Here is a 129,369-nt window from a genome sequence, read left to right as displayed (position 1 = left end):
AGTAAACAGTCTGAGAGGCGACTAAATGAGCCTCCTCTGCTCACTTCCTCTTTACGTTGATGAAACAGTAGCGTCTACTTCAAATACAGCCCCCCCTTTCCGGCCAGTGGCTTTTAAAAGCAGAATATTAAATCTTCTTGTGGCATCTGGAGAGTTCTCTCTGCTCTGGGAGATCAGACTGCGAGTCGTTCAGCTGACAGATTTCTCAGGCTTTTGTGATTCCAGTTGAATCAAACTCATTCTGGTTTGAGGAACTCTGAATTGTCCTGCCCTTAAATCACAAGCATCACATGTAGAGGTATTTTAGAAAGATTAATTATTATGAAATACACACACACACACACACACACACACACACACACAGGCTTCCAGGGATGCGTAATGTGCTGGCATCCCGCTGTTCAGAGAGGAGCGAGCGAGGCGGCCGTGGGGCTGATGAGAGCCCGAACACGGAGCGACCGGAGCTCCTCTCAGCAAAGCGCTGACGTTGAGTTACCTGTGATTGATTTACTGACAGAACAGACAGGATAGCAGAACATCAAGGTTTTTCCTTTTATCAGAGCACATCAGCACTACAAAAACACTCGCCTCATATCGAGTTAGTATGTGTGTGTGTGTGTGTGTGCGTGTGTGTTAGTTTACTGTGTGTGAGGCTGAGGAATGTTTATCCGCCCTCTGAAGCGAGGCTTCCTTTTCCTCCCTCATCTCACCGTCTCTTCTCTCTTGTTCTCATCTTGAATATTGTTTGAAAATGCTGCATCACTGCACCTACCCTCCAGTCCTCATCCAATCTGAATTTCAGATTATCTCTTGAGCGTACTTGCCAATTAATTATATTCTGAATGATACTGCAGCAGAACTTATTTATTCTGAGAGGTTTTAATCATACCTTTAGGGAAGATTGTATGAGAGGGATTTTTCTCCTGGGCTGGGTATCATTTGAAATATGCATCTCATTATTTAATCCAGTGTAGCCATTTAGATTTCACTGATTTCTTCTTCTTCTTCTTCTTCTATGTCAAAAATCATTATCGTTTTTTTTTTTTTCTCCTTCCTTTTTTCAGCACAAAAAAATGAGCGGCGCTTGCTGGAGAGAGGTTGTCATGGGGATGACATGCATAGAAAACTGCAGCTGCTCATCCTTTTATCTACCTCTCGTATCATTCGGCAAGGTTTAATAGGCCGTTAGAGGAGCTGTTAAATGATTATAGAGGTCAAATTATATGTAGGTTAAATATGAGGACGCTGCTGGGGAAAGGTTTAATAGGATAGGCATGTGCATCAAATTTATGTTTCAAACAAGAAACAAGCAAATGCAATTCAGAAACGGTGAAGCTGCTCTGTAAATTCAAGTCAGCTGGAACTCCCATCGCCCTGGAAATTTACTGCCTTCAGGATCAGCGTTCATGTGCGGTCACACCTCGGCTTTAAACCCAGTTAGTGAAGTAGAATAGGTTAGGAGGATTGTAGATCTTCTGGGCCCGTGTTTACGGAAGTGGAAGTGTTTTCTTCGTCTTTATCAGGGTGGATCCGCCTGGAGCCGAGCCCTGAGTTTCTGTCACTGACAATCAAGTAATGTCCTTGAGTTTAGGACTGAAAAGGGGCAGAAGCACATAAATTAATAGATTTAAATTTGTGATCTTGCTTCTCCTCTTAACTTTCATGATCATGTTTGTACATATACAGAGCGATGTGATTTAAATTTAAAAAAATAATGTTTCACAGTCCACTTTAAAAGAAAAATACTGCAAAACAATAAAGATTCTCAAGCGATACCTGCCAAAAAAAAAAAAAAAAAAAAAAAAACCCTTTCCCTCAGAGGGATGGAGTGAGCCTGGAAGCTTAATTCATCTCAGATGGCTGCTGCAGGTGTAGCACATTTGGCTCGGCGGCGGTGTGGCTGTTTCTGAGCTGGAAGCTCACCCAACAATGTGTATTTGGAGAAAATGTCCTAGAAAGGGACAGAGCTAATGTGGCGGGCCCGTGCTGCAGGAGATTGTGATGCACGTTGGCGCCTTGCTGCCATCCCGGCTTTGATTAGTCCCCGTTAGAGGAGGCTGCTAATATACAGACGTATTAACTCCAGTCTCAGACTTGAGCCACCAAATTGTATTGACTCCCCAGCTCGCTGCAAAGTGTGTAATCAACAGATAATGGCCAAATGCAGCAACAAAATCGCTTCCATAAACAATTTTCTTAAACCCCTGATGATAATTAGTATGTTTCTTTTGACGCACTACAATGAGGGACTTTGACCAATTTGTTGCAATTACTGTGGACTAATTGATTCTCGGTCAAGTCGACATTGTGCACTGTGCTTTTTTTTTCTCTCTCTCTCGCTACAGCAGATTTGTATTGCTTCCATATGTAACAGTTTCTTCTGAAAATGCATTATTTTGCGGCGCTCAGACAGGTTTCTGCAGCCACATGAGCGCACACACACACAATGATTTATTCATGTTGGCTTGATGTTGCATTCACTACCGCTCGAAATCTTGGGGGGAAAAAAAAAAAAAAACTTTCCGGCTGATGAACTTGGAGCTCTGCGCATTCGACGGTTTAACTTCTAGGGAAAATCATGAATGCGGGCAGTTTTAAGTAGCTTTGTGCTTCCAAAGCGCGAGAGCTGCAGACCGCTGTTAGCAGCCTGCTCGGTCCTTTCACTGCACGAATGTGAGAGAAACTACACACTACAAAAAGGAGAGGAAGCGGCTCATAATCAAAAGGTGACCTCTGTATGAAGCCTTTTAATGTAAAAAAAAAAATAGATTCTGCTCTGTGCAAATCGTCCCCCTTTTATTTTAAAGAAAAGAGTCTGGGTTCATTCCGCGTGGAGCTCGGTGTTGCTCCCGCCCTGCTTTGGGATGTCTTCTGAAGTGATCAATATGAAGTCGGATGGGGTTATCAGGAGCAATATCTTTGGCATAACCAAAGACAATCATTTCAGTGCTGTCTGTTTAGTGTAAAGTTGTGTTGCGTTCAGGCTGTCACGGTCCATCTACACTCTTCACTCCTCTTCAAAGTGTTTTATTTTGTCTTTTCCATCTCTGCCTTTGCAAAGATCTGTGGCGAAACTCCTGTGTTTGCAGCAGCTGTGGAGGGAGCAGGTAGAATGTATCCCATCGCCATTACCTTAAGGGCTGAATTAGATCCGCGCACGTTGGCGTGTGCACTCGCTTGTCGAAGTAGAGAAGAAACACTTTGTGCTGGAGGGGTGGTCGGTGGAGCGGCCCGGGCTGTGGTGACCTCCTGACCTGTGGCTGCACACAGTACCTTACAGACTCGTGACCTATGATTAATGTATAAGAATGACTCTCTTACATGGGACATAACTCTAAAATAAGGCCTATTTTTGTACTATATGAATGGTGCAGTGTAATTTTCTTGTAATTTAAAGATTTTTTTTTTTGCTTCGTTTTTTCCTTTTTATTTAATTGATGTCAATTATAGATTCTACTAAAAATAAAGATCTATGCAAATTTGAAAGTTGTTTTCTTGTCTTTATTTGAATGCAACACACCAAGCCAGTGTTGTACAGGCTGCAGAAAACTTCTGCTTGATTACAAGTGCGAGTGGTGAAGTTACCTTGTTAAGTCGTATTGGTCAAAAAAATGCCTCATGAAGAGGGGAAGAAAACAAACAAACATGAGTTAAACTCATTTCTCTGTTCACAGATGTAACTGCACCGTCGACAAGTCTCGACCAGCAGCTGCTCTTCCACAAAAAAACCCAACTTTGGCCTTTTAACCCACGATTTGTTTTCTTCAGTTTCTCTGCTTTTCTCCTTTATGGATTCACTGAACACCATGATCTGTTTCTGCAGTTTTGTTTCCATCTTCTGCTGCATGTTTTATTTTTCCTACCTAAAACCCTGCTTGTAGCATTTTCTATATGAGAACACTGTTTTTGCCTGGTACTGCAGCAGCATTCCGTTATGCAGTGACCCAGATGGTATGAACCAGTATTTTTTGTCGATATTAAATGAGTCACGTCTGAATATGAGTTGTAGGATCAGCTAAACGATCCAAAAAAAAAGAAAAGTACAACTTATAGTCCAGAAATAATTTCTGAAAAACAAGAACTTATGAGTCACTTGGAAACTTATTTGAGGAGTTATTTTAATTGGCCCTTTTTCAGGATGTGACAGGATGCCCCTGTGTTTCTTTCCCTCATAAACTACTCTTGTCAGTCTGGTTCCCTCCACAAGTTGAGCTGAAGTTGCATTAGTGAGTCACACACATTATTGAACTGTTTGAGTTAATCAGTTATTATTCCCGTCTCATATTTTTACCTCCACAGCCGGAGACAGCAGCTCTGCAGTGTTTTCACCACCAACAATTAAAGGTGCATTAAGGAGTTTTACAACCTTAAAAATACTTATTTTCCACCATAAATATGTTACACATTTTTAATGATGTGTACAATGTGCCCTGACATATTCATTACAAGTACCTCTAACAGCGCTAAATTGTCACTTGAAAGTTGCAGTGCCGGTTCGGCACCACCATTTTTTTGGGGAGAATTTGAAAGGAATGACGTAATGCACGCTCCGGCTGGTTACGTTTCATATTGTCCGCCATTACTCCGGCAGATGCTTAGTGAGCAACAACTGAGCAGGAGCTTCCAGAAAGTAAGAAAAGACTGGCTTCTAGCACTGCCACAGCTCCAGCACAGACTCCACCAGGTAAAAGAAACTTAAATCTTACTTGAGTGCTACTAAAAGAGCAAGGAAGGAGTTCCTCTCTTCCGTACACGCGAGCCACAGGGACGAGTTTTTCACTAAGCTGCATTACGCCCAAGGCCTGCAGGGGGCACTGTTTCGCATAAAACGTGCAAACTCCTCAATGCACCTTTAACAATAGCAATGATTAACAGGAATTTCAGTAGATTTATTGGGGTTTGATTAATAACAGAAATGAGAGCTAATAATAATAATAATAATAATAATAATAATACATTTTATTTATATAGTGCTTTTCAAGACACTCAAAGTCGCTTCACAATACAACAAGATAAATAAAACACAGCAGCATAAACTCAACAGAAGAAAAAAAAAACATCCAACATCAAAAGCAATTCTGAACAGGTGGGTTTTGAGTTCTTTCTTGAAGGTGGGGAGGTCGGAGCAGTCACGGAGAGGTTGGGGCAGTGAGTTCCAGAGGGTGGGGGCGGCGATGGAGAAGGCTCTGTCTCCCCAGGTTTGGAGCCTGGTCCTACACGGCAGGGACCGCAGGTTGGAGTTGGAGGAGCGGAGGGAGCGAGATGGAGTGTGGAGGTGGAGCAGGTCTGTGAGGTATGGAGGGGCCAGATGATGGAGAGCTTTGAAGGTGATCAGGAGGAGTTTGAAGTGGATGCGCTGAGGGACGGGGAGCCAGTGGAGCTTGTAGAGGACAGGGGTGATGTGTTTACGGAAGCGGGTGTGGGTGAGGAGGCGGGCAGCGGAGTTTTGAATGTAGTGTAGTTTATTGAGGGTTTTGGATGGTGTACCGTAAAGAATGCTGTTGCAGTAGTTGATTCTGGAAATGATGAAAGCATGGACTAAAGTTTCAGCAGCAGAGAAGGAGAGTGATGGGCGGAGTCGAGCTACGTTTTTGAGGTGGAAGAATGCAGTCCGGGTTATGTGCTTGATGTGGGGGTCAAATGATAGAGTGGGGTCGAGGAGAACACCGAGGTTGCGGATCAGCAGGGATGGAGTGAGTGTAGAGTTATCAAAATTTAAGGTGAACTGTTGTGCGGATTTGGTGATGTTGTGAGGACCGATGATGATGATGTCTGTTTTGTCACTGTTTAGTTTGAGAAAGTTGTGATTCATCCATGTTTTGATGTCTGTGAGGCACTGGGCGAGGGTGGAGTGGATGTTGGGGTGTATGGATGTGGTGGAGATGTAAAGTTGTATGTCGTCAGCGTAGCAGTGGAAGCAGAGACCGTGACGACGGATGATGTTCCCGAGGGGGAGGATGTAGAGGATGAAGAGGAGAGGACCAAGCACCGAACTCGCTGAGGGCTCGATTCAGGCGGATCCGGCTAGGGCCAAGGGCCATTCCCCGCAACCGCAAACAACTGCAACGCTTCCTGTTCATTACTAATTTTTACAAGCCCTTCATCAGAGGCTACAGTGAGGTGGCACGTCCCCTCACCCAGCTCACATCCACCAAGTCACACTTCACCTGGTCTGAGGAGGCTGGGAGGGCCTTCGCTCATCTCAAGGAGTGCTTCGGTAGTACCTCCATCCTGAGGCCGGTGGACCCAGCCCAGCAGCTCATCGTGGACATGGATGCATCTGACTCTGGGGTCGGTGCCGTCCTCTCGCAAAGATCGTCTAAGGATCCTGTGGAACCAGAGTCACCAGAGGAACCAGAGTTGCCCGTGGACCTGGAACCACCTATTGAAACGGAACCACCAGTGGATCCAGATTCCTCTGAGAAACCACAGTCACCTGTGGAACCACAGTTGCCTGTGAAAACAGAATCATCTGTAGAAACAGAGTTGCCTGAGAAAACAGAGATACTGGCAGAAACAGAGTTTCCAGAGAGCCAAAACCCCCTTCTGGGATTATTTATACTTGTCACCTTGTCATGTGGGTCAGTGGAGGCGCAGGCCAAGGCAATGGTGGATACGGGAGCTGATAAGAACTTCATCTCGGAGAAACTGGCGCAGAGGCTGGGGGTCCTCATTGACATGAGTGCTCCGGCCGGATGTGCAATCGATCCATGCGGAGCCAAACTTCCTTTCCTCCAGTTTTGTACAGTCCCAGTAATACTACTTTCCTCCAGAAACCATATGGAGAAGATAAGTTTCCATATATTATCTCAGTCCATTTATGAGGTGGTCCTTGGATACCCCTGGCTGCAGCTCCACAACCCTCTCATCTCCTGGACCGGGGGAATGGTGGTCTCATGGAGCACACACTGTCGAGCCAATTGTCTCCAGTCCGCGGCCTGTTCTCCATCTCTGCCCATCCTTCAGCCCACCGAGGAGACCTCTGATCTCTCCCTGGTGCCTCCGATGTTCCATGACTTGGCTCCTGTATTCAGCAAATCCAGAGCATTATCATTACCCCCTCACATGCCCTACGACTATTCCATCGAGCTGGTGAAAGGAGCGACCTTGCCATCAGGGAAACTCCACAGTCTCTTGGGACCCGAGAGGGAGGCCATGGAAGTGTACAGCAAGGACGCACTAAAAGCTGGAATCATCCGACCCTCCTCATCTCCTCTTGGGGCAGGCGTCTTCTTTCTTAATAACAAGGATGACTCTCTTCGTAAGTGCATCGATTACAGTCGGTTCCACTACATCACACTCAGGAGCGATTACTCGTCCCTAGGGATGGGTACCTTTCACATCTGAATCGATACGATACCGATACTCGGTACCTGCGAATCGATACCGGTATTTTTTGGTACCTGTTTTCGATACTTTTTTTTTAGGGGGGGGTATGCATTTGGTAATTAAAGTTATTTTGTATATTTAAAAAAAATAGTCAAAACTTCAGAATTTTCAACATTTATGCTTCAATAACATCAACTGAAATAACTCCAACATAGAACTTGAGAAAAATGTGTGTGGGGATAAAGTAAATAAGTTAAATAAATAACAATAATAAATAACATAATAAAAATAGACTCAAAATAAATAGCTGTATGAAATGTTTCACATTTGCACCTGCTGCCCATACAGTAACAAACAACTTTCAAAATAAATAACTGTATAAAATGTTTCACATTAGCAGCACCAGGCACCTCTACAGTAAACAAACACTCAAAGGTATACTGGAGGATCAGAATTGTATGGTTCCAACTCGTGATTGGGCAGTCATAATGCCAATCAAAAGTCACGTGGGACCGCTTTTGCGTGATGACATATCATGTCAAGTCGCCGCCTCTGATGCGCGCTCTTGTTTCGAGCCGCGCATGCGCAGAGCATTGTTTAGGAAGTGACATGCAGCGGGAGCGACTATCGCAGAAGCAGAAGCCGCAGAAGCGGCTTGTTCCTCCCGCGAACAACTCCGAACAGGGGTGGGGTGGCCATCGGGAGGTTTCCCGAACGGCCGGTGTGTTCCAGGCCAGTGTGGTCTATTCCGGCCGGCAGCCACAAGCGCCCCCCCCCCCCCCCCCCCCCCCCCCCCCCCCCACCCCCCCCCCCCCCCCCCCCCCAAACCGCCTGCTCTCACGGCCCGTGTGCGTGTCCGCTCTCCTGGTATATTATATATTTGCTCCCGGTCTGCGAGTCAAACTACTCCGAAGATTTTGAACCCATGTAACCGCGTCACCGTGTCCTCCGCTCTTGCCGATGCATAATGTCAAGGTGCGTTCAGGGTCAAAAAAAAAAAAAAAAAGTGCGTTCAGGTACCGAAATGTGGTACCGACGGATTTCCCGTGAATCGATACTCGGTACTTAAGCGGGAATTCGGTCGGTACCAAAAAATTACCGAAATTCGGTACCCATCCCTACTCGTCCCTTATGGACTGTTTCGAGGTGCTGCAGGGAGCCACCTTCTTAACCAAGCTGGACTTGTGCAATGTATACCACCTGGTTCGCATCCAAGAGGGAGACGAGTGGCTGACAGGATTCAAGACACCGGTGGGGCATTTTCAGTACCTGGTCATGCCCTTCGACCTCACCAATGTCCCGGCAGAGTTCCTACATCTAATTGATGATGTGCTGAGAGACTTCCTTAACACGTTTGTCTTTGTGCTTTCTGATGAAATTCTGGTGTTCTCTAAATCCAAGCAGGAGCATGTCAACCATGTCCGGCAGGTGCTACAGAGGCTCTTGGAGAACCGGTTGTATGTCAAGGCAGAGAAATGCGAATTCTTCTCTGCTTCCACGCCATTCCTGAGGCTTATCACCGTCGAGGGGGGTGCCATCATCTTGAGACCCCAGTCTCTCACAGAGTGGGACTACCTTACAAAGTACTGGCGGCTGAACCCTTGGTTGCCTGAGAAAACAGAGATACCGGTGGAAACAGAGTTTCCCGTGGATCTAGAACTACTCATTGAAATGGAACCGCCAGTGGACCCACACTCCTCTGAGAAGCCACAGTCACCTGTGGAACCACAGTTGCCTTTGAAAACAGAGTCACCTGTAGAAACAGAGTTGACTGAGAAAACAGAGATACTGGTGGAAACAGAGTTGCCCGTGGACCCGGAACTATCCATTGAAATGGAACCGCCAGTGGACCCACACTCCTCTGAGAAGCCACAGTCACCTGTGGAACCACAGTTGCCTTTGAAAACAGAGTCACCTTTAGAAACAGAGTTGACTGAGAAAACAGAGATACTGGTGGAAACAGAGTTTCCTGAGGAGCCAGACTTGCCCATGGACCCGGAACTACCCATTGCAACGGAACCGCCAGTGGACCCAGATTCCTCTGAGAAGTCAGAGTCACCTGTGGCTCAGTCCCAAACAGAGGTTGATTTTGCTGATCCTGCTGAGGCTGTTGGTCACACACAGGAAGAAACAGAACAGGAGAAAGTTTCCAAAGCACGGCTTCGTCTAGTGCTGTCCAAGCTTATGTCACGCATCTTTAAAAAGGCTGATCTGGCCCATATTGAAAATTACAGTCAAAAAACTATTGAGTGGCTGCTGCAGGAAGTTTGGCCTGAAGTCAAGGCTGCACAGAGCTTTGTCACACCTGAAAATGTTAAAAAGATGAACAAGCACATTTTCAAGGCACTCTGCAAAAAGTGGGACTCACGTGACATTGTTATCATTGTGATGACATTGCAAGAAAAAGAAGTCGCTGAATACATCACCTCTTTTGTGATTGCAAGTATCACATCCCCAAAAAAGAGTCCTCATATCTTCAGCAGGATGTTCTCTGCTCTGAGGAAGACCATCTCCCGTTTAAAAGGAAGAAATGTTTGCAGAACCAGGGTAAGAGGTGGCGGCTTTCTGTTCTACTTTGTGTGGTGCTTAGCCCACCTCCAGGCTTCGCTATTGGTACCCTTCTTTGGTGCCAGCCAGACACTGAGGAGATCAAACGAGTTGCCGCGCCAATCATGCTCGCACACTGGCGCACGCCCACGCCCTTCTCCAAGGGGATACAATCTGACAGCTCCGTCAGTACTCTCTTCTTCTTTCTCAGCCTTGAGTTGATCATTGCGAGACAAAGACAAAGAAAAAGACAAAGATGAACAAGCCGGCCCAATCTCTGTCGTCTTCCGGCATCGGGCCATTCACTCGCTGCGGACGCAGCACTCCACTGTTGGAGCGAGACCGGCACGGCGCTACTTCTGAGGTAAGCCTCTACTCGGTGTGCTTCCTGGTCGGCCTGTCTCCTTCTTCCCACTTCATGCTGCACTCGCAGGGCAGGGGCGTGTCGAGCCTAGCGTTAGCCCCCCCACCCCCATGATGGCCGGTCCACCTGAAATGGCCCCTCGCCGCCGTGGGTAGCGGGGCACCCAGGGGACACCCCTGCGGGATGCGACTCGGGACCGCCCTCCTCCAACATGCTCATGATGGAGCGGAGGTGAAATCGATGGTGCACGGACCGTGGTGAGCGGCATCCCTGTAGCCGAACAGCTGGACACTGTTTCCCCAGCGACCAGGGTTACCAGCGGTGTCGGGGCCCCGATGCGACTCCGGACTACGCCCCCTTCACCTGCTTTTGCTGCTGCGAGATGCAGGGGACCGGCCAAACGGCCGGCTTTCCCACTGCCTCCCAACCCGCGCTGCGTGCAGCCTTTTTATTGCGGTCCCCCCGCCTCTTTGTTCCAAGAGGACGGGCGGGCCGGTGCTCCCGGATGTGAACATGGTACAACCACTCACACTTCACTTTCACGCATGCCGCAAGATGTTGGGTCCTCTCTCACCCTAGTTGTCCAGGATGCTGAGGTGCGGTTACGCCCTGCAATTTGCATGTCGCCCTCCTCCCTTCAATGGGATCCTCCACACGCAGCTCACTTGCCCCTCGGGGGCGCTTATTTAGGAAGTATCCTCACTCCTTCGCCGGGACGGGATAAAGGAGCTGAGCATGGAGGAGGCGCACTCAGGCTTCTATTCCCCCTATTTCCTGGTTCCCAAGGAACCGGGAGGAGTGAGACCTACTCTGGACCTACGGGTCCTCAATACTCACGTGACCACCAGGAGGTTCCACATGCTGACAGCCAAACACCTCCTGGAGAGCGTCCGCTCCAGGGATTGGATGACATCAATCAACCTCAGGAATGCCTACTTCCATATCCCCATTCTGATGAAGCACAGGAAGTTCCTCAGGTTCGCCATTGGAGACCAGTGTTGTCAGTACGACCACCTCCCTTTTGGCTACTCCCTCGCTCCACACACCTTCTCAAAATGTGTTGAGGCTGCGCTGAAGCCGCTCTGTCGTTGAGGTTTGAGGATTCTCACCTACATCGACGACTGGTTGGTACTGGCGTCCTTTCGTCAGGATTCCGTGGAACACGTGGCCCAGGTTCTCCGCTACATCAAGTGCCCTGGGTTTGTGGTGAACGAGGACAAGAGTGCGCTCCTTCTGGCCCAGCAGATGATGTATCTGGGCCTGGAACTAGATGCGGATCCTTGACAGCTTGCCTCTCAGGGGAGAGGCGGGGCTTGCTCCTGTCCCTCCTACGGACCCTGGTTGCGTCACCCATGATCCGGGTCCACCAGGCGAGGGCCGTTCTGGGACTGGTTTGATTTTCTCAGTGTCTAGCTGGCGTCAAAGGAGGGTACCAATAGCAAAGCCCGTAGGTGGGCACGCACACACTCGTGGAACTGTAGTTACGTCTAGTAACTATAATTTGCCAGAGATAAATGAAGAGGACAGACAGACTGTCAAGGTTCAGACTCAGAGACTCAGGCATGGACAGAGACACAGCAGAACAGGTGTACTTCAAACAATAATTTTATTTACAGAAAGAACCAGCACAGAAATCAAACTAATCCAGTTACTCCAAAAATTCACAGAGGAGCTTCCTAAGAACAGAAATAGCAATCCAAGCCTAACTGAAGGCTTATGTTTAAGAACATAAACAGGGACTGTGCAGAAACCTAACCAGCCAAAAGCAAACCAGGACTGAAATGAACCAAGGATCTAACCACTGAACCAAAAACCCACCACGACAATCCAACGAGGGACAGAGCTTACTGAGGAGGAAGCATAAAGGTAGTGGGATAGTGGATGCTCAGCCAGTGAAGAGATTGGATGGAAATGCTGATGCAGCAGCCGAGAGAGGTGAGGTCCGAGGGATTTTTCCAGCAGAAGAGGCACAGGGGCATCATCCAGGAGGGGGTGCAGCAGAGTGATTCCTGAAGGTTGCAAAAGGACAAGCTGGTTAGAGCAGAGTGGAGCACAGCACAGCAGAGTGCATCAGAAAGCAGCAGAGCAACACAGGTACTACTGACTGTTGGTAGTATTACGATCCGACGCTGCACTGTGGTCTGAGCCAGCTTAGCCAGGCCCAAGCAGAGCAGCCCCCTTCAGTCTGTTGCCGAGCCTGGGTCGGTGTTCCCTGCAGGCAACCGCATGTTATGACCTGGAGAGTGAAACATATTCTTTAAGGACACAGAACAAAGCAATGAAAAGGGTTCAATTGTTTATTTGGCTTTTTCCATGAGACGGCGTTTTCGGGGTGTAAATTGAAGAAGCTCTGGAAAAAAAATGAACCCTTTTCACCGTGCCCAAAAGGTTACATCAAAAAGAAACAAAGTATCAAAGGAAAGAAGGCCCAGATGCGCCAGCCAAACTTAAAGGGCAACTCCGGTTTTTTAACACCTGGACCTTATTTATAGGTGTGTGCATGCTCATATACTCACTCAGACAAACATCGTGCAGCTCGGAGTCCTTCAGAAGTTATTTAGATCCAACCGATTTAGCGGGGGCCACGGCAAGTGAGCTTCAGCGCGGGACATAATCTCTGCAAAATCGCTCATTTCGGCTATATTTTTTCATCCATCGCCAGTGTTATCATAAAGTCAGCTCGTCTACTGTCTTCAGGTGGGTCGGTTGACAGTTTTTGCTAACTTAGCCACAATTAGCTCGGATGGGAACGTTGCAGAGCTCCTGTCTCCAGCAGAGAGGCACTTTGAGTCAGCCTCGGCTGTCACGGCGCCTGGGTGCCTGATTTCCAGGGGCCGATTGGGTAAACGGCCCAGAGCTGCTCCATGGAGGTGACGGGAGAGCTCCAGCAGCCGCGCCGTGGCCTGCTTCACGCGCCTCCATGGTTATGCGGCGGGTCCCCGTGCACTACGCGGCTGGCTCCGCCCGGGAGGGAGAGCGTGTAACAAGGTGAGAGAGAGCGAGAGAGGGGGAGAGAGAGACAGACCCAGAGCGCCCCCTCCACGCTGCTATTTATAGCGCAGCGGCACAACTCGCTCCAATCAAAACCCCAAAAAAGAAAAACAATTACTTAAAAAAAAGTAGTAAAACACCAGATCCCGAAAAAACAGGGCAAATATTCACAAAATACCCGAATGAAAAAAAACAAGAGAAACTGTACATAAAAAAAAAAACCGATGTGCCCGCAGCACATCACACTGCACATAAACCAAATAACCAACAAAAAGAAAAATCAAATCAGCAAACAACCCAACCAACCAATGCAGCCTAATCTGACACAGCAGGGGCAGAGTAAAGAAAACACAGAAAGGAAGAAAACCAAAAAAAAGGAAGACAGAACAAGGCAACAGAGGCAACTCGGCTGTCCCAACCCCTTAAGCCACCACGCCAACCTGCTCGCTGGGACTTAATAAAGAGCAAAAAACAGAAAATATTAATACACGCCAATGCCAAGCCAGTAGATACACACATTGCTACATACCTGCTCCAACCCAGAGGTGCCAAGGGGATGTTGTAGTTGTAGTTGTAGACCAGCTGGGGGAGATTCTTGGGCCAGGTTCTAGCATTGGGGCCAGTCGAAAGAAAGAGATAAATGAAGAGGACAGACAGACAGATTCTGTGAACCAGCTCAGCATTGCCCGCTTGCTGCAGGAGGCTTCAGACCATGACCCTCGGGGATCATGTGTTCTCCTGGGTTCACTAAGTAGTATATCACCATAGTAAATACATTGAATTATCGTGAATCAAGAAAATATGGAATCAAACCTTTAATGTTTAAAATGGTGATGTGTAGAAAATGCATGTTTTTTCTGTGAAAATAAAAAAAAGTAAAAATAAACTGTAAAGTCTCAAAAGAGTAATTCCTATAAAACTAGACAATTCCCACGGAAATTGTTGCTTTGTGCCTGCAACCTGCTGCCGAGTCTGTGTGTGTGGTCCTGCATACTCCTCCTGTGAGCTGTGAGCTGAGAGCAGCCAGCTGCGCTGCTGTTTCCATGGAAACAAGCTGCAGTCTCCAGCCATGACAATGAATCAGCACTTTTTCATGCAGTGCACATGGTTGAATAAATGGCGTTTCTCGGGGACCGAGACGCAAAATTTAAAAAAAAAATTTTACAGTGTGAGTCACAAGCCTTTCATGGATTTGTCCTGAAACTTTCATGTCTGTAGGATCTTCCATTCAGCCACGGTGATTGTGTGAACATGAGGGAAGTTTTGGATTCAGGCATCTCCAAAATGCATTGGAGCGGATGGGAGAAAATCCTGCACTCTCCTCAAACAAATGCAGCTGGAGAGAGAGCCCTTTGAGATACAGACAAAGTGACTCAATTTTATGTGTCACAAGAAAAATTCCTACGTTTTGAGCTATAATTTGTGAAGATTGAGCCAGAAATGTGGGCGGGGGGACGAGAATAGAATGTATTTTTTGGTTTAAATCCAGAGCCTCCCGCACTCTAAATTCCTTTTCTCCCACTCTAGCTTCTCCAATACACACCCATTATAAACTCCAAAAACAACTGAAATCCTGTCTGTACTTGAAGGCTCACCGTTTAAATTTGGTAAAAGATATTGAATGAGGTTTTCGCGTCTGCGTAGAGGACAAAACTGCCTACGTTTTGGTGCAAAAATGACATCTCTACGTGAAAGTATGGTGAATCCCCTGGTAGTTGTTCGGGGATGAATTTATAGTGATTTTCAGAAAAAGTCTATGGGAAATGAATGGGAAATTTTTTTGGTTTTTTTCAATTTTCTCAGGCATTTTTCACCGGAATGCCGACAAAAGTCATAGCACACGATTTACACACGTTTTGATGTGACTTTTGTGGTGCTCCTCCAAATGGTGCGGGACGAGTTTTCCGGCAAAGTTTTCGTGCCAGAAGAATAATAATTGTTATAATAAAATGCCGACACTAGACGAGGTCCGGCTAGGATAGTAATCTTTGCGCCTTTCCAAAGGCAGGCACAAAGAATAAAAATAAAATAGACACTCAGCTTTAAGGCTCTTTATTTAAAGGTGCATTAAGGAGTTTGTACGTTTTATGCGAAACAGCACCCCCTGCAGGCCTTGGGCGTAATGCAGCTTAGTGAAAAACACGTGCCTGTGGCTCGCGTGCACGCAAGAGAGGAACTCCTTCCTCGCTCTTTTAGTAGCGCTCGAGTAAAATTTAAGTTTCTTTTACCTGGTGGAGTCCGCGCTGGAGTCGTGGCAGTGCAAGAAGCCAGTCTTTTCTTACTTTCTGGAAGATCCTTCTCAGTTGTTGCTCACTAAGCATCTGGCGGAGTAATGGTGGACAAAACGAAACTTAACTCCATCAGGCCAGCCGGAGCATGCATTACGTCATTCCTTTCAAATTCTCCCCTAAAAAAATTCTGGTGCCGGACCGGCACTTCAACTTTCAAGTGACAATTTAGCACTGTTAGCGGTACTTGCAATGCATATGTCAGGGCACATTGTACACATCATTAAAAATGTGTAACATATTTATGGTGGAAAATAAGTATTTTTAAGGATGTGAAACTCCTTAATGCACCTTTAATGCACCTTTAAGTGAACCTAACAAATGAGGTTTAATTTACATGAAATCAAGTTGTAGCTGTACTGGTAAGAAAAAAACAAACCACAAACCACTCTCACACAAGATTGAGCAATGAAGAAAAAGGGTCCTCATTGAACTGTGTTTGCATTTTTCAACTTAGCACTTTTTTAGGTGTTCTTTTTGAAAATAAATAAATGAGGTATTTTCACCTGTGATACAAATTTGGCTTTTAAACTAAAACGATCTGAGATGTTTGAATGGAAAATGCCTCTGAGACTCAAAGTGGAACCAGGTTTGTCTTTGGCCGGCAGAGCGAGGCTGTCAAACATCAGGATCTGAACTTGACTGCTTACATTCATGGATCAGAGGAAGTAAATCCTGCAAACGCTCACTGGATCCCCAGCAGTCGAGGTGAGAAACTGACTGAACATGACTCAAGTACTATTGGAGGTTTAATCCAGGGGAAAGTGCCCTGAGATGGTCAGAAAAATCAGCATGTTTTCAGGAAAAATTTGAGTAAGCAGTTTGGTTTTCTAAGCGTTGGCCTGCCTTGGGGAGCACTGGAGAGCTTGGAGGGGAGGTGCAGCAGCAGCAGGGGGAAAAAATCCTGGCATCAGGAAGATGTCTTTTCTCAGCACGATTTCTTTCCTTTTGAGAAAAAAAATCTGACTTAAAGATTTAAGCAGAAAATAAAAATCTTAACTCTTTCATCAAGTTACATATTTAGAACAGTATTCATAGAGATGAATGGAAATACTGAAAACACACTTTAGTTTAGAGTCCACATCAGACAGTTTTTCAGTTTCAGGCCACGAAACACCTTCACCCAGGCGGTCCATGCAGGCTTGATGAGGCTCCAGTTTAAAAGCACCCCTCAGATTAATATCAATCCAGAGCCTCCTGGTGGATTTCTCTGTTATTTGACTTGGAAAATGAATGGCGGGTTTCCAGACTGCTCCTGTGCTGCCCAACCGAATGAGAGAACACACTGCAGAACTGTGCTGCACACACCTTTCACCTCCATGAACGCTCTTTGCTGAAATGCTACTAGTGAACCAGCTCCAGAACACAGTGGATGCTGGTGGTTTGGCAGGATAATCCAGTATAATCCATTATTTTATGAAATTTTCTTCTTTTTTTTTTTCTGAAGGCCTGGAGACTGCTTTACATTCACCTCAACTTGTGGCTTAACTTGTTTCCTCTTCCACATCTGACCAGGTAAGACCAAGGCCGACATTACAGGAGCTTTATAACAAAGGCTGAGGAGCTCAATAAAGATCTTCAGAATGCGACTTTCTTATTTCAGGTTTTTCACAAATAGACTTGTTGCTGTTTTCCCAGCTATGAAATCTCCCCACACGACTGAGCTGCAATCTGCCATCATCAATCAACATTCAACTCAGCCTGTGACTCCAACTTAGCCGTTCGCAGCTGTCGTCTCTCACTCACTGGCGGGGAAAGAAATAGTTCCCGCATTCCTGTGGGAGCAGGTCCTGCAGAAAAGTGTGATATATGGCAGAATAAGGAGAGGGCGTTTTGTTTTTGGGGAAGAATTCCAGAGGAAAGGCGTCACCGGTCCAGTCCTGATGTCTTATGGGGCCTTTATGCACTTGTTGGTTTTGTCAGTTGATCTTCCCACAGACAGACCAGGCTACCAGGTGTTTAGAAGCTTCAGGGATGATCTTCATTTCTGTATCTGAAGCTTTGACAGAGGGAATTTTCCTCCTTGGTGTTTCCTGCTGCTGATGGCTGAGTCTCCGGGACTCCGTCCTCAGCTTCTGGTCCCAGTGCCAGCAGCAGCAGCCGTTTGCACAAAGTAATGAGCTGACACCGAGGAGATGTTATAGATGGGTTTATTGGCATGAGATAAAATGAGGATGGGCAGGACACTTTTTAACAATATCAACAGAAGAAAAGAAAAAAAACACTCTTAAGAAACAGCTCCTCTAGTCTAAAGCTGTTTGAGTTTTCAGTGCCAGTATCCTTTATTATTATTGTTTTTATTTTATAAAGGATTCTTTTAATGCTACTATTAATTTAGGGGGCTCAGATAATGTGTTTATGCTTAATTTCAATTTCAGTGTTATGTTTATGAGTCCACAGTGACATATTTGCCCATTCTTGGAAAAGTAATTTTCACTGATGATGTTTGAGGGAGAATAATTTAGTCCAAGGATATCAAACATCCCAACAGAGAGTGAAAACTGGCGAGCCGGAGGCTCCATTACAGCCGGACTAGCTATAAAAAATTAGACAGAAAACATTGCCTTTCATCTGTCCGACTTCTGTCCTCTTTATCTGGTTCATATTTGTTCAGGGTCAAAGTGCTGACGGCGGGCGAGAGACGCTCAGACAGTCCATCACAAGACAAGCACAGACCGACACTTATGGGAGATTCACAGTCATCAATCAGATTTAAACTCGCCATTTTGAGTCCTCAGTTCTAGTTTTGAATAGTTTAAAAAACAATCGCAGAAGTTTCAAGCTACAAATGGAAGATTAGGTTTTGGACATGGGAGGCTTCGTGTCGAGCCGCAGCGCAGTGTCATGGCGAGCAGGAGGGTTTCTCTGGGGCTCAGGCTTCCTCAGTGGTTGGAGGTTTGTTGGTCACTGGGTCTTGGAGGTTAGCTTGAGGTTAGCTAGAGATTAGTTAGAGGTTAGCTGGAGGTTAGCTGGAGGTTAGCTGGAGGTTAGTTGGAGGTTAGCTGGAGGTTAGCTGGAAGTTAACTGGAGGTTAATTGGAGGTTAGTTGGAGGTTAGCTGGAGGTTAATTGGAGGTTAGCTGGAGGTTAGCTGGAGGCTAATTGGAGGTTAATTGGAGGTTAGCTGGAGGTTAGCTGGAGGTTAGCTGGAGGTTAATTGGAGGTTAGCTGGAGGTTAATGGGCTATATGCACAGCTCCATTACTTCCTGAAGTTCAGACAGCACCTTTATTTCCTGTCTTTCATGATAGGATGAACTGATTAATCCAGGTGTGTCTGGCCATTTACTGAGGTCAGACACACCTGGATTAATCAGTTGATCCTATCATAAAACACAGGAAATAAAGGTGCTGTCTGAACTTCAGGAAGTAATGGAGCTGTGCATATAGCCCATTGGAGGTTAGCTGGAGGTTAGCTGGAGGTTAGTTGGAGGTTAGCTGGAGGTTAGCTGGAGGTTAGCTGGAGGTTAATTGGAGGTTAGTTGGAGGCTAATTGGAGGTTAATTGGAGGTTAGCTGGAGGTTAGCTGGAGGCTAATTGGAGGTTAATTGGAGGTTAGCTGGAGGTTAGCTGGAGGTTAGCTGGAGGTTAGTTGGAGGTTAGCTGGAGGTTAGCTGGAAGTTAGCTGGAGGTTAATTGGAGGTTAGTTGGAGGTTAGCTGGAGGTTAATTGGAGGTTAGCTGGAGGTTAGCTGGAGGCTAATTGGAGGTTAATTGGAGGTTAGCTGGAGGTTAGCTGGAGGTTAGCTGGAGGTTATTGGAGGTTAGCTGGAGGTTAATGGGCTATATGCACAGCTCCATTACTTCCTGAAGTTCAGACAGCACCTTTATTTCCTGTCTTTCATGATAGGATGAACTGATTAATCCAGGTGTGTCTGGCCATTTACTGAGGTCAGACACACCTGGATTAATCAGTTGATCCTATCATAAAACACAGGAAATAAAGGTGCTGTCTGAACTTCAGGAAGTAATGGAGCTGTGCATATAGCCCATTGGAGGTTAGCTGGAGGTTAGCTGGAGGTTAGTTGGAGGTTAGCTGGAGGTTAGCTGGAGGTTAGCTGGAGGTTAATTGGAGGTTAGTTGGAGGCTAATTGGAGGTTAATTGGAGGTTAGCTGGAGGTTAGCTGGAGGCTAATTGGAGGTTAATTGGAGGTTAGCTGGAGGTTAGCTGGAGGTTAGCTGGAGGTTAATTGGAGGTTAGCTGGAGGTTAGCTGGAGGTTAGCTGGAGGTTAGCTGGAAGTTAATTGGAGGTTACCTGGAGGTTAGTTGGAGCTTAGCTGGAGGTTAGCTGGAGGTTAGCTGGAGGTTAGCTGGAGGTTAGCTGTACGTTAGCTGTAGGTTAGTTGGAGGTTAGCTAGAGGTTAGCTGGAGGTTAGTTGGAGGTTAGTTGGAGGCTAGTTGGAGATTAGCTGGAGGTTAGTTGGAGGCTAGTTGGAGATTAGCTGGAGGTTAGCTGGAGGTTAATTGGAGGTTAGCTGGAGGTTAATTGGAGGTTAGCTGGAGGTTAGTTGGAGGTTAGCTGGAAGTTAGCTGTAGGTTAGCTGGAGGTTAGTTGGAGGTTAGTTGGAGGTCAGTTGGAGGTTAATTGGAGGTTAACTAGAGGTTAGTTGGTTACTGGGTCTGTCTGTGAAGGCCTGCTGACAGGTGTAAAAGCCTTCATAGTATGATGGGTTTGGCTCCTAAGGTGAAGGAAACTGTTTATATGAGACATTGATTAGAGGGAAGTTTTGCTAAACAAAGCAAAGTGTTGAATTTGCACATATTGGAATATTTTGTGGAAAAATGATTAAATAAATGAAGAAACTTGGAACTTGTTCTTTCCTCGACAGAAGCGCTGCGGTTATTTCTTCAGTCTGTGAGCAGTGCTGCATTCATGACTTTCTGTTTGTGTATATTTGCTCCTTCTCTCCAGCGTGTGTATCGAGCGCGTTCGATGATGTATGGTCGGCATAATTACGTCGATGAGTCTACAGCAGGGAGGTTGCCTCCAACGCCAGCCGAGTCGTGAATGAAGGTAATGAAGTGGGACGGGACTCACACTGTGCTGAATAGGAAATATAAAACCTTGTGCTGTTTGCAGCAGAGACCCTCAGCGGCGTCTCAGCCTGCTGTGGTCTCAGAGTGATGAGCCGTCTGCTTAAAAATGTCAACATGTCAGCCGTTGCACAAAGTTTACCGGCACTGGGGCCGAGCATAACAAACCTGCCTGCGTCTCCTTCTCACCTCAGGGTGGGGAAGTTGAGAAACCGCACAGCTGGAGTAACCTGCTCAGCTGTCCGTCTTATAACACCTGACATCAAAGAGGCAATAGTGTATACAAAGCGGTTACAGGCATGTTTAAAGTGCCACTTTAAACTCGTAGTGGCAGAAAGTTTTTAAAGGATGAGCGCTTAAGGAGAGGTCGATCAAACTCCTGTGACGGGTTTATCAGAGTCTGACTCTGTTTCATCACTGGTTGCATTAATTTGGTGCTTTCTGTGTCCCAACAGATGGATTTTTCTTTTCTTCTGCTTTTACTCAGAGATCATCAATACTGTACCAACTTCCCACATCCCTGTCAGCTCAGACTTAAAAGAGTTTTTAATGTGTTTTAAAAAATTGTTTAATTTCAGTTTGACCCTTTGTTGAACCTCACAGTTTCCTGTTTCACAACACCAGGCCCCTTCTGTCTTCTGTGTTTATTGGAAAACAATACTTTTGGCCACAATATTGCAGTGTGATTGCCTCAGGCCTTGAACCTGTTAAAGCCGTCTTCTCCCTCACTTCCAGGTGGTCTTTCTCAGTCTCAGCAGATCCGTGAAGCTCTGTGCTTACAGTGTGGACCCCGGCATCCTGCCAATGAGATTATCGCTACTCTCTAACCTTGTTTGTCGTCCCCGAAGCACAGCGGCCTCCATTGTGCCTCGCTCCCTCTTATCTCTATTTCTGTGTTTTATTCTACCTGTCCTCTGTTTTCACGTCCGCCGTGCGGGACCATCGGTCATCCTGAAACTGCCCTTTCTCCTCCGGCTGCCTCATTCCGCATCTTTTGGGTCTGGTTTTATTATCTATTCTCGGATTTCTATTCTGTTGTTTCTTTCCCCCTCCGGGTGCTCGCTGTCCTTGTGTGGTTCTCCCTTTGTGTTCTTCCTTCGTCCTTTGTACGGTTTGTGTTGTGTAGTGCTTGTGTCCTCCAGGCTGTGTGAATCCGGCCTGCCTGGTGGCGCCAGACCAGACACATCTTCCTCCTCTGGACTCTCCCAGCGGTGTTTCTTTCTAGGTCGTCCTCATTGTGCTTCCACTATGTTGGCTGTAGGCGTGGATGTGATTGGTTGTTTTTCTCTTCCTCCACTCTGTGATGGACTGGTGGTCTGTTCGGGCGTCCCCTGCCGTTACTCACGCTCACCTGTCGTCAGCTGTGTGACGCTGGATTGAAAAACGCAGTACAGAGAACAGATAAAGGAAACCGTCTGAGTCATCCTGAAATATTGACCTTGGAAAACGAATTCCACCAGACCGTCCCCTATTTAATATGATTCTCATGAGAAACTCACAAACTCCTAACTGGAGATTTTCACATGTTTATTCAATGCATTATTGTACTTATCCCTGTGTTACTGATGTGAGTGTTTTGTAGGTCTCTTCTGTTGTTATTGCATTTTTGGTAACACTTTACTTGAAGCACTCGGTATAACTTAGATGAGAGCAATTTACCTTAAGAGGTAAAGTTCTTACTTTTGTTACAGAGAGCACCTTAAGGATGTTGCTTTTTGCTGTGTATCAGGTGAAAAATGTTCATAAATCCACATAAAGACGGGTTTATCCACACTCTTGATCCCTTGAACAATTGAGCAATAATTCAGAGTTTCGGGGAATGTGTCTCTCAAGATGTCCATAAATTGAAAGTAAAATTAAAACGGCACAACCATAACCACAGAGCCATAGACAGGAGGAAGTCCTGACTCACCCTGCACCTCTGTGCGCTTGTTTCTGTGCGTACGGGGAAGTGAAAGCCTTTCACAGCCGCAGAGAGACGCGTCTCTCGGACACTCACATCTGCTTCAGCCGTCCTGGGTGCTTCTAGGACCGACGAGCTGCAGACGGCGTTCCACTGGCCGGAGGAGAGCGGGTCCGTCCAGTGATGGGTTTCGGGGAAGACCTGCGGTGTCCACAGGCACACACGGCAGTCATGCGGCTGCTGGACTCAGAGCTTCACCTGATGGAGGTCATGAGAAAGTGGATGGGACAGCGAGCCAGGAGCGAGCGGGAGTTCTCCGTGCAGCTGCATCAGATGAGCGTGTTGGTGGAGAAGCTGGACCGACCGCAGCCCGGCACGGGACTGGATCACATCAGCCAGCTCAACAAGGTGAGACTCTCATGGGCCCCGCCGGCCCCGTTAACATCAGGACATCAGAGTCTGCTGATTCACTTCATTTGGTTTTAAAAACATGTGGAGCTCAAAGATGTTGGAAAATCCTTTAAGATAAAAAAAAAAAAAATCCTTAAAAAAAAATTATTTCTCAATCAAACTGTATTTATTCAAATTATATCCATTAATTCTCATAAATGCTCACAAAGAATAACAGACTGATTCCTTGATTATTTATAATCCAGTTTTGTGTCCATCACTAGTTGCTTTCGTTCACATGCATTATACAAAAACACACAAATAAAGAAATCTATAGAGTCTGGGTTTTTTTTTTCAAGCAAAATGAAAGAGTAATAAGCAGCTATGAACCTACATACAGGATTTGAGCTCCTTGGAGGAATAAATGACCACTTACACCACAGCTTGACATTAAACACCGAGTTTCTCATTTCACTGCGTCTCAGAGAGTTAAAGTGATTCGAAGGGAAAAACAGCTCAGTGAAATAACTTATTCTTTGTTATGACTGCTTGAGTTGTGTTACTGCCGTCCATTCACCAGTCTCCTGCATCGTAATCTTAATAAAGTGCACAGATGCATGGAGCAGGGCGACATTCACCCCTCTTCTCTGTTGACCCCAATGAAAAACAGCCTCCAGGTTGTTGAACGTTTCTCACTTCTTAAACAAGAATACACATTGTTTTTGTCATGGAGGAGTAAAACCCATCAGGAGCAGATCAAAGTTAAAATGTCTTTTAAAGCAGGACTAGTGTAGAGAAGAAGCTGTGATGCTAAAATGTTGCCAGCTTTCCTCTCCTGCCTCAGGAGTGATGTGTGTGAGAGGAGTTGATTTGCATCCCTGCAACATTAGATGAACACAAACTCACAATGAGCTGATCAACTGACATAACGCCAACTGTGACACTTTGAGGAATAAAATAGCTTCTAGTTCCTTTAATTTGCTGGTTTCTGCAGGGCGGGATCACACTTGTGTGGATGACACTTGACAGGTTGCGCCTGACTGTTTATCTTCATAAATTGGGCCATTTTACAAGATATACTAACAGTAAAATGTGTGGCTGTCCGTCATGCTGCCTGGAGATGAAGCATCAATTCCTCCGGACTCGAAAACAATCATAAAGTGAAATTCATGGGAAACTTTGCAAACTGAACAAAGTGGAAATAGAGGAAGTGAAGATGGTTTGTTAATGAGTGCTTATTTATGAGGGAGACTCTGTGGAAACATGAGAGCTGGTCTGATGACACACATGAATAAATGATTTATTTTTTTATACAGGAGCAAAAATGGAATTTTTTTTTTTTTTTTTTTTTTAACTCGGCTCTGTCCATATCAAAAGAGGCCATTTTGTGGCCCTTGGTCAATTTTCCCTCTGTATAAAACTGTAATTTGTTTTTTCAAAAGATATAATTGGAATTAAAAAAAAAAAGCTGATTGAATTCAGGTCCAAAAGCAGAGGAGGAGTTTCCAACCTTGTGACAGACGTGTGCTTTCTTTGGGATTTCCATGTGTTGATTTTCAGTCCTGTTTCCTTTCACTTGTGCTTTTCCCAGTCGTGGGTGGTGCTGGTCTCACAGACGGAGTCTCTCAGTCAGCTGATGAAGAAGAGCTCTGAGGATCTGCTGGACGGGCCCATCAACAAGCTGACGCTGCTCATCAGGGACAAACAGCAGCTCCGCAAAAACTACTCAGATCAGTGGAGCCTGCTGAGACAGGAACTCAACAAGGTGCGAATCACACATACACACACACACACGCACGCATGCACGCACGCACGCACGCACGCACGCACGCACGCACACAAATGTTGAGTACTTGTGTCTTTGCAGCACAGTGCGTTATATTTCCTCCTCTGAATCAGGAACCTCTACTTCTCTAACTTCACACCTCATTTAAACTTAAACGTGATCGTAACCTCAGTCTAACCTTTAAAAAAACAAATCCTTTCACAAGATAAAGAAGTTCCCATAAAGTAAATTCATGATATGAAATAAATGACCTTCCCACTTTCTTTCACTTTTGCATCAGCGCTTCAGAGGCCCACTGCGTTACATGTTGTATTCATTCATCTATTGAATATTAATATGTACATGGATGAAGGGATGAACGGTGAATTTTATGAGGATCAAGAATAAAATTAACAGGAAAACACAACAGTTCTGTTTATAATGAGGAGTTATAGAGTCTGATTGCCACAGAAACGAAAGCCCTCCTGTGGCTGGTGAGTCCAGATGGGGTAGATACGACTGAGCAGGAAGCTGGTGACTCCTCTGTCCTGAGTCATAGCTGGAAGGTGAACTGGAGGGGGACGAGGAGCCAGATCGTCTCCAGAGAGGTTTCTGCAGGGTCTTCATGATGTGGGGCATCAGCGCCACCGGTCTGTAGTCTTTAGATCCCACAGGGTCCTCAGCACAGGAGCAATGCAGGATGTTTTCCACAGCGGGGGGATGCTGGAGACAAGCTGAAGGATCCACAGAGTTCAGGGAGCAGGTTTTGTGGACCCTGGGGGTCAGTCTGTCAGCAGCCTTTGTGGAGAGGTGTCTCCTCGGCTGTCAGACCCCCCTGCTCTGCGCTGGTCAGAGGAGGGACTGCCTTCAGAATCCAATCTATTAAAAAACAGTTTGAGTTCAGCAGACCTGCACAGATCCATCAGTCTCTTCAGTCTGTGACGGTTCTCCTGCCGCTCCAGAGTCCAGACCTCCCTCACGGCTCTACTGGAGCTCCCCCCCACCTCCCTCCTATATTCCTCCTCAGCCTCTCTGATCTTTACCTCCATCTCTCCTGTATCTCCCCACCTCCTCCTTCCCATCTGCCTTGAAGCCCTCTTTTTTTGTTGACGGTGGCCCTCTTTATGGGGTGTATTCATCATGTTTTGAACACACACACACACAACTTTCCAGGAGACTTACCCTAACCCTGAACCCTAATTTATGAGCGCTTGTGTTTAGTCCCCCAGAGGAGCAGCAGTCAGGTCCCCAGAGGAGGATGGCGCCGGCAGATATCCTCACCACATAAATTATAAAGTGCATACACACATTCAAGCCCACACACTCAAATACTGCTTTTTTTGCAAACTTCTACAAACTGCCTTTGTTGAGTCAGGCCTCTGGCACTGCAGGGTTGTTTTAATGTTGGTTATTGTCCTTGTGGTTAATTCCTTTATCGGACTGTAAGTAGACAAACATAAACATAACAAAAACAAGCCTCACAGCAAAACATGTTTTCAGTCTTTTGTGAAGGTAATCTAACTTTTAATTGGTGCAAAGATTGAGGTTTTCTTGTGGACTTTGAGTATCTTTAAGAAGACAGAGTGCAAAAGTGCTTGTTACCACCCAGCACCACACGGGAGAGAATTCATCAGAACTCGTCACTCTGTTCACTGGAACAGGGCGCTTTCAGAACCTTTCACTGGAAATAATAAAAAAGAAACACTGCATACTGATTGGATAACGTCATATCAGTAGTTTCTTCAGCCACAGAGTCAGTTGGCCAGGATGTCTCTGTGGTCTTTGTATTCCCGCTGAGGTTGGGTGGTTTCACAGGGGGTGACTGGTGGACTGGGTGACCTGCTCTGGGGGTCTGGGGGTCTGGGCGGGCCCCTGGCTGATGGGGCTCTGAGGCTTCTGGTCTGTAGCTTTAGCTGGAGCTTTGGCATGTCAGCGTTGCTGCTTTTGATTTTGTTTGTTGTTGTTTTTCTTCACTGTTATGAACTTTCTCGTTTTCTCTCCACTCCGGTCTGGCAGCTTCGCCAATAAATCAATAATAAATCAATATAAAGCTCACAACAGGAAGAGTACGTCAGACCTTTCCTTTGCGGAGAACAAATCTGTTTTGACACCAAATGTATCACAGTGAAGGCCAGACAGGACAGAAAACAAACAAACAAACAAAAAAATATTTTTTCACTTGTCCCGAGTGTTTTAGCGTTTAAATTGAGAGCTCATGTGTCTCCAGCAGGTACAGAAGCTCGACTGATCATCAAGCAGAGTGTTTATAAACATGGCATGAGCAACGGCTGAGAAAGGAGCTGCAGTTTTATTTCGGTTCGTCATGTTGAGTTGAAGATGAGCGCCACGGTGACAGCAGTATAAAGAAAGCAGTCACATGAAATGAGGCTCAACAGCCTGGAAAGAGTGTGTGCAAATGCATTTTGATGCTATCTCAAACCGGTGGCAGCGCCGCGGTGTTTTTATTACCCAATTACATGAGGCAAGCGATGTGTTCAATTTCAGTGATCCATATTGGTTTGCATTGTAAATATCTGCCAGGCAGTTTGTTAGTTTCTATTTCCTTGTTGTGCAAAACAAGTCCAGACAGCTTTGAATGCTGGGTACGCCGCTGTGTGGTTACGAAATATCTGGGCTTTCTGCGATGACTGAAACAACAACAGCAATGTCAGAGATGCAATCAGTGAATTTTAGAGTCACCTGCAACGCAAGAAAGGTCACATCATTTCCTCAAAGCTCTGTTCTCATCTTACATGTTCCTCTGCAGTGAAACATTAACAGGGTCCTGCTGTCCACTTCCTGTGTGTGCGAGAACACAAACACACACACACACACACACACACACACACACACACACACACACACACACACAGTGCACAAACAAGTCCTCTTTGCACACATCAGTGTGATCTGTGACGGATGCATTTTGTATGTGTGATCTTTAAAAAAGAAAAAAAAATCAGAATGAAGTTCCCAGGTCTGTGTAAAATATGACTCTGAATCGAGAAGTCATGCATTTTCAATTTAGATGATACTTGATTTGCATAATTCATAGTGAAACAGGTTAAATAGTTGGAAGAGATAAATAGATAAACAGACAGACTGATAAAGTAGAATATATCTTTATTTGTTCTCTGGGGTGGAGAACTGTCTTTCGCTCACCAAAACAACACATAGACATCACGTTTTGATGAATAAGAACCATGAACCATCACTTAAAAGTTCAAACTGACTTGAAAAAATATGAGAGTGACCTTACACGAGGCGCCTCACCTTCTACATTGTCCTGTTTCAAAAAACGTTGGATCAATAATTCCTGGGACTTTCCTCCCCTGATACAAACCCTCTGGGCAGAAGAGAGGAGTCCAGGTCCAGAGCAGTGATCCTGAGCTGTTTCTGTGTCGTCTCTGTGGTGAGAAGTTCTTTAGAGGAAGTTGATTTTAATTTCTCTGAAATAACTTGAGAGGTTCCCTAAAGATAATTTCTACTATTGCTTAATCGGTACTTGTTACAGCACTTTGGTGCAGTGGTTAGCACTACCTCACAGTGAGAAAACTCTTGTTCGATTCTGAGCCTGGGCTTCATTGCGTGGATTTTTCTGGCCTTCTCACTGAATCCTTAGTCGTGCATGGTGAGTCAGCTGGTGAGCCAGTTCCAGCAGGCTGTGGGCAAAGGCAGGGTCCAGGCTGGACCGCTCAGCCGTCCCTCACAGAGCAGAGAGACACTCGGAAACTTATCACCACCGTTTAAAAGAAATGTATCTCGTAACTATAACCAACAGTTTCAGTAACTTTCCAGCACTGCTTCTCTATTTATTTTACATCTGATGAGCCAAAAACCTTTGACTCATATTAGATTTCAGAGCGAACTCGAGGCTTGGTTGTGGATTTGTCAGAGAAACACTTTTTTATCCTCTCACAAATGAAACTAATATGAATCGGTGTTTGTCATATCAGCTCTTCTGTCTGCAGCCCACTGTAACACTCATCCATCTGATGTTTCCCCGAAATGTGTAAACCGGCAGGACTGATTAAAAACTCTGCTGCCTCAGTGCTGACTACGACCAAAGAGGGGAGCACATTATGTGTATCTTGATGGCTGGATATTGATTTTTTAAAATGTTTTTAGTTTTCTGTAAAACTCCTAATGGTCGTGTTCAGACATCACTGTCTGACGTGCTGCTGGTCCATGAGCCCAGACAGACCTAATGTTCTCTACCTCCAGACAGTGCAAAGGTTTTAGGTTCAATGATTCATATCTTTATGCTGCAGGAACATTAAAAAAAAAAAGCATTATTATCTGACAACTGCTGAAAATGTTGATATACTTAATTTTACAAGTTAGTTCTGAGGTTTGTTTTCCGTCTTGGCTGCACATTAAATAGAAATACCGTATTGACGACTCCGATTATAACACGACCCCTATTTTTCAAAGATCATTTCGTAAAAAAAATAAAAAAAATTCTGAAGACTATAAGGTCACTCATAAAACAACTTTTTAAAATACAATTATTATAAACTCAAAAACTCACAACTGAGATAACGTTTCACGAGATATAAAATGAAAAAAATATTGAATAAAAAAATATATTCTCTTTCTCAAAATAAACAATAAGCAACAAATAAGAAGCCTCAAGGGGTCAAAACTGCATAAATGATGTAAATAACTTCCCAGTGCCTTTAGCTGAATCACGGCTCTGGTGGCGGACATTCCGTCTTTTCGTCTTTCAGTGACGTATTCACTCACCCTTCTATCAGTCTCTCTGAAGCGTCGCTCTCGGGACCACGGAAAGCTTTTCTCATAGCGTTAGCATCTGTAGGCGTTTTTCTGTGCTCTCCAATAAGAACGAGATGCTCTGCTACACCAGATCTCCTGGCGGCTTGGCAGTTGTTTGATGACTCTGCTGCGTTGATCACCATCAGTTTAAAGTTAGTATCATAACTTCGCCTCTGTTGTTTGCTCGGTTGTCCAGAGTTCGAGCCCCCTTGTTCCAGATGATCCGCCATTTTTCATCAGATCATTTCATCTCATTTCATCACGCCACTCGCTCTCTGGTCAGTGATACTTTGGCTCCATCTAGCGGCGTGGATGCGTATTGACCATCTACCGTAAGTCCGCGATTATAACACGACCCCACTTTTGAGGATACAATTTCTGGAAAAAAAACATTGTCTTATATTCGGGCCAATACGGTACTCAAATACTTAGCAAAGTTTTCGACCGTATGATCGTTTCATAAAAAAATTGTGATTTTATTTAAAGGCAGTAGGCATTTAAACTCATTATACTGGATTAAATATGTTATATGAATATGGAAAAATCTTTTTTATGTTGAATTCAACAAAATCACACAGATTTCACTGTAGAGTCCTTTGAATGGGATGAATTTCTCACCAGATGTCTAAAACATGCAGGTAATCTGTGAGCCAGCATGTTTTACATCTTTCAGTATTACACATGTCAACGCCATAAGACGTGACTGGCTGAACAAACTGGTCCACTGACTAAAAGTAACTGAAAGGCACTCTGACAGATTTAAAGAAGTGTGACTTGTTGTGATTTTCTTTATTTCCTCAAAACTTTTCACAAAGATTGGCACAATCTTTTAATAATTTACTCTGTCAGTGACGTCGCTTTGCAGGATGGAGGAAGCAGAAAGACGTGAGTTACCATATGAAGAGTTGAGCTCCTGTGTTGGCAGTTTCATAAGTTGCGTGTCTTTCCAGGTGAGCCTCACCGAGCTGGAGAGGCTGAAGAGCGGCTACAGGCAGGTGGTGAGAGACGCCGCTCAGGCAAAGAGGAAGTACCAGGAGAGCAGTAAAGGTGGGGGTTCCTGGCAGCTCTTACTTCTCTCAGCTGCAGTTTCACATTCCTGACACAGCCTCCTTTTATTTTCCTTCTCCTTTTGTCTTTGCGTGCAGATAAAGAGCGAGGCAAGGCTAAAGAGCGTTATGTGAAGGCTTCAGTCAAGCTCCACGAGCTCCACAATGAGTACGTCCTGTCTGTGCGGGCAGCTCAGGTCTACCACCAGCAGCACTACAGCCACATCCAGCCCGCCCTGCTGGACGCGCTGCAGAGCCTGCAGCAGGAGATGGTGCTCATATTGTAAGATCGCCGAAAAAAGACATGTTGATTAATCACAGCGCGACGTGAATGTTTACCCATCGTTCTCAAGGCCTCTCACCTCCTCACTGCAGCCATCTTCAGCATGTCACCACACACTCCAACAAACAAACATCCTGACATTTTTTTAATTATCACCAGATCCTTGTGACGGTTTGGGTTTGAGGCTGACCCAACTGAGTTACAGACAGTATTTTAGGATTTCTTTTTCCTCACAGCTTTATGGTAATGCTGCTGAGAGGAGCAGCTGTTTTGACAGCTTTTCCTCATTTGTGCTTAAAAAAAAAAAAACCTCTGAAAGCTGCATAACTTTAAAATATGGCATGCAAATCCGATTGTAGGAGGAAAGAAAGAAACACAAGAATCAAAGCTTTGAAGATGATAATCTGAATTCAAAAGCTGTCTACAGTAAATATTTGACAGTCACCTGTCGGATCTGAAACGTTTGCGACTTTTAGCTTTTGAAAGCAGAACTAGTGACACACATTCCTAAAAGCTTGAAAATGCTTCTGAACTGTTAGATTGAAAACAGACAGTGGTAAAGAAAACATGTTGAACTTGGGAAGAAAGTGACTGGAGGTTTACAAGGGAATTCGCCTGTGGGCAGGGCGGATGAGTTTAGCAAGAATATAATATGATCTCAAAAATATTGTAGCTTGAAATTCCACAAAAATAATAGGTGTCCAGTCAAACCATGTCCAGTCGGTGACAGCTGGAGTTTTGAAGGGCGACAGCCTGCTGTCTGCTCTTCCTCCAACACTTTAAAAACTTCAGTATTTGATTGGAACTGCTCCAAAAGTTGTGCATCATGTGTCTCTCCACCGTCCTTCCTGAGCCTCCAGAAAGGAGATCCTGCAGGAGTACTTCGACATCTCCTCTCTCCTCCACCACGAAGTGCGGCAGATCCATAAGGAGATGTCTTCTGCTCTGGCGGCCATCGATCCTCACACAGAATACGAGAGCTTCAGCCATCAGAACAGGTGGGCCGAGGGAAACTTCGCCCCTCGGCAGCATCACAGCCATGAAAGCGAACCCTGCCGAGCACCGATCCTGTGGACTCTGCGTTTGTGCTCGCAGGTCTGTTGGGGAAATTCCTGTGTGTGCAGAATTCGACTGTAGCCTCCTGGAGGACGCCGAGCAGCTCAATCCCCAAGAGATCACACTGAACGATCTCACACTGGAGACAGTTCAGCACAGGTGACTGCAGTAACGCAATACAATCGCATTCACGTTGCGGAACTTCACTTTCCTTTGTGAATATTTCCGTCGATTCATCCTCCCGCATCTCTCATTACATCTTATTTCCCCATTTTGAATCACTTATTTCCTCTCCGCTTATTATTGTAATAACTTTCTTTATATAGCCTCATAAAAACGTAGCCTGAAAAAGTGCTTTGACAGCAAAAGCAGCAGAAGACTAAACTCGTTAAAGCCTTATTTAAGGTAAAGGGAAACTAAGGATACTGCTAAGTAAATAAAAAGAGAAGAGGAAATGAGAAATGAACAAACTGGAAAGAGAACACTATGAGATGAAATGTAAAAATTAATAAGAACAAAAGTAAGGATAACAAAAAAAAAAAAAAAAAAAAAAAATAAATGTAAATAAATCAGTAAAATGAACACAAGTCAAGAGAAAACTGTCCGTGGTGCAGGTTGACTGCAGTTGAGGAGGAGCTGCTGGGTCTGGCTCGGACTCTGGGATCTCAGCAGGCGTCTGCTGATCAGCTGGAGCAGGAGCTGGAGGAGGAGCAGGAAGGCGTCCGGAAGGGTCAGAGGTGAGAGGACCGCTGGCTCACACACACTCTGATGCTGAATTCAAAGGTTTACGGGGCTGCGCTCGATATGAAAGCACCGAGCTTCCGGCGGACGTGGAGACAGATCGGCGGCGTTTGCCTCTGCGGGCAGCAGAGAGAGGTCGGCTGTTCAGAGGTGTAATCACCGCGGTGGTCTCGGGGGCCGGCGAGGGCCCTTTGAGTTATAACACAGAAATACACTCACGGTTTGGTTGATGAGGCTGTCTGTCGGCGTTTCAGCAGGTACGTCTTGCGTTCCTACGGGAGTCATCCAGGCGATAATGAGCTCCTGAAGGACAAACAGGAACAAAGTGTTTCTCTGCCAAAAGTTATTAGAGCTACTGGGGAGCAGGTATGGAGCTGGAGGGGTCCGCGTGGGGATCAGAGGTTATATCATCCCCTTGTTTGTGTTTCAGGAAACATTTTGTAAATTGCCAGGAAAAATGTGATTAAGTTGACCTAATGTCATCCGGGATGCATGTATCTGATATCGAAAATATAGAGTATCGCAGCCTCTCAGGGCAGCACGCACTGACCTTTTCACCCTTCTGCAAAAAGTTTTATTTTTGTGTTCGAATTCAAAGCCATTAATAACAGAACTCCTGAGGTGCAGCATCTTGTTAGCTACTCTGCCTACAAGCTTTTAAAAAAGTTTTCAGCTCCCTGACTGTGGTGTTGTTGCAGAAATGGTTTCCTTCTCTCAGATATCTTTTTGGCATCATTAAAATCTGCAGTTTTCAGACACCTCCAAAAAAAAGAAAAAAGAAAAAAAGAAAAAACCAAAATCAAAAAAAACAATCCCAGTGCTGAGAAATGAAACAAAGGCAGGATTGTCAGAACCATCATTTTTTGAGACCATCAGAATTTTGTTTCACATCAATCACGTCAGCTGTTGTGTTTCTTACATATTTTATTTTATTCTCTCCAAATTATTTGATGATATTCTAAATTCTTGATAAAAATAAAACTGACTTTAGAATCTTGAATTGTTTAAACTTAATCCTATCGTACCTTGTCACGTTAAAACACCATACTTTATCAAGCTGTATATTCTTCTCTGTCACATTCTAATAATCCACTGTTTTTACTTAATCACATAATAGTTTAGATCTAATGGCTTGTCCTGCATTATTCAGTCTAAATGTGTCAGATCCAATATAAATTAGCACAAAGACTGAAAACTTCACAGAAGGGCCTCCAAACCCACTCTGGACTTGAATTGGTGGGATTCTCACGACACGTTGAGGGACTAACCACTACACCACTGAGCCTCCCGCTGAGGCTGTCTTCTTGTGTTGCATCGTCTGCTGTTTTGACATCCTTTTCATCATGTATCACAGAAGCTACTTGCACAGATTTTGAATGAACTGGATGCTCGGATTCCTCAGAAGGAGCCAGCTGTCAGTTTAAAGCGCCGTACAGTTTCTCTTACAGTGATGCAAATGATTCAGGAAAACTTTCAAATGACAAGATCTTCAAAGATGTAAGCTTTATGGTAATGTTTTTTTTTTTTCTTTGAACAATATAAATGGCACCCAAAAGAAAATTAAACTTCCAGGAAAGCTGAAAAAAATCTGTTTTGGTATTAAAAAGGCAAAGCTCAGACTCTTTTCTATACAACAAACACAAACCCCAGTCAGGACTTTGATGTAATACCTGCTTAGGATTCAAATTACATTTTTCAAATCAAAACCTTAACATAACCATGCAGGCGCCTCTAACATGGTGAAAAGCTGAACTTGGAGAAAAGTTCTAAAAGCTCATTTTTGCTGGGTTAAACCACTTCGATGTGCTCCTTTCGGCCGCCGTGCGCCTCAGTAACCCCATCAGTCATTTGCCACCAGTTTGAAAGGCTGCTGTTAAATTACTTGCACATTTCTTTGAAGCCTGGATCTCTGCACTGGTTTCAGATTCATATAGATTTTGAGGTGCTGCTCATTGTCTGCAAGTCTCTCAGTGGTCTGAAATATCTCAGAGGGATGCCTTCTGAGTTCAGTCCTGGGAGGTCTCTCATGTCTGCAGGGACGGGTCAACTGGGAGTTCGAACCAGACTTCTCGCTGTCGTGATGCAGACTGAAAAGAAAACTGAGCCACACACCGATCCTTTTCCCCCTGCTTTTAATCTAACGTCTTTTTCCACCTTTTTCCATAAAGTCTGAGTGAATATTGTCACTTTTTTTTAATTCAGTTGTAACATTTTACTTTAACATGTTCGTTTGTCCTTTATTGGCTAATGAAGCACTTGAAATGTTCACTTTGATCGCATGTCCCAGGGCTTCAGTTGATCCTGCTTCTAAATGTCCTGAAGGTTTTTTTAATCAATACGTAAAGGTCTTGGCAGAAAGGGATTGATGAGCTCCTCATAGCGTGAAGTTGGTGGGCTGGTGGTGGGGTTTTGGCCTTTCAGCGGGGAGTTTGCATGTTGTTCTTTCTCTCATGGGCCAAAAAGGTCATTAAAGGTCAATTGTGGAACCTAAATTGCCTTTCAGTGGGAATGTGGGAAAATGTGGTCTGTCTGTCCTGTGATGGACTGGGCGCCTGGGAACTAGATCAAATCCTGAATTCACCCTTGGTCTAAGGACCTTGTTCAACATGTGCACATTTCTCTTTTTAGATTCAGACAAATCAAGTGCGTTGTGATCCGCAGAAGCTCAACTTGGAAACACAAAATCTTTTTGTCTCGAGCAGTTGAAAAACAACTGCAGATGCTGCCGTTATGAAGGGGTCAACACAAATGTTGAGGCAATTTGAAATTTTTCAGAGGAACTTTTATCAGTTTCCAGTAACGTGGCGAGTTGAATATCTCCCTAACAAAAATGTCAAAAGTAAAAAATCCCGACATTCAAAGATGTAAGTACATTCACTCTACACACCTTCATTTTTCAGAATCAGAAACATGAGACGGATTATGAGATACGGCTGAAGCTTTCACAAAGGATCAGATAGATTCTCAGCCTTGCTGGTCCGGCATAGGTCATTCATGTTTCCTTTGACTCTGATATCAGTGAACATGACAGACCCAGACTGCAGCTCATTTGGCAGACATAAGAAGAAGAAGTGACCACATCCTGCCCATCTCTGCTGCTCTCCACTTTTAGATCTCAGAATGATTCCGGTCTGCCCCTCCTTGAGCCTGAGAACCAGCGGTCCTGTTAGCTGTGCTAACGTCTCTGACACAGCTGACAAAGTCTTTGGTTTTCAGGCCCCTTTATTGTAATGTTCAGAGTTTGAGATCGGGAAAGTCTTTGCATGCAACCAGCTGTCAAACTTGCGGTTCATTTAATAATTCCAATTTGCTTCCATAACGCTGACAGTAAATTTGATGTGCCAAGCACACAGGAACGATCATTCAATAGATTTTATTCCATCAGTCTTGTAACAGGTTAATCCAGCTGTGCTGGTACGTTTTAAAAGGAACCATTTCAGCGAATGAGCCTTTGGCTTGTATCCGTTTGACCTGACTTGTGGGATTCTCGGGTCATTCCAGGTTTATTGGTTTAACATGCACGCTGACAAGACAAGGACGGGCTGATCCGGGGCCGGAAAAAAAGCCCGTTTATTGACTGCATTAATCAATAGGAAGCATCTGCGGACCTGCACAAACAGCCGTTTGATCGCTGCCTGTGTGCTTTCGTTCTGCGCCGTGTTGTTTTATTGACTCGTGCAGGCCTTTCAATCACACTGAAACAGGAAAATAACTTATTTTTCCCGGCGTCCCGCTGCTCTCTTCTCTGTCCAGGGTTTACCAGTTCAGCAAGAGGCATGCGATGGAGGAGTGCCGGCAGCAGGTCGCCCTGTCTCGGGGCATCAGAGCCAAGCTGGAGGTTCAGAGGGTTCTTCTCAAGGAGAAACTGGACCAGCTGGGATCAGCAGAGCCCGTCTCTGCTCTGAACCTGGACGGAGACACCATTTCAAGTTCATCCACTTCAAGCAATGTGTGTTCTTCATAACGCAGGCTCTCTGTCTTTGATCTTATCTAATTATTGGTTCTGTCAGGCAGGCAGGTGTAAAAATAGGCCCATAAACAAGGCTCGCTATGAGGGATAAAAATGTCTCGTTGGGACTTTCACTGCTGAGAATAGAGCGCGCATAAAGAAGAGTCTTCTGTTTGTAATGAGTTTCAAATCACAGACCTGGGCTTTTCTTTCTGTATTTCATCTCAACAGTAAGACTGATTTGCTAAATCAGTTTTTGACGTCTAAACTGAAATTTACATGAAATTTACATATTGAAATCCTGAACACTTTTTTTGTGGGGTTAGAAAATGAAACATTATCAGGAAGACTTTCATATTCACAACATCTGGCCAATGAGAGATGATTATAGTTAATTCAACGCAAATGATTTTGGTGAACAACATTTTCTCGTCATTGAACTGTAGCTTCACCCTGATAAACATGCTTTTCATCTCCTGTTCTCACTGATTGATTAGCTGCTGGCACGCTGACTCAAAGCTCTAAATTCATCTGAGCTGCACCAGAGAAGACTCGGGGGTTTTTCATTTTTATAGCCTGAAACTGAACTAAATCTTTCCCTATGTCTATTTATGCAGCTTTTCTTCTATGAAATCAGCATTTGGTGTTACATAAACCCCAAAGCAACTGGCCCCCCCATCAACAAACAGAGTGTAAAGGAACATAATCCAAAGCTTTGAAATGATTTTTATATATAAATCATTGAGTTATTTAGAGAGAGAGTCAAAATAGTTACCTTTGTGCTCAGGTCAGGAGTAATTGTCATTTATGATCCACATCTTAATCATGAAAATGGTACAGAAACTGTTTTGTTCATATTTCTATCTTCATTTACTGTTAATAGGAAGACGGTGACAGAGGGTCAGCAAGAGGTTTTCAACCTCAAAGCTGCTTCTGGATCATCTGGTTAAACTCTGCTCACCTGCAGGACTCTGGGATTTGTTCTGTCACTGACAACATTTCTGATATGTTTTAGGAACACGGTTGGAGACCCGTAAATGGGATTATAAACAACCTGAGCAGCTTCTTCAAGACCAAGCCTGAGGTATGTTGCAAACCAAGTGACAACAACAGATAAAGTAACAACAAACCACATGTACCACCAACCTGTCTCTCAACAAAGGTCACATTTTGAAGTGAAAGGTGCTTGTCACAGTTGAAGGACATTTCCATTTGCCACCCCTGCACCTCTCTGCTCTTAACTTCTGCTGCAGTACCTGTCTGGCTGCACTCAGACCTCAAACTACGCAACAAACAATAAATCATGTTGCGGAAAAAGTGGCAGCGCTTCATATCCTCAGCACGGTTCAGCTCGGTCAGGCGCATGATTGTACTTATAGGGGTTTTGTGCTACTCGCGGTATCTTGGGACTGATTGAGGTCGTTTCTGGCGGTCAGGCGAGAACTCTCAACGTTTTTACTGACCTAAAACCAAGTTCATCTTTCATGCAGCTACGTAATATTTCATTGTTTAATGACTGTTGACAGTAGCACAGAGGGAGCCCCGGCCCAGCTGCACAGAAAAAGGCCTTGATCAGCCTGTCGTCCACCAGAATCACGAAGATGACTGAGTGCTGCGAATGATCAAATGACACAAATTGCATTTTAATGTTTCTCAAACTTTGAGCTTAAGGATGAAGTTGTTGCTGTTTTTGTGAGCGCTACCCCTCCCTGTTTAACTCCCAGCCTTGTGGCACCCTGGAGACATAAAGGGTGGTGGTTAGTCTTTACTGTTCTGTTTTTGTTTTTCTTTTTTTTTAATATTTCCCTTTGAAGTATCTCCATATATTCTCTGCAAAATCCAACTGTTATTACCAACTCCTATTGTTTTATTAGTAGATGTCTGCTTAAAAAAAATGCTCCTGCTTTTCGCTTTAGGAGCCTCCAGTGCATGAGCAGGTGGAAGAGGTGAATCGTCCTCTGGGGGAGCAGGACTGGTACCACGGCGCCATTCCCAGGCCCGAGGTCCAGCAGCTGCTGAAAAACACTGGGGACTTCCTGGTGAGGAAGAGTCAGGAGAAGCAGGGTTACGTGCTGTCAGTGCAGTGGGACGGGTCCTGCAAGCATTTCCTCATACAGAACGTGGATGTGAGTAGATCTGCTTTATGGAAATGAATGCACTCGCAAAGGCACGCTTTATGTGAGCGCGTTGCACATTATTACATCATTTACTTCTATTTGAATGTTTATGTTTTTTTGAATATGTATGCAGATTTTCAGTGATCAACACCATTGATCTCTCTAAAAGAAAAAAGATGGAATATTTCTCAAGGCTTTTTTTCTAGGACTCCCTGAGTGAATGGGACGCATACAGTCATGTGTTGTTTATGTAGAGCAAAGACCAGTTTTTCCACAGTCAGAGTTTTAGCAATATTTTTGTATCATATTATTTGAACGTTTTTGTTTGTTTTGTTTTTTTTTTAAATCAGTGAAGCCAGGCTTTTCTCTGTTTGGACATCAATTCACCTCAGTAAATGCTTTTCTGTACAGAATCTGTACCGTCTGGATGGAGAGGGCTTCCACAGCATCCCGAAGCTGATTCACCATCTCCTGTCCACACAGCAGCACATCACCAGACGGTCCGACATCGTGCTGCGGAAACCTGTGCTGAAGGTAACTCAGTGACCCACAGACGTCCAAATGTTCTGAAATAGACCGCTTTCTCTATTTCCTTCAGCTTTGTAGATCGGGGGGGTTACATTTGATTCTGCATAAATCCATGCTCTGTATCAGATGGTCAGATTAAAGTAAACTCCTCACCTCCAAACATTTATGAGAAATATGGCAGTGAATATCTTTCGTTTTAATTAATATGCATCATGCATTGTTTTCAACCTTGAACTGAAGTCAGAGTGATATACAGTACGTAGAAATGGGCTTAAAAAGACAGTCATCCTACCATTATGTATGAATCCAATAATCTATTTGTTTTTGGAAGCAGTCTCACAAACCGCTTAGTAAGGGGGGTGAAGCTCTGCAGGCTGCCAACTGCCCATGAGCCAGTTTTAATATGCAATTTTAACATAAATACTTTGACAGCCAAGAACAAATGATGCATAGCTAAACTCGCTATTCCTCCTTCCTTCCCTCATCATCTGCGTTGTTCTCACCTCCGTTAGGACAAGTGGGTCCTTGAGCATCATGATGTGATCATGGGAGACCTGATTGGACGGGTGAGTAAACGTGAATCAGCGCACCTGGAAGCTCCGGCTCTTGCTGGCTGCTCCCGGTCTGCAGTGGTCATTATCTATCGAAGTGGTCCAAGAAAAGAGAAACTGTGAAGAGCAGCACCGAGCAGCCGAAGCTCTCTGACTCACAGGGTCCCGTGGAGACCACAACTTGCAATTTAGGACTTGAAGGAGCGGCCGATAACATCGTGAAGCCCATTACCACAGCAGACCTACAGAGGTCCGCTGGAGTCCATTTGTCACTGGCTGAAGGCTGTTTCTGCTTTGCAGGAGCACAGCGCTGTATCACACATAAGGTTATAATATTGTGACTGATCAGAGAATATTTTCAAGTTCACCAAATAAGCTTTGTTTATGTTAATGAAAGGTGAACTGATTTTCAGGTCATGATAAAGTACACATGTATAGCTGATGTACTGAATACAGCCATAAAGAAGCCGGTGTGGCGCTGAATGAAGACTCTACATAGTTTAAAAGAAGGGAGGTGTTTGACAGTGTTGTTTCACACAGGGTAACTTTGGAGAGGTGTTCAGGGGCCGTTTACGCTCTGATAATACTCCTGTAGCTGTGAAAAGCTGTAAGGAGAACCTGGCCCCAGAGCACAAGAACAAGTTCCTGATGGAGGCCAGGTTAGAGCACACACACACACACACACACACACACACACACGCTCACACACAAACCATGGAGGCACAGGCTGGTAAAAATGCACACACTGTTGTATTCTGTGTTTTCCATCCAGGATCCTGAAGCAATACGACCATCCCAACATCGTGAGGCTAATTGGAGTGTGCACACAGAAACAGCCCATCTACATCATCATGGAGCTGGTCGAGGGTGAATATGATCCTGTTTCACACCGTTTTTATATCATCCAGTTTGTTTTTTTTTTACAGCAGCTTCAAAGATTTCCCGTCCCATTAGAACCATTAGTGGCACTTTCTCCTTTGCAATTCTGTCATCCTCTCTCATGTCTCTCTTGTTTCCACTTTGCCAGGTGGTGATTTTCTCTCCGTCTTGAGGACCGAGGGTCACAGCCTGACACCCAAAATGTTGGTCAAAATGACTGAAAACGTGGCTTCTGGCATGGAGTATCTGGCGAGCAAGAAGTGTATCCACAGGTTGGTCAAGAACTTTCATTGCATCGTTAAATTAAGCTCGGGTAACATTTAGAGTACAATAAAACTGATGAAGTTGTAAATTTGGGTTAAAAGCCGCTGCTGCCTGGTTTTTAATGAGGGTCTCAGAATGAGGCCTTTAACCTGTGAAGGTGACACCAGGGAGAGAATCCAGTGTAAAAATGCGTGCCAAATCAAACCTGCATATGCAGATTATATGTTATGCTGTGGAGACCCTTCATAGAAGCAGGATTAACGAATCGACACATCTGAAACACACCGTGAGTGTATATGCATCTGTGCAGCATCGAATCGGGAAGGAGATACTACTGAGGGTTTTGTGATCATTGAGCGCTTGCAGAGTTTGAGCAAAGAGGTTTGTGGTTATTCAAGATCTTTATCATTCACCAAGCGTTACGAAGTATCCGTCACAGCCCGCCTGTGATCGCAGGCTGGTCAAATAAATGATGAATGGATTACAAAATCTACACTGAGAAAAACTTCCCTTTATTGCTGTCTTCAGAGATTTCTAGAAACTGTGGAATGGATCAAAATACACACAGAACATCCAGTTTCAGTGAATATTAAAATATTCTGTTTAGCTTTCAAAACAATAACTTTTCCCATGAATGAGATTGGGATGAGCTGCTTGCAGGCATGAGAATCTTCAGGCCTTCGCTTTAATCAGCGCAATGCAGAACATCACTCACTTCCTCAAAAGTGGAGTGAAACTTTCAATGATCAAAAGTTTCCTGCAGTCAAAACAAATTATGATGTTCTTGTATAAAAAGACATCCTTGTAATAAAGTCTTGAGTAGAAATCTACAGCAATACTGTACTTTCAAACATCCGGAGTTATACATAATAAGCTTTCAGAATGAGATCTTAAAATACAAGAAGCTGGCTAAGAATTGGAAATACTTTAAAAAAAAAAAAAACTGAGCTGAAGTTGTTTAAATAGGAGATTCATGGATATTAAAGGCTGAAGAACATTTGTTGAAAATGTGTGGTCCTCAGCATGAATCTGTATTTCTGCCTGAACCGTTGATAAATCTTCTGAATGACCTGGACGGCTGTTAAATGTATGATAACCAGTCAGCCTCATGGTGCTGAACCATTCAGAGCCTTAGAAACTTGTTTCTTTTTTATCAGGACAATATTTCTTTTTAACAGCTGTGAAACAGACAGGTCACAAATGCAAGAATGCAGAAAAAGAAAACTGATAAAATCCTTCTGAACATTTTTCAGAAGCCTAAAAAAAAAAAGAAGAAACTGGCTCACGCCTTCAGAAACAGCCTCAAAAGATTGTGGCTCTGTGAGGTGGGGCTGGTTATAAAGATCAAACAGGGAGCTTTAGAACTACCCCACAAACAAAGCACCTCGCTTTCAATGCTGAGAGAAATCAGAAAAGGCTCAGATCTAAACAATCCTGGGCCAAAGCCATTTCTCATTTTCTGTAATTGCTGTAAATCCAAGCAGAAATGAGAACGAACAGATTTTTTTTTTAGCATATTATTGAGTCTGGGAATAAGGAGTTGGGGATGAAGCGTCGGAGATGCAGGAGGAGAGGAGGAGAGGAGGAGAGGAGGTTGTGACATCCGCCTCATTACGGCGGCTGAGCAGTTTGCCCAGTGGGGACAGATCAGAGCAGACTGCTGCTCGCTGCTCGCTCTGGAATGCTGCGTGTCAAACTGCGCTCACACGCAACACCAGAGACATGACAAGAACGCCTGTTCTGTCACCCCTCTCACCGCCGCGTGCTCCCTCGCCGTTCCCCTCGTACGGGCCTGATGTTTCCCCGTCTCTCCTGCATTCATTTTTCATCACCCTCTCAGCGCTCCCCCCTCACATCTCTCTCTGTCTTCCTGCATCTCTTATTGTCCTGTTTTTTTTTCTTTCTTTCTTTCATTCAGAGACCTTGCAGCCAGAAACTGCCTGGTTGCAGAGCAGCACGTGGTGAAGATCAGTGACTTTGGGATGTCCCGCCAGCAGGACGACGGGGTGTACTGTACCGAGGGGGGCCTCAGACAGGTGCCCGTCAAGTGGACTGCTCCAGAAGCCTTGAACTATGGTACAGCAGCAGCACAACTTCAGCCCAGAAGCCTCAACCACAAGCGTTCCCCCTGTTTCACTACAGCCGAAGCTGTGTCTTTGCTAATACTGCCCCCTGCTGGTGCCCCCAGGTCGGTTCACCACAGAGAGTGATGTGTGGAGTTTCGGGGTCCTGCTGTGGGAGGCCTTCTCCATGGGGATGACGCCCTATGTCAGCATGACCAACCAGCAGACCAGGGAGCAGGTGGAGCGAGGTGAGCTCTGGCGTCCTTCCCCCAGCAGCTCTCAGAGCGTCCAGGCAGGAGAAAAGCCGGATGCTGAGACCTGTTCTGAGTCTCACGTGCATCTCACAATGTGTGCACTCACTGTGCTCAAAGCGTCCCGCCGTCTGCTGGACTGTTTCAGGACACCGTATGGCCGCTCCACCAGGCTGCCCTGCTGAAGTCTTCAGGATTATGAGCAACTGCTGGGAGTACGACCCCCGGAAAAGGCCCTCTTTCAAGAGACTTCGAGTCGAGCTCAGTGCCATGTACAACAAAATTACCTGATGCAGACCTAGCGATTGATAGTGTTTTATCTCCTTCTTTTGTTTCTAGTAAATAATTGAAAATTCAATGTAGCCACTGAACTCACAGTATAACTCACAATAATGATCAAGCATATGTAGCTTATTTGTTATTTATTCTTAGATTTCATTGTTGTGGGAATTGCCAGTGCACTTTCAGTCAGAATGTTGTAGGTTCCAGTGCAGGCCTTTCTGTGTGGAGTCTTCATGTTCTCCATGTGCATAATCTGAGTTTAACGTTCTCCAGTTTCACTCCCAGTCCAACATCATGTTTTTGAGGCTAAAAGGTGTTTCTTCATTGCCTATAGGTGTGAATGTGTGTGTGGTTGTCAGTGTGTGTGTGTCAGTGTTGCCCTGTGATGGACTGGTGACCTCTAGAGGGCGCAATTTATTCTGCTTCTGAACTATAAAGTCACGTGAAGAGAAATGAGCGTGGCAGCACTGGTTTCTTTTGGTTTTGCTTTTTTAATGGCTGGTTTCCTGAAAACATTTGTAATTCGTTTTATATCAAGAAAACTACATATTTTTTTATTGAAAATCTTCTGTTCTGAGTTACAGTATCATAGACCTAAAACGCTGCAAAATAATAATAATAATAATAATCTCAAGGCACAAGCACCACTTTACTGTTCCTCCCTTTGTTCTACATTACTAATTTTTTTAACACGTAGCCACAACCTTTTTATGTAAATGTTACTTTTTTATATATATTTTAATGTTTTTATTTAATATTCATAAAAGCAGACAAAAAAACACAAATAAATACACTTAATAAAACTGAACTGATTAACTTAATATTTCAGAAATGGCCTCCATTAATAAAAGACATTCCATCATATTTTATCCAAATAAAATCCTCAAAAATCTCTTTCAGCAATGAGTCAGAAAACACTTACATGACTTAACCTGCTCTAAAACATCTTTGCTTCAACTCTTCCAAATCTGATGCAACGGAAATGAAACACAGCCGGAGTGACGTCCGTTTCAGTCACAGTGTAAGCAGCCAGCGTCCTCCGTGAATGTACCACAGCTGTCTGAATAACAGCAACAGCTTGAGTTCCAACAAGAGAGACGGTTCGGTTCCAGCACCGTGACCTCCTGGCTGCACCTCATATCTGACTCATCCGATTCATTTACATGCTATATCAGACTTTATGAGAAAGATTCTCTCCTTTAATCTGAACAGATACTTTTTATATGTGTGAATAATGTGATGTTAATAAAGAATGAATTGCAAAAATGGGCAACAACTGGCTGATAGATCTACCGTTCAAACCTGAAATGTCAGCAGTGTTTTCACATTTGTTGTTCTTAGCTCGACATGCCAAGCAGTGTGTTGTTTCGTGATGATTCTGTGTTTCACAGTTGTTTTATCTATTGTAAATTTCCACCCGTAGCTCCAAACATTTTTTTTTCTTTTACAAATTTTATCCAGGTTATTATTTTGGGGAAGAGAGTTTATCCCAGTGCACACGCACACACACACACACACACACACACACACACACACACACACACACACACACACACACACACACAGCAGGGGGCAGGATGCACCCTGAACTGGAATTAGAGGAGACACACACACACACACACACACACACACACACACACACACACACACACGCACATACACGCACACACACACACACACACACACAGCAGAATACAGTCATGTGTTTTCAGTTCTGTGTTATTTCTCTATCTGCCCTTCCTGGTGTCACATCAGGTTAAGACCAGGAACTTCATGTTCCAGTCGTTGTCCTCTGAGCAGGATGAGAGCAGGCAAAATGAGCAGGCAAACACACACCGTGTTGTGTTTTTTGTCATAATGTCACAATGTTAACATACGTTGGTGCGAGACAAGAACACACTGAAAAGACTTTCTGATTGTTTTCTAATAGTCGCTGCTTATAGCATTTGTCACTGTTACTGAAGATCCTGTCACCCTGCTGGGAGGTGAGATTTCACTTTTACACTCCCAATTATTGTTGGGTGTGACACACAAAGTTTGTTCTTTCAAGTAACCAAGAGAAGCAGCTGGAACAAACTGGCAGGCCTGCGACCCGTCCGGGTACAGCGCAAGAGGAGGCGCCAACCAGGGAGGGCTGCGGTTCATGATGTTCACATTTTAGAAAGTCTTGTTGCTAAAAACATTTCTCTGACTTTGACATGAGGACAAAAAGTCAACAAATCAGTCTCTTTTGACTCGCAGCGTCTGTCTTTTGTTCAGAGAAGGCAGGTGACATTTTTGAGTGACACTGACACGTCGTCTCATGATAGCAGTCTAGGCGTGTAATGTCACAGAAAGGTTACTTTGAACTATTACACCACGCTGCCACTCCGCTGTCTGGACCTGCTCATCCTCCCCTTCATGTCATTCACTCAAGTAGATTATTTGACAGTAATTGTTCCTGAATCTATTTACATTGTCTGTCTTTAAGCCGTATTTGATACGGATTACACAAACAAGGACGGATAATCCTTTGTGTGTTTTACTGATAAGACGTTTACCTGCTGCAGGATTTCATGCCTGCAATCCAATTTGAAATTAATCCCGTGGTGAATGAGAGACGACATTCTTTGTAGTCGGAGGTGAGTGTACTTTGAAAGTATGTTGCATAACTTTTGGATCAGCTTCACTTACTCATTCACGAATAAAAATACCAGGAGCAATAAATACGGCGATTACATAACGCTCACTTCGCTGAGTTTTGACAGTTGTGAAATGAGAATGAGACTGGGCACGGTCAGGCTTTGTTGTGCGATCGGCTTATTGTCAGAGATGTGCAGTCAGGAAGGTGTGGTCCCCGCTGCTCCTCGCCCATCAAGTCCAAGACATTTTGTAAGGGAAACCTCACCAGTCGAGCATGTTCGGTAGCTTTTGGTTGTCACCTGAGTGCCTCATGTCGAGCCTGGACTTCATCTCTTTTTGACTTGAACAAGCTTTTCAGAGTGTAAAGATAACAGAGAAAACACCGTTCTGCTTTTGAAGCTCTTCATTTGTCTCCCAATTCACTTTATAACCTTAAAAGTTATCCGATGCCATCCTCATCTAATTTTATGTCAATGTCAACTTTATTTATAGACTTTTTCCCGCCAAAGTGCTTTACAGGACAATATGAAGAAACAGTAACAGTCAAGCAGAGGTTTCATACAGCTGAGGCTGATGTTGAGGATGTTCAGGAAGGAAATGCAAACGCCATGTTAAAAATATAACAGCCAACTCAGTTGAAGTTTTTTTTACACACTGTGACACAATTGTTTTCTGCTGAACAAGTGTGCCAATGGAAAAGCAAAGTTTTTGCCTGTTCACAGAAAGCACTTCCAAAGAACCTTCATATAAATTATATTCCTCCAGAATTCAAATGTAATGCATCTGAATCGAAGGAACTACTTCAAGTACTTTAAAAGAAAAATTACATGAAGGCATCACAGTGATCAGACCAGCTGTTTGGTACTTTAAAGTGGAAAACGCCTCCTGACGAATAAATTAAAATATAAAGAAAAACGACTTTTTATTTAATGCACCCCAGTAAAAACGAAAATCAGAAAATTTATGAAACTATGAACCCACCAAGTCTTTATATTAACACTTGTTATGACATTTGTAAAAGAAAAAAAAAAATACCTGTAATATTTTGTTGAAGGCAATTTTTATTGTTGTAAACCTCAACCTAAGTATAAATATAAACCAAGACCTGCTGATTGTGAAGTGAGATTTCTCGCAAAGTGTTGCAAAACTGACAGAAACACTGCAGCAGTCACCTGTGGAACTGACGGAGGCACATGAGACCGAGACATGTGTGGTCCGGCCTGCATGTGCCTGAACCTGACGTGGCTTCGTGACAGCCCATGTGAGATAAAGACAACGATGGCAGAGATTGTCTATACATTATTCTACAATACAACACGTTATTTACATGGAGATTACACTCAATGTGACCTACCAGACTTACTGGGTGTGTTTCTAAAACTACTGTGTGTACAATGCTGATTTTTGTGCAGTTAAAAAAAACAAAAACAAACAATTTTTCTAACTTTAATGCAGAAATCATAAGTAGAAGATGCGTAGTTGAAGCCGAAAGTCCAAACGTGATCATTAGAAACATCACTATAATAACATCTTTCTCTTTAATTGGCACATCTATGTTTTTCACCAGTATTGCAACTATATATAAAGTCACTTAAGACCATTTGTGCAAGTAATGTTTGCTTATTTTTGAAAGTTTGCAGCATTCATTGACAGGAGCCACTGAAATTACTCAAAAGATGGTAAGAGATAAACTTGTTGTTGTTGTTGTTGTTGTTGTTGTGTTTGAACTAGTTAAACTTTCCACTCTGGCTTGGTTTGGCCTGAGGCCTGCTGATGGGGGCCTGTTTCAAAAATGACAAATATGCTGGTTTTGTCCAACTTGAGCAACAGAAAAAGCAACTTTCCCATGATAACCAGGGATTCTTCTCACTTAAAACAGTTATTACCAAAAACTACAACTGTCTAAATATAGTTTTATTTATTTTTACGTCTCTATTGAGTTTAATTTACTTTGGTAACACTTTACTTGAAGCACCCATGTATAACACATTATAAGTACATTATAGCATTTTGTAACTATAGTTATAAACACTCATAAATAATCACAATGCTTTATAACATCAGTACCTAACCCTAACCCTAATCCTATGCTGTATAGTGGGTTATAAAGCATTGTGATCTTTTATGAGTTTTTATAACTACTTATAATGTGTTATACCGCGTGCTTCAAGTAAAGTGTTACCTTTACTTTAAACTGCCTTTTGTGAAGCTGCTGTTTAAAAACAACTTAAACAAATGACTCTACCTTGTCATAATTAAGGATGACAAAGCAATATTTTTTTAAAGAGCTGCTCTGATTATATGTGTTAGGAAGCAGTTTTGTAAATACAGAGGTAAAGTACAAGACGACGAAACAAAAGATCCACTTTAAGTTCAATTTACTCTCACATTACTGATCTGTTCACCAGCGACAGCTCCAGCACCTCGTGACCCTGAACAGCATAAGCGGGAGGTATGGAAGATGAATGAATGAATGAACAAGATTAAAATAACACAATAAAGATCAATTAAAAAAAGTAAGAAGAGAGTCAAGTCAAGAGAAAACCTCAGATGAGATAAATACAATTGAACTTCTCATCACAGTGAACACACACTCACACTAAATCAGACTGAAATGGTTCAATTCACAAAAATCAAAAATGGCTTTAAAGTATTTGTGATCATTAATATCGGAAGTCGGTTAATCTGGTGTCCTGATGCAGGGTGACGTTCTGTCAATAAGATTATAGCAGCAATGTTTCAAACAACTTAAAAGACAAAAAACTCTTCAAGTTAATACATCTGTAGGTATTTTACCAAGGACACCTGTGACTTTTATAATAACTCCTCAGAAATGATGCAAATTTATTTCAAAAACATTGCGTTCATTTTGCGGATGAGTGAACTTCAACAGACAACTTGTCTGATGTCGGACAACGTCAACAATGTTTTGCGGCGTCTGGCCCGCATTTCCGAGTCACCTGTGAGACGGACGGAGGCACATGAGCCCGTGTGACTCGCCCAGCCCAATCAGCAGGTGCCTGAACCTGAAGTCGCATGACGGACCATGTGAGAGGCACAAGTGCTGCTCGACAGAGTAAAACTCGTGTGTCTTCCGTGCTGCGGCTGCTCGACGTTATCTGATCGTCGCATCATTTTCAGGCGCTCGCTGCAGTTGTTGTGCGACAGCCGACGGCCTGACGGGCCTGTATCTCCACGGCATCTGACTGTGTGGCAAGTTACTGTGCGTACCTGCCAGGGTTCAAGGAAATGCTTCTGCGGTTGCTCACATGTTTTGGATACTCAGGCACCAAATCAAAGGCCGAGTAACTTGAGTGACTTTTTAATGACTGACGTTGATGTGGGAGAAAGCAAGTTGTGAAGGACAGGCTCATCTTTTATAATGTCAGCTGTGAATCACAGCTTGGAACGCTTTGATGCTGAAGTTAATGAATGAATTTCACAGTCATTCAGAGCAACAAAGAAACAATCGTGTGATGCAGTTGTACTTTTTGCATAATATAATTACAGCTAAGGCAGCTTGTGCACAATTCAGTTCATTTAGTTCCAGTTTTTCTGATTGTATGTTATTTCAAACTGCTACACATATTACAAATTAGAAGTTTGTGTTAAAGTTACAAAAGTATAAATAAGGTATAATTGTCATAATTGTTATATTTGGCTAAAAATATCTGAGAGACACATAATCTAAACATAAAGTAACACTGGATGGTATTTCTGACTTTCAGTGCCACTGTGAGGAACCTGAGAGTTACTTTTATCCTTCCACTCCCACATTGCTAAAAGTCTGCAGGTTCTGCCTTCTTTCACCCGTAACGTCTCTAAAATCAGGAACATGTTGACTCAGATCGACACTGAGACATTAAACAAACTTCCAGAGTAAATTAATGTCATCCCCTGTTATCAGAGTGCCCAAATGACTGCTGAAAACCTTCAAACCGCTGTTAGATCTAGAAAAGGTTCAGGGATCAGAGGTTTGCAGGTTCGAGTCCGACAGCTGACGAACCATCACTGAGGGTGACAAAGCAAAACCTTTGACCCTGCTGCTTCCCAGGCACCGAGTTAAGGTTAACTTTGAAGAGGACGAGACAGATGCTGACAAGGAATTTACCCGGGGGATCAATACGTTTCCTTTCAACAGCTCTCATGCCACTCAGCGCTTTGTTTCACCGCAACAGGTAACTTTTGTAAAAGTTGTTAAAAAAAAACATTGGTGAAAGGAAAAGTACCGATTCAATCAATAAATGGACAATCATAGAATGTATTCAAAAAGGTAAAAAGGTTGCTTAACAGTTTTACATGTTTCTCAATACAATAACAGCTTTCTCAAAACTAAGTTTTTGCTGCACACTACCAAGCATTTACAGCACATTGTAGTGCAAAATTGAAAACACTGTTGTAAAATGGAACACATCATATGAATGACAATGACTCTGGAAAATAACGTATTTCTCTTTCCGTAAAAATGACTCAGTGTAGCCTACTTTTTTCATTTAAAAAAATCAACACTTAAAACAGCAAAAAAATGTTTTATTTTTGTACATGATTGAGGAACGATCATGATCAAGCGTCATCATGCCTTCGGTTTCTGTCAGGCCAGAGGGCCTCGTCCACATCACAGGCCATGTTCTAGAAGCAGAGACCGGTGGAAACTCACACGGTCCCAGATGACAACATGATTTATTCTTTGTGGATCATTGATGTGATCTGGTGGAACAAGTCGTTTGTGGAGGTCAACAAGGAAGGCCAGCAGCAAGTCTGTGTTATAGGCACCAAGATGTACATGGCAGTACAGGACACATGGTTATGCTCCCGCCATGCTGACTGGGGACCCAAACAAAGGCCCGCTGGTAAAAGACACTGTAGAAAAGGGGAAAAAAATGTATTACTGTACATCACAGGTAGGCTACAATACCTGTTTGTCAGTGCTTTACTGTAATGTATGGGACTGACAAGCACAAACTGGTGACGTAGCTCCTTCACGTGGTCTGTGTTTCTTTGGAACGGGACTCTGTAGACCTGTTTCATAGCTAATGAGTTCCTCTTGAGGACACGGTCCAGTGTAGACAGGCTGACATTCTGGATCGTATTGAAAGCTGCATTATCTGCCACGATCTTCTGTTTCATTTGTCTGAGGGTAATTGCATTGTTTTCACGAACCATGTTCAGAATTAGGGTGTGAAAGCATGTCTTTTGCCCCCACTGTGAGGTCGTCTTCCCGGTCCTGCAAAATATAACTACTGTGAGCACACTGTGTTATATAAAAATACAGTATTGTATTACAGTACACAGTACATACAGCACACAATGTATACAGTGTACTGACCTGAATTTGTTGAGTTTTGAACACTTGTGTGTTGTAGGTTGATACCACTGAGATACATGAGAAGTGTGTGTAGCAACAGAATGTTGTGTGTAGTGTTTTGACAACAAGTTAATGTGGAACTGACTGCAGAGTGTTTTGTAGGTTGAAGCTTTGAGCTTTTACATGAGAGGTGTGTGCAACAACTGAACATAGTGTGTAGTGTTTAGACAACAAGGAAGGTGATGTGCAATTGGTGTCAGAGTGTAAAGAAGGAAAGTCAGAGTCTAGCGGAGTCATCAGGGAGTGTGAAGTAGTGACACTTCGGGTCGAACGAATGGTGCATGAAGTTAAGGTTGTGCAAATTGTACCAAAGTTTAGATTTTTGTGTGTTAACAATCGTGAAAAACTGTAACAGTCACAAAAAAAAGAGTAATAATTCACCTTTCACCATGGTTTTGGATCAAAAACTAGATGACAGGTGAACAGCTGAAGATGACAGATAAACTTCAGATAGATTTAAAGCATTACGTTTAATCTTGTCATTCAGTCACTAAAGTCGTAACTTCACTCTGAAGTTTGTCAACTTTTTTACCCTCATCAAACCAAAATCAATTCAAACTTTATTTATGGGGCACTTTTAGTACAGAAAATGGAGCACAATGTGCTTCACAGGGTAAAAACAAAATAAATAAAAACAGAGTGATGACCTCCCACCCACACAACCTCTGCCACTGTACACACATATCAATATAAATAATGAGCAAGCTTTCAATCACTAATGAATAAATTAAATTTGTAAAATTCTAAAAGGTTAAACAGAGGGCATTAGCTAGAAGCCTTATTAAAAAGGAAAATCTTGAGCCTGGTTTTAAAAACAAGAACGTTCTCTTCGGCAGGCTGTTACATAAACCTGGTGCGTAACTCTTTAAAGACTCACAGCGGGTATTTGTGTTAATGGAGGGAATGATCATAATTCTGGTATCTGAGGGCCTGAGGGTTTGCGATGGTTTGTAAGATAAAATTGAGTCTCTAAGATAAGAGGACACAGATTAAAAAAAAAAACAAACTTGAAAAGAGCCTTAAATGAAGGACTTAATGCATTAGAACAGATGTAAAGTGATCCACCGTCACGCTCAGCTGCGTCGATACTTTCACTCTAAATTATTTCCATACAGGTAAAAAAGAGGAACAAGTCTGTTTTAAGAATGTAGAAACTAAATATATTTGTCTTCAAGCGTCAAGTAAAAACTAAATGAGTGAAAGAATGAATGAATGAATCTGCTTGAAAGAAGGCAGGCACTGCACTCTCCGGATGAAAAGTTTCCAACCCAACAGTGCTGCATGACGGTGAACTTCAAGACAACTCGTGAATGTCCGAGCGAGAACTTTGTGAAAGTCCATACATGGTTGAGGAGTAATCCCAACTGGAGACACCTGGACCATGGCTGAGATTAAAGGAGCCCAAAAAAAAATCAAAATCAAGAAATTGAACTCACAAGCAAAAAAAAAAAGAACAAAAAAGAACAAAAACAAACCAACTCTCCACGTCAGTCCAGTGAAAATTTGATGTTGGGATAAGAACGAGCTTTCAAAGCACAGAGTAAACTGCTGAATGCTAATTGTTAATGATGTGTGTCAGATTCCCTCAATTACAAATGAAAGGTTCCCTCATGAACTGCTGAATGTAAACCGTGAAAAGTGACAGCGTTTTGACAGTTATAGTCACTCTGTCCATGATTTTGTATTTATTTTTGTTTTATTTATGTTTCAGTACCATTTAGCACGCCAATACATTTCAGACCGTTTGAGACAATGAGAAGAAGAGGAGGAAAACTGGAAAGCGTTGTTGTTTGTTTGAATAGTTGCCACGAAGTGATCTGTGTCCTGCCTGCGGATTGACAGCAGCTGCTAATATCTGCAGCGGGATCATTGCAGAGTGGTGCCTCCGAGGCACAGCATACCACACCATGTGACAAGGACATCGCAAGAATACCTCCCACAGATAACATCTGAAACCTCCATTCTGCTCTTCAGTCACATGTTTCACCACTCAGAGCTAAACTATTTTAAGTATTGTATCATTTCTGCACGAACTGCAATAATTGATAAACATTTGACAGGGGAAGTAATCTTATTGACAAATATCTGCTTTGGGTCATTGAAAAATAAATGTGTTTTTTGTTCTGTATAGAGCTTTTCTATGTTAATATTTCCAGCAGCTCTCATTTGTGAAATCAGGCACTTTTAGCTGGAGGGTTTTTCAGACGCTTCCTGGCTTTTAAATATGAATTTGTGACTGAGCAGCATTCCTCTTCCTCTGCACACCAACTTGTTTCCAAATAGAGAGAACTCTTAAATTAAGCCAGTCATCTGGAAATGGAGAGATGATCCGTCATATTATTTGTTGGCTGCTGAATATCGATATCTAGTTACTGCCAGTCCTGTTAAATTTACCCATGATTCAGTTTTTCTGCAATCTTAGAGAATGAAACTCTAACCCATTATACCGTTTACAAAACAGAGAAGGACTATTTTGGGAAGAGGCTTCATCTTTTGAGGAAAACCTTATTGCATAGTTTATTATTCTAAGACTTTATTTATTTATTAATGGAGCTGCACGTTGTGGCTCAAAGATAGTGCTGGTGATCATGCAACACTAGAATCCGACATAAAACTCCACTCAACTCCTATTAAAACTGATTTGTTGTTGTTGTTTTTTCCTTATTTCGTGATTTCCCACAATTCTTCCTTTGGACTAATGACTTGGCCAAGTTGTATCGATCTCAGAGTTATTTTTGTCTCATGCAGCACGAAGAACTTCAATTTCAGTCACTTTCTCCACAGCTGGTAAAGAATTGTATAATTTCCCTCTCTTTAATTTGACTTCAGTTGTTTTTCTGCATGTTTACTTTCCAGAATGCGATGCAATGATTCTCAGAGACGATGAGTGTGTAAATTAATATGTCCTAAAATAACACTCGCAGGTAATAAATCTTCCACAGAAGCTTTGACTCACTTATTAAAACAGCTAAGGATGACTGACATTGTGAAGTGTTTTTTAATAAGATCTGACATCAGAATAAAGGCAGGCTGTTTACGTCCAGTAACTCCTGAGCGGCGCTTGTGATACTGTCAAACGGAGGAATCTCGATGTGAGTGGTGTTACATAACAGCTGAAGGCGGAAAGCAGATATCATCAAGAATGTTCTTTGTCTCACAGTTTGAGAGCGCCAACACGCTATATGATGAATACTGAAAGTGGAATCTTTCAGTCCTTCAGATAATCTCTGGAAGCACGGCGACGCATGTGAGGCTCAGAGTCAACGGCCATGTGCAACTTTTACTGCGTAGTACAGAAACACTGACAGAGTAGTGCTTCAACGGTGAGAAAAATGAAAAGTAAATGAAATTATTGACAGTAAAAAAGTTAAATAAAAAAAAAAAAAAACGCTTCACGGCATCGAGTTTATAGCTGGGAGAAACATTAAAATATTGATGTTCAACAATCTTTTGTGCTTCTATGCTGTGGTTCAGGGTCAAAGGTCAGTGGAGTCCATCCCTGCTCTCAGCAGCAGACACACGCCGGCCGGGTCGCCAGGCCATCGGCGAGCAAACGCAGTGAGACGGACATTTTTAGACTGTGGGAAGAAACTGTTGTAGGAGTAAACCCAAGCATGCTCAGGGAGAACTCTGAAAAACTGAAATTCCTGACTGTTTACACACGACTGTTTCTATCTTAGGTGGTCGCTCTACTTCTGATTATTATTGAGTATGTTTCACTTATAACTGAGCACATTTTGCACACCAGTAGCTGTACTTGTGTACAGAATATCCTTCCACCTCAGGTGAGTTGTGTAAAACCCTGACATCTGTTTTCTGATCCTGCTTGAGACAAATTCATGTTGAAGGTTTGTTAGCTGGAGTCTGCTGCGCTCTGCTCGCACTGGACAACAGGCAGGCTCGGCCGGACAGGTCACCTGGTCTTTACAGGGTCGACATCAATTTATAGTCAGTAATTACCCAGACGAGCGTATTACTGACAGTTGGATGAACCCAAACCTACTCAGGCACATGATGAACATAATTACAGAGGTACGTACAGCACATCAATATAAATGAGAAGTATTTATGAATGCATAATTCAACATTATGTTGAATGAGAAAAACACCCGAGGGTTAAAAGAAAGTTGTCCTTAAATACTAGGAACCACATCGTGTGCTTGGCTGTGACTTTATGGTCTTAGGCTGTAAAAGATTTGACAGAACACACCCAGGCCTAATTAATACCAACAGTAACCACGTAACTCCTTCCTGTTTACGAGCAGATAATCTCCCCTCCCACTCCTGCTCGCAGAAGAGCCACGAGTTTCCAACTGAACTTAAGCTATTAATTCACAGCTGCACAGACAGAACCATTCACTTTGGATAATAATCAAGCACACTATCTGATAACAAGGATGAAGCGAAGCCCCTCCACACTGATTTCCTCCAGCAGAAATGTGGACTTGGTGCAAAGTTACGGACGGCTGTGTAATTCCTGTGGTATATTCTCTGCTCCAGCCAGCGTTACACACGCCTTGATTCAGAGTGCAGCGCTCAAAACGATGAGCAGCGCAATCCTGACTGACAGGCGCTTTCACCGCAGAGCAGTTTAATGCTTTCAGGGTGTGCATACCTGACAGCCACAAACCTTTTCTAATCCCAGACTGAGCTCTGTAAGTAATTATCATATCTCCCATTAAACATTCGGTATAATCCGTTTAAAAAAAAAAAAAAGACATCTATACCATGTCCGTTAAACTGAGATGAAACCTCAGAAATCAAGCATGTTGTAATAAAGGCTTATATTTCTGATGTTATGAAATGAAGTCAGTCTTCATTAAACGTGTCAACTGGTACATTTCAGTGGTAAACAGAGATGCAGTTATTGCATATTGCTGCTGCTTGTCTGAGGGGAAAAGCTTTCGGGTTCTTTGTGCAGATCTCAGCAGGTGATGAGAGGAGTGGTTTCCCTCCTGCTAACAGGTAAGATCGGTCCACCCCTCGTCCGTGACAGGTGCACAGGGTCACACCTCCACTGCTTCATACATGTATATAAAGATGCTGACACATGTCTTGAATTCAGAAGGGGCGCTCTGAACGGAGGACTGACCAGGACACAAAGAGAGAGAGAGAGAGAGAGAGCAGAAGAGCTTCGACATGGGGAACTGTTGTGAGAGCGCCGCCAACTTTTTTGGCCCGCAGAAGAACACCAACATGCGGGTCAGCCTGCCGGCCGTCTGCTTCGTCTGGCAGATTGCAATGATCGTGCTGTTTGGAGTTTTCATCCGGTACGACGAGGAGTCGGACGCACACTGGATTGAGTACCGGAGAGAAAACAACATCACCAGCGACATTGAGAACGACTTCTACTTCAGATATCCCAGTAAGTGCGACAGCAGGCCGCATCTCCCAGCACAGGTGACACTCTGGCTGCAGGTGGTTATTTTTATGGGCTTGTTTATCCAGTCAGTCATGTTGGTTAATTGAGAAGCACTCATTCAGTGTTGGCAAGTCTTCAGGTATTCCGTCACTGACGCCAAGGATTCCACTGAATTCACAGATGAAACCAGCCATGTGACCATCAGTTATACAACCTGGGTACCAGACTGATGGGAGTCGAGAAATGACAGCATTTAATAATCATATTTACTGTCAGATATCATCAAAACTGCAGGATTTATGACTGGAGGAGGCTGTTAAGCTGAAACTGAAAGCGCATGAATTTAAGACCAAACTCTTTAGATGTAACGGCAAAAAATTTGTATCTCAGGTACATCAGATGCAAAAAAAATCCATCTTTGATCAATTTAAGCAGGAAAAAAAGCACAAATTTCATCATTCTAAGATACTGTAAGGTAGAAATTAAATCAGCAAAAGTTTGATGATTTTGATCTGTCATTGAAAACAATCAATAAACACTTTGTGTTTCATTTCCATCTGTGCAGGCTTCCAGGACGTCCACGTCATGATCTTTGTCGGGTTTGGTTTCCTCATGACGTTTCTGAAGCGCTACAGTTACGGTGGCGTGGGCTTCAACTTCCTGATTGCGGCCTTCGGTCTGCAGTGGGCTCTTCTCATGCAGGGCTGGTTCCACGCGCTCAACCCTGAAACTGGAAAAATCACCATCGGAGTGGAGAGGTGCGCCTCCTCGTTACCTGGCTGTGTTGCGTAACTCAACAACCAGACCACATTCTTGGAGCTGAAGTGATCATCCCACATTTTTCTGGTGTTCTTCTTCTTCCAAACAGCTTGATCAACGCGGACTTCTGCTGTGCCGGCTCTCTGATCGCCTTCGGCGCCCTCCTGGGGAAAGTCAGCCCCGTCCAGACTCTGGTGGTCGCTCTGTTCGGCGTGACACTGTTTGCTGTGGAGGAGTACATCATCCTCGACCTTCTTCACGTGAGTCTCATCATCAACTCGCAGGATATGTAATTGTCAATGCAAACGTTGTACTCAATATTTCCTGCTTCTGTTTCCACATCAGCAGTGAAAGTTCTTTGTTTCCACAGTGCAGAGATGCCGGTGGCTCCATGGTCATCCACTGCTTCGGAGGGTACTACGGCTTGGCCATCTCCTGGGTGCTCTACCGACCAAACCTTCACCTCAGCAAACGCCACCATGGCTCCATCTACCATTCTGACCTGTTCGCCATGATCGGTGAGTGACCGGCCTCATCAGACTTCAGGTGTCATATTCTCGACGGCCTCAACTAATGACGGAGTCTCTTCTCAGGGACGCTCTACCTGTGGATGTACTGGCCCAGTTTCAACTCCGCCATCACCGACCACGGCGACGGGCAGCACAGAACAGCCATCAACACCTACCTCGCCCTGGCCTCCTCTGTCCTCACCACGGTGGCTCTGTCCAGCATGCATCAGAAGAGAGGAAAGCTGGACATGGTAAAGGCTCCGCTGCCACGACTCCGTAAATCTGCAGCCAGTCACACACAGAGTGCTTTCTTCAAACTGACATCCTGTTTCCCGGACAGGTGCACATCCAGAACGCCACTCTGGCAGGTGGTGTTGCCATGGGAACAGCGGCAGAGTTCATGATCACTCCATACGGCGCACTCATTGTGGGTTTCTGCATGGGCATCATCTCCACCTTCGGTTATCTTTACATCTCGGTGAGTCTGCAGTTTGTCAGATCGTTCTGATCCAACTGCTGCGCATTCAAGACAAAGAACTCAACCGCGTGACGGTTTACGAGACAAATACCACACTCGTAACAACGCAACAACACAAACGGTGACTCATTTCAGCATACCAGTACTTGGAGCACATTCAAATTAAAAAAAAAAAAAGAAAAAGAAAAAGAAAAAGGCATCACAGATTCAGTCAGATTCTTATCTCACAGATCAGACCACAAATCAACAACTGACGTTTGTCGTTTTCAGCCTTTCCTGGAGAAAACCCTCAAGCTCCAGGACACATGCGGCGTCCACAACCTGCACGCAGTACCCGGGATGCTGGGCGGCTTCATCGGTGCCATCGTTGCTGCAGCAGCCAGCGAATCAGTCTACGGCCGCGAGGGGTGAGTGACACAAACATGCTTAGAAGGTTCTCTGGCATGACAGCACCGTGCCATCTGGCTTCATCAGGATTTTGTGATTTAATGCTCAGATATTTGTATTTTTTTTTTTTGGTTTTTATCAGATGGAACTGACAAAGTGTGTTCTGATGTCTAGGCTGATCAACACCTTTGACTTTGAGGGCGAGTTTGCCGACAGGACCCCGGGGACACAGGGGGGCTTCCAGGCTGCCGGCACATGTGTGTCAATTGCTTTTGGGCTTGTTGGAGGCGCTATTGTTGGTAAGACTGAAAAATGTGTTGTCTAGTAAAATAAAACCAGAAAAAATTGAATCTATCTGTCTTTTGGATTCTTAAAAATGTAGGGTTTTTTTTTTTTTTAGCAATAACTGCAGTTAGTAGCTTTGTTTAAATTTTTTTTTCCTCTCTCTTTAAAGGCTTCATCCTGAGGTTCCCCATCTGGGGCGATCCAGGTGATGACAACTGTTTCGATGATGAAGTTTACTGGGAGGTAAGCCTGCATTCCTACCAGCAGATCTGGGATTTGAACTCTTTCAGTTTATGTACCTGAAAGTTGCTGCAGCTTTTTTGGTTTATGTTCTGATTTCTTCTGTTTTAGCTCCCTGAGGATGAGGAGACTGTCCCTCCTGTTCTTGAGTACAACAACCACATGATACACAAGCAGCAAGAAATGTGAGCTCAGACACACTCACACATTCGCTCACACTCGTTTCCCCATGAATGTGTTTGTAGTTAACACTGAATTCTCTCTCTCTCTCTCTCTCTCATTATTTCACAGCTCTGAGTCAAACTTCTCTGTGGAGCAGAGTTAGAATCACAAGGTGGAAGAATGAAGTGGTCACAACGTAATGAACTTGACGTTACAACCTGAAACCTGGAAAGAGTTTTTAAAAAAATGAGCCGTTCTTTGAGAAAGGGATGCTTTGACATGCAGGTCTCTGCCGGTCTTTACAGCCGACATGTTGTTAAAAGTGTGATGTTAATAAAATTGCTGCACATGATGGTGAAAAAAATGATTTAATTTATAGAGACATAATATAAATCATAACTGGCATTACAAATGAAGGAAGCTTTAACAGCTAAATTGAATTCATCCTCTGTGTTTTTTTTTTTATTTGATGAACGGACGTCAGACACTAAATCTGACTGGTAAGATGAGAAGATGATGTGTTTATGCAGCGTGAGCTGCTTCTGCACAGAAGGTCAAAGAGATGTTTGCATTACAGTCTGTTTGTGGGTGTAAATCCCACTGCTGTAGAATTACATTTACTTTCTTTTTAAAGGCTTTTAGTTATTGAATATTGTCAATGTTTATGTTTGTAATTGTATTTCCTTGAAACAACGAGTCTGTTTAATTACACGTGCAGACATAAATGAAGTCGTGAAGGAATCAAAAATAGCTGTGCTGTGAAATAATGTCATTTTTATATCTTATTAGTTGTTTCTTTGTAAGCTGCATGTACATATATGTAAACCTCCCACGCCGCTCACTGCTGCAGCCTTTTGTTGCATTGCTTACATGTAAACTCAATGGAAGTTTTGAGTAACTACAGTAAACAATGATTCTTCCAGCAGTTTGCTCGCTGTAGTGCTGAACCTCACTGTGTGTGACTTCCAATGATATGAATCTATAAATCACATTGTACCAGAATTGAATAATAAAGTCATTTTATTGTGTTTATGTCATCTGTCTTTGCTGTTCTGTGTGGAATCGGCACATTTTCTCTGTTCTCCACATATTCTGGTTTCCAATCCAAAGTTTATGTGACATTAATTGGTGATCTTGAATTGCTCTCAGGTATGGATGTAAGGTTTTCTTTCTCTCTGAGCTCTCCCTGTACTGGACTAGATCGATGATGGATGGAATTATAAGTAATCTCTGGTAAAAAGAAAAAAAAATCCACAGCGATATTGGCTATGTCCTTTAACGAATGCAACGTTTCCATAGTTTGTTGAAATCCACAGTCGTCTAATTCTGCTTCCGTTTTCATTTGTCAGTCAGTGGAGAGATCAGTGTCTGTGACTCGAGGCATTAAACTAGACGAAAAGAGAACTACACCTGCGTGTAAATTATCAGCAATCATCTAAGATAGTACAATAGCCTTTTTGCATTTTATCAGTATATAAAGGTGAAAGATGTCTGACTTTAGTACGGTGTTTTGATTTTGCATTTTCGTTGAGCAACTTAGTGTAGTTTGAACACTTACCTTAGCACTATCCCTCCTGCTAATAACAGCTTACACTCATTATTACTGCATTTATGATTTGTGCTTTATTTTATTCTGGATTTTTGTTGTTGTTGTTTTTATTGTGGTTAATATGCACAGAGTGGCCATATTATCTACTAAATCTCATTCTAAGTTAATGGTAATAAAGGTGCAAAATGCTGCTTAATCAAAAATGTATATGAGTTATCAATTTTTAGTTTGTTTGTATTTTTGCATCCAGTAAGTTGGTGAAAGAGTGTTTCAATGCTAGTGAACCCAGGGCGCTGTGTTACCAGAGACCAGAGTTAAAGAAAGTGCTACACAAGTGAAAGTCTTGAAAAATATAAATAGTGAAAGAGTTGATGGTACTGCATCGCTTTAATGTTTAACATTCTGAATGAAAATACAAGTACCAGCAGCAAGATGTCATGCAAATCCAGTAAATAATGTCATTTCTGTTCAGTTAGTATTTAATGTGAAAACCCTACCAGCTTTGTAAAACCAGTTCTTTGTATCAGAGCCAAGAGAAACACACTCAAAGGAATTATGTAATAGAAAAACTGAAACTTAAGGATGAAATGACTCAAATGCTCCAACAGAGACTAATCTGCACATCATAGCAGATTTGTATTAAACATTCCAAGTGTGAAAATGTGGAAAGTTGAGCCCATAAGGGTTCATAATGACTGACGGTGTCAAATGAAGACAGTGAAGATTACCGGGAGGTAAAATTCTTCCGCTCAGTCAAGTTATTGATTTCATTTCTTTTGGATTTTTTGTATGATTGGGTTCAAGTTTGAGGAGCTTCTTCCATCTTGATCCTTTGTTATTAAAATACCTAATTATTACAGCTTTTTTTTTTTTTTTGTGATGTTGAGAATTTCAGATTCACAGCAGTCCCTGCTGCTTCAACTCATTATCCAGAGTTTAGTTTTTGCTTCGCGTTTTGACATTAAAAATCTGTATTCACCAACCTGTGCGGAGGACTTCTTGCAGTTTAAATAACTGACTTCATGAACTCAAAAATACTGAAATAACATGTGTGCTGGAGGTCCGCGCTGAGTCTTCATTTGAGCATATTGAGTGAATCTAGCTACGCAGTGCAGAGCTGCACGATGGGACTACGAGCAGGTTACAAAACATCCTGCGTGAGTAAAGGTCATGTGAAAGCAAAAACTTACTCTTCCAACAATGCCATGGATGCCATTGTAGTCGATTAATAGTTTGCTGAACCGGCTGACAGCTGCAGGAAGGTTTGGCGGAACAACCACAAAATGAAGTTCAAGTCCAAAGCGTTGATTTCCCCCGTTGTAGTACCTCAGTAGCACCACTGGGTGGGGCTGAGAGTATATCAATGACAGACTCAAGGTTTCTATGAGTTCCCAACTACTCTGAATTTATTCTGAGAGGTGAGGAGATAAAATGATTTCATAAAATGTTTGATGAAATGTTTGGCTGCTGTCTCAGGATTAAGCCTTCAATACACATACGATTAGATTATTTACATTTCTCTCTGGTCAGGTATTTCATGAGTGCGAGTGTGTGCTGATCTTTGTGAGGTTGCCTGTTTGATTCATCTTTTTGCTTTGCTTTACGAGGTGTTTGTTTATAAGTTTTCATCTAATGAGTGTAAAAAAAATCCTATTTTCTTTCACTTCTTCCGAATGAATGAATTAGTTTGAAAATATATGAAGATAAATGTTACATAATCATGTTCTCTTGATGTTTTACCTCTTGTTGGTCACAGAGGTCTCTTAAGTCCTTAACTTCACCTTGACTTGCCTTTAGGTTGAAGGCTGCAGACTCAGGGCTTGTTAAGTGGGCTTCCTTTGGTCACTGAGGGCACACTTGTTGCCCTCAGGCCTCTCGTCTCTCTGTCCCTTTTATTCTCATGGTAATGAGGTCCGGACAGAAGCCAGTCAGTGGGTCTTTTCCTGACCGATCACTGTGACATTAATGAACTCTAAATACACCAGCTGAACATGAGCTCTGTGTTGGTGATGAATCAGAGGTTTATTGGCTGAAGTGGTGGCTCTAAAGGTATGATGGGGTCAAATAAGCTGACTGTGGTGATAAAAAACTGTTGGGGAGAAATGAGCATTAGTTTAAATGAATATCATACATATGGTGAAATTAATTGTTCATATTTGTTTGGCACTATCTTTGTGCAAATTAGTTGCATTCATGTGATCAACACTGACCTGCTTTGTAAAAGCAGGTTGTTTGCTCTTATTTCTGACATATTTACTGATTCATTATTTTGTTTAATCAATCCTGGACAGTGTATGGAGATCCAGTAGAATGAATTTATTATCATTTCTGCCTTTTCCTTGAGGGGTGAAATCACTGAATCATTAGTACTGAGTCTTTAAATGACAGTTACATCAAGAGGGGTGCAATTTATTTAGAGGGATTTCTAATGTTAAAAATGCAGGAAACAGTATCTACAGAGATTCAAGCATGTCTTTTAAAACAGATTTTCAAAAATTTAAATATTATTGACAAGAGCTACAAAGCAAAGTATCACAATATTTTTTTTAAGCTGCAAGTAAGCTAATCATGAACCTCAAAATATTTCATCAAATCAGACACGGTACTTTTTGGACCCTGACATAAATCACATGTTCTCAGAGACCCAGTCTGCAATCGGGTGCATGAGGTGAGATGAGGTAACTGTAACAGTGATGTTTCCACTGTTACCGCAGCACAGACTAACTGATCATGGAGCTGATGCCGCAAGAGAGTAAACGCACCTCCTTGTCTGAATCATCTGACCCAGAGGAGAGTGTTTGTGAAACCACTTGGTCTGCTATTGTCCTCCTGGGACTGGCCTCCTCTGAAAAGCTGCAGAAAGCCTGTAATCAGATTAAAGGTTGCTGGGAAGGGGAGGAGGGATTTTTGAGGAATAGCGAAGAGGTCGTGGAAGTTCTCTAATCAGTACCTGCCATTGAAGTGCAGAAGAGGGGCTAAATAACGCAGCAGGAGGGGAGGCGGGAGCCAAGCTGGAGGGACAAATTGGCCTGTTGTTGGAGACGAATAATGGGACAATGAGGGAGGGGAGTATAATCAGTGAGCATAGAGTGGGAGAGAATAGGTGCAATGGGAAAAGGAGGAGACTGGAGAACTCCAAAGGCAGCGGCCTTGTCCCGTCTTGCCCTTGCAATTATATCACCTTTGTGAGATGATTGGAGCAGGCTGCAGAGTCCATCTGGGCTTCTGGATGGACACATCCACCCTGCATTTTCTCACTGTCCTCCCAAGTGGTCTGACCAGGCTGCTGAGAGAGATACCAGGAGCTGCTAGTCTACGTAAAACTCCTAACAACCAAACAAGACGTAGTTAATTATGAGCATTACAAGCACAATTCACATGAAGTGAATTCTCCTTTTGAACTAAATGATATTTTCTGAAACCGAACCACAGGCCTTTGGTGCTTCAGCCTCATCAAACTGGAAATGCTTCACAGCATTGACCTGTCCTGCCCAGCAGTGCTATATCAATCCTTCTTTTGGCAAATGACCTGTTTTTTCAAGTAGATATATGATCATTTTTGTGATTTCAATGTCTAAGAAAAATTGCATTTCCTAGCGTGTGTCAGACATTTTTGGAAAGTAAGCTTTCATGCTATTTTTGGAACAATAACATGATGGCTAAGAAAATGCCGCCTACCTCGACATCAGTAATAGATCTGATCAACGGTATTTACCACCTTCCAGCGTGACGCTATAGCTATCACAAGTGTTGGATTCCACCGGTCTCTCGGCTGGATCTTCTCTGTCATTGTGTTTACTCATCAAACTTCCATTGCCTGAACGCTGGGCAGTGCTAAAGACCGGCCACTACTTTTTATCCAGTTGACAAGAGTCCATTTGTTGGGGTCAAAGGGGAAAGTCTCAGGGGGGAAGACCTCTCTGACAAAACTTCAGAGGAGGAGAACCAGAGAAATCACTATTCATAGCTGAGGAGTGCTTTGATTTGGGCACAAAGGCCACCAGTTCCCTGCCTGGACTGAAAGAAGGAGAAATCAGAGCTTGTTTAAAACATGTGTGAGAGATCCAACCTGAATGGTTTAACTAATTAGGTGCACCTGCTTCTTAGAGGCCTTATTAATGCTTAAGAGGCTGAACTTGGTCGTCATGAAGTAAATGAAACTCATTATTTCTCTTGGGCATATTTTTTTAATAAGTCACAATCGACATTTCACTTCATCTGTATCGAAGTGATCGAACCAGCGTTTAGTCAGGAGTCCTCCGTCAATCGCGGGTTGATGGTGTCTGGGAAACAACGTGGCCTGCTCTGTCATTTGGAACAGTTTTTTCAGAAAGGATCACATCCATTCCACTTTGGATGGTGCAGCTCTCTTATGTAGGAGCATAACTGACTTTATTACAGCTTAAAATTATTGACAACCCAGAGTTCAGACCCAGGCGAAGTCAGTCTTAAACGCTCCTCTGCTGATTCCTCATATCATTCACTCTCCAACAATCAAACATGTACCTGGAGACTGTTTCCTGACCTATTTGTTTAGGGCAAAGTGAATTCCACAGAAGATGAGTTAATCTAAGAGACTTAATTAAAATCCTATTTTGTAGCAGAACGAAATCCCACAATAGTCAAACGTTTTGATATCTGATCTCTTTCATTCACTAGTCAACGATCCAATAACTGATCGAAGTTTTGACTCATTAACCTTCGATGAGGTTTGGTTACAGGGGAAGAAAATCTCAGCCTAAATGAAACGAGTCCTTCTACTCATATTGGTGTCTGGTTGAGGAGGAGTAACATCCGTTCACAACTCTAACCATCCCAGAACTAAATCTAATCGGAAATTTTTTGAAAGTCTTACTCTGACCCTCACACACTCCAAACGGAGAACACAGAATCCAGTTGGATGTGTTGATTTGTCGTAGTGTACCGTCATCCAGCTCCACAATTTTAGTTTTTTATCTGAATTCTAAGACTTTCTTTTCAACTAACTCCAGAGTTCAGATAGTCATTTGGTTTACTCTGTCGGTCATGTATATGTTGACAATGCGGTCATGTATATGTTGACAATGATAGTTCACTTCGTCCATCACTGTACAAAACTGGCTCTTTTGACCTTGCTCTTACTTATAGCAGAGATATTGATCAATTTTTCCCAACCCTCTGTTGTCAAATCACTTTGGAAATACTGTAAATTTTACTTATATAGCACTTTTCCACTGCTTGAGCAGTCCCCAAAATGCTTTTCATTGTTAATCACATTCACACTTGCACACCAGTCTAGGTAGCTGCCGTGCAAGGTCGTCAGCCCTGGAGAGCCTCATGTAACTTTACCTTTAAGCAGTAGTGGCTTTGTAATCTTCTTCAATGACTAAATTTTAGTTGTTACAAACCTATCAAACACATCTTCTTCAGATTTGTCAGTAGAACCTGGTTTGCTCTGTCCAGCTCCCATCATACTGGACGCTCTGAGTTATCCTCAGCTGTGGCTTCATCTAATCCAGCAACACATCTGTTCGATCCAGCCCCGACTCAGCTGTCCACAGACATTTTCTTCCTGATTACTACATCAATATTAGATTATGTCAATTTGTCTCTAACAGCATTTGTACCACAGGTTGCTATTATCAAAATTCTTCTGCAAATGTCCATCCTTGATCCAGGTATTTTATAACTTACACACAAATACCTAACCTCCCGTTTGATTCTGAAATCACAGAAAAACTTGTTGCAAGTCGGTGACATTTCTATTTGTGTTCAGATGATCTACTTGAGTCTTTTGAGCCAGGTTTGAGAGCTCATCATAGCACAGAGACAGCTCTGGGAAAGGTTATGAATGATCTTCTCACAGAAGACAGAAGACACGTCTCTATTGTTTTCCTGTTAGATCTCAGTGCTGCATTTGATACTACTGAACATAACATCCTACTACAGAGACTGAAACAGATCATTGGGATTAAAGGTACAACATTAAACTGCTTTTAATCATATAGGTTCCATTTCATACATATTATTGATGACTCTACAACTAAGATCCTAGAGTTACACAGGCTTCTGTGTAAGGACCCATACTTTTCACTTTAACCTTTTTGTAACCAATTTTTTTTCAGATTTGTAAGGCATGTCATTTTAACAGTTGAGTCCAATTGAATAATTTATTTTTTCCATTTTGTACTTGTTTTTTTTTTTTTTGAAGAAGAAGAAAATGGTCACACAGCTTAGGTCAAAAGTCACCTAATAATGCAGAAATAACAATAATAACAAAGTAATAATATAATCATAACAAATAATTACAAAAAGGTGGAGCCTCAGGTTTTCACTTTATAAAATTCAAAACAACAAATGATTTGAACTGGTTTCTTTATTGTCAATTTTTTTTATACTGAAAACTCCAATAAACAGTTTTTTCTTACAACTTCTAAAAACGTCGACATGTAAAACATATTTCCTTCCATGCATTCCATCATCTTTCATGCATGCTCTACTCATTGTGGCACTTCTTGAAGCCCTCCACATGTAGTGGCACATCACACTTTCCACATGCTGATGATGTGCGTCCACCACAGTTCTTGAATCACTTGTACCGAACGATGGGTAAATGAGGCCTCATGAAGTAAGTAAGCTAGTAAATAAGTAATTTTTTTATTTATATAGCACCTTTAACAGGCAAAGAGCCACAAAGTGCTTCACAACATATATAAAACAACAATAAAAACAACAATTAAATACAGATAAATAGTCAACATTAAAAAGGTGATCATAACAGGCCCAGAAAATTAAGCAAATGCTTGGGCAAACAGAAAGGTTTTAAGTTGTGTTTTAAAAGTGTCGACAGACGCAACTGAGCGGAGAGAGCGCGGGAGATCAGTCCAGAGCCTGGGAGCAACAGCCTGGTATGATCAGGCTCCTCTGATCATAAACCGAATAGGCTACGTAGCACCTTTAGCAAGTTCTGGTCCGCAGACCTTAAAACCCTCGCAGGGGAGTAAGGCTGGAGCAGGTCACAAATATAAGAATTAGCTTGGCCATGCAAGGCCCAAAAGGTTAAAACCAAAATCTTAAAATTGACTCTGTAAGAGACTGGTAGGTAGTGAAGCTCCTTTAAAATGGGAGGTATGTGAGTCCACATGTTTGTGCGGATCAATATTCTCGCTGCAGACTTTTGCACAAGTTGCAGCTTCGAAAGCTCCTTCTTGTTCAGGCATGAAAACAGGCTGTTACAATAGTCTAAGCATGAAGAAACAAAGGCATGAATGATGAGCTCCAGATTGTTGCATGACACCATTTTCCTAAGTTTAGAGATATTTCTGGGTTGAAAGAAACAATTTCTTGTCAGCTGCTTGCAGTGCTGTACTAGAGACGTGTCTTTATCGAAGAAAACACCCAAATTTCTAAGGCACGAATTCGTGGACTGCCCCAAGTCACCAAGGTACTGCTTGATCCCTGAAATTGAGGCATCAGGGGCGATGATGAGTGTTTCAGTTTTGTCTGCATTGAGCTGAAGATAATTTTCACTGAGCCATTGTTTTATTTCTGCCAAACAATGGAAGAAGGAATTGAGCTTCTTTATCCCATCCGGCTTAAAAGAACAATAGAGCTGGATGTCATCAGCATACAAGTGGTAAGAAACATCATTGGACCTTTGGATGATCTTACCCAGGGGGATCAAGTACAATAAAAATAAAATAGGGCCCAGGTCGGAGCCTGTGGCACCCCACACGCTAGATTCATGGACTCTGATTTGATCTGGTTTGTTAACACACAAAAGCTACCTCCGGACAAATATGAGGTGAACCACTGGAGAACCGCCCCCGACAGTCCCAAATGGTCCCTTAGTCGACTTATCAGGACCTGATGGTCAACAGAACCAATGTTTGCATTTCTGAAGCCATGAGATGATACTCTTGGTTTTGAAAAATAGGCTGAAGGACTGACATTGGAGTGTGCTTTCAAACATTTCTTGAACAGACAGCGCCATCTAGTGGCTTCAGTCAATAAAGACAGTGGTTCATGAGGCCTCATCTGCCCATCACTTCTTGCACCTGCTACCACTGTTGAAGGCTCAGTGGTTGAAACTATCAAACCAGTTACCACCACCGCCACTGAATATCTGCCCTGCCTAACTGGCTTTGTTCCATGGAGGAGGGTCTGGGCTACCGGCCTCTGGAAGCAGAACAGATCCTTCTGCCTGCTTTTCCAGGACCTAAATAAATGACAAAACAAGCATGATAGATGTGAGAATGTGCCATGTTTTTGTTTACATATTGACGAATCATCAATATCATCTACAGCATCATGCCCCATATGTAGAATATTGTGTAAAAGCAATATCACAACTAAAGTTTTTGATGTTTTTCTGGATATCATCATTGTTGCGCTTGTCAACCGAAGAACAGTAGCGATGATGGCCTCCAGTCAAACATCACAAACTCGACTATGATATTGCTAAATAACATCCATCCTACCCCCAGGGTAGCCTGACCAGCCAGGTCCCTTCTACATCCATCACATGCTGCTTGGATGCCGAAGGGACTGGACCCGGAGCATTAGCCAATAATTTACCGTCCCATTTTGCGGCGGACCAATTACAGCACGGCCTCTCTCATGCGTCACACTGAGCAGACGGAACTCCCCAGTTCATAACATTCAACATGGCGGACTACGGCGATCGTGTTTTTGCGTCTGCTCTTTCTACAGTTTTGAACAATTTAAGTTTAATTAAGTTAATTTAGTTTAAATCCCCAAATGCTGCGCGCAGCACCGCGTTGCGTGACTACGGCGCCCAATGACGTATAGAATTACGTAATTCTATACGTCATTGACGGCGCCTCTCGTTTGTTGACATACCCGGGTCCGTCGCATGTTAATGCACGTCACGCACAGGGGCTCGCATTGGCCCCCGCTCAGCTAATGAGCTGCCTTCATACACAAATAAAAAAAATTGTGAGAAACTGAGAAAAGGCGCTGTGACCCCAGACCAAACCGCGACTTTGTAAAGTATTGGAGAAGCGCGTTTTGGTCATGGCTGGTCAGGCTACCCCCAGGGCTGGGGGTGGGATGGGGGGTAATGGTTATGGTAAGTACTTGTGTGTCAAGAGAAGCACATCAACTGCACATCAACATTTTTTACTTCAGTGAAACACAAGCTGTTAGCCAGGAAGAAGATGATATATGGTAACATATAAAAATCCTATACTCACATTCCTTGAATACCTGTGAACTTATTTAGCTAGGAAGAGTATTCTGAGAGGACTAAAATGAGACATTGTACATCATTCAGCAATTTTAAATGAGTAAATTAGGCGCAATCCTGCAGACAGTGTTTTCCTTTAGTTAGTGACAAGCTATGTGCCCACTGCCAACTTTTGTCTTTTGGTCTGAACTTTCTGTCAAGGCCCATGGCCTCGGATTTGGAGGTGGTGATCGTCATCCTCATTGCTTTACACTTGGCTGCAAACCGCCCCGGTGCTGAAGGTCTAGGTTCAGTCAAACCAACAGGACTATGTCATCTGCAAAAAGCAGAGATGACCAGACGACCAATGACAAAATAATAGACGAATAGATGATTGTCCTTTATTGACACTTCATTAAATATTCACCTTTCACAGGACTGAACAATCTATGTCGATATAGACAATTGTGTGCCTGGAAATGACATTTATTCTTGCAGTTCTGTGAACACAAGAGCAAAAAAAGATAGTTGTGGAAGTGAAGAGAGTAAAAAAATATTATTTGTTGGTGGGTTTATGCAAAGCAATATGAATAAATAGTCACATAAAACAGTAAGTCTGATGAGACATACTGACAGGGAGGGGGCAGTAATCTCACACTTCAACACTGCAACAAACACAAACATAGGAGGGAAAGTCACTGAAAAATGGAGGGAAAGAGGGGGACAGGAGAGGAGGGTAGAGCAATGATTATCTTGGGAAGGGAGGGTGTTTGGGCGAAAAGCAACAGCATACGTATTGTTGGAGGCCCTGACTCGCCACCCTGGAGAGCTCCCTGTTCCCACGGTTTGCTCAACAAACAAACGTACCCCTGCCACCCCAAAACACACACACACACACACACACACACTGACACACCGCCATGCTCCCTCACGCAGTGGTGATGTCATTAATTACCATCAAAATGAGCATGACAGCAAGCAAGTATGCGTGCGCGTCTGCCAGTAAGGCTTTGTGTGTGTGTGTGTGTGTGTGTGTGTGTGTGTGTGTGTGTGTGTGTGTGTGTGTGTGTGTGTGTGTGTGTGTGTGTGTGTGTGTGTGTGTGCGTGTGTGTGTGCATGAGAGGGCGAGGGAGATGTGGGGAACGAGAAAGAAAGAGACCATTGTCCATTCTGAAATAAAGAAATCTCCACTGAAGCATTGTAAATGAAAAAGGCAGAAAATGGGCCAAATTCTGGGATCTTTGAGTGAGAGCTGGGCTGTCACATCTCGTCAGAGCCCCACAAAACCTGATGTGCACACATTGCCCTGACCGGCTACAGAGACACACTGTGGCCCTGTGGTTGTACGCTTTGCTGATGAAATTTAAACCTTTTCCCTCCCCAGGCCCGCAAGAATCTTGTTTTTATGAACTTTGCATTTGTGTATCTGTGAGATCATTATACATTGTCAAAAATATGCAAATGTAAAACATGCTATTTTGCAAAGTTGGATTTCTCTTCTTTTCAGATTTTTTTTAAACTAATCTTTAATGCTGTTTAATGCTACTTCTGAGCAATTTGGGGTTTTATTTCCATTTGCATGTAATCAGTCTCATAGCAGTTATTGTGTCTTTTTAAAATGACTAATTTGTAATTGTCCAATCTCTTTACCATTGATTTATTTTCTGTTGGAAATTTTTATCATCATTATCATCGTCGTCATCATCATCATCGTCATCATCATCATCATCATCATCATCATCATCATCATCATCATTGTTATCATTGTCATTCTTCATTTCATTCTTTCAAAAGGAAAAAAATACAACTTATATGCAAAATTCAAGTACTTAATGCTTGTTTTTTTTTTTTTAATTGAATCATGTGCAGCATCAAACTTTTCAGTGAGCTCTCTTTGACTTTACATGATTTGTATCCATCTCTTTTATCCAATTACAGGTTGCAGGGCGGCGGATCCAGCCCTATCATGGCAGGTTTCAAACTGGAGAGAGGACAGGGAAAACTCAGAGACAGAGTCTGAAACACTAAAACCTATATATCGGTTAACCAATTCCTTGTCTAATCATTAACCTACAAGTTTATTGGTTGTTTTTTTTCCTGTGTGAGGAACCTGGGAACCTGGAGAAATGTTATGCACATGGAGAACATGAACAGAAAATACTGGCACTGAGATGATAAAAAATCATACTGATACATGTTAAATGTGAACAGATTGACTTTGAATCGTTGATTTACTTATAATAGAGATTTACAAATAAATAAACAATTAAATAGAATTAAGTGTGAATGTGCTAAATGTGCAAATGTGATACCAACATATTGCACACATATTGTCATGACACTTTTTAATTAATTTTTAATTAATTTAATTAAAAATACTTAAAGCATTTCCTGCTGCTCAGCTTACCGCACTTTTGTGGAAAGACTTTCTTATTAGGTGTAGGAGGTAGCCCTGCTATTATACTATTTTGCAAGCCAAGGAGACTTGGCTTCGAGCCGCTATAGCTGCAGTGGGAAAGGGGTATGTGATGTATGTAGTTTGCATGTTCTACATGTGCCTGTTTTGAATTTGTGCATTCAAAACAAATTCGTTCCAAAATCATACCTTCAGTCTGGAGTTTGCATGTTTTTCCTGTGAATCAGCATGAATTTTTTACAGGTTATTCCAGTTACCTCTTCAGTCTGAAACCTTGCAGAGATGGCTCATTGTAGTGGAGAAGTGAAGAGAAGCAAGTTTCCAACAGAAACACCCACATCACACTGGTAAAAGATCTAGGAAGAGAAGTGAAAGACACACGTCCCCATGCACCTCATCACCAGGGAAGAACAAACAACCCATCGATTCATTATTCTGTCAGCATTTCCAAAATCAAATGACGTGTAACAGTTGAAGCTGTGTATGTGTGAAGAATGATTCCCTATCAACGGTTTTGGTTTGGTTTGGTCGTTTGGTTTTTGCCCTGCATCTAATATCGTTTTTGCTCTATCAAACTCACAAAAAGTAAAGCGCTGTCACTGTAACGACTGAACTCTAAAGGTTTCTGAGCAATTAGAAGAAACAAACCAGTGCTGAATGAGCACCATTGTGAGCATGTGTGCGTGCGTGCGTGTGTGCATGTGCCAGGTTTTTTGGCACCACATTGATCATTGTGCGGCCCTTCATTAGAGATATTGGGCCGAGTGGGCCTCCCGAAGCTTTGGCTGTGCAGTGAACCAGACCGTGGGCTGAGATTATCGCCGAATGTGCAGCCATAAATGGTTGGGATTCCATCTCATCAAGGTTTGCACAGATAATTGCAACTATTTGATCTTCCCTATCTGAAAAGAAGCCGTGTTAATTAGAGGCTGTGATTGGGACATCAAGAGAAGAGAAACAAACGCCTGCTTTGTTGTCTTGTGCAAATCTCTGCTCTCGGGGGTTTGTGTATTTTGCAGAAATTGAACTTTTTTTGTGGCCAAAACTTCGGTGAGCTCTTTGTTTCAGGACCAGTCCCATGTTTGTCCCCTGGGAAAGTGTCCAAATGCTCATCAGGACTTCCAAAGAGCTGCAACAATGCACTGCATTGAAATCATGGGATGGGTGGCTAAAAGCCCTTCCCTGTGTGGTGATATACATGTGAAGTATTGTTTATAGGGTGAGCAACTGAAGGTCCAGCACCTCCTGATTTGAATGATTAGGAGGGGGGGGGGGGATTCTTGCAATTTCTCATGTATATTTGCACAAGAAAAACAGGGCTATGAACAAGCTAACAATACGTAGTGCATTTCATGAACTGTAATTCATGTTTAATCAAATCATAAAACCTACAATCTTGTCCATCTGCACCAACATTTAAAAGAAAAATCTTTTTTTTAAGTTTTTCTATTCTATTCTATTCTATTCTATTCTATTCTATTCCAAACAAACTTGAGTTTAATGCAAGTCAGTAATTCTCTATTTCCTGAGTTTTGCAGTTTCATGCAGTCCCACATCTGTTTTTGTTTTATTGTGTGGGTATTTTCAACATCATCCTCTGCTTTTGTGATTTATATGTTTATGATCAATGAGGAGAAGAGTTGCATGAAGAACCAGACTCAACATGAGGATTTTTGTCTTTCTTTCCAGCAGATGGCGCCACCACAGCAATGACACAAACTTGTCCTCTGGAGTATTCATTCCTTTAAACTCATATACTTTCATTCTTTTTTCCTTTGTTTTCTTTTTTTTTTTTTTGAAAAAGTGAATTTCCTTTCATCTGTAAACTAAATGAGTGAAATCTCTGATTACTTCAACCTTCGAGACAAACCTCAACTTTTGTTTTACAATCTTACGCTGAATCAACTGCCCTCTGATCCACTTCACAGTATAAACCCATCATTGAGAACAGGATCTGTGTTCACAATGGCTCCAGACGTCTAATAGTGTCCAGTACTGCCTTTAATGATAAATTCATTCCAGCTGCTTTTTTTTTAAACTATGGTTGAAAAATCCCTCACAAAAAAGGCAAGTTTTGAATGATGAAAACATGAATTCAAAAGCACATCATTTCATAATACAGAATGGAAAAATAACTTGTGCTTTGTGTACAAGAGGTTGAACTTTGTAGATTCTTTATAGATTTTGTGTAAAAAAAAAAAAACTTTTATGGTTGTACATAGTCATGTTGCAGGGTCAGACTTGTGTTTGATGTAAAATGTCTCTTATATCAATTCCAAAAACACGTCAATTTTGTGCAAAAGACACATCAAAGTGAGGAATCCACCTTTTTGTCATCTAACAGCCTCCAGTGCATCACATAGTTAGTTAGTCAGTTTATTTCAGGCAAGGATGCACAAACAACATGATTTCAACGCAGGTATCACTTACACGACCGTAACAGAACAGGTAATACATGTGCTTACATATCCCGAATGGAGTGCCTGAAAGGGAGTGGGAAGAAGCGAACTTATTTAATCCCACCCCCATTACATAAATTGTAGACATAATATCAAAGTCACTTCCTGTTCATTTCTATGATATTACAAACCCAAAAACAACAGAAAATACAGATAAATATTTGGCAAGTGTGTGACAGAAGTATTAGAATATTTTTGTTACCATGGGCAACAAATACAGTACAGCAATGGTTACATACCAAGAAATGAAATACCAATAATGGTAAAGTAGAACTGTCCCAGTAAGGGTGATGGACAGAATACAGCAATAATAATGAACAACAGTACCAACAAAAGTAAGGAAACAGCACACAATAACACAAATGCAACAAAATACTGATAGAAATTTAAGAACCACTTACTTTATACTGTGACCAGACCATGTTTTTATACAATAATTTGAGTCTGTGAATATTTTGGCATTGCTTGTGCTGGGTTTTCAAATTGTTCCAAAGTTTGACTCCACATACAGACACACAAAAACATTTACGATTATTTTTGACTCGAGGCTGATTAAATTTTCCATAACCTCTTAAATTGTGATCATTTATTCTTTGAACAAACATGCACTGAACATGCATCTCGACTATAATTTGATGTGATTCTGTGAAAGATGAAGAATCTCAATGCAAGATGACACACAGTATATTTTTGGAATTTTGGGACTTGTGTACCACCTTTTATTGTACATTTCTTCATATTTTGTGGGTAACAATGTCTGTTTTTCTTTCATTAAAACAACATTTACAGTCATCACACCAAAGTAAAAAAAAAAAGCATCTTTTGTATCAGTATGCTGCAAAATTAGTTGAACATCAGAAAAAATAAGCACATTATTTCTGTTCACGCACAGAAACATGCCATTTTTAACAAGCCTTTGTGTTTCTTTATGAGCCTCTAAAAGGTGGAGGACACATACTGTACATTTGTCTACTGTAAATTGTATAGACTTGTTTTCATTTTAACTTAATATGGAATTAATTAAAATAGCAAAAACTTACTCTAATTACATGAACTCTGGGCTTGTTTGGCGGCTCACGGGAGGGGGATTCGCCGTGCCTCAGCAGCCCCCTCCAATCTGGCTCTAAGTATTGCTGATGAGGTGAGAAACAGGGAATGCCTAAAACTAACTGTAGAGGGGTTTCAGCAAAACAGCCAGGGGCTTAAGATATATTAAATTACCATGATTGGGACTTAAGGCATGGTTAAAGCCTGTTTGAGAGGCTGGGGAGCCTCAAAGCAGAGCTATTCATGTCTGGGGAGCTGGGTCAATAGGTTGGGGAAGTTCACAGGACCTGATTCCATTCTTATGCAAACGCGGAGAACAAGACCTAAAGCTCACTGAGTTGGAAGATATAAATGACTGGACAATCATCTGCAGCCCTCCACAGACACAAGCCTGGTCCACAGCTGCCTGCTCGTCATTCATGAGGCAGAGCAGCGTCGTCTGAGCTCACCCTGAATGTCTCACTTCCTGCCGGCCGGCTGAAATGTACTTGCTGAGCTGAACGACAGCTACGACAAACATCTGAAACTTATCAATGCTGTCTCTTGAAAAATGTCACAGATCATCAAGAATTTTAGCGTTGAATAAAAAAGGGTGTCATGATAAGTATAATAATGAGCAAATGAAAGTGTGCTTTGTGCAGCCTGTAGAATGAATTTCTCCGCTCCGGTGAGGAGTATGACCTCTGGTGACTGCAAGCACAATGAGCAACATCTATCTAGGTCTGTTGACAAGTAGAAAATCAGAGCAGGATTAATGGCTGAATACAGTGAGTGGCATGGGAGAAAACTCCTGCAGCCAGCAGCTCATCCTTTGATCACTTTCACAGGCACTCCAGTGCAGCGAAAGCATCTTGTTATATTGTCCCCAGATACGTCTGCCTTTAACCTCCCATGCTTTAAACATGCAACACTCCTTCCTACTGTTTTTTTTTTTTTTAACAGGATACACTTGCATTTCTTTTTTTATGTTTTTCTATTTTCTGGAAAACATAGAGGAGCTTAATTTTCTGATAGCCTGCAATGTTGCTTTGAAGCAAAAATTCCAAAAACTCAAAATGTAGATATGTTTGAAAAATCGGCACCAATACTGAGGTTGGAATAAATTTAACAGAACAGAAGCGGCAGTGGAAAGTCACTGTGCTTCATTAAGAGTGTTGAGATTTGGTGCTAATCCTGGGGTCAGAATAACAGCTTTTGTGCTGATCCAATGTGGCTTTAGAACTGATTGATTCACGAGAAGTCTTTCCCAGTGAAATGCATTTTTTTCTTTCTCTCTCTCATTTGTTTCTGACATCTTGGCCACATGCTCGTCTGTGACCTGTCTCTTGTCAGAATGGCGGAGTCGTTGCTCTCTGAGGGCCGTCAAATGAAGACACACGTGTCTGTCGGCTTGTGCCGGGTCAAGCTGCTGTCCCAGGAGAGTAAAAGGTCAGATCTGTGTCCAGCAGCAGACTCCAAGCTCTCCGGACATCAAGCCGTCGCACGGTGGGAGGTCATTTGTTTAATCTGCTGCAGAGACACGAAGTGCGCCATGCGCTGAGGTCTTTTTGTATTGACATCTTTTTTCTTCAATGGTATAACTTTTATAGAAAATAACTTAATAAAAACACAATGAAAAGAAGTAAGAACAATTCTAACTATGCCTTGATCTGAAGACACATTTGGAAAAGTTAGTTCTTGGTGTAAATGGTGACGTTCCATTTGATTGGAAACAAACTTAAAAGTTTCTCAACAGCAATTTTAGAACTTTAATAGAATATTGAGAAGTTTTTCCACATATAGTTTTAAAGCTAAATGCATTATTGTGTTTTTATATACAGAGAGAACAGAGCTCATTCAGTTCAAAACATATCAGAAATGTTATTTTTAATATAGTGACCTCAAGGAGAACAACAAGCCTTACAGTTCTGATCACCTGGCTGTTGTGGTGTAACTCCTCTTTGCTGCACTTTGAATGTTCCAGTGAGAACCAGCATGAACTTCAGCAGCAGCTGAAGCCACAGTAGCTCTTTTGGACTGGATCACATGACTCTGACACCAGAACTTTTTTTTTTTTTTTTTTTTTTTAAATCAGACCACTTTTCAAGACCCTATAAGAGCTACAGTTCTGGACATGCTCTGACCCCATTCCAACTTGCTCAAATCATTATGTGTGTTCAATGTCTTCTAGCACATGAATTTTGTGAAAAAAAATTGTTCACATACCATCTAATACATCCCAGCTCCATATCATCTACAGATTATCAGTGTCACAAGTCCAGAATGTTTGATCGGACTTATAACGCTGTGTAGATATGCAGGAATCTCCTGACATCGTCGGTCTTTTTCTTTTTTCTTGCTCTTAAAGCTGGTTTACAGACAGCTCTCTCTGTCCATGTTTACTGAGAGACGCAGTGACGTCTGTCACTACATTAAGAAAGGACGCGGGCAACATGCAGTGTTTCTGTGGCTCAATCCATCAGTCTTTATTTATTTAACACATTAAGACCAACAAAATGAAATGCAACTCAAAGTGCTTCACAGACAGTCACATTATAGCTACATTTCCGCATGTGTGTGCTCTGCACACACACACACACACACACACACACACACACACACAAATATCCCAAGCAATAAAATCAAATGTGAAAACAAATGTGTTTAAAAAGGTTTAATGACAGAAAGAAAATAGTTGTGAATCATAAATGATTTTTCAACATGAAAACATACAAATAGGCTACAAAAATAATGTCATCAGTTTATATGTCTGGTCAGGATCATCACTTGATATTATATTCAGTTCCACTCAGAGTCTTTTCTGTTCAAACATGTTGAAAGTGTCACATTACTTTTCATTTAGAGGCCAAGAGACAAGAGCTCATAAAGCTGAAGTGGTGATAAAATCATGGAGGATCTTCAGCAGCATCACAGCAGTGGCTCTTTTCTGAGGAGGAAAGAAGAAAAAAAAAACACCATGAAAATCAGAAGTTAATCAGCACGAAGTGTTGTTTGTGTTGATATTTCACAGTGAGAGGAAATCATGTCAGGTGAACCTCTGCCAACATTTACAGTCGTCTTTGGAAAGTTGCATCATCCCTGTACAAATGGAACTCTTGTCAGATGGGTTCAGGCGGGAGGTGTGTGTGTGTGTGTGTGTGTGTGTGTGTGTGTGTGTGTGTGTGTGTGTGTGTGTGTGTGAGCGCGCTCGGTGGGAGTACAGCCCTGCAGCCATGCTGCTGCCAGATTCACCAAATTATATATAAAGAGGTTCCTGGACAATTTAATCCCACTGAGAGACATGCTAAGGCCCTTTCGCCGCCAATTTTCACCCTCTCACTTATTCAAACCAACTCTTTCTTCCTGCAGCTCCATAAAGCAGGATGGAGCTTGCTTTTCTTTTTTTTTTTTTTCCTGTTCCCTCATATCTTCTCTCAGTGTGGCTGCCCCCCCCAAACCCCTCAGACAGCATGCAGTTTATGCAAATGATCAGCCTTTCATGCACAAAGTTGAATGAGACCTCAATAAAATCTCGCTCTCTCGCGCACTCACGCTCAGACGTGGCGTGCACACGCACGCGCGCACACACACACACACACACACACACACACACACACACACACACACACACACACACACACACACACACACACACACACACACACAATGGTTGAAAACACACCCAAGCATTTTTGTCATCACGTCTGTCGTCCTCATTCTTCACTTTTGTTTTAGACAATTTTTGTTGTTGTTGCTTGATCACACAGTGTCGAGGCCTCGAGCAGGAACTGAGGTGAGACCAGAACGACCAAAATGAAGGATACATGGAGGGGTGGAGGTGAAGACGATGTTGAATGTTGGACCATGTGGGGATGCAGGAGCTGGTTTTAGGGGGGGGGGCATGAAGTTTAAGGTTGAGATGGGCGTGCAGGGTGAGAGAGAGGATGATGAATGTGAAATTCTTGGTGTTCCCAGGGTCTGGGTGGTGTTTGAAAGGCCTGAGGGGGTGGGTGTAAGGGGGGTGGCTGTGCCCAGCTGTTGGGGTGGAGGTGGGGGGGGAGGGGGGGGTCCCTGAATCTCCCTCTCTCTCTCTGTCTCGCTCTCACTTTGACAGGCTGTCCTTTTCACCAGCGCATAGCCGGGCCGTCCAGCCTGCTGCCATAACAACGCCACAGCCCCTCTGTCATAGTAACGCCATGCAGCGGAGGCCGAGGGGGGGGGGGGCTTCAGGGGGGCACACACGACAGGAGTGAATGAGGAGTCGAGACGTTTCTACCCCTGTGAACTTGAACTTGACTGACAGTCTGAATGAGTGGCGAGAGGGAATGGAAATGAGTGCAGATGTGAGATTTATGAAAACGCTAAACTTCTCTGTCTTATTAAAGTTGGGGAATATTCTGATGGTGAGTTGGAGATGACAGCAGCAGTGGCAACGTGCACTTTCAATTGTTCTACATTGATCAAATTAAAGAAAGTTAAATCACAAACAAGTGCAAATATATAGGATTATCATATCTTGAAAATTTCTACTCATAATAAGCAACAGCTAAGAATTTTTGTTGCTTTCAAGCTTCATGTCATTATTTAATATTTACACCTGCAATACCACAGTATGATTTCATTGGCCTTCCTCAGGACTGAGATGCTGCACCTTACTATGAAAATCTCAACAACACCACGAGGCAAGTATTTTTAATGCTCAGAGTCAAACTGCCTGTTTGCTCCGGCCGAAAGCTGATGAATGGCGACGGGTCCACATCGGGGGTCTGAGCTGCTCAGACCCGCTCGACCATGGGAAAAAGGGAGCTGTGAAAGGTCCCCTGTCGCAGTTACAAAGCCAAGAACAAGCCATAGCAGGATAATCGTGCTTATCCCCAGATTAAGACGGGATCGCAGCTGCGGTGTCCTGGTGGGGGGACCGGGCCGCTGCCGCGACGTCAAACATACAAGCTCCTGTTTTTTAGGAGAGCTCAAGGTCAACCCGGTTCCACACAGGTTCTCCTGCTGTGATGTGAGACTGTTTAACCTGTCTGGACCAGAACCACCCCCCCACAATAATAATAATAATAATAAACCCTGTTCAAGGCAAAACAAACTCAAGGCAAGGAAAACATCTGTAAAGTTATGGATTTAAATAGCAGATTACTGCATACAGTTTTTGTCCAGGTTTTACATAACAAAATAACTTTATTTTAATTTTTTTTTTTACAATGAGTGAGACCCGGTGGTGCCAGCATCTCACTCAATGAACCTACACAAAATCTTCTTTAACACCTTTCGTGATACAACACCTGTTTCATGCACAAGGCAATATAAATTGATCATCTCATCCCCAAAGACACATTAGCAAGCAGCTTGTTTCACCACCAAAACTACAATGCGATGGACTTTATGTATTGTATATGTTCTTTGAATAGTGCCTAATAAAGAAAGTTTCAATAATATTATTTCTTTAACTGTTAGTATTTCTCATCAGAATAAAAAAGTGTTTCTGTGTGATTGTTTATTGACATAATTTCAAAGAAACTGCAGTGTGACAAATTGTTGAAACAAAGAAATATTTCCTAATCTGATGCAAGAAGTTCAAATATTTGGTACGACCAGCCAAATTCTCGTTCGTTATTAGCACCATGGGACCCAACATTATTAAACAACCCTGCACTGAGTGTGAGAGTCGATGGCAGACATAAAGAAGGCAGGATAACAAAGGCTCAATATTTCCAGGAGAGCCTCTGATGGCTGCTGTGCTAATGCAGGCATCTGCCGCTGTCTGGTCTGGAGCCCTGTTCCCACCTCTCTGCCCATGGTTTACTGCAGCAGCTTCCCTCGCGCACAATGTTGGGAAAAAGAAGTGGTGGACCTTTGTCAAGTGCTCCTTTCACAAAGTGACTATTGTGGAGAGAAGCCAGGATCAGAATGATAATGTGGGCCTGGTCACTGTTTACCAACAGGTCTCCTGCTCAGTGTCAGCATGTTGGCTGCTCTGCACCCTGCAGATATTTTCCATTTTCAATTTGCACTGCTGCATATTAGGTGTTAGTCATTGTCCATTTCTGACTTATAAATTTAGGAAACTTCCCTATTTTTTCTAAGAAACATGCATTCAGTCAGTGTGCACAAAGAGACTAAAAGCAACAAATAAGAAATAAGATTCTTTCAGATTTATATAAAAAACACATAAATGCTAATATTGTAGATGATTATGGATAATTCATTAAATAAAGGCAAAACAGCTGCTGTGAGCTGGTAGTCTTACAGTATGAGCTCCTCTAATCAGCCACTTTACACTGACCCTTCCCCCATCCGCATGTCTAATTACAACATGGCTTCTAATAAAGGAACAGTCCCCCCTTTTATTTTTTAAGCTCCTGCAAGCTCTCACTAATAAACCCAATACGTTTTCGGCTTTGCAGTAAAAAAAAAAAAAAAAGAAGAAGAAGAAGAAGAAAAAGAAAGAAAAGACAGGAGAAGGAAGATCTTCACTTCAACAAACAACATGCAAATGAATTGTGAAACACTCAGATTTTTTTCATGACTGTTTTAAAATTAAGGCATTTCAGCAGTTTTTCCTGGTGAGTTAGTGGACAGCAAACTACAACAGTTCATAAGTCACTGTTAGAAATGTGTACGGGGGGATTTGTGCGGGAAATGTCCAATTTATAGTCAAGATGTCTGATTTTAATCCGGGAACAGGAAATTCCCACAAGAATCAAAGTCAGTGACACTGTGAAGAAACCTTTGAGACAATGTTTTTTATTTGCAGTCGTTTTGGTGAGATTACAAATCCCGTTTTTTTTTTTTTTTAAACGCAACATATTTTCAAGCATATTTCCGATGTATTATTATTATTATTATTATTATTATTATTATTATTATTATTATTATTATTATTATTATTATTGTTATCATTATTATCATCATCATCGCTGTTGTTGTTGTTGTTATTATTATTACTAATGTTAACAACTCGGATATAAAAGCTTCACATGTGTCTGAAGAGCAGTTGGAGCGCGTGTTTCTGCGGTCTCGCGGTCTCGCGGTGCTGCTGCGCCTTTAAAAAGGCCTCCTCCTCATCCTGCTCCTGGTTTCGATGCAATTATGTAAATACGCAGTGCTTGTGCTCTCCTATTCATTATTGGCCGGAGTTGTGTGATTGTTTGCTTTATTTTGCGCCGGTGTCGAGCACCCTGAGCCTTTTCCCTCCGGTTTATTTGGCAGGCCTGCTGTATCCCGTCGGCCTGAACAGGCGGTTATTATCAGATCAATGCTTTCTGCACCAAGACCTGCAGCATCACTGTTTCTACGTGAGCTCTGCAGTTTATATCCTAAAAATAACATCTTATTAGCAGGTTACATTTCCACTGTCAAGCAGGTTAATTTCTCTCTGTCTCTCCCTCTTTTTGTTTTTTCTTTTAGGATGATGAAGCTTGTTGGTTTTAAATAATTAGATCTGACCAATCAGGCCCTGTGAAGGCCTTTGGTTTAAATCTACATGCCTCACATTAATGTTAGAACACCAAGGCAGGACACATCATGGGAAGTTAAACGTGTGTGAAATCTAAAGCTCATGAAGTTGCTTCCTATCACTAAAGTTTTCACATTATAAACTTTTTGAAGTCAAAGGTTTGGATTATTATAATTAATACAAAAAAGAAAAGTTTCTCCTTGTCTATTAATTATATCTGGAAATGTATTTTTGCTAATAAGACACTATTTCAAAATGTTTCCCCCTGAGGTCTTTTACCACAGAGTAATTAATTAACAAAAAAAAGTGTAATAGTGCTTCCACTGCTTTTACTCCAGCCAGCAGTTTCACAGAGGTTTTCATGTAAATACAAAACTATTTTCTTTGCGATTTTTTTAAAATCATTAGATTATTGTTGTATTCAAAATAATTAATATGGAGAAATATTAATTTCTAAATTAATTTGATTTAACAGTGGAAAAGCATATAACAAAGAGATTTGTTCTTGATTTATTCTACCACAAAAAAATTACACAAAAAACTCACAGCATCCACAGTTAAAATATCTCAGAGTCAGAATCAGAATGTCTTTACTGTCATTGCATGAAACAACAAAACTGAAAAATATTTTTTCTCCCCTTTTTTTCTTCTTAATAATTGATATGTATCCAAAAACTTGACTTTTCTTGAAAATATATTTTAATTATGAAATTTCCCAAAAATCTCACAATTTGAAAGCTAAATGTTGTCATTCAAAACATATGTCTGTATTTTTTCACAAATCAATTTAATCTATTGATAACATTTGTTTTTACAGTAAAGCCTTTTTTCATGCAGGTTGTTCAAGAAACCATATTCTTTAATATATTCTACCAGAATTTTTATTAAAGAGCTGCTCACACTTTTTAAATATTTCCACAGTGTTTGTAAAAATGAAGAGAAACACTGCTTTATAGATCAAGCTTACTGGTAACTTCAATTCAAAAACTAATCACTGTCATTTCAGAAGATATTTTCTTTGCTATTTACTTTATTCATTTTGCTATTGTTATAACGTGTGTATTGTGTGCAGTTGCCAGACCTGCAGCACCTTTTAATTGTTTCCTGTTTGTGACATTTGTGGCATCACACACATCCTCACAGATTCACTGTAACCGAATGTCATGAGACTGTCGCCCACTGGATCAATGACTTTTCCTCCCTTGGTTCAATTATAGCAGCAGCTATGACCGGCAGAGTGACCTTCAACAGCCCACAGAAGTGTGACCCCACTAATTAGCTACATCTCTGGTAAGTGGGATCACAGCAGAGGGGAGACTTGAGACAGGAAGCCTTAAAGACAGCAGGAACAGGGTCTGGTGGCAGGTGAGGGCCGGGCCAATTATCTGGCCTTCCTTTGTGCCACTGCTACCGCTTTAAAGGCTCGGTCACATGAGTCCTAATAAATAAGTTTCCTGACAGCAAACCAGAGTCATCTCCTCACGACTTTAAGAAGGAGGACGCCTTTCAAACAGACACTAAAAAAAAGCACAATGGGGGCTAATACTGATAAAATAAAAACATGAGCGAGGGTGCAGCTGTACAGTCCTGATCACACCTGAGATTTCCATTTTTGTGATTGAAAATATCTTATCAAAATGACCTTGATGGGGTTTTAATGCTTTAATGTTTCAAATATGTGAAAATTTGTAATAAAGGTAAAATTCAGACAGCAAAATTATCTTTGGAGACAAAATATATCTAGCCGCTCTTTATCAAATGTTTCACAAATCGGAATTTCACTGAAGTGTTCAAGAACAAGGAAGAAAGGAATCAAAGCTTATATTGAGAATGACAGTGCATACAGATTTATTCTCGTGTTTTATTTCAAGTCTGCATTAATAGTTTCATTGTTATTGCCTATAGAAGTGTTTGCTGTTGTCTGGGTTAAAGCTGCTCAATAGCTGCAGATAAATATCCTTCACAGATAAGTATCTATCTGTCTGTCTTGAAAAAAATATAATTAAATACTGAACACACAGTGTCTTCATTTGTTATCTATGAAATGTTTTAGACAATATTTTCAACATTAACTTCATAGAGAATACATTTCATAGAATCTATTCGGACGATTATCAGGTAGTAAAAGACGCCCTTCTCTTCAAAGTGTGACAAAGGCTACAGTGACCCTATGAGAAGAGACTCATTTAAATCTTACACTTCCAAATCTATTCATGACAATTTGCTTGTTTGTTAGGAGTCACTTTTTCAAATATTGCAGTTTGCTGAAGATAATAAATAACTCTGACTTGTTCTGGATTTGTTTGAATGTGGACTGAGTGATCATACTCAAAAGACAAAAAAAAACAAAAAAAAACTGACTCAGTGTTTAACAGAATGCTCAAAGCCAATCATATAATTTGTTAACTGGATACAGTGGCAGCAAACAGGATGAAACGGTCAGCACAGTGTCTTATTGTCAGGTCAGTTTTCTCAGTATAATTAGCAGGATTAGTACACAAGTGAGAGAGTGAGAGGAGGCAAAGTTTTGACTTTCTGGTGCACAAATAACAGATTCCTGTAGATTATATTTCTGTTAATATTTCTAGCTCTCATAGCAAATCCAGTGATATTTACAAATGTTACATTTATTTGAAGAAATAGGAATTTCTATTACTACATACCTGAAGATATAGGCGGTCTTTCTGTAGAGCAGTGTTTTGTTAGTTTCATACATTGAGGACTGGGAGGTCATTCCTACTTTCGGTTATCTAGCTTTATGATGGGATGATTAACACTCATACAGCTAGATAACCAAAGACAGGGACAGTCTCCACTCTGAACAGGAAAAGCCAAGTCTGGGGCATCCTGAGAACAAAGAAAACCATTATGTCATTAACACACAGTATGCCAAACATTTCACATGCTTCAACCAAACTAAATCTTCAAAAATCTTTTGGAATGCCCACAAAATATTTTTAGCTCATCAGAGTGTTATAAACTCCCAATGCAAAATAAAAATTCAGAAGAAATGAAAAAGAGAAGACTAGATGATGGATGGAAGTTTGATAACACTCCTTATGGCACTTTGACCCTTTGCTAACTTCTTATCAGAGACATGCTGGCCCATTTATTTGCTTCTGTGCAACAGCTGACTTTCTAAATAAACCTCTAGATCTGACCAATAAAACTCACAATGTATTTACAGTTTTATAAGTTCAACTTGATGATTCTGCTTTAATATAATATTTTCATCTAATTGTTTGTTGCTTCACTGCTAAATTTAAATGACATTTTGACACATGAGATTTGTATGTATGGACGTTTATAATAACAGAAGATAAATAGTCTCTTGCTGAGTCCTGAACGTCAGATTGTAACTGCGGAAACTTGCACTCAGAATGCCTGCTTCACTTTGGCACAAATAGAATCAAGCCTTCATTTAAATGATTAGAAGAAAAAAAATCAACAGATATGTCAAAGTGATTTTATTTTGTATTTGAATCAAGCGTTAGATAACAATAATAATAATAAATCCCACTCTGTGTCAGATTGTTTTTGTTAGCTCAGTAATGTTGGACAGTGTGTGAGATGCTCTAAAAAAAGAGAGAACAGGCCTGCTCACACACTCCATTATTACAAATAACACACAACCTTTGAAAACAGGGTGAACCACAGCTCTTTCACTTACTTACGCTTGCTCCAGTGTGAACGGTAAACTGCACCTCTGCGTTTTGGCTTAAGATTTAATAATGAAACCTTTAACATGACACTTAAATAAATATAATGAATATCTGTTTTCTTATTTTGGATCTGGAAGGTGATGCGATCCTGTCTCCTCCACTGAAACTCATCAGCACCGTCCAAACCCCAAACACTCACTTGTGGCGGTGGAGGGCTCCACCGTCTCTCATGAAGACTGAGGCATCCGCGCAGCATCATCTGCTCCAGATGCGCAGGACGCACGAGCCCGCGTGCAGCCTCGGCTTGACGAACAGGTGAGCGAGCGCGTGAATCAGCTGGATAAAATCCCACCTCGGCAGGAGAGGCTGCACGGCGGCGGCGCGCGGGGTGACAGATCCGGCTCGGCGCTGTTTGTATCCGTGACCGGGAGGTCCGCGCGTCCGGCAGCCGGCGTCTCCGAATGTGCGCGTGCGTCTACCCGCGGGTCCCCGGGATGCGAGGCGAGGAGAGGAGAGGGGTCCTCCTGACAGACACTCCGGCGCGCTCCTCTCACCTCCTCTCTTTTCCTCCACGCTTCCTCCTCCTCACTGACGTCACCAGGACGGCAAGTCGCTGAAAGCCAATGGCGAGCGGCCTCGGCGCGCGCGCGAGCGTGTGTGATGGAGGGCACGCACAAAAACCACATTGTTTGAACTCCTGCCTGTGAGAACTGACAAGAGACTGTAAGGTATAACAGTCCAGCTCTTCAAATTGAAATAATAATATTCTTATTGCTTTCTCAGCTCTGAAGGTTCCTCAAGAGCCTGAGAAATTCAAAAATAGGAATAATGCCAAATATAGCACACAATTCTACGGCAGAATTTGTTGTGGGTGTAATAAACCATGCTTCTCAGAAAATATCCTTGAAAAGACAAAGTGGTTTAGGCTCTCTAAGACTCATCCTCCCACACACCAAGAATCATCAGGAATTTAACTGTCATTATTTTGCAAATTACCATTCAAAAGTTGGACACACCATCCAATGTTTTTTTTCTTTCATTCTTTTCTTGACTGTTAACATTGTAGATTTTCATTGACGGTATCAAAACTATGAATTAATACAATAAAGCGTGAAAGAGGTCTAAACATGTTTTATATTTCTTCTTCAAATTAGCCTTGATTACTGTTTTGCATACTCTTGGGATTCTCTGGGAGGTTTCCAACAGTCTTGAAGGAGTTTACATGCTGATCACTTGTTGGCTCTTTTGCCTTAATCTCAGTTTGGATTTAGGTGGGGTGACTTTGGAGGCCAGGTCCTCTGGTGCAGCACTCCATCGCTCTCCTTATTGTCAAATGGCCCTTATATAGTCTTTATTCCTAAAGTAATGATGGACTGTTGTTTTTCTTCACTTCGCTGATTGGTTTCTTACCAAAGTAAACAGTTGTCAAATAGAGCTGTGAAGCAGCCCGACTTCTGCACAACACAACAAGGCAGGAAATTCCACAACTGAACCCTGACAGGGCACAGCTGTGAAGACAAAGCCAGTTCAGGTGACGACCTCATGGAGCTCATTGGGAGAAGGTCAAGGGCTTCTGAGGAATCTAACATATAAAACATGTTTTGAGTTATTTCACACATTTTTGTTTTACTACACCATCCCATCTGCTCATTCACAGTTTAAATGGCTTCAGTGTTTATCTAAAATGTAAATAGTCAAGAAAATAAAGAAAAAAAATTGAATGGGAAGGTTTGAAGTTTTGACTGTAGTGGTATATCAGTAGCTCAAATGGACAGCTCAGGTCTGGGCACACATATGTTGAGGGTCAAGTGTTTCACAAATGGAATTGATTTAATATTGTCTAAAAAATACTTTCAATATGCCGTAAATCCCATATCCTTCCAATATTTAATCCGAAAGTCATCAATTCTCAGAGACAGGAGTCTTCAGTGATAACAGACCAACAGGGTGAAGTTTAAAACCATCGGCTCAGCCAAAATAAATCACATTATTACACTGAAACTCTGTACCATATATCTTACGCCTCTCTTTATTTGTTAATTTTTTGGGCATTGTTTTGTCATACAACGTATGACTTACAAGTGATCAAGTGAGAAATATTAGTTTTAAAAATTAATATGAGAAATTCTCCAAATATGTAATTTGTCTCGCCAGTAACTGATAGTCTGCACATGTGAGGTCGTGTGTATGCATGGGACACCTTGCTTTAGTTCTCTTGCTCTTATTACGTCTTAATTCTTGGTCCTTGATTATTCTGTTAATAAAATAATTGTGAGGATGCCATATTAGTGTTTAGGAAATCAGGAACTTTTTTTTTTTTTTTTTTACAAAAATTCAAAAATCATCCGATGGAGCAGGTCAGGAACTTTTTTAACCAAAAATATGTTTGTATTCCGTTTGCAACATGAAACCCCAAAATATAAAAGGGATCATTATACCAGCCCATATCGCCCCCCAACGGTAAACCAGAGAAACGCAGGTGGAAATCTGCAGACACCCCAGTTCAATTACGTCTTTTTTCCTCTTTTGAGGCCATCTGCACATTCTGTTGCACAGTACCGACACTATCAACATTGTTGTCTTTGTCTCAGATTTTACTCCTTTCTCTGTGTTCAAGCTGTTCTGACTTAGAATTAAGTCAGAACATCTGTAAGTGAGAATTAGAAATGTACAATGTTAAACTTGACCTAGCAATTTGCAGTCCCATCAGGGTCTTCCCCGTTTTGTCTGCATTTTATCCTTGAATTTGTAATATAATATAATGAACCATGTTATTCTAATACAATTCAATCTAATAGTTTTAATTCATTTACCAGATCAGCACCAGCGATTCCTTATTGAAAACCACACAAGTGTTTATTCTCAAAATGGACAGTTATTTTACACTCGATTCAAAATTTAGAGTCCTGTTGGTGCAGATGTTTCAGAGTCCTGCTCCATGATGTTAAACTGATATCTGGGGTTCAGTTTGTGTTTGTCCGGTTTCTGACCTGCTTCATCTGCACAAGTGAAACGACAGCCTCATGTGATAGCAGGTCAAAGGTCGTCTATACAGGGTCAACAAAGAAACACAGAACATTTCGTCATTTTGGAGCATGTTCAGATTGTTTGGAGAGAACCAGTATATAGAGAATTTATACTTTTTCTTAAACCCTGGGGGAAATTATGAACACAGAAAAGATTAAGGAATCAAAAGTTTAAATACAAATATGGCCCATAAATATTAAAAGGAAGCTACTATTAAGCGTTAATATAAACACTGACTGGTTCAAGTATCGAAGAATGAAATCAGCAGAAAAACAACTACTTACAGGAGTCTTATTATCACAGGAATCATTGTCACTTCAGTGCTTTGAGGCGGTTGCTGAAGGAGCTCCTGGTGTCGAGCAGCACATTGTGGAGCAGTGAGAGTCAACGTTCATAATGGGCCTCAGTTTGGACCAGAGAACTGTGTGATCTCCATACAGAAAGGCCTTGGTCCCAATTCCAGCCCAGGTCCTTCAGTTTTGAAGTAACAGGCATAGCAATGTATACATAAATGTTTTTGAACAGTGGAAAGGATAAGTACCGAGAGGAAACCGTAGCAAGCACAAGGGAACTAAAGCCTGACCTGAGAGTGCAAACCACTGCACCATCGTGACACTCAAACTGCATTAACTATGTAACTGATAAACAACGCACAAACTATAATTTTATCAAATTAATAATCGAAACACATGCCATATAATTTATCTTCATTAAATTTGTTTACAAATAAAAACAACATTGACAGTGAAAAAACATTTTTAATGGAAAATACTGTGAAATGTCAGGACTACATGGTTAGATTTCTAGAGGACCTCATTTGTAATGTTGCAGTAGATCTGTACTGTGTCCACAATCTGTATAAAATGAGAACATAAACTTTACCTTTGTCAAAAGTGCTTTTTATAAAAAAAAAAAAAAAAAAAAAAAAATTAAAAAATCAGTGGGTTTTCAAAAAACATGATGACAAAACAAAATTAGGTACAAATAATCAAACTCGATGCAACATTATTCAGAAGGCGTGAAGCAGAAGTCCCTGTGAAGGCTGCTCTGCCGCTCAGTTTGTTTTTCAGACAGGATTCTTCCGCACATCAATCAGGGCGTTGCTTGAAGCCAGAGGTCCAACGTTGAGGCTGGAGCGCCGGGACTCCCGGCGAGATTTAACCACAGGCAGGGCCGGCGGTCCGCCCCAGGACCCCACACCAGTCTGCACTACCCGGTGGACGGGATTCTCCCCGGCTACATGAAGCCACAGCTCCTCCATGCCTGCGGGCTCTTCTGTGGGGAGCGAGGAGCGCCTCCATGTGGACGGGAGAGGGGTGTTCACCAGCTCCCGCATCTCCTCCCTGGACTTGGGGGGTTTGTCCGGCGGCGCTGCTCCTCTGCCTCCCGGGCCGTCCTCTGGGCAGCGAGGAAGCTTCTCCAGGCTGCCGATGTTTGCAGATTTGCCTTCAGACGACAAAACTGAAAGTGGGTCGACAGGACAGTCAGAGATGGTCGACGGCCACAGTTTCAACGATGACAATTCATCAGCAGAAATACCACTGTACTGAGCCTTGCTGTTAAATGCACAACCTGCAAGCCAAAATCGGCCCAAGCTATTTTACTGCAGCTATAAACAGGAGCAACACACTGATCCAGGCACACTGTCACCTTTATGATGCTCTTTGGACTGACTGGCTGAACTGCACAGCTCCCTCAGTTTGTTGGTCAGCTCCAGATTCGCCGCCTTGTAGTGGTTGAGCTCTTTGCTGAGGTTGTGGATCCAGCCCTCGTAGTGTCGCTGTCTCCCTGCCAGGCCCTCGTCCATTTGTTCTGGAGGGATGAAATATCAATATAAAGTTAGAAGATGTACTCTCAGAGGTTTTCACAAGTGGAAAGCTTTTTGTTATGGTCATTTTTCAATCAGAAGGTGACGGTCACCTCGGCACTGCTGCAGGAGGAGCTGCACGCTCCTCTCGTGCTCCTTCTGCTGCTGTGTGAGCCGGCGGTCTGTGTCCAGCTGCGTGCGATCGAGGGCACTTTCCAGCCACTGCACCAGCCTCTGCTGCTCATCCAGCTGCATTTCCAGCTCCGCCAGGGCGAGCTGCAGCTTCCGCTCCTCCTCGCGGAGAGACACGACCTACAGAACCCGGAAACTGACCTGTTTAACAGGGAGCTGCACGGCTTTCCATCACGGGCTGAGAACGAGGTCAGCAGACGTGTTAAAAGTTGACAGACCTTATCGAAGTACTTGCACAGCAGAGCTCTGGTCTCGGATGCAGAAAGGTAACTGAGCTTGGCCATGAGATTCATCTCCCACTGCGACAGCATGCTGGCAGAGGCCCTCAGCTGCCGCTGCCGCTGAGTGATGGCCTCATTTTTGTACTCGATGGCTGCGTCCAGAGCTTCAATCGCCTCGTCCAGTTGGAAAAGAGTCCGCTCCTCCTGAGTGCGAGGAAACAGATGGGCTTCATGAGGATCCAGACGCATTTTTTGCAAATTTTCAATCATTTGTTTTCTGATAAGATACATTTCTGCACAGACTAATAAATCACACTGAGGCAGGTGAAGCTGATAACTGACCTCGGGTGAGAGCAGGTTTCCCTGCCGCAGCTTGTCGTCCAGCTCAACTCGCTGTTTCAGCAGCGAATCTTTCTCCTGACGTAGGTTGGAGATCTCTTGGCGGATCTGCTGGGAGTCTTGGGCGCTGCTGCTGCGCAGGAGGCCGTTCCTCTCACTCAGCTCATGCTCAAGTGACTCAATGCGCCCCGTTAACGTCATCAGATCTTTACTTAATGCCTGGCGGAGAATAAAGGAAGTTAGAGACTGTCACATTCTGTTAAAGGTCATGGAGATCTGAGTGTCAGCATCTGAGAGTACCTGACTGGAGCGGAGTCTCTTGGTCTCCAGTCCACTGCGTTCCTGCAGCAAGGCTTCTTTCTTGGCCAGGATTTCCTCGCGTTTCGTCAGCTCTCCCTCCAGATCCTCCAGGCCTCTCCTCTGTTCCAGCACCCGTTCCATTTCCTCATCCAGCCAGCGCTTCTGTTCTTCGATCTTCTGCTCGCACGGAGAACCAAAAGCGCATGGCAGACATTAAAAAGCCATCAAGCAGATGAAGACAACACACAAGTCCGGCTTAAAATCAGGATTTCAGTCTCGCAGGTTCAGTAAAAATTGTAGTATTTCTTTATTCACAAGCTCAAATCCAAATGATTTGTAAAACAATTATTTGACTGGTGTCTCACCTGCTGCTCCTCTAATGAGATGACCGAGCCGTTGCTGCCGCTGCGCCTCTGCCTCTGAAAGGCTGCAATCTCCTCGGTTTTTATCCTCAGAATCTTCTGCTGCTGCTCGTTTTTTATCTCCAGTTCCTTCAAGATCACACAGAAAGATCTGAATTAACTCCAGGGCAAAAATGATCTTTTATACAACATACTCTGAATGCATGCAGGAATATCTTTATTTTCACCAAAAAATAACTATAAGAACAATTTAACGATGTTTGATAGGTGATAATATTCATCTGGTTGTGAAACACCGACGCTACCTTGACTCTGTGTGTTCTGCGCTGCATCTCCGTCTCCAGACGTCGCTTCTGCTGGCTTTCCTGACGCAGTCGTCGCTGCAGCTGCTCCTGCTGCTGCCTCATTGACTGGACACTTCGCTCCAGCTCCAACACGCGGCGTTCACTCTGGACGGGGAGATTGGCCAGACGAGCGGTGTCCCTCTGACGCTGGCTTAATACCTAATATTTAATCAGAAAGTAGGGGCACAAGTTTAGTTTTTTTTTTTAAACTGTTTATTGCTGATGAGTTGTTATGAATGAAGTCAAAAGACTGCTGGGCGAACCTGGACTTTGCTCTGAGCAGCAGCGATCTTCCTGCGACATTCCTGCGCTCTGGTCTTGTCTGTTGCGCTGATTTCTCTCTCTTGCCTCTCCAGATCCTGCAGCTGTCGCTGGGCCTCCTGCAGCTCCTGGCGAGCCTGCGTCGCCTCGCTCTCCAGAGCGGTGATCTTATGGCTGTACTGCTTATTCAGAGCTTGAGCATCTTTACCTAAATAAAGCATCAGAGTAATAAAAATTCTGTTGATTTATGCGAAAACTAAAGATGCGGCATTAACGGCGTCCTCAGTTTTAAAGTCGTACCTGTCTTGACCAACTCTTTGATGAGTTCTTCTTTCATGCGGATGGTGACAGACAGCTCCCTGATTTTCTGCTGTGCCTGAAGGAGTCCCCACTCGGAAACGCCTTCAAAGCTTTTCAGGCTTTCCCCCGTACTGGAGTTGGCTGTATGTGAATGAGAGCACGAAAGGTTTGTGAGGGCTGGATGTTAACAGTCGGAACAGAGCTTCAAGGAAACTCTTGTCCTGGTGAGTGAGCGACGGCGTACCAACACAGATCAATGATGTCAAACTCCCCTCCACTTGTGAATAAAGTAGCAGTAATATAAACACATGAATGGAAACTACAACCAGCAATGTCAGTGCATAATAAAACATTTCAGAAACCTACAATTAACTTGAAACTACCAGTTCAACATGTCATAAGCGATAAAGGAAACGGGAATTAAGCAGATTCTTCTGGCTGTCACATCATTCAACATATGTTTTGAAAATCTGTGGACCTTCTCATGAGGAAGTCAGACTTACATGCTTTTCTGGCTAAACAGGGTCGCTGCGCCGGCTCAGGCAGCTGAGGTGCCGGCCCTCTGCCACCAGCTGCTAGTCCTCCTGACTGCAGGTCTCGCTTGTTCCAGGTCAGGTTCGTCTGCCTGGGAGAATCACAAACACCACGGTACAGAAACAACGTTCACTAACAATCAACAGACAGAGGAGCACAATCAGACGCAGATGATTTATGATTTGGAAGGAGAACCAACATACTTCCATCTCTCCTGGTTGAGGCTGTGATGACTATCCTCTTTTTCCTTGTAATGCATCTCCATCCCCGCCGGAGTCTCCTGCTCCTCATAAAACCTCCCATTCTGATCAGCACAGGGCCCATTACCCTGAAGACCCGCCGGACAGACCTGCAACCACAAACATTACAACATGGGAATATGACAGCTTATTTCCAAAGGAATAAATTACTATTTGTTGATATGAAAAAGAAATATTGAAAATAAAAACAACAACAACAACAACAACAACAGTGTTATCTTTGGGATACCTGCTTGAATGTCCCTTCATTCTGGCCGTGCTGCATTGAGCCCATCGGAGCCGTGTGCGGCCGCAATCTCAAGTTGAGATTCCCCAAACCCATCAATCCTGGAGCGGAGATCTGACACTGAAGGTCTGCGATCAGGTCCTGCTGTTCCTGCAGCTTATCACTCTGAAGAGCAGGAAACCATGAACTTATGAGGACATCAGCCAGAGCAGGGACGGTACAGACACAAAGAAAAACGGCACATTGTGTTGCATCAGCTTGGAGGGGTTCAAGTTTGTTGTGGTTAGATACTGCTGTAACACTGTTTAAAAAGCTGTGTCCGACCTGCTGCTTGTACTGCTCCATGGCGTCCTCCAACGCCGCTAAAAAGTCTGTGTTCTCCCCCTCCAGCCGCTGGATCTGTGCTTGAAGCTGTGCAACAGTCTCTTCCTTCTCTCTGTCGTGTTCATGGCTCCACCTTTCTTCTACCGCGTCCGAGTCCTACATGACAGGTCGTATGGTGAAGAATAATTTACCTCTGTATTGTGCGATATTTAAAGAGAGAGAGAAAAATCAAACACACCTGGCTCCTTACAAAAGGTCGAGCTCTCCTCAACGCAACGCTGTCCTCCAGTGAGCTGTTCTCAATCCCTGAGTCGGGTCCTGATGCCGTGGTCAACCCGCTGCGCTCCTCCTCCACGGAGCACAGCCACTCCTTCACTCTCAAGCTCTGCTCTGCTGTCAGAGATCCTTCACTCTGCAGCTCCCGCAGCAACCTGGGTCACACAACACACACTCTGCTGCTTCACAAAACACTGGACGGAGCTATGAACAGATTTTATATTCAAGAAGATGGAGTGAAGGAAAGGTTTTCGATCATTTCAGTCACAAATGTATTGTTGAAACATTTACGTTTCATAAAAATATTGAAACTGTGTTTAAGTATATTAAGAAAAAAACATTTTAAAGAATATTCTGAAATTGCAAGATACTGACATTTTGACTTTTATGATTTGAAAAGCTTGAATTGGATCATTTATGTGCAAAACATCTACAATATCACATTTTAATGAAAACTTTCCTATTGAATTCTACTTTTTGAGAGGCAGAATAAAAAAGATCCGACAGCGATCATACTCTCACCTGTAAGCGGAGTCTGTGCAGGTGCGATAGTGAGCGCTCTGGACCTGCAATCTGCTGATCTCCCCTTCCCCGAGTCGAGGTCTCCTGTTGGGGTCGCCGTGAGCGATGATGCGCGTCTCGGAGCGCTGGCGGTTTTCCAGGGCTCGGCGGAGAGCCTTGATCTGCTGCTCCAGTCCTTCAACGCGATCTGGCTCGCGCTTGCAGTTGACCGTAGCTCTGTTCTGGATGTTCCTCGCTCTTGTGGCATAGTTTAATGTATTCAGACTCTCATCAAAGTCTGAAGAAGACGGGCTGATGCAGGCGATCATCAGTGTTTTTGAATTTCCCCCCAAAGAGTCTTTTAGTATCCTGGGAAAGAAAAGGGAGACAGACATTAAAACTCTGATTTTAAAACAATGTTCTGTTCGCATGAGTCACTTTAATAATACCTGGTGATTTTAGAATCTCTGTAGGGTATGTGGGAGCCTTTCCTCTTGGGGTCCCCCAGAGCCCCGATGACATTTCCCAGAGCCAGCAGACCGCTGTTGATCTGAATGCTCTCCTTCAGTCTCTCTCCAGTGTTCCCAGTCCTTAAGATGCGCTCAGACCCTGCCAGGTCAACAAAGTGGAACTTGGAGGAAAGCATCTGTGGCCCAGAGTTTGCGCCCGCGCCGCAGACACGAGAGCTTCCCCGTCGCTGATCCATGTACAGGGTGAAAATGGTGTGAGAGCGGCTGGAGTTGGGATTCATCTGGGTGGAACCGGTGTGTCTGGCTGTGTTTCCAGACTCCAGTAAACTCAGCACCTCATCCAGGCCCTCCACTTCACACTCCTTCACACCACACAAAACTGTGGAGTCACAAAAATAAAAAGATGAACACTAACTTTACACAAAAGAAAATATGGCTCAGCATTTCTGTTAGGAGACGCTTATAAACCAGTGGATTCACTACCGATGTTGCCTTTGTCCTCCCGGATGTGAATGTCCTTGCTCGCCGTCTCTACTTCCAGCAGGTCCTTGAACTCCTCTTTGTAGACCTCCAGGTAGGAGACTCGCACGGAGAAGTCTGAGAGGTCGTTTTCATCCAGCAGCTTGAAGACATCTGCAACAGCCCTCGGGATGATTCCCTGCTCCTCGTCCCGGAATGAGCCTAAAAACAACATTAAAACAACAATGTCTGAATCGAAGTTAAAGTTTTTAACAAGGATGATGCTATAAAACAAAAACACTATTTTTTGCAAACGACTCATAAAATGACAAGAAAAAAAAAATAACTCACATATATTAGCTTCTCCAATAGTATAAGTTTTGCCAGAGCCTGTCTGCCCATAAGCAAAGACCGTGGCGTTGAACCCTTGGAAAAAGGCATCGATGAGCGGCTGAACAGAAACAGAATAAACATCCTCCTGGCAGCTGGTTTCCTCGAATAAGAAGTCACAAACAAAGTGTCGGTCGTGGCCCAGGGTGACCCTGTGCAGCTCCGGGTCCACAGTGATGCAGCTCTCGTGGCAGTGCAGCAGCTCTTTGGGCAGCAGGGGGCGCACTCGAACAGCCACCTGCACGGCTGAATCGTCCCCTTTGCCTTGGCCGCCGGGCACTTTGGGAGACATTTCTTCTCACTGTGACGGCTCCTCGGTGTGCTGCTGCAGTGTCTTTAACATCTTTGGGACACTAAAGAAATTAGAAAATAATTTGTTATTAATTATCATTTGTTGTTGTTATATGTACAACCTTAACAAGGACTTCAAATCACTGAACGATGACCACTGAAACAGCAGGCCACAAGTCCAGCCGGGGAACTCTCCACACTCAGAACACACTGAACTCAAAGGTGCAGTTACTATGTATGAATAATAATTTTGAAAAGTGTTACAGTAACTAAATCACAAGTGGCAGATCCTGAAAAGCATAAACGTTTAGCCGAGTTACAAGGAGCAACGGCTGTAAAGTCCGACGCTGAGCCTTCAGAATTATAAATTCCATGTAGGAATGAAGTAATTCTAAGACTGGCTTCATGGCCGAGCAGTTACCAGCAGGCTGCACGTCAAGTGAGCACAATGCCAGGCATCAAATGCAGTGGTGTGCAACACATCGCCACTAAACTGTGCTGCAGAGGAGATGCGAAGAGCTACAAATCACATTTATATGTCTGTCAGTCTGACTGACAAGTACTCAGGGTTTTCAGAATATCGAGTGAATAATACCTGCCTGGCTGCACTACACCAAATGGGAAGTTTTAACATATTTTTCAACAAGTTTCAAAAAAAAAAAAAAAAAAAAAAAACCTGTGGTTTGACCTGGAAAAAACAGATCTTCTGGATGAATGTACAAAAGTTTCCAAGGACACACTCCAAAAGGATGTAGAAAACTTCTCAGAAGATGCAACTGATGCAAACTAGTCTATTCCAGAGCCTGCAGCTTTCACTGCCAACAGAGCCATTATGGAATATAAAACCGCCTTGAGTCGTCGTCTAACATATTTACTCTTTGCAACACAGCTAATGCAGCTAATAATCTACAAAGACAAAGTAGGAAATGGGTGTTTTCATAGTTTATAGTGCTGTGATAATGGCTCTTGGCAGTAAAGCAGAAGCATCTGGACTGCTGGGGGTGTTTATGGCTCTTCTAGATGATACTCAAGCTCCTGTTTGTTAAATGAATTCAACATAATGTTAAATTAACATTCTTTCTCTGTTGTTTATTTACAATTGAACCACCCAATCCTCTAAGTAGACAATAACAACGAAGAAAAACCTGGAAGATGTTTCATGGACATTATCCATATGCTTGGCTGTACCGCACATCCCACAAATGCATGTTCCTCACAACAGTTTGAGACTTACTGCCAAGGAGCATAGTTGCAATACTTTTTATCTGTCAAACAATTTCTTTGTGTAGTTCAGTTTTCTTTATTTACTCACAAAAATAAAGTATGTTTTCTGTTTCAGCACATTAGGCACGACTTTTCCGATAACTTGTCTTTATGTACAGTTTGACTGACACTAAAAGCATATTACAGTTGAAGCTATTTGTCTTGGAGATTTTTTTTGGATACATCCATGCCCAGCTCTCTGAAAGGAAGGCAAACTTACTTTTGATCACCTGTAGAGAAAAACACAGGGAAGAAGACAGCAGCTGTGAAGCATGTTTCAGCTAACAAAATATAAACAAGAAACTGCATGATGCAAAACCGTGAAGCAACAGATCATGATAAGTGAAATGTATGTGTAGCCTTGTTTACACTGCAGGAAGCCTCATGCTGCTGCTGATGGTTCAGACTCTGGATGTTCCTGTGAGGATCATGATCTGTGCTCACTGCTTGTGGATTAACTTGTTCATCACTATACATCCTGTTTTTATCTTTCCCGCTGTCATTTATTCTGCTTCTGTGAAGTTGTTTTTCTCTCTTTTATTCCAAAGCAATGAGCCACGAGTAGCAGAACAAGATATAAATACAACTCATCTGGACTGGAGCATTGAGACTGAGACGTCAGGCACAGAAAGCATGCAGAGACCAGCAAAGGTAACTTTATCCATTCCCCTTGAAGCTGACAAACTAACGGTTTATCCAAAATAGAAACGTTCCTCCAGAGGTGACCATCCTCTGACTGCGGCCACGGCGGAGAGGAGATGTTTTCACTGAGTTAGCAGTTAGCTCGCCATTGTTCAGGCTGGAGTGAAATGAGTGAAACCGTTATGTACCTTCATCCTTAGCAAACAATATCAAAAGTTAAGGCTTTTTAGTTTTTAATCTTGGTTTTTCAGTCTCGCAGAGGTCCTCAAAGCCTCGCCGCAATCCTGCTTGTTTTCCAGATGGACTTTAGCTAAAGGCTAAAAAAGTTAGCCCGAGCTGCAAACTCATGAGGATGAGTCTGGATAAAACCCAGAAACAGAGAGAGGGAAGGGGAATAAAGTCGCAGAGGCAGGAAGGTCCGGGCGGCGGGGCCATGCGGGGCGATGCGGGGCGGTGGGGGGTCAGCTACGAGGTCACAGCGATCATAATAAGAACTTACTTTACCGAAGCAGAGGGGAGAGGGAGCGAGGATCCTGCTGGAGAAACCCTGGAGGCTGTCTGGAGACTGGGAGCTGAGGAGGGAGGAGCTACACACACACACACACGCACGCGTTTTTAACATACTTGTATGTTAAAAACAAGTTTTCCAAGCATGAATTCTGAGTGTTTTTTTACAGAAATTATAACAAAAGAAACAAGTTCGCGGTGACTATATAAATTACTTAAATAGATAGATAGATAGATAGATAGATAGATAGATAGATAGATAGATACTTTATTAATCCCGAGGGAAATTCAAGTCCAGAACTCATTTTCAAGACAGAATTTATTTTAGGTATGAAACCATTTTGTGTAATGTATAATCCATAAGTGCATCAACAGAGCAGATTATAGCAGGCTGATTATGTTGTGTTAGTCGTAGACTAAGACTTACCAGAAATGTCAAATTACTAGCAAATAACAAGCCCTTGAGCAGTTGTGTTTCACATCGCCTTCAATACATCCTAATAGGTGTTAATATTTATATATTATAATATGATAATACAATACAGCACTTAATGAACTTGGCAGCGTGGTTTCTGTGAAGAGAAGGCTCATGCTCCATATCTGTAAAACCCTCTGTTTCGAGATATCGAGAGTAAAAAGTTATAAAGGTTGCTGTCCAATGACTGACATGGGATTTCAGTCATGTGTAGAGCCACTTTAACACATTAATCAGGATTTCTGGTTCCAGGAAAATATTGGTAATTTAAATCATGTGTCAGAAGAAAGACCTATGAAGTCTTCCTAAGACGTGTTTATTAGTGCCGTCTGGAGGTTTTTAAGTCACTTAAAGATATTCACCAGCCTGTACTTCCACACACTGTCAAGAAACAATTCAGAAATCATTTATTAGGATCTCTACATGAAGACTAAACAACTTCTAAAAAACCTCTTTGCCTGTTGTCATGATGACCCCTTCAAACAGCTTTACTGATGATTCACCTCATCCAGCCAGCAGAGGTCCTCAGCTCCGTGTTCAAATACCTGCCTGCCTGTCACATCTGCTTTTATCTGCGTTCCTGAGTGTGTGTGTGCGTGCGTGCGTGCGTGTGTGTGTGTGTGTGTGTGTGTGTGTGTGTGTGTGTGTGTGTGTGTGTGTGTGTGTGTGTGTTTGTGCTTGTTTTTCTGCTTTAAATAAATGTTTGCATGTCATGTTTTGAAACTGCACTTAATTTGCTCAGCAAATAACCAATAGTAACTTTGAATAAAATGTCATTTTAAGATTTCGTACTTCTGGCATGTCTATTTAAAAGTATTTAAACAGCAAAAGGAAAAAACTTCGTGGTTTCCAGCTTCACTTCTGCCTCTTGGAGAGTCGAGCATTTCTGGTTCATGGACAGCAGGGGGCAGTGTTTCATCAGAGTTAGAAAACATGTTTCAACACTGCTCAGGTTTCTGCTTGTTTTATGTATATTGGTGATGTGACTTGCTGCCCTTTTAAGTGGAAGAAGCAGGGCAGAAAAAAAGAACATCATTGAACCACTGATGCAAGAGCCTAGGAGCTTGTTTGGTGTTTTAAAATGATAATAATTTATCCTCACATTAAACTAGATGACTTTAAATATTACCATGATACCTTCCTGATAGCCTGGAATATTGAAAAAACAAAGCATTTGTGATACGATTAAGGGCTTAAGAAGATTGAAAGGACACAGTGTTATACTAACAGGGTACAGTTTTAAAGAAAATAAATATTTAACTCATTGGACCAGGCACAGGTAACACAGAGGTGAAATTTCAAAAAGGACAGTCTGGAGCCTGGAGAAAAGTTTTATTTAGGTGCAGTATGGGCAGCAGCAGCAGCATAGAAGGGGCTCTAGTGAACTTTTAATAATGAATCATCACCGCTTGTGGATCCCTGAGGGACTGACACAAGGACAGCCTCCCATTCATCGCTCCCTGCGCCTCCTTTTCCATGGGGTCAGAAGAGGGAGAGCCAGACTGAGAAACAGCTGGAGGTCTATTCTGTTGTTGTATTGTAGGCAGAAGTTTATGTTTCAGGCTGCACCTCAGCCAGCACTGCTGGCTGCCTGGTGTGAATTGTCTTCTTTTCTCTCGTCTTGACTCATTTATCACTGTGTTTGCCTCCTAATCTTTGTGCATCTTTTTTCTTCCCCCCCTTCACTCAGCATGCAGGCTTGTTTGAGCACTCGCTGCTCTTTTAGCAGTGTCATCGCTGAGTCTCTCCCTCAGCACGGAGGCCCCTCTGTAACTAAAGACATCCTGTGTCTCTCCAGGAAAAAAAAAAACCCCAGAAAACTCTCTCCCCCCAGTATCCACAGGTGCACTTCATGTGTGTGTTTGAGAAAGTTGTGTAACACTAAAGCGTAGTGTTGAATGAAGAGAGCAGCACAGAAGTGACATATTTGATCCCACCTCTCCAAAATGCACCTTCTCACCAAAGAGGAGCCGTCACAAGAGCTTCACTTCTAGGGCGCCCGTCACGTGCAGTTTTTCCACGTACTTGTTTTTGCAATTTCAAAAGTTCTAGTTATTTATGTACTGTAGGAACACAGAGGCTCTTTTCAGCAGCTCATCATCGGCTTCCTCTCTGCCGAACAGCATTGCTCTGTACTGCAAGAACTAAAGTGTTCAACAAGCGCCGCTCACGTGTATCACTCCTTACAGTATTTCAGACCTTACAGTATTTCAGACTTGCTCATGAGGTACATTTCAGAAGGCAAACTACAAAATAAGTGAAATCATCTGAAGCGTTTTTAAAAAGAGACCAAACTTTAAATGGTTCACATGACGTTTAATGTTGTACTGAATGAAATTATATTGCAGTTTTACTCCTGAACAGACATTACAATATATCATTACATGCCCAGTATACATATCATAAATGTGAAGACAGCACTTTAAAAAAATAAGGCTTTAATGCAGGTTGGACGGTCTAATACTGCGTCTGGTCCAGCAAAATATAAATCATTCAATACGTTTCTGCAATGTTTCTGTTAGAACTCATACTGGGAGACGAACATGGTGACTTTGGTGATGTACCTCCCCAGCTGGACTCGTCTCTCCAGCTCGCTCATCTCCACCTCGGCCTCCAGCGTGGCGGGACCCTGCACGGGGCTCACCAGCATCAGCTGGCCGGTCAGACGGTCCGAGCGCTGCACCGTGAAGTGGCGGCGAGCCTGTTTCCCCCCGAGCATGGAGAAGCGGAGCGTGTCGCCTATCGGACGCAGCGCCGAGACCCTGAACATGACGCGGGGGGCTGACAGGTTGGACACCACGGCCAGGTAATGGTAGGAGAAGGAGTTTGGGGTCTGAGAACAGGCCTTGTTGTCCACAGGGCAGGGGTTTCGCTCACAGCGCCTGCAAAATCACAAGTAAGGAAAGGCAATCAAACCAATTCCAACATGGACTGACTAGATTCTCATAATGCCTCGAACTGTCGTTTTGTTTTTGGAGTTAGTGGGTATGTTGCTCACATAGGTGACGTCTTGACATATGTGGCGTTGGGGATTTTGGGGCAGTCCACACGGACGCACTGGAATCCTCCATATGTGTTGATGCACGTCTGGTCCCTTGTGCAGTTGTTTTGTCTGGTTGCACACTCATCGATATCTACAAGAAAAGAGAAAAAGATTGAGCCAGTCATTTAAATAAACCCATTTGGGCCTTGTCATCAATCAGCTCGCTTCACAACTGAGCTCACGTGTTATTGATTATATCTACTCCATTATGAAGGGAATTTTATAAATGGCATTCATCATTACCTGCAAAAGAGATGTTTAGGGCTTACAGCGATGGTTTTGTAAGGTGTTGGACAGAGCTTCACTGGTTTTGGAGTTGCAGGTATTTGCAATATCCTGATTTTTTTAAAATTTTGATTTTGAGATGCAATCAAGATAAAAAGTAGAAGTGAATTCATAAATGTAATAGAGACTCCTGAAAATTATCCTCTCATACTTTAAAAACCCCAGATCTATAAGACTGGCTGCACTTTATCAGCATTATTCAGTGTAAATAACGCATTGTTAGATGCATTCAGGCTTTGATCATACATAAGGAAGGTCCAGAATGTCAAAGAAGATTGTACTGCAGAAAATGGGAATACTTTGTGAAATCATAAACATATTTAGAAATTAGACAAAAGAAAAGCTTGAGGAAAACAAAACCAAGAGTGCACCTTTACAACTGCGTCCATCGCGGGTTACATTGTATCCAGCAGGACAGGTGCAGCGATAGCCTCCAGCAGTGTTCACACAAGTATGTAAACACAGCCTCCCGGCCTGTCCGTCGTGGAAGAGCTCACATTCATCTATGTCTAAAATACAGAAGAACACACAAAATTATTCTCTTATATAAAAACTTTACAACGATAATATTTGAGATGGAGGCTTGATGTATTTGGTGTACCGGTGCAGATGCTGCTGTCTCTGCCGGAGATGGTGTACCCCGGCTCACAGGTGCAGTGGGTGGTCCCCTGCACGGTGCTGCAGCGTGATGGACGAACAAAGGGCCCGGCGGTGGCAGCTGGTAAGGTGGTCGCGGCGGCGGCGTCTGGGGAGGTGGCGGCAGAGGTGTTTGTCATGGTGACAAAGACTGAGTGAGGAAGTCAGAGAGAGCAGAGGGAAGCAATCGTGGTCAGTCTCGATTGTTTGTAGTATTTTCAGTGATGTGGCTACTTATCTGCCATGTGAGCGATTCTTTTTTAAGTTTAGCTGACAAACTGTGACAGACGGCGGTGTTTAACTTGCTGATGTGAGACAGTGTCCGCCACAGCTGCCAGTGTCAAATTCACTTCAGTTAAGTGACTGTTTCCAACCAGTGTTGATTCAATGTGGCAAAATAAATTCATTTTCAGTCCTTAGGGCTTTAACCTTTAATGCATATGTCTTGTCTTTATTGGATTTCTGTTTTTTTTTTAAATGAATAAATGTCACACACTTCTTTAACCTTTAATAACAGATTTTCTGCAAACTCCAAAAGGTCGATTGAGACTGATAGAGCGGTTTTGCGAGTTTTGCAAATTATTGAGGACATACATCTTGTATTTGTTGTCTAATATAGAAAAAGAACACAAACAAATTTGTGGAATTACTGACGATTAAATGTTTTCATCATTTTTATTTTTTATTATCACTCAACTAAATAGCACTTATTATATATTCTTCATGAAATAAAGTTAATTGATCCTAGTTGACATTGTTTATGTGCGGGCTTAAAATAATGAATGGACGACTAGAATTTTAAGTAAATGGAGAAATGAGTTGGGCTCTAGAGATCTCCAGACTTTGCACATTTACCCACGCGTCCACAGCAGAGAGCAGTCTGCTGCCACTAAACCAGCCCCATCTGGGACTTCGGGCTGGATTTCAATAAAACCACTCTGTGGTATGTAACACTGGATTATACTGGCAAGCCAGAACACTGCCCAGTGTAATCTCCTTCGGCAGCCTGGAGGATTTGGATCCCGGCCCATAAAATAAATGTGTTAAAAATGTGTTTGTCGAATATCCTGATTCTGTAATCAAAGGTCGACATGTTTTTTTTTTTTTTGGATGATTTCATCCTAAATCATTGTAGTATCTGTTGTACTTACATGTTGGCAGAGGGCTTTGACAGGTAACTCCGGCCCAGCCTTTGGCACAGATGCAGGAAAACTGGTTCACCTCATCCACACATGTCCCGCCGTTCAGGCACGGCGAGGACGCACATTCATTGATGTCTGGGGAGTAAAAATGGAAAAGATATGCAGGGAACTCTGGTGCAAAGTTTGAACTATGCTAGAGACTAAGAACATGTGTTACTTAATCATTTATATGCTTGATTCTTGTGGAGCATCGTAGCAGAGCATTATTAGAGAGAAATACGATAAGATAATAGAGTAAATGAGTAGATGTTTGGGGCAGCCAAAGTAAAAAGGAAGCCTCGTCTTCATCAAACAGCCTTTGAGCTGTTATCTCCACGTCAGTGAGCCGTCAGGGGACACTGAGGCTGGAATATCACATGTCACAGTATTCAAAAAGCTCTCTGAACAACGGCCAAAGTACATAAAAAAAAAAAGAAATCTGATCATGGACCACACATGAAATGTATCTCTACATAGAAAAATGTCGGTGACATGCATGATGCACAAAAAGAGGAATGGCAAGAGAAAGCAGGAGACGGAGAGGCTACAAAGACGACGATGACAGGATAGCTGAAGTGATCGGCGGGTTAGATAACAGGATGAGTGACGGTCAGGGAGATGAGGCGGAAAGACGCTGGTGGGAAGAGAGTGGAGAACAGATAATGGAGAAAATGACCATCAGGGTGACGCCAGGCGGCGGCGGACCGGCTCCTCACCTCGGCAGCTCGGCTGCTGGCCGCTCCACGTCAGGCTTTCCTGACAAACTCTGCTTTCTGAGCCCACAAGTTCGTAGCCTGGTTCACACAGGAAGTGAACCTCATGGCCGACGCTGTGTGACTTTCCAAGTTTCCTCCCATTGGTAAGGGTGTCCAGTTTCGGACAGGTACCTGGTGGGATATAAAGGAAGTGAGGCAGAATGCCAGATATTTGGATATCTGGAAATTTGAATAAATCACTCATTCAAATGTCTTGCTTACTGTTGGTGGGCTTTGAGGCCTGTTTTCCTGTGCTGCTCTGCAGTAAGTTAATTTTCTTCTTCAGGTTCCGTAGACTCTGTAAATAAGAGGCTTCGTGGGCTGACAGAAGCTTCTGGACCTGCTTCAGGGAGCCTTGTATGTCCTGCCGATTGGTACAGTCCTAAACAAACACAAAGTAATTCATTCAAAACAAAAATATTCTGGAATTGAACTGATTTTCTTTTTTGGTTTCTGAAAATATTTAGAATTCAAAAGCACTGGGTCCTCTTGCTTTTCCTAATTAAGGATGATGTTTTCGTTTCTGCTGATAAATAAACATTTTTCTAGTTTCAAAACTCTCCGCAGCTCTTCGATATCACAGATGTCTTAGCAAAAACACTCACTCTCCTTTTCATCAGAACGTTTCCATTTAGTCTACAATGTGTTTTATTCTTTTTACACCACCAATAAAGAAGTGATTACTCTGATATCAAATGTCAATAAGCTTTCAATCCTCTGCCATCTGTCAAACAGAAATCATGCCAGAAAAGCAAACAAACAAAACAAACAGCTTGAAGTTTGAGTCCTGAATCCAGTGTGTTACAAAAGCTGGTGTGTCTCTGTGTGGAAGGCGATGCTGCGGGGATCAGACTGTTCGGTCGCCTCCTCACCTCCTCAGCAGCTGGACCCTGTAGCTCGTTCATGAACACACAGCCTGGCAGTGTGCAGCACACTGTGCTCTTGTGATGTGGTTTTTAGGTGTGACCGTCTTGCAGGAGTTTGTAATCTTCATTACACAAAGTTACATAACCTCTGAGAGTCATTTGAGGAAAGGGTGGCGGTATCAGAGACGTACAGCTCACATTCCGGGTGATTATTTGCTGAGTTTGGGGTCAGTCAGCCGATTACGAGCGCCTTCGGGAAAAAAAAAACACACCACCTGGCTTCCCATTGGTTGGGAAGGTGAAGGTGGAGCACAGAGTTGTTTTCTGCTGAAATCCTCATTACTCTCATTCATTTAGCAGCGTCATTCTCCACCTGCCCTGCCATGCATGTTTTCAGACAACCAATTAGTGTTTTCATCCAGCAGGGGTTATGTAAGAAGAGTCAATATTTGTTGAAAACACCTTTCTTATTTAGAACGAGACGGGGTTTGGAAAGACCTCAGTCAGTCTGATCGGGGGCTTTGATTTGTGTTTAAAGTGCAGCTGTCAAAGGCTTCTTTCTGCCTGTGCTAAGTGACATTTCACGTGGCTTCAGTTACCTGCGGGACGTTACCGCCGTACGGAGAGGAGGCGTGGAGGGCTCCTGCTCAAAATTACACTGCATTTCTATTTATTCCGAAAAGGATCTATTTATGAACTGGTTTGATTCATAACTTGGGCCAAAGAACTTTCACTTACACATCACACATTACTGGCACACACATGCACAGGCACACACGCGCTCACATACACACACAGAGCAATTCTTTGCAGATTCTTGGAAGCGTTTAGCGCATTTGCAGTGAAGCAGGACACAGACACAGTGAGGGAATTCAGTCACTGCCGGCTCTGGGATGTTGTTCAAGGCGCCGCAGGTTTGCTCAGTCAAACACGCTCTCTGTGATTCCAAGTAAGAACGTGCAGTAAAAACATTCTCCCAACTCAAAAAGGATAACGGGATAATTCAGATTTGTATTTGATCTTTACCTGGAGTATATACTGTATTCAGTTACTTTGAACTTAAAAACATCACAGTTCTTTAACAAGAATGATGTCATAACCTAATGCCACTCCGGTTCATTCATTCATTCATTCACTCGTTCAGTAATCCACATTACATTAGCCAACATTGTGTGGGATTCTTGCTTACCTGTCCAAAACTGGGATGTAGTGAACAGAAACCAAGGAAGCAGAGCACGGTCACAGCTGATGCAAACATCTTTGCTCTGATATGAATCCTGAAGCCTCAGAAGCGTTCAAAGTTGCAGGCAGAGTGAGTTTTGAGGGGGCAGTCCAGAGCGCGTACTGGGACTCAAGGTGAGACAAAGACCACAGTTTGCTGAGGAAAAGCTGCTGAAAAGCTGGGTTTACCCTTCAAGAGCCAATCAGCGAAGGAGACTTGGAGAGAAATGTGACCATATTATTATCCTTTTGCTTAATTTGGTCTGAACTTCCTCTCTGCTCACACTGGCTTGGTGATTGGCGATGAGAGGAGTGTACAGAGAAGCTGTGCCCTCTGCAGGAATATAAACATAATGTACATTACTGTACCGAACATCAGATGAATTACAAACTGGCTCCTGCCAGGTCGGCATCTTTGGGTGATTGCTTAACAAATTGTGTTTTAGTGTTTTATCTAAACAAAACTGTCAAAAACAGTCATTTTGAACCATTTTAATTCTTTTTTTTTTAGAGGGGGCATCTCATATAATGATATGAGCTCTAACAATGTCATGAAAACAGTTGCTGTCTTAAAGTCTTCATTCATCAGTCGACATCTCACAACCTTCAACAGACAAACATGAAACAATAACTCGGCACAGGTTAAACATTTAATATATGATGAAATGAGGGATATTTGTGTAGACAGAGACACAATTTGTGTCTTGAATTTTTCTTGTCAGGTTGTCAGTTTGTATCAGTCGTGTCTGGGCATGCTTTCAAAATATCCATCCATCCATCCATCCATCCATCCATCAATCTTCCACATTACTTTATCTCCTAGAACGGTGGGACAGCCTGACTTTGGTTGTGCACTCTGGACATGGCCAACAAAGTATTTCACACTAAAAGGACCACTTCCCTGGATATGTGCATCACCTGCTGCAAAGAAAGTAAATTACAGTGATTCTACAAACAGTACTTTTTTTTTTGGGGGGGGGGAGAATGAAATTGTTTGATTTTTCTGTGTGAAAACACATGTTGAGTAGCTGGATGTGAGCCCTCACTGTCTATTCAGCACTGCTGAAGGCTGCAGTTGACGGTGTGATAATGTGCATTGAGCATAGATCTTGAGTCCTGGCTTGGAGCTCACACAGGAGGGGGGCTTGCGGTGGTTCCTTTCGTTGCTGGATTTACCTGAGAAATCCTCTCGGTGGGTGGCCGAGTCAGACTGAGCCCAGAACACAGAGTGTGCACAGCTGTCATTTGGCTCAGCGGGGTCAGACAGCTCTTAACTGAAGCAGCAGAATCAAAGAGACAAGAAAACGCTGGTCAGCATGTGGACTGAATACCCAGAGCAAAACACACTCAGACCCCACCACGCCGTAATGACTCTATTTTGCTATGCGGCGGTCATCTCCAGACACTAAATCAGCCCAGAGTGTGCAGATCGTGATTCATCCTTCCTGCAGCTCACTCTTATATCTTCCCTCACTACGTATTTCTACCTGATCAGATCTTTTGTCGAAGCTGCTGCTGTCTCACCGGCTGATATAACCGACTAATCCTCCAGCTCAGCCAGTCCAGGACACAGAAATGAATCATTCCCAGTGACTCATGCAGAAGACAGACATCAGAGCCTTTACATTAATAACAATGATGAATCCTCCTGTCCAGCCTCTTTGTCAGAGCAGCTCGGTGCTCGTTTTGTCATTCAGATGAGGAGAATTATGACAGAGATGATTAAGCCATATATTTTGCCTACAGTGCGTGATATTCATTAGTGATATGAGAGCTCTCTGCTGTGCAAAGAGACAAAACATTTCTTAAATGACAAATTATACGTTTTAATGAAAATATACTCAAAAACGCACAGTGATATTAATTTCACATGTTTTCAGAGACTCACCTGTTATTGTGTGTTTTAAAATATGGTGTAAAGGTCAAACAATTTAAAATTCCTTTCAAAAAGATTAGTGCTGTCATGTGATCAAAGAAATTAATCTAATTAATTACAGTAGTTGTAATTAATTAATCTAATTAATCACATTTTAATCTCATATCTGCTTTAGGTCCCCAAGTGAAGAATTCAAATTCAGGGACTTTACAGAATTGTAGTGCATGACTCAACAAATGAATACACTGAGAAGAGAAAATTTGAAATCCACATTTTTGTTAATGATGAATGAAAGGTAAGTCAGGACGTCTTGTCCAAAATAAATCCTAAGCCCAATCAGGCAACTTAAATAACACTTTCAGTGTGTTTCATTAAAGAAATTCAAAAGAAGAAAACGTTTAAGTACATCCCAGCAAACCAATTCGGCCTGGTGCACTATTCAAGATGCAGTACAAATATTGATTAAAAAAAAAAAAAAAATCTTAAATAAAATAAGGCTGAGTCTTAAATACCCACTTAAGCAAACTAAATTCAAAATGGATACTAAAACTAAGTTAATACAGCAAGTTAAAATGAATACTACAAGTATAACATGTCTCTCAATAAGAAAACAGGTCCATTCACATTGAATTGCCACTTAAGTGTGCTATAATTAATCTTAGATAAATTTTTTTAGAGCTCTAATTTGCGGTGTGATTAATTAATCTAATTAATGCACTAAAGGGACAGCCCTAAAAAAGATACCTCATCAAAAAGGGACAAATGTTAATGAGTCATTGCTTCTTTTTTTTTTTTTTGCAGAGTCTTTTAGTGCCGGGCGGGAGGAGCAGAGGAGCAGAGGGAGGCCGGACCTGTGCGGAGCTGAGTGGACACTCAGCAGATCATGGTGGAGTGTGTGACAGCCCGCCGGGGTCTGGATCTGTCCCTCGTTTTGTTTCTGCTTCTCAACGTGAGCTCGGCTCAGCGGATCTCTGCAGCAGCAGCGGAGCTCCGGTCCACCGTCCACAGCTCCGGTAAAGCGCACACACACACACACACACACACACACACACACACACACACACACACACACACACACACACACACACACACACACACACACACACACACACACACACAACTTCTGCAAGAGTGGGGTGGACTGGAGTGAGGGGTGACAGAGAGATATTTAGGAAGTTTCCAGTTTCTCTTGCTTCAAACAACAAGTAACTGTGTGTGTAATAAATAAGAATAAAAATAAGATTACAATAAAAATATCAACGTAGTCGTCTTGCAGCAAACAGGTGCTGCAGACTGAAGTGTTTCTCTGGCAGATCACCAACCACAACTATCACATGGCTGTGAACAGGCTGTTCTTTATGGGAATTTTACCAGGCATAAAGCATAAAGTGGAATAAAGACTGAAGCTAAAGCAGATTAAAATCTTCACTTTTTTTCTGATGAAATGGGAACAAGTGGACACTTTGTTACTAATAGATCAAAGCCAGTTTTTGGAAATATTCATCAATAACTGTGTTTTGCAGGGGCATGCACTGGGCAGGGGTGGAGGGTTTATGGGGCTGCTAACGCTTTGGGTGGGGGCCTTGCAAAAGTTAACAGAAAGACTGTCTCTGAAGTCGCATTGATGTAGGTGAGATGATGATGTTGAATAATTTGACATAATGATTTTATTTGAGGAACTGACCCCTCAAAATGCATCAAAAGTATATCACTGAGCTGTCCAGTTGACTCTGTTGTGTTTGTAATCCACAAGAGGCTGCTGCTACCTGCTCAAACACTCTGATAATATAACTGCTCACAAAAGGCCAAAGCACAATTGTTGCTTTTCAGAGGAACTGAAGAAGGAAATTACCCACTTTTCCCCCATTTTTTGGAAGTGTAGAGATTTCTGTTTGTCAAAGTGTTTGTGAGGCAACATTTTTATTGTTTACATTATTACACTGAAAAAGTGTTCTGTACAACTTGAACATTTTTTCTTTTTACACAGACGAGACTATATTTTGATCATTATTTCATGCCTAGTTTTTTTGAGACATTTGTTCCATTGCTTGTTGAAGAGACATTATTTGGAAATGTATTGGGTTTGGTTGGTTAAACAGATGCTATGTTATGTTATATCTCACATTTTCATCATGGGGGAATGTATTTTGATTAAAAGAGATTTTTGAGAAAATCTTGAACATCATTTAAGAATCTTTTTGGCTGGGGAAGATAAATGGATATATGACTACCTTTTACAAAAAGAAGTACAGTTATTTGCATTTATTTTTTAATCTTGCTTTTTTAATATCAAGTTCTTTTTTTTCTTTGTGAAGAGGGCATGCATGACATTTTAATTCCTCTCTGTATTCCTGTCTGTATATATATGTATCTCCTCAAACATCTTGTCAATATGTTTTCAATTCTATTGCCACGGCAACAGCACCATGTAGTAAATGAGCGGTTATGTTGTCTTCCAGAGCTCGGGGTGAAGGAGCACTCGCGGATTGTGGCCCAGCACAATAAGCTGCGCAGCCGGGTCAAACCGATGGCGGCTAACATGCAAAAAATGGTTTGTGGCACCTATTGTCTATCTTTTCCGTGTGCTGTTGAGTAAATGCGAGTTTAGCGTTATCCTTTTGTGAACAATATATGCCGCTGTTTGCAGCTGCAGGACGCCCATAGAGCTGATACACTCACCGCCGTTTATCCTGCCTATGCAGCTATTATCTCCTTCATACACAGCATTGGATATCGACCTTTTTCCTTTCTCTTGTGGGAAATGATACAACTTGGGGAGCTGGATTTTCCAGCTATTAAAGAGGCGTCATATCAATAGGAAATCTGTTGAACAGCCACGGCGAAGTGCAGGTGATGCGCTTCATGCTGCGTACATTGCTGTGCAGCCTTTTAGTGAGTGAAGCCTCTCACTGGCCTGTAATGTGTTCAGACGATAACTCAAAACAAACTGAAATGCAAACAGCTCATTCAGGAACACAAGGAGTGAATTTTTCCAATGGTTTATTTCACTATTGCCAATAGACCCACATCATTCCCGCCAGAGTTAGAAAACAGTCACCTACTTCCTTCCCTACCTTTCTTTTTCTAATTACCCCATTTTTAAGTTCATCAGATAAACCTGAGCTGACAAGTGGCTATGAATTAAACAATTACTCAAATAACAAAAGTAATCGTTACTTGGTAAAGAAAATAAATCGCTCCAATGCCGACAAGTTCACTTCAAGTCTGGTTTTAAAAGAGAGCTGTGTTTTATTTCATCTTCAAGTGTTTCTCGGTAATAATGGCACTGCGGCTCTGAAAGTCACACTAACTCTTCAGCCTTGATATTCATTTCAGAAAACAACTTACATCAAGGTCATAACACAAAACTCTCTTATTCGTTTTAAATTCATAAGAGCTTGCTGCTCCAATTTCAAGGCCCATAATATTAATGACGATGTCTAAAACTGATCCAGTATGTTCACATGTAATAAAGTGAGCCGACAGTGATGACACTGAAAATACAGAAACTTCACTTCTCAGCTTTGTTTTTACTTTTCTTCAATCTTACTACAACAGGCTGTGTAGCAAAGACCAAAAAAAAAAGCTAAATTCCACACTAAGCTCCTTTGAATTCTCCCATAATATCATCTCTGACCTGGGAGGAAACTTGAGGTTAATTCTGGCAGCAGTGCTCTCAAAGAACTGCCCGAGGTGCAACAAACACAGCTTTGATTACAGGCCACAGTCGTACGAGAGCGATTCCTTTGCTCTGAAGTGAAGTTTCTAAACAAAGACATGAATAACAACGGCTCGGGGTTGAGCTGTACTCCTCTGCAGCGTCGATTGCCGTCGCAGTGTGCAGCGGTATTGTTGGTGCAGCATTTGTTCTGCTTGGCTGCAGGCTCGGTGATAGTGTCGACAGAATGAAGCCGAAATCAATTAGCCACGCACAGAGTGCTGTGAGGGTCACAAAACGAAATGACAGCGAGTAATTGTACTTCCTTTTAACAAATTTGAATAATAGCAAACATTTTCACTTCTCCCACAATGCTAATGATCGGCACATGTAATTAAAAGTTCGTTCATTATATGTGTGAGAATGTTATGTTGTTTTTTTGTGAATCTACAGCCAATGACTGCATTATGTAATAATGTGGAAAAAAAAACATTAATGAGTCTGGAATTTCAACAATAATTACAATTTAATACGTGCAGCATCAAAGCTGAGATCCTGGGAGGAAGCGATGTGTTTCGAGCTCTGTGGAAAAGGGCTCATCCCCCCACAATCATTGGATTTGAGGGTCTTGGCGAATTGCTGCTGAATGTCCCTTTTTTCCTTGATGTAAATTTTACCTCAGGTTTTTCTAATCTCACTAACTGCTAAACAGCGGAGCTAAATTGTGCCCTTATCTTCCTCCATCTATTGCTTTGCCGTACAGTACTTATCTGCAGGACTGTTTGTGTGTGTGATTATGACCAAGAGGTAATGATGGATTATGAAAACTCACAATGCACCAGATACCCTCAGGGCCTAATATGAGATTTGTGCCCGAGCAAAACTGTCACTTTGTCATAGATTACATCCTCGAAGCCACCCACACAGGCCGAGCGCCTTTCTTCGACTGCTCCTCAGCCTCGGAGAACTGTTCTCAACTGATAAGGCGGTAATGAGAAAACGAGGATGTGGATAATCATTCTGCATTCACAACTCTGGTATTACAGGTAATTTCCCTGCGAAAACCCTCAGAGGAAGCTTTGCTGAGCTGAAGAGGCACATTAAAGAGCTTTGCTGATAAACGTTTAAGGCTCAGGGCTTCTGCTGTGTTTGTGAGTATGGCAGTGAGGCTTTTTAACCCCACACAGTAATGGACCAGTCTGCTTTGTGGCGAGATTGCGTTGATGAGATCGGTATGTTGCCCCGTAGACTTTAAGAATGAGATAAAATACTTATATTTCAAGACAGAATGATGCTCCTTTTTCACCCTCTGCCCCGACAACAGGGTTTCCTTTATTATGTGGTCATAGCATAGCTTAAAAAGACACAAAAAAGTTCAGTATTCCCTTGTTGAAATGACTTGTTTGTGAGATTTGGTCTCATATACTAGACCTAAGCAAAGCCCTGACCTCATTTTAACAGTTTTCCTCATTTTAATGATTTAATTTGCATCATTAAAACAGTCCATGATGGCGCTGCAGAGACCACAGAACAGAGTAAAAACTCCCAGCTTGTCTTGGCTCTCAGTGAGACATTCACCTCTCACAGATGATACAGCATGACATGCTTTAAAATGAAATATCTCAGATGAGATATTGCCCAGTGACCTTAAACCCCCCTGGTGGCATCAAAGCCTGGCCGGCTGACATCAGAGAGCAGATGAACAATGAACCTCAGGGGCCTCATCCTTTTAACACCGCACATCAGTGTCATACCTGTTAGGCCTGTCTTTGAGAGCGTGCCGGTTTGTTGGCGCATTAGATTTTTTTTGTTGTTCCTTCCTTTACAAAACAACACTGGCTCAGAAGTGATGAGAAACATCGTGCTGCTCAAAGCAGAGATAAAGGCTCGCACTCATTCAGAGTTTTTATTCAGCCTTTGTACATTGAATGTCTTACTTTCCCCACATCAGACTACGTATTTCCCCATCTGAGTAGTATTTTATTGGACTGAAAATAAGTTTTACTTGAATCAGCAACTTAAAACCTTTAACCACTTCGTGAGGTGTTTTATGTCCGTGAAGCTCACAATGAGCGTCAGTTTGTGTGTCTTGGCTCGATGAAAGAATCGAGGTGGCTTCATATCTGTGGCCTACTGTGAGCTGAAAAAGTAGTACAAGAAAATCACTTATAACCCCACCAAGCGAGAAATATGTTTATTCCAGTTTTACATCAATACCTATGAAAGACAGTTTACGAGGGTGTACCCAAATGTAACCGGAATTTGGCTGTAACTTTTTATTTCTGACATTTCAAAATAAAACATCACCGTCGCCTTCAAAATAATCTTCATCTGCATTAATGCAGCGCTCCAGCCGTGTCTCCCACTTCACCACTGCATCGCCAGACCCGTGCGTAATTGTGCCATTCAGGGCCGGCTACGATTTGTCTGTCACCTCCTCCACATCTGCAAACCGCTGTCCCTTCAGCTCCTTCTTCAACTTGGGGAACAAGAAAAAGTCAATCGGGGCTACATCTGGCGAATTAGGCGGATAGGAGAAGAGATTCATTCCCATTCTTCGTCAGAACTGCGTGACGCGCAGCGCCGTGTCCGCTGGCGCTCTGTGGTGGTGGATCAACCGGGCTCCACTCCGCCACTACGCGGGCCGCTTCCTCCTCACATCCTCACGGAGCCGTCTGAGGACTTCCATGCAGTAGTCCTGATTTACAGTCTGACCTGGAGGGACAGACTCGCTGTGGACGATACCCTGGACAGCGAAAAAGCAGCTCAGCATTGTTTTCATGGCTGAGTGGACCTGACGCGCGGACATCTGGCCCTTCTTAAACCACCCGAACCACTCATGGACCTGATTCTTCCCCAGAGCATCATCCTTGTAGGCTTGCTGCAACAAGGGGAGTGTTTCTGCTGCTGTTTTTCCCAGCAATAAGCAGAAATTTAAAGTTCGCTCTAGCAGTTTTCGGGACGGACACAATGGAAGTGGATGGTATTTTTGGTTCCCCTCGTCAAACTCATCAAATACAAAATCCAACAACCCCAAAACACTTTGATGGACACGTTATAATCCGCACATTAACTACGCTGTGGAACACCAACAAATAATACTGTAGCGTTACGACACTGAAGCAAATACTGGGAACAATTTTTTCTTTTGAAATCACTACGCCCAGACGCCATATTTAGTAAGTAGTTCCGTCTTAGCAATCTCTGCATAAACACCTCAATCTGGTAATTTGCATTAATATTTCACAGCGTAATGAATGTGCAGATTATAACGTGTCCACCAAAGTGTTTTGGGGTTGTTGGATTTTGTATTTGATGAGTTTGACAAGGGGAACCAAAAATACCATCCACTTCCATTGTGTCTGTCCCGAAAACCTTCCCCGACTCACCTCTGGATAAACAATAGCTCGCCCTCACAAAAAAGTAAGTATGCATGTCGCCATTTTGGAAAAATTGCAGACGGGAGCTGCACTCTGTTACTATAAATAGCGCGTGACAGACATCAGCGTCACTCTGGGAGCTCGGACTTTTCACAGACATGCATGAGGCTTACCTGTAGCACATCTGACGGCCAGAAGTCAAACTCATTATTATTAATATTTTCTGACCAAATTCAGGTTTCTTTGGGTACCCCCTCGTACTTTAATTTAAACATGGCATGTGTTGATAATTACTGTTTCCATAATATATTTTGTTTTCACACAGCAAGAACATTTCCTGCATAAGTCAGGGATTGCAGCCTGTATGTGTGGAGTTTGCATGTTCTCCTTGTGCATGAGTTTTGCCTGATTGTCTGGGTACATGTTGAAAAAATGTGTTTGAGACTCTGTGTGTGTGTGGGTGTGTGTGTGTTGGTGTGTGTGTGTGTTGTGTGTGTGTGTGTGTGTGTGTGTGTGTGTGTGTGTGTGTGTGTGTGCGCGCGTGTGTGTGCGTGTGTGTGCGTGTGTGTGCGTGTGTGTGCGTGTTTGTGTGTGCATGCTTGTGTTCAACCTGAATAGGGTGTACACTGCTATCTCCAACAACCACATGATCTCTAAAATATAGATGAAAACCTTATAAACTTAATGAAGAATGTCCGAACAACAATATAATCACCTGGTGTTCACTAATGGTAAAGACTGCCGGTGTGGTTTAAAACGTTAGTGTCAAGCTAAAGAACTTAAAAGAGTAATAACAATGTGGATCTTATTTCACAAATACACCAATATAAACAGAGGATTATCTTCAGATCATATTGTATTTAGTTGAGTTTCTTCTTTGTGAAGGAGAAACACTTGGAGACAGGACACTTTTGTGCTGCTCCGTCACATACGTGGTTGCTAAGAGCAGGAGCCAATGCCATCTGACTCTGAGTGAAGACAGCGAGGTACACCTGGACAGACACAAAGAGCTGCAAAGGTCACATTTTTATAGTGCAGCGATTGATGAAATGATTGTGGATTTTAATCTCTATTTGGTTTTATTCACAGGAGTGGAGCGAGAAGTTGGCCACGCTTGCAAAAGAGAGAGCTGCATTATGTTTCACAGACTCTTCCCCTCAGCGCTCCTCATCGCACAGTCTCATCGGCTGGAACACACACGTCTCACGTCACGGAGTCGCCTCGTTTTCTGACGTCGTCAACTTATGGTTTAAGGAGGGGGAATGATTCCTCTACATGACTGGGGAATGCAGGGAGAATGCCACTTGTCAACACTATACACAGGTAGAAACTCTAAACATTATATATACATAGAACTGTGGTGTCAAAGCCTTTTTAACTGAGGGCCACACAGACAAATCCACCAGAAGTGCAGCACGCCCTTAAAACTACAGTATATTAAGGTTAAAACTATCACATATCACTACTACTTACTACTGCTCATGCAAATATAAAACTGGATCATGGCTTGGACACCTCCGGCTCAAAGTAAAAGTTTCCTGAGTGTCATTTCTTTTTCAAAGTGCTTCTCTATTTAAACTTCTGTTGTTGTGTAGCTGGTCTGGGCCACTTCTAGACAGGTGGGCTGTGCGATCCAGCTGTGTCTGCGAGATGAGGACCTCTGGCACGTGTTTGTCTGCGCTTATTACCCTGGGTAACAGTTGCACACATCCTTCGGAAATGTAGATGCTTCATTGGGAGAAAAGTTCTTAGAGTTTCTTCAGAACTGAAAAAGTAAAATGTCCAGTTTTCCCACCTCCTGCTGCAGAACTTATCAGACATTGTGTGTGGTGTGTGTGTGTGTGTGTGGTGTGTGTGTGTGTGTGTGTGTGTGTGTGTGGTGTGTGTGTGTGTGTTGTGTGTGTCGCTGCAGGGGTAACTGGGAGGTGAACGGTCAGCTGGTGAGGCCCTATAAGTCGGGGCTGTACTGCTCACTCTGCACCTCTGATATGTCCGGCTGTTACAGACTGTGGGGACCATGTGGGCGGACTGTGTGGTGAGACGATGCTCATACTCACATTAAATTAAACTTTTGCTGCAACAGAACCAGCAGTTCCATTGCGAAATGATCAGATGCACAATTACAGACATGCAAGCATGATAACATATAAATGATGACAGTTCTAATATTTTCTCTGAGTTTGATATGTGATGTGAAATGCTCACATGCAATAAATCTCTTCATGACAAACCTGATACGAACACTGGCAGTTTCCTTAGAATAATGAGTGCAAACTGAAATCTGATTTATTACAGTGTTTCTAGCAGTGTCATTATTGGCATATTCTTTTGTTCTCCACTTCCTTGGCTGCTCAATTTCTGCCATCAGTTAGCATTAGCATTCATGCTAATGCTTTTTTGGTTCTGGTAAGGTGACTAATTTTTATTAGTGTATTATTTCAGACCTGCCGTTTGGAGTCGCTTTTATGTCTTCAGTGGATAAATTAAGATTAATAACAGCTACTTTTTTTTTCTTTTTTTTTTTTTTTAGCAAAATTGTAGTTAATGTCTCTTTTTTTTTTGTTTTGCTCTAAGTAAAGTAATCCTGTGGATTGGTCAGATTCCCTTGTGGGTGACCTGTGTGTGGTGTGTGTGTGTGTGTGTGTGTGTGTGTGTGTGTGTGTGTGTGTGTGTGTGTGTGTGTCTGTGTGTCAGAGATCCCAAGGAACCCGTGCCGTATGAGCTGCGGACCACACGGACATCTTAACGTCTCGTCCTGTAAATGCAGGTGTGACGTCGGGTTCACTGGACGTTTCTGCCAAGGTACCATGAATCAGGCGTCAGATTTCTTCACCTTATCAGCAGCAATCAGATAGAGTCCAACCTGTGAGTCCACATTTACAAAAGCAGGATAAGAGGTTAACATGAGCTGCCGTTGTGTTGTTTTTCAGTTCGGTGCAGCGGCCGCTGTTTGCACGGGCGTTTCAAAGCAGAGGAGTGCTCCTGTTTGTGTGACGTTGGTTATGGCGGTCCTGACTGTGCTGGTAAGTGTGGAGCATTTTCTCATTTGTGCATCTGTGCTCAGTCATTTACCTTAGGAAGTTGTACTGTGAGATACAGATGAGTTTTAGATTTCACAGCCACAAATCAATGTGGTTGCTTCAAGGTTTTTTAATTCAGCTATGAAATAATAGGATGAAAGCTGTATTAATAAGAAATGTATAGAATAGATTAAACTGTTTTTAATAAATGACCCAAAGATAGATTCAAGCTGCATGCTGGACACCTGTCGTCACTTTTATTATGCAACATAATAACATCCACAACAATCCAATGTGAGGGCTGTCAGTGGTATTTTACACACTACCTGAAATTTATAAAAAAAAAACCAGATGAAACACAGAGAAATTCCTCTGATGCACACACCAATGACAACAAAGATCTGCTGAGAGGGTACAAGCGCCTGTGAAGGCCTTCACATCCTATTTTATTCGATTTAGAGGTCTTTGGTCTCGGCTTTGTTCAGACTTCAATTGAATATCAATGGAAATGGTTTGGGTCGGAAGCAGACTGAGGTCTGTTTTTCAGTCTGGAGCCACCTGTTTGCACACCGAGGTGTGAATGAAAAACAGACATTTTCACACTAATGCAACATTTTTTTTTCAAGAATTCATTTAAATTAGACCAAAGCTGATATGTGTGAAAACATCCTCACACCTTTACTGAACCTTTACCTTTTGTATCTTTAGGGTCAACAGGGAACACATTAGCACATCGATTTGTGTTTGTTTCAGTTATGACAGTCCTGGTTTTGCAGATTTACAGTTGTAAAATAAATTCAATCAGGAAACATTAAAATAAAGATGGATTTTCAGAAACAGAGTTGTTCTATTAAGCGTAATTTTAAACTCTGCCTGCTTTTGCTCCATCAGAAAAGGTTCAGTTTCCCTTTGACAGCTGTGACGTGACAATAGATGGAAGCTGCTTCGTGGTGTCGTCTGAAGCTGAAACCTACTACAGAGCTAAAAGTCGCTGTCAGGTGAGAGGAAGGTGTGTGTTGCCCGCTGACGGAGTGTGAAGCTTCTGAAACCATCAGGCACTGTGTGATATCTTCGTCTGAAGACGGTCTCTGCTCTGAACTTATCCTTGTCTGAACCACCAGGAACTGGGAGGAATACTTGCTCAAATCCACAGTCAGAAGGTTCAAGACATCTTGGCCTTTTATCTGAGTCAGCTGGAGACAAACAACGAGGTCAACAACGCCGACTTTGAAACAAGAAACTTCTGGATAGGTACAAGTGTTTACCTCATGCTGCCACGTAGATAAATGTTGAATTACCCTAACAGATGGGGTCACTGTTGTTTATCACTTCACTCGCTTCAAGCTGGAGGTGGGGAAGAAGGCGAGAGGCTGAAGCAGCTGTGGTTTTTTTTTTGCTCTGCAGGCTTGACATACAAGCCTCCGAAAGACTCATTTCGCTGGGACACAGGAGAGATCCCCGGCTTCAGCAGCTTTGCCTTTGGGCAACCTGACAACCAGGGGTAAGAGACACATTAGGTACTGCAGAGTGCAGCCGAACAGAGACAGGCGCAGTGCAACAGAGGAAAACAAACACACTGAGGCCCGTCCCCTGAAAGGTGGAAAACGAATGTGAGCTCCTGGAGTTCTGTTCTGCATGTGTAAGTCTCAAACTACTGAACGGTTTGAGCTCAGAGTTTTGTATTTGTTTACTTTAAAGCTGAATATAGTTTGAACCAAGAAACTAGGATAACACAGTGATGCAACCTTCACCCTGAGCACTAGATGTCTCTCTGTTTCTCTCTCCGTCACCCTCAGATCTCCATTTCTGATCTTTTCTTTTCACTCTCTTCACCGTGGCTTCTGTAGTTTACTTTGTTTGCTGTAAACTTTGTAATGACACAAACTCGGTCTCATTGCCACACAGCAGTGTTTCAAGCAACCCTGCGAAGAGCTTTGTAATTTCTTCATCTAACCTTCTCCCATTGCACACCATTAAACTCCTCACTGCTCCTCTTTGCCTCCTTATTCCAGGTTTGGGAACTGTGTGGAGTTGCAGGCATTGAGCGCCTTCAACTGGAGTGACCAGCGCTGTAAAACAAGGAACCGCTATATCTGTCAGCACGGTGAGGGTGGGGTGTCAGTCCCAGCTGGGGGTAGGTGAAGACAGCGGGGTAATCACATCTATGGGCAGTTTGAGAGTCCCTGATTAACCCCTTTTAGTATGAGAGGAAAACCCCACAGATACACTCCCACTCAGCAGTGGCTCCTTGTGCTCACTGAATTATGTGTCGATAAACATGTTCATCTGATTCTTAAACGTATTCTAAAATTCTAAAATGGCTAGAATAGTTCAAATTGGTGAAAAGGTTCAAACAAATGAAAAAGCTGAAAAAAATGGTAATGAATAGAAAACCAGGGTGATTAAAAAGTCTACTGTTCTTAACTTTTCAGCCAGACACAATATAAATGTTGATCAGCTGTGGAATCCTGACTGTCAAGGATAAAGGTCACTGTAATGCGCCTGTTGGCCGTGTTGTCCAAGTGAAGCCACTCACTTCACAAAGACTGACTTAATTCAGTGTTAATTCCAACAGACATCTGTAAATTGAGCTTTAAATTGTATTTTAATTATTTTGGTAAAAGCCGGGCTGTTTTCTCCCTTCACAGTTCTGAAATTGATTGCGCTTTAGAATCATTATCGCTCCTTCTACCTGCTGCGCTCGACTCCATCCCACGTTACTTATTTCACAGCTCCCGTCACTGCTAATCGCTGCGGGCTGAAGGGTGTAAAATGTTAATCCAGTGTGTCCAGTAATGATGTGAAAACAACATTGAAGTCCGCATGTGATCCAGCCCACACGTTTAAACATCCCTCTCAGTCCAAATCAATGACACTCAGCGCTCAGCATCAAGCATGTGTGGGTGATCGATAAATGTCAGCTGAACAAAAGACACACACACACACACTCTCGCACGCACACACCACTGACATTGCATTGATTGTAAGAAATGAGACGGTGGCACATGTTTAGTCTTGCCATCTTGAGTGCGTCTCCGTGAGTGCTCGCCGTATCATCTGGTATTGATCACTCGCGGCAGAGTGACTGATCTGCTTTGAATGCCGTCTGTGTTTCCAGCGCATCATTTTTTTTTTTAACTGCAGCATTTTTGAAAACCTCCCAACGCCTTGCTCTCTGTTTGTGTTTGTGTTGTACACAAACAGGTAATGATCAGGACGGGGCTCCGAGGACTGATTGTGTCGATGGTAGTTACTGCTACCGCGGTGCCGGAGTCATTAACAAGGCCCATTTCAGCGAACGTCCTCGCCATCCGATCATTCATTCGTCAGAGTTTTTCCTCTAAATAAAAGCAGAATTTTCACTGAAGCAACAAGAATGACGCGCATAAATTCAGCTAATTATAAGCGCACGGAGCCCCTGCAGCCCGTCAGAGTAATTTCCAGCCGTCATTGCCGTGTTGTGTTAATTGCTAATAAAATGATAATGTGGATATCGCACAGCCTGAGGCAGACACTAAGCTATGTTTCTCCAGAGCACTGTCCTGCCTGCGTGTGTGTGTGGTGTGTGTGTGTGTGTGGGTGTGTGTGTGTGTGTGTGTGGGTGTGTGGTGTGTGGTGTGGTGTGTGTGTGTGTGGTGTTGTGTGTTTCCATAGCTTCAAATCTAAAGTTTTTATAGTCTCACATGTCACATTAGGAGCGCCTTTACAGTCATCTGTGAGTTGAACTGAGTACTGAGTAGAGATTTATCAGACCATTCCCATTTCCTCTGCACACACTTCACTCCTTCGTGTTATTGTTATTGTTTATTATGATTTACAGCACCCCTGTAACAAACATGCTGCTAATTAATTGTGTGTTTTTCACAGCTTCAGAGCACATTGCCCGGTGGGATGATGGCAGGTGATCTGGATTTCACTCATGTTGTTTGGGACAATGACGACGGCGGCTGGCTGTATGTTTCATTGATCACTGTTCTCGGTTCAGAGCAGTGTTCATGCACTGTTTACAGTGTACTTGCGTTAAGTCTTAATGGAAATATTTCGATATTAAATCGTTGTGTGCCACACCTATTTAGTGACTACTGTTTGAATAAGCAGTGTAAATGAATAAAAAAATCCTCACTGACACATTTGCCTGAGAGTTTTTCATGGAGCTCCTCCATCGTCAGTGTTTGTGTGTTCAAGTAATCGATGGTGTCTGCCACCTTTAAAGAGTATTTTAAAATTGCTGGTAGGAGTCAAACAAAGAAAAGCTCTTTGTTTGTTTCGGGTCTTCCACATTTGAAGATCTTGGGCCTTAAGGTCCAGTGACTAGCAGATTCAAACTGTGCTTATTGAAAACAGCATTTTGTTCATGCTAAAACTTACTAAGGTAAAATAAGATAAGCTTTCAGCTTTAAGATAAGCCAACTGCATCTCCCGTCTTTCTTTAGACCACATATAAGCTCAAAGTTAAATTCAATTTGTTTAAGTGAAATTAAGAACAAAATCAAAACTAAATTTATAAATGAAGTTCTCTCCCAAATAGGGTTGTAACACCAGCAGGGAGCAGAAGCTTCTCATAACACTCTCTTCTTAGTGCTGCTGGATTCTTCATGACGTATCAGAAGAAAGAGAGGTGGGCTACAGGCTTCAGATAACCGGGGCAGCACTGCAGTGAAATAATGCGAGTGGAGGAAACAGCGAGGGGGTCTGGTACTTAAGCAGAGCTAATCGTCTTTCAGCTCCACTGAACACCCATTTTACACATTTTATATTTTTACAGCTTAAGTGCCTCTGCACCGCATGCCTTTGGCATCGATTAAACAAGCAGCTGTCTCAATGCAATGAGCTCACAGTGTAGAGACCAGTGGGTTAATGACATTAAACACAGAAGGAGCCTTAAAAAAATCTGATCATTATTTTAGTTGTGTGCCAGATTCATTTCCAAAAATAGTTTGAAAATAAAATATTTTAATCTGCTGGCTAAAAATGTCCAGAGAAGTAAAAAAAAAAAATGGCTGAACTGGGTGAAAATTCAAAATTTTATGATTCGTACAGCACTACTTGAACTAAAACCACTTGAAAAGCTATAAAGGAAAAGAACCCAAACAGCTAAAAATACTAGAAACACCGAAAACAGAAAAATGATCACGGGAGTCTAAACTGTGAGAGGAGATAAACAATAAAATAACTGAATTTGCTGAATCAGTTATAAATGTTTGAAAAAATAACAATGAATATGCTGTAATAGTGGAAACGAATAAATGAATGTTTAAATCACTTAAAAAGGGAAACAGAAAAAAGGAAATGGCACAAACAGCTAAAAAGGCTAAAAAAAAAAACATTATGAAACCTAACAACAGAAGATACACTTTAGTTTATTAATTACTATTGCAGCAACACATCATCATTAGAGTAAAACTAACCTGCTCACGACGGTCCAAACCCAGCTCCAGTCCCTATTAGTGGGTGAACAATCCAACGCTTGGTGAATTCTGCTTCACAATGATAGGAAGAGGCGACATCGAAGGATCAAAAAGCGACGTCACTGTGAACGTTTGGCCGCCACAAGCCAGTTATCCCTGTGGTTCTGACACCTCCTGCTTAAAACCCCCAAAAAATCAGAAGTATCACTAAAACTATAAGCCATTTTAGCCTGGTGAAAAATGGGAAAATTGCAGATAAGAAAAGAAAAATGAACGCAACGAAATAATAAAGAAATAGAGGAAGGGTCTGAATATGTGTTCAGCTTTTGGGAAAACCTGTGTAGCAACTTTGAAAACAAGAATAGAATTGTATGCTTAGAAAAGTGATGGTCCCCAAACCTTCATCCCTGTAATGCATGAATCTGTAAAGTGTTGCCAGAGTCATGAGTCAGATGTTCGTACCGAGGAGAACCTGATTGTGGAGAAATGCTGGACCATGCAGTGGGTGATTAACTGAAATCTGCTGCCTAATAAACTTATTTTTTTGCTGAAGTGTTGGTTCATGCTTTCGACATCCTGTGTAAACAGTCCAGAATGTGCATGTGTCTGTCTGAGCGCGCGCGCCCTGCGCGTGCGACTCTGCCTCATGCGCTCTGCGCCGCTGGTCTCATGGTGCCCCCTGATAAGCTGGTGCTGCAGAGGGTTTCAGAATGGCGCCGGTGGCAGTGGAATTAGCTTCCATTGTCATGATAATGACAGTGATACTCTTGCCCCTTCCAACTCAGACCAGCCATTGTATGGAAACAGGAATGCAATTTCTCCTGCAGAAGCAACCGACAATCCTCTGCGAGAGTGAAAGGTCCCTAAATGACTCTCCATTCAGGCGAGGCTGAGGGGCCAGCAGCCAATTAAAGTGGGAGCAGCAGAACAGTGCCATCCCTAAGACCTGAGGCTGTCTCTAAACACACACATTAAGCAACACCACGGCACATGCACACATACACATTAGCTGCTGTATTTTCTGTCTGACAAAGAACATCTAATCCCTTTAAGTATTTTTTCCTTTTCAGACCTGATTGTTATGGAGGAACAGGCAGTTTGTACTAAATAACTCGCACGGTTTTCTCAGAACAATGTGTGTAACCGACTTGGGAACACGAGTTACTGATTTGACAATGCCTTAATGCAGACTGGGGGAACTTTCTGAACAAAGTGGAGACACTCTCAAACACCATCCATCATGGTTAAATACTTTGGTAGTGTTGGTGGTATTGGACGGCCTGCTCTGGGCATTCATCAGGCAGCCGAGGCAGAGTCACGATGGAGGGTGAAGGGTTTCTAAGTGTTCACCCCGCTGAGCTGTGAGCTGAAGGAAGAACTGTGCTGGAGAGATCCGTGAGCCTCGAGAGCTCCAAGCAAGCCTATTGGGTCCGATAAATTTGTAAGCAACATTACTAATAATTACCCGCCAGTCCCCTCGAACTGAAACGCTCCTCTGGAGTGCCTCGTTTATTTTGCAGCCACCTTCACTCCCAAACATCTCCTGCTTGTTTCACTGCTGTGTTGTATTGTTGAATGTAATTGTTATTGTAGTATTAAATGGCACATTAATCACTTTTCATCTCCCCAGTAGTTTACAGCGACAAATGAACTCACATTCTTCAGTAGAGTTACACATGAAGATCCCTGTGTATCCATTCAACTTCAGTAAAAGTGAAGGAGTAGGCTATAGGCTCAGAAAAATACATAAACAACTGTACTGATGCACTACACTTACCACTGTAATACTATTTTTGATGTGAACACACCAGATTATCATTACTGGTTCATGGCTATTCTTACATTAAAGCTAGGGTTGGCGATTTGAATGAGATACATTTTTTTAAATACTGGTTAAAATGATCTTTATGACCCAATGGGAAACAATTCATAGCGTGTTCTTAAAGTAGTTTGGAAAATATCCGCTATCTACAGCAGGAGTAAAACGGGAAAAACATCAACCAATCGTCTTGACGGGACACCTTTTTTTAAACCAATCAAATCCCTTCGCCGTTCGACCTGCCCCCTGCGCGTACATGTCAATGGCGTGCACTGACCCTGATTCAGTGCGCGCGTAGAAGGACGGAGCGTCGTTGCAAAATGGCCGAGAAGAATGTTTGGGGCTTTACTTACCGGTGAGTGCGCCATACTTGGCATAGTGCAAATAAAGAAAAACGAAGAGAAACGAAGCGCTGAGGACAGGTTACGCCGGGAACGCACTGGACGCGGAAGTGCTGCGCGCACCGCGCGCACCGCACGCGCGGAACGTCTCTGCGTCTCCGCTCCCAACTGAGCTCCTCCAATGGGGTGGGAGCTGGGCGGAGCCTTGGGAGATGCTACATTCGTGCTACATGCTAGTTTTCCAAGATCGCCAACCCTAGCTTTAAAGGTGCATTAAGGAGTTTTTCAACTTTAAAAATACTTATTTTCCACCATAAATATGTTACACATTTTTAATGATGTGTACAATGTGCCCTGACATATTCATTACAAGTACCTCTAACAGCGCTAAATTGTCACTTGAAAGTTGCAGTGCTGGTCCGGCACCAGCATTTTTTTTTGGGAGAATTTGAAAGGAATGACATAATGCGCGCTCCGGCTGTTAGGTTTCGTTTTGTCCGCCATTACTCCTCCAGATGCTTAGTGAGCAACAACTGAGCAGGATCTTCCAGAAAGTAAGAAAAGACTGGCTTCTAGCACTGCCACAGCTCCAGCACAGACTCCACCAGGTAAAAGAAACTTAAATCTTACTTGAGCGCTACTAAACGAGCCAGGAAGGAGTTCCTCTCTTCCGTGCACGCGAGCCACAGGCACGAGTGTTTCACTAAGCTGCATTACGCCCAAGGCCTGCAGGGGGCGCTGTTTCACATAAAATGTGCAAACTCCTTAATGCACCTCTAAGTCAGGAAAAAAAATCACTTTCT

At 42.8% G+C, this 129,369-nt stretch overlaps 5 protein-coding genes across 6 annotated transcripts; 3 read left to right on the top strand and 2 right to left on the bottom strand.

The window, feature by feature from the left end:
* The first annotated feature begins 22,636 nt into the window (after positions 1–22,636).
* Positions 22,637–44,653, top strand: fes (FES proto-oncogene, tyrosine kinase). Its single transcript, XM_030097304.1, has 18 exons — positions 22,637–22,861; positions 24,435–24,608; positions 30,335–30,431; positions 30,530–30,713; positions 31,574–31,711; positions 31,809–31,928; positions 32,384–32,506; positions 36,264–36,459; positions 37,475–37,543; positions 38,376–38,585; positions 38,988–39,110; positions 39,617–39,670; positions 40,196–40,314; positions 40,428–40,522; positions 40,683–40,806; positions 42,717–42,874; positions 42,987–43,109; positions 43,261–44,653. The coding sequence occupies exons 1-18, from the start codon at positions 22,637–22,639 to the stop codon at positions 43,401–43,403; spliced, it is 2,475 nt and encodes an 824-aa protein (XP_029953164.1). The 3' UTR covers positions 43,404–44,653.
* Positions 44,654–56,439: 11,786 nt separating this feature from the next.
* Positions 56,440–60,600, top strand: LOC115388557 (ammonium transporter Rh type C 2). Its single transcript, XM_030091734.1, has 11 exons — positions 56,440–56,746; positions 57,309–57,501; positions 57,612–57,762; positions 57,873–58,020; positions 58,096–58,262; positions 58,352–58,489; positions 58,760–58,896; positions 59,051–59,175; positions 59,331–59,404; positions 59,513–59,586; positions 59,693–60,600. Exons 1-11 carry the CDS (start codon positions 56,521–56,523, stop codon positions 59,724–59,726), a joined length of 1,467 nt encoding a protein of 488 aa, XP_029947594.1. The 5' UTR covers positions 56,440–56,520; the 3' UTR covers positions 59,727–60,600.
* Positions 60,601–90,753: 30,153 nt separating this feature from the next.
* kif7 (kinesin family member 7) lies at positions 90,754–100,645 on the bottom strand. The gene is made up of 20 exons (XM_030096049.1): positions 100,595–100,645; positions 97,861–98,252; positions 97,534–97,731; positions 97,030–97,429; positions 96,602–96,949; positions 96,042–96,234; positions 95,804–95,959; positions 95,483–95,644; positions 95,197–95,342; positions 94,963–95,084; positions 94,460–94,600; positions 94,162–94,367; positions 93,860–94,057; positions 93,558–93,683; positions 93,193–93,369; positions 92,896–93,111; positions 92,551–92,757; positions 92,254–92,452; positions 91,984–92,145; positions 90,754–91,794 (listed from the first exon to the last, which is right to left on the bottom strand). The coding sequence occupies exons 2-20, from the start codon at positions 98,189–98,191 to the stop codon at positions 91,400–91,402; spliced, it is 4,083 nt and encodes a 1,360-aa protein (XP_029951909.1). The 5' UTR covers positions 98,192–98,252; positions 100,595–100,645; the 3' UTR covers positions 90,754–91,399.
* Positions 100,646–103,372: 2,727 nt separating this feature from the next.
* Positions 103,373–109,193, bottom strand: LOC115389123 (fibulin-7). 2 transcript variants are annotated; one of them, XM_030092553.1, is made up of 8 exons: positions 109,033–109,193; positions 107,200–107,359; positions 106,939–107,109; positions 106,193–106,318; positions 105,007–105,192; positions 104,777–104,914; positions 104,076–104,211; positions 103,373–103,959 (listed from the first exon to the last, which is right to left on the bottom strand). In XM_030092553.1, the coding sequence occupies exons 1-8, from the start codon at positions 109,099–109,101 to the stop codon at positions 103,596–103,598; spliced, it is 1,350 nt and encodes a 449-aa protein (XP_029948413.1). In that variant the 5' UTR covers positions 109,102–109,193; the 3' UTR covers positions 103,373–103,595. The 2 variants fall into 2 exon arrangements, with proteins under 2 accessions (XP_029948413.1, XP_029948422.1); XM_030092562.1 differs by having other exon boundaries at positions 105,007–105,150.
* A 4,259-nt stretch (positions 109,194–113,452) lies between these two features.
* LOC115389309 (C-type lectin domain family 18 member A-like) lies at positions 113,453–124,983 on the top strand. Its single transcript, XM_030092805.1, is given in 12 exon segments — positions 113,453–113,491; positions 119,068–119,301; positions 119,574–119,671; positions 119,891–119,990; positions 119,992–120,013; positions 120,673–120,780; positions 120,909–121,001; positions 121,890–121,996; positions 122,120–122,249; positions 122,403–122,499; positions 123,011–123,108; positions 124,872–124,983. Coding segments are annotated over 12 exon segments (1,143 nt in total). The 5' UTR covers positions 113,453–113,467; the 3' UTR covers positions 124,904–124,983.
* The last annotated feature ends 4,386 nt before the right edge of the window (positions 124,984–129,369 follow it).

Source organism: Salarias fasciatus, chromosome 1 (assembly GCF_902148845.1).
Source record: "Salarias fasciatus chromosome 1, fSalaFa1.1, whole genome shotgun sequence".
NCBI lineage: Eukaryota > Metazoa > Chordata > Actinopteri > Blenniiformes > Blenniidae > Salarias > Salarias fasciatus.
Note: the sequence above shows the minus strand (reverse complement) of the source record. Positions and strands in the feature narration are given on the sequence as shown.

Coding starts and splice junctions, on each gene's coding strand:
- LOC115388557 (XM_030091734.1), top strand. CDS start 56,521: ATGGGGAACTGTTGTGAGAGCGCCGCCAACTTTTTTGGCCCGCAGAAG. Junction 58,490..58,759: donor TCGGTTATCTTTACATCTCG/GTGAGTCTGCAG, acceptor TGTCGTTTTCAG/CCTTTCCTGGAGAAAACCCT. Junction 58,897..59,050: donor TCAGTCTACGGCCGCGAGGG/GTGAGTGACACA, acceptor TCTGATGTCTAG/GCTGATCAACACCTTTGACT.
- fes (XM_030097304.1), top strand. CDS start 22,637: ATGGGTTTCGGGGAAGACCTGCGGTGTCCACAGGCACACACGGCAGTC. Junction 30,432..30,529: donor GTACCAGGAGAGCAGTAAAG/GTGGGGGTTCCT, acceptor CTTTGCGTGCAG/ATAAAGAGCGAGGCAAGGCT. Junction 40,807..42,716: donor AGCAAGAAGTGTATCCACAG/GTTGGTCAAGAA, acceptor TCTTTCATTCAG/AGACCTTGCAGCCAGAAACT.
- LOC115389123 (XM_030092553.1), bottom strand. CDS start 109,101: ATGTTTGCATCAGCTGTGACCGTGCTCTGCTTCCTTGGTTTCTGTTCA. Junction 107,360..109,032: donor TACATCCCAGTTTTGGACAG/GTAAGCAAGAAT, acceptor GTGTTTGTTTAG/GACTGTACCAATCGGCAGGA. Junction 105,193..106,192: donor TCAAAGCCCTCTGCCAACAT/GTAAGTACAACA, acceptor TTCCTCACTCAG/TCTTTGTCACCATGACAAAC.
- kif7 (XM_030096049.1), bottom strand. CDS start 98,191: ATGTCTCCCAAAGTGCCCGGCGGCCAAGGCAAAGGGGACGATTCAGCC. Junction 96,235..96,601: donor TGCACAGACTCCGCTTACAG/GTGAGAGTATGA, acceptor TGTGTGACCCAG/GTTGCTGCGGGAGCTGCAGA. Junction 92,453..92,550: donor TGTGCAAGTACTTCGATAAG/GTCTGTCAACTT, acceptor CGGGTTCTGTAG/GTCGTGTCTCTCCGCGAGGA.